Source organism: Malus domestica, chromosome 03 (assembly GCF_042453785.1).
Source record: "Malus domestica chromosome 03, GDT2T_hap1".
NCBI lineage: Eukaryota > Viridiplantae > Streptophyta > Magnoliopsida > Rosales > Rosaceae > Malus > Malus domestica.
This window is the reverse complement of record NC_091663.1, coordinates 8,282,855-8,425,980: the sequence shown is the minus strand read 5'-3', so window position 1 is coordinate 8,425,980 and position 143,126 is coordinate 8,282,855. Positions and strand designations below refer to the sequence as shown.

The 143,126-nt window shown below is 35.8% G+C and overlaps 13 protein-coding genes and 1 long non-coding RNA gene across 22 annotated transcripts; 7 read left to right on the top strand and 7 right to left on the bottom strand.

The window, feature by feature from the left end:
* Window positions 1–5,961: 5,961 nt before the first annotated feature.
* On the top strand, window positions 5,962–7,749 carry LOC103421264 (ATP synthase small subunit 6, mitochondrial). 2 transcript variants are annotated; one of them, XR_527223.4, is made up of 3 exons: window positions 6,049–6,146; window positions 6,254–6,296; window positions 7,521–7,749. XR_527223.4 is itself a non-coding variant. In XM_008359290.3 (2 exons), the coding sequence occupies exons 1-2, from the start codon at window positions 6,026–6,028 to the stop codon at window positions 6,298–6,300; spliced, it is 168 nt and encodes a 55-aa protein (XP_008357512.1). In that variant the 5' UTR covers window positions 5,962–6,025. The 2 variants fall into 2 exon arrangements, 1 of the variants encoding a protein (XP_008357512.1); XM_008359290.3 differs by lacking the exon at window positions 7,521–7,749 and having other exon boundaries at window positions 5,962–6,146; window positions 6,254–6,300.
* A 1,251-nt stretch (window positions 7,750–9,000) lies between these two features.
* On the bottom strand, window positions 9,001–13,694 carry LOC103421277 (UDP-glucuronic acid decarboxylase 6). 3 transcript variants are annotated; one of them, XM_070818252.1, is made up of 13 exons: window positions 13,434–13,694; window positions 12,459–12,578; window positions 11,670–11,756; window positions 11,367–11,454; window positions 11,151–11,242; window positions 10,820–10,884; window positions 10,647–10,735; window positions 10,340–10,417; window positions 10,131–10,224; window positions 9,918–9,984; window positions 9,766–9,829; window positions 9,628–9,668; window positions 9,001–9,391 (listed from the first exon to the last, which is right to left on the bottom strand). In XM_070818252.1, exons 2-13 carry the CDS (start codon window positions 12,546–12,548, stop codon window positions 9,206–9,208), a joined length of 1,041 nt encoding a protein of 346 aa, XP_070674353.1. In that variant the 5' UTR covers window positions 12,549–12,578; window positions 13,434–13,694; the 3' UTR covers window positions 9,001–9,205. The 3 variants fall into 3 exon arrangements, with proteins under 3 accessions (XP_070674353.1, XP_008357523.1, XP_028955565.1); XM_008359301.4 differs by lacking the exon at window positions 13,434–13,694 and adding an exon at window positions 12,843–13,237; XM_029099732.2 differs by lacking the exon at window positions 13,434–13,694 and adding an exon at window positions 13,022–13,101.
* Window positions 13,695–14,712: 1,018 nt separating this feature from the next.
* LOC114823923 (uncharacterized) lies at window positions 14,713–20,244 on the bottom strand. 2 transcript variants are annotated; one of them, XM_070818902.1, is made up of 4 exons: window positions 19,518–20,242; window positions 19,173–19,340; window positions 16,081–16,557; window positions 14,713–15,792 (listed from the first exon to the last, which is right to left on the bottom strand). In XM_070818902.1, the coding sequence occupies exons 1-4, from the start codon at window positions 20,061–20,063 to the stop codon at window positions 14,866–14,868; spliced, it is 2,118 nt and encodes a 705-aa protein (XP_070675003.1). In that variant the 5' UTR covers window positions 20,064–20,242; the 3' UTR covers window positions 14,713–14,865. The 2 variants fall into 2 exon arrangements, with proteins under 2 accessions (XP_070675003.1, XP_070675002.1); XM_070818901.1 differs by having other exon boundaries at window positions 14,713–16,557; window positions 19,518–20,244.
* Window positions 20,245–24,437: 4,193 nt separating this feature from the next.
* LOC103421296 (phosphatidylinositol/phosphatidylcholine transfer protein SFH10) lies at window positions 24,438–29,356 on the bottom strand. The gene is made up of 7 exons (XM_008359326.4): window positions 29,022–29,356; window positions 28,428–28,757; window positions 27,990–28,153; window positions 27,561–27,656; window positions 26,044–26,300; window positions 25,183–25,403; window positions 24,438–25,071 (listed from the first exon to the last, which is right to left on the bottom strand). The coding sequence occupies exons 2-7, from the start codon at window positions 28,740–28,742 to the stop codon at window positions 24,706–24,708; spliced, it is 1,419 nt and encodes a 472-aa protein (XP_008357548.1). The 5' UTR covers window positions 28,743–28,757; window positions 29,022–29,356; the 3' UTR covers window positions 24,438–24,705.
* Window positions 29,357–36,847: 7,491 nt separating this feature from the next.
* Window positions 36,848–39,267, top strand: LOC103422436 (transcription factor bHLH14-like). The gene is made up of 2 exons (XM_029099730.2): window positions 36,848–37,716; window positions 38,296–39,267. The coding sequence occupies exons 1-2, from the start codon at window positions 36,966–36,968 to the stop codon at window positions 39,054–39,056; spliced, it is 1,512 nt and encodes a 503-aa protein (XP_028955563.1). The 5' UTR covers window positions 36,848–36,965; the 3' UTR covers window positions 39,057–39,267.
* Window positions 39,268–42,374: 3,107 nt separating this feature from the next.
* Window positions 42,375–46,659, bottom strand: LOC103421245 (ubiquitin-conjugating enzyme E2 7). Its single transcript, XM_008359273.4, has 6 exons — window positions 46,435–46,659; window positions 46,205–46,307; window positions 45,590–45,687; window positions 45,413–45,513; window positions 43,271–43,348; window positions 42,375–42,743 (listed from the first exon to the last, which is right to left on the bottom strand). The coding sequence occupies exons 1-6, from the start codon at window positions 46,478–46,480 to the stop codon at window positions 42,666–42,668; spliced, it is 504 nt and encodes a 167-aa protein (XP_008357495.1). The 5' UTR covers window positions 46,481–46,659; the 3' UTR covers window positions 42,375–42,665.
* Window positions 46,660–51,699: 5,040 nt separating this feature from the next.
* LOC114823120 (osmotin-like protein) lies at window positions 51,700–52,908 on the bottom strand. The gene has a single exon (XM_029098471.2). The coding sequence runs from the start codon at window positions 52,817–52,819 to the stop codon at window positions 51,977–51,979; it is 843 nt and encodes a 280-aa protein (XP_028954304.1). The 5' UTR covers window positions 52,820–52,908; the 3' UTR covers window positions 51,700–51,976.
* A 15,470-nt stretch (window positions 52,909–68,378) lies between these two features.
* Window positions 68,379–74,628, bottom strand: LOC103421208 (inner membrane protein PPF-1, chloroplastic-like). 4 transcript variants are annotated; one of them, XR_011578766.1, is made up of 13 exons: window positions 74,189–74,628; window positions 73,977–74,087; window positions 73,792–73,866; window positions 73,597–73,657; window positions 73,160–73,233; window positions 72,954–73,058; window positions 72,393–72,500; window positions 72,095–72,198; window positions 71,343–71,492; window positions 71,146–71,260; window positions 70,081–70,222; window positions 69,064–69,133; window positions 68,379–68,753 (listed from the first exon to the last, which is right to left on the bottom strand). XR_011578766.1 is itself a non-coding variant. In XM_070818250.1 (12 exons), exons 1-11 carry the CDS (start codon window positions 74,513–74,515, stop codon window positions 70,115–70,117), a joined length of 1,338 nt encoding a protein of 445 aa, XP_070674351.1. In that variant the 5' UTR covers window positions 74,516–74,628; the 3' UTR covers window positions 69,623–69,948; window positions 70,081–70,114. The 4 variants fall into 4 exon arrangements, 3 of the variants coding, with proteins under 3 accessions (XP_070674351.1, XP_070674352.1, XP_008357463.1); XM_070818250.1 differs by lacking the exons at window positions 68,379–68,753; window positions 69,064–69,133 and adding an exon at window positions 69,623–69,948; XM_070818251.1 differs by lacking the exons at window positions 68,379–68,753; window positions 69,064–69,133 and adding an exon at window positions 69,623–69,921.
* On the top strand, window positions 68,570–69,560 carry LOC103421217 (uncharacterized). The gene is made up of 3 exons (XM_008359248.4): window positions 68,570–68,780; window positions 69,116–69,198; window positions 69,302–69,560. The coding sequence occupies exons 1-3, from the start codon at window positions 68,570–68,572 to the stop codon at window positions 69,377–69,379; spliced, it is 372 nt and encodes a 123-aa protein (XP_008357470.1). The 3' UTR covers window positions 69,380–69,560.
* A 1,139-nt stretch (window positions 74,629–75,767) lies between the features above and the next one.
* On the top strand, window positions 75,768–77,836 carry LOC139194054 (uncharacterized). Its single transcript, XR_011578765.1, has 2 exons — window positions 75,768–76,748; window positions 76,898–77,836. It is a non-coding gene; the product is annotated as an uncharacterized lncRNA (long non-coding RNA).
* LOC103421226 (uncharacterized) lies at window positions 77,768–79,789 on the bottom strand. The gene is made up of 2 exons (XM_008359257.4): window positions 78,476–79,789; window positions 77,768–78,316 (listed from the first exon to the last, which is right to left on the bottom strand). The coding sequence occupies exons 1-2, from the start codon at window positions 79,377–79,379 to the stop codon at window positions 78,231–78,233; spliced, it is 990 nt and encodes a 329-aa protein (XP_008357479.1). The 5' UTR covers window positions 79,380–79,789; the 3' UTR covers window positions 77,768–78,230.
* A 7,132-nt stretch (window positions 79,790–86,921) lies between these two features.
* Window positions 86,922–88,555, top strand: LOC103421235 (uncharacterized). Its single transcript, XM_008359264.4, has 2 exons — window positions 86,922–87,176; window positions 87,425–88,555. The coding sequence occupies exon 2, from the start codon at window positions 87,481–87,483 to the stop codon at window positions 88,447–88,449; it is 969 nt and encodes a 322-aa protein (XP_008357486.1). The 5' UTR covers window positions 86,922–87,176; window positions 87,425–87,480; the 3' UTR covers window positions 88,450–88,555.
* Window positions 88,556–98,914: 10,359 nt separating this feature from the next.
* Window positions 98,915–100,995, top strand: LOC139194418 (uncharacterized). The gene is made up of 3 exons (XM_070818900.1): window positions 98,915–99,069; window positions 100,265–100,449; window positions 100,566–100,995. Exons 2-3 carry the CDS (start codon window positions 100,279–100,281, stop codon window positions 100,635–100,637), a joined length of 243 nt encoding a protein of 80 aa, XP_070675001.1. The 5' UTR covers window positions 98,915–99,069; window positions 100,265–100,278; the 3' UTR covers window positions 100,638–100,995.
* A 32,678-nt stretch (window positions 100,996–133,673) lies between these two features.
* LOC103421176 (dof zinc finger protein DOF3.6-like) lies at window positions 133,674–135,438 on the top strand. 2 transcript variants are annotated; one of them, XM_008359219.4, is made up of 3 exons: window positions 133,680–133,901; window positions 134,098–134,536; window positions 134,642–135,438. In XM_008359219.4, the coding sequence occupies exons 1-3, from the start codon at window positions 133,851–133,853 to the stop codon at window positions 135,163–135,165; spliced, it is 1,014 nt and encodes a 337-aa protein (XP_008357441.1). In that variant the 5' UTR covers window positions 133,680–133,850; the 3' UTR covers window positions 135,166–135,438. The 2 variants fall into 2 exon arrangements, with proteins under 2 accessions (XP_008357435.1, XP_008357441.1); XM_008359213.4 differs by having other exon boundaries at window positions 133,674–133,901; window positions 134,098–135,438.
* The last annotated feature ends 7,688 nt before the right edge of the window (window positions 135,439–143,126 follow it).

The window sequence follows — 143,126 nt, the reverse complement described above, 5'->3', positions numbered from 1 at the left end:
TCACTATTTTTTAAACTGAGCACTGGTACTATCACTATTCTTAAATTAACACTAACTATTTCGTAAACTGAGCACTCGTATTATCACTATTTCTTAAACTGAATACTCACTATTTTGTATACTGAACACGGGTATTATCATTATTTCTTAAACTTAACACTAATATTATTACTATTTCTTAAACTGAATACTGATTATTTTTTAAGCTAAACACTAACTATTTTTAGAATTAAACACATGTACTGTCACTATTTCTTAAACTAAACACTGATTATTTCTAGAACTGAAAAATGACTATTTATTAAATTGAAAACTTGCTCTATCGTTATTTCTTAAACTAAATACTAACCATTTTTCAAATTGAACAAGGGTACCATCACTATTTCTTAAATTGAGCACTGATGCTATCACTAATTTTTAAACTAAACACCGACTATTTCTTAAACGGAACACTAGTACTATCACTGTTTCGTAAACTAAACACTGACTATTTCTTAAACAGAACACTAGTTCTATCACTGTTTCGTAAACTAAACATTGACTATTTATCAAACGAACACTAGTACTATCACTGTTTCGTAAACTAAACACTGACTATTTCTTAAACAGAACCCTAGTACTATCACTGTTTCGTAAACTAAACATTGACTATTTATCAAACGAACACTATTACTATCACTGTTTCGTAAACTAAACACTGACTATTTCTTAAACAGAACACTAGTACTATCACTGTTTCGTAAACTAAACACTGACTATTTATCAAATGAACACTAGTACTATCACTGTTTCGTAAACTAACACTTAATCATTTCATCTTCTTAAAAACTCACTTGAAAAAGATACGAGTAAAATATTGCAAAAGGCCAGAAATAGTCAACATAATCAAAACTAGAAGATCCCAAATATGCAGAAAATAAATAGAAAAAAAAACTTTTTAACAAGAATGATTATAATGATTATAATGTCAGAACAAAATAAATGTGGGAGAGAGAGCAGTGCAAACATAATTCCTATAATTAAGTATGAGTAAATTGTAGCTATGGTCCCTTAACTTTAACTCAATTGGAGCAATGGTCCCTCAACTAAAAATCCATTACCTTTGGTCCCTCAACTTATCAAAACGTGTAGCTATGGTCCCTCAACTAAAAATCCATTACCATTGGTCCCTGAACTTTAATTCAAGTGGAGAAATGGTCCTTTAACTTTAATCCAATTGTAGCAATGGTCCTTACAATATAACTCGTTTTGACAAATTTTTTGACATAGTTGACGAAAAGAACCATAATTATACACTTTGATGAGTTGAGGGACCCTAATTATATAAATGGTCATTCCAACATAGCTTATTTTGACAAAATTTTGACAAAATTGATAAAAAGAACTATAGCTACACATTTTGATAAGTTGAAGGACCAATGGTAATGGATTTTTAGTTGAGGGACCATTGCTCCAATTTGATTAAAGTTGAGGGACCATTTGTACAATTTACTCAATTAAGTATAGTTCAATTTGGTTCTTCTAATAATCTGGAGAAGCATCTCCCAATCTCATTGACATTGCACAGCCCACAAAAACAAAACAGTAGAAAGCATTGCCTGCCGGCAGTGGCAGCAGCCTCTAACCCACTAGCGGTGCTAAAAAACTGACGTTTAATGCACGGAATCCACCAATGGTGACGGACCCAACCTAAATTTTTAAGAACCAATAATTATAACAAAAAAATATATGAAAAAATTAAGAATTATAACAAAAAAATATATGAAAAAATTAAGTTAACTACCATAAACAAAGAAAAAAACAGAATAATAATTCTGGAATTTGTCCAATATTTAGCAGCAGATTTTCAAGATTTCAAGCAATATATTTTGCACCCAAATGCTAATAACCAATTAATAATCCAATTTATCTTTTGCGGGCAAAGATATGGAAGGAAAAAAGAAAATTGTATTGTAATTTGTTTCTGGGAAATACAAATCCACATTTTTTCACAAATTCGAAACCAAAGTTAGAGGTACCTCTTGGAGTCCATCTTTAAGCCATCTCTGATGATTGTCAGCACTCGCTCGAACCTCTATTTATCAATGGAAGACTGGTCGGGAGCATCGCGAACTTCTTGAACTCTTCTTGGTCTTGGCTTCCTCATGGATCACAAGGGTGGCGTCATCTCCATCGTCGATGATCAGATCGGAATTATAAATTGAGAAAATAGCAAAGAGAAAATGACATGAGATATGTAGAAACTTGTAGAAACCGTACAAAAGCATTTTTTATTTCGTCTGAAGTGAAACGGATTAAATAAACAGGAGAAGGTGTTGTCAGGGTATAATTGGAAACTCATTCTTTGGGTCAGTTTTATTAGGCTGATTTAATGTTGGGTTTGTCCTAACCATTAGATAAAATTAGTAGGTGGTTTTTGGTTAAGATTAAAAGTTGTGAAGCCCTTTTCATTAATTTTCCTAAAGAAAAAAGCACGCAATTAATAAAAAATAAAAAATAAAAATCTCCTAGGACCGCCTAGGACCGCCTAGCCCGCCTAGGCCCAACCTGATTTTTCTGCTCGATTTACCCAAAAACGCCTCGGTTGCTAGGCGCCCAGCGCCTAGGGCATTTTTTAGATCACTGTATATGCTATAGAGTTGCAGATTATGTAAAATTCCAAAATCAAATTTAACCATTTCAAGTCACATGTATTCTAATGTCAAATTCCAAACTTCCAAGCTACATATTCTAATGTCAAATTATGGAACTTCAAATTTATGATAACAAGTCTGACATAGTCTAACAAGAAAACATTCTCTCATGAACTTGATGTTTGTCAAAACCATTGGAATCTTGATGTGAAGTCTAAAATAATCAGAATTAGGAGTTACAAGCATCTTGATGTTCCTCAAAGCCACAAGTAAAGGCATCCTGCATTACATGAAATTTAACTTCAACAATGAATTTACACAAATACCTAATTCAAAGCAAAGGGTAGAACGAAAAACACAATACCTGATTCAAATGTGTCATACAATTTTGACTTTGTAGCGTATTGGTGAAGGTAAAGTTTGATGCGACCAATTGTAGTTGGGACTTCGAAAGAAAAAAGAAAATTGTAATATATAAATATTGAGAACACCAACACAAATTTCAAACCTATAAACTTGTTTACCTGATTAGATAAAGGCAAACTAGTATGGACATTGGTGGTTGACAATCTCGTGGTTGGATAGAACTACAAACATTGATACGAGACCAAACATAAATAATTGTGCATTGGTGGTTAGTACACTCAATGTTGGATAGAGCTACAAACATTGATACGATACGGAACATGAATAATCGAACAAAATTTATAAAATCTTGCTAAAAATATAGGGGTGTGCTATCCACACACCCCTTGATAATTTATGTCCGTTGATCTTCTTCAATTCATCCGATCCAACGGCCGAAAATTAAAAAGATGTGTGAGAAGTAAAATGGGGTGTGTGGATATCACACCCCAAAATATAAACTAGTTTACCTGATTAGGTGAAGGGAAACAAGCATGGGAATTGGCAGTTGGCATGCTCTTAGTTGGATAGAACTACAAAAAATTGGTCGATATCGAATATGAGATGTTGAAAGTTGAGGCGTTGAATTTGACAACATAAAATGTTATGTGACCCTCCACATTAAGTTCAAAGGTTTGGAGGGTTCCATCACTTCCAATTTTCACGCATTTTTACTGCCAAACTACCAACAAACTTATACTCAAGAAATTTATAAATTTTTCTCGTGTAGACACTTGCAGCATGTTTAAGAAAACTACTGTTTTTAGATGTTGTATAAGGCAAACCTTGCTTGCAACGAAAGGTTTCTTCTAATTCTTTTGAACGCATCCCGTTCGCTTGTTTTTCATAATGAAGCACAAATTCAGTAAGAGTCATCGTTTTAGTAGACATACGATGGAAATCATTATTCATGCTCTCACTTCTTTGTGTGGATTTTATCCTCACAGAGAAGGCATCTTGGCTAAACATTGGACACCACTTATCACGAATGGCATAAAAGACTTTTAAGCCATTTGTTTTGTGCGACGTTAAATTCCTTAATCATTTCATCCCAAGTATGCTGAAATTCTAACTCTGTTTGACATTCGTCAAGACACTTGTTGAATAGCCTCTTGAACTCAGGGATTCCACAAAGTGTTGGTATATTTCTTGTAGCATTCGTTGATATATGCCATATGCATAAACGATGGCATGTCCCAGGAAACACCACCATAATGGCATTTGCCATAGCTTGACACTGGTCAATGAAAATGGTTGTAGGCTTTTGATTCCCCATTGATTCTAAGAATGCCTCGAACAACCATTCAAATGTAGCAGTCTTCTCATCCAACAAAAAGACACAACCTAGCAACACATTGCTCCAGTGATGGTTAACTCCAACGAAAGGAGCACAAATCATGTTGTACTTATTGGTTCAATATGTAGTATCAAATACTACTACGTCCCCCAAAGCATTCATAATCAATTCTGGACCTTCCATCCCTCCATAAAAAGTTAGTCATTCAGTTTTATTGATCAACTTGCACCGTGTAAAAGAACATTGGATCTTCAGCTTGCTTGCACTTAAAATGATTGATCAAGCTTTGAGCATCCCCTGCTTCAAGCATAATTCTTTTTTCCTTACTAACAAAATTGTAGCAATCTGTTTTCTTAAACCCAATATTTTGAGACCCGCCGACTTCTTCTGCTAAATATGAGTCCGTATTTGTAGTTCTTACACCTACATTCACCATGGTTTTAATCACACTCGTATGAGCTTTTGAAATTTTACAAGTTGATTGTAAAAATTGTCTTTCCTCTTTTATTGCAAGTTCATGATTGTGTTTAGGATCAAAGGTAGAGACTTTCCACACACCATATTCTAGTAAAAATCGAATTTTGGCTTGGCAACCTGTTCTCTCGTCCAATCTCTTAGTCTGTTTCTCTTCACAAGGGTTACTATCTTGTCGAAAACCTTCTTTAGAACAACAAAAATTAAGTGCTGCAAGATCTACATTTTTGTCATATCTTCTTTGTCTCTTTCGAATGCTAAAGCCAATGCGTGCCGTATACTCATTATAGAGATCATAAGCTTCTTGCTCATTTTTCACAATCTTTCCATACAAATCTTCAACATAATTTTCTTCAAGATTTACAATAGGTGGAGTTTTTTCTTGAGCATTGCATTCAATATTTTCTTTATCACTTTCAACATCAATGACTGAATTATTCATTGAGAGATCATTTTTACCATAATATAAGCCAAAAATTTCATAAAATATCGACCAACAATAATCATATTTTATAAAAAATAATATCATGGCCAATAGCAAAAAAGCAGTGTTCTATAATCATGCAAAAATGTTTAAGAGCTCACACATACAACTTATTAAAAGGAAAAATCAAATACCTTCGTCTGAGTTTGAGTCTCCATCCATAATACCTTGGTATGGGTTTGAGTCTGTGAGAAATTGAGGGAATTCTTGTTATTTTTCAAAGAAAGAAAAGAGGGAATTGAGTCTGTACAACTTCCCTCAAAGTTACTGACGGCGCAAGAGCTTTTTAATTGAAAGAAAGAAACGGAGGATGTAACATAGTTAAAACTTAAAAGGCGTCTTTTTGTTTTTGACTTTTCAGCTTCTCCAAGTATGATTAAGTGAGCAAATGATAAAATCTAGCTGTTAAAACTTAATATGTTGGGATCACCACCTACCTTGTTAAGGTCTGTGTTTCCGTCACCTCCAAAAATTTCTCCAATTCTTGGGTGCACCGTGCACCTAGAACCTCTTACCAATCAATGGGCTGAGGGTATCTCTCCGAACTGAATAAAATAGCAAGTAGCCCACTTTGTGAAACTCAAATCATGGGCCGTCCAATTTCTATTGAGCATGATTCGCCAAAGATTGAAATCCAACGGTTACAAGTAGCTAATAAAATAGCTCACAACCTAGACGGAGGAGGAGAGAGCAATTGTTGAAGGAAAGCGAAAAAAAAAAAAACTCAGAGAAATGAGGAAGTTCGATCCATGGCCGATTTTCTTCAAGCGAGAGTGGAACCGGAACTGGCCATTCATCGTTGGGTTCGCCATCACCGGGACCCTAATCACCAAGTTCTCTCTCGGCCTCACTGGTAAGCTGTCCCCCTCCCCCTCCGATCTGCGATCTGTTCGTTTCCAATTCGAAATTCGAAACCCTAATTTTCGTTGACCCATTTGTTTTGTGTTAATTTATTCGCAGAGGAAGATGCCAAGAACTCGCCTTTCGTTCAGAGGCACAAGAGGTAGCTTTTCTTCTAATCCGTTGATTCGTTAGGCCGTAGATAAAGAGAAAATAGTTATCATTCAAATGCAGTTGATTGATTATCTGGTAATTGTTACAGCGCGTGAAAAAAAATTAACTCTTTCGAGTTTTCGTTGAAACTTTTGCTGATTGTTGCATTGGGTGTAATGAATGGCATCTAGATCCTAGTTCTGTTACTATAATTGATTGCTTTGTTGTTTCTTTAATATGCGGAAACATCATTTTTAGGTAGGAAGTTTGGAATCATGAGTGAACTTTGTTAATGCTCTGGTATATGGTGTTGAGTCCAGGAGTAATTTACTTGCGAGGATTTTGGTACACATTTTGTTTATGGCAAAAACTTGAAAACCGATGTGTTTTCTCAGCGCTTATAGTTCAGTTTTTAGAAAAAGAACAAGGCATTAATGCATTTAGTTGGTCGAGATTACTTCCAAACGTGGTTTAGAATCAGATGGTCAGACTTGGTCTTCTGCTGCTAGATCATGCATTGATCATCTCAACTCTACCAAAATTGTTGTAAAAGTCACTTGGACATGAAAGCCCATACTTATCCGTTTTTGAATTCCTTTTTTCGGCCAAAAACCAAAATTTTGAATTCCACCATGAAAACCATGCAGTTGAGTTGTAAACTCTCTGTGGGCCGGGGATAATTGGTTACACAATTTTTGGTACTCGTTGCATCCTGAGTTCTTTCTAAAATTTTATAGGTTTTTTTGTACATTTCCTAGTATGATGAGTTTCATATGTATTGGGTATGGAGATTTTGAAAATGCTAAAGTGATGAGTTATTTAAAACATTAACCTGCATAGTTGCATGTTAACAAGGGTTTGAAATTTCTAAAGGATGCGCTAGACGAGTCTAAATTCCCAACATTCAGTTAAGGATATATGTCAAATGGATACCTTTGCAGGACATGATCGCTGCAATGCTTTTACGTATACCAGGGGGTTGTCCAGGATACAATGTTTCTGCTTCCCTTGGGATCTATCGGCATAGATATAACCTTAAATTGGATTGCTGTAGTTTTCTCTAGTGCTTGTTCTTTTAATTTTTGTTTTTATAATCTGATCTTTCTATTTTGGTCAGTCTTGGTTTTTGGCATGTACCGTTTGTGCATCGTCAATAGCATGCCATTGCATTGCTAGATATAATTTATGAGTCTGTTGTATAAATTCTTTACTTAGTTCTTCATTTGTTTTATAGGTGATTTCTGAATGCCGTGGTAGCCACCTTTGTACTCGAGTTGTGGAGGTTCTCGTGCTATTTTCAAGGACTATAATAACGAAAGAGAGATGTTCTAGATACTCTTTTTGAGTTTTCTGTTATGTTTTGAATGACTTGAATAACATGAGAAGAAAAGACTGCTATTCGTTGGTTTTGAATTTGGTGCATTCGCCCGACATTCTTCAAAAATGAAACAAAAGTTGTGTTACATAGTCATGTTATTTTTACAGGCTTATAGCGAAGTAGTGTTATCGCGTCGCTTGTTTCTGGTTTTGTGATTTCTTTCCTGTTTCTAGTTTTGTGTCAGCCCTCTTTCAGGACAAAAAGTTCTATATGCTTTTAGATGTGCTGTGGAATGTGGCATCGCGGAGTCTTGGGAGAAGAAATTTATTAGGTAGTGGCGACCGGCAGGGGAAGGGGATCACCAAATTATGACATCTTGAAAGTTGAAAATGCCTAGTCTGCGCATAACTTGCCTTCGTATAAGTTGGGATTTTGTCTACTGAAATCCATGCAAGCTTCGGATAAGGGTCACTAGGAAATCTTTTGAGTTATTTCTGGGTTGAGTTTACTGTGTAAGGAGTCATTCTTCTTTATTGGCAATTACAGTTGTTGAGAATATCGTGTTTAAGAATGGGAAAAACAAGAATAAACTCTGAAAATTGAAAAACAATTAACCAAGATAAATAACACCAAGAATTTATGTGGTTTAGCAATATGTGCCTACGTTCACGGGACAGCAACTACAATCCTTCACTATATCAATGATGAGTACAACCAATAATCTTGCCAAATCTCTATAACTAGGACTTGACGAAAAACCTGAAAGAACAAGAACAAGAAATACACCATCTCTTTTCTTTTCTCTCGCACACGCTTGGCCCCTTCATTCAAAACTAGTACAATAGCTCACTTATATAGATATAATAAGGGTCTTCTTCAATCAGGATTATTAATCTTAATTGGAAACTAGTTATAAAACCTACTCCAATTGGGAAAACAATTTAATCCTCCAAGACTATTAATTCCCAATAGACTTAGGACAACTTATCATGAGCTGAAAAAAACCCAACAACAGTCCGGTTCGACATGCACATTTTATGTTTAGTGATTCCTCCTTACCTAAAAATCTTACTAAATCAGTCTCAACACGCCCGTTATTTTTCTTCTACCGAGTTACTTTTGTTCGTATAAAAAGTCATTCCTTCTTACTAACAAATATAGCTGGAAATGCAAAATTTCCCCTTTGTTGATTCCTCCTTATGACAAATCTTACACATGCATGAAGAGAAATGATGTTTTACATATATTTTTTGATCGAAGACAAAACATGTGTGTCCATCCCATGCGTTAACGTTGCAATGAGGGATTCAATTGAATTTAAATTATGAAAAACTAATGAAAAGAGCTTGAAAACTTTGAGTTTTAACGATAAGAACAAAATAAAGACTAAAGTGAATAATACCAAGTTTGACTTTTTAATGTAAAAACCATTTCGTATTTTCTATTGTAACACAATGAAATAGAACAAAAACAAGAAGGAAGCACACGATGTGGTTACGGGAATCATCTAAGACGCTTATACGCCACATTGTCAAACACATTCCATAACCGAGAGCTCAAACCCCGCCGGGGTTTATATTTCCGGCTATGCAAACAGACAATCATTTCTTTTCGTTTACCCCAAGCCTCAATCGGAAATCCTCCTCCATGAGGGGTAGGCCTTCGCGCAACTTGATCTTCGGCTCCCATCCCAGCAATTCTTTTGCCTTTGTGATGTCTGGTTTCCTCTGTCTTGGATCGTCGGGAGTGTTCTCCACCCTCTTGATCTCCACCTCGGGGTTGATGAGCTGTAAAAGTAGCATATAAATCGATCAATATATCTGACATAGTACTGATAGTAGAAACCAACAAGATCACTGGTCCTCTTGTTTTGTAATTGACACATCAAAACTCGAATGTTTCAAACGTTATTGTATCCATTCGCCAAATATTCGTTTCTAACATTCAAACTGAAAAAAAGCTTCTGGAAAACCGTACTCTAACAGCCAACAAAAGCAAAAACGATGGAAAAAGAGAAACTGACCTCCTTTACCGTCTCTGCAAGTTCAAGCATGGTAAATTCACCTGAAAGTACACAAGATATGTCAATACAACTAGAGCATAGTCTTATGACAGATTTTTGAGATACACTCGTTGCAGTATGATATATCTAATAGATTACCTGGGTTTCCGAGGTTAATAGGTCCGGTGTGCTCTCCTTCCATGAGACGAATGAGGCCATCAACCTATAAAAATTTAAATGGGTAACTATACATAAAACCCAACTCATTGCCATACACGGAAACAGAATGAAAAGCGATATAAGTTCCATACCAGATCGGAGACATAACAGAAACTGCGAGTTTGAGTCCCAGGATTCTGAACTGTCAACGGTTCATCACTACATTGTTGAAAACACATTGTAAAATTAATCCAAAGGCATCAATATTCAAGGGAAAAGAAAGTGATGAAATTAGCTATCTTTAAGTCGAGACTGAATTAGTTAGTGATGAAAGTAGCCACGGTTGGGGCACCCTAAGGACTCACCGAAGTGCCTGAGCTATAAAATTGCTCACAACACGTCCATCATCAATATTCATGCGGGGGCCATATGTGTTGAAGATTCTCGCAATACGTATTTCTGTCAAAGAGTGTAAACGAAATTATATATTCATGCGAGGGCCATAAGTGTGAAAGAAAAAAAAAAAAACAATAATTTGTTCATGGAAAACGAAAAAAGAGAAAAAACAAAATACCTATCCCATGCTGCCTATGATAGTCGAACATCAAAGTCTCAGCAACACGCTTCCCCTCATCATAACAGCTCCTTACTCCTGCAATTATTATATGTACTTGTCAAGGTCATGGTCTCATGAACTTAAATAAATCCCATGAACAGTTCAGCATTTCTGGAATCTCCATCAAGTAAATCCATCTCAAATCAGGTAAAGCATTTTAGAGTTAATTTTTTTGGTAACATGGTGTCAAAGACAAAAGATATTAGCGTTTAGTTAAAACCAGAATGAAGCGGAATTTCCAGCTTAGAATGAGACGAGCACTTACCAATTGGGTTAACATTACCCCAGTAGCTTTCAGGTTGTGGATGCACAAGAGGATCACCATATACCTCTGAAGTGGATGTCAGCAGAATCCTGCTCAAATATATTTACTTAAAGTAAGACAACTTGATGGAATACAATTATGAATCTTTTATAAGTGCAAGATTAATAGACCACCTTGCTCCAACTCGCTTTGCAAGTCCAAGCATGTTCAGCGTGCCAATCACATTTGTTTTTATTGTCTGTTAGAGAATCATATGCTCAGATGTTAGATTACAGATTTAACGTACATGTAAAAGTCTTTTCTATTGGAGGTGAAAGATCTTATATGAATGAACAGGAAAAAGAAAGTAAAAATATTAGCTTCCGTTGCTGATTAAGGACAAATGACATGTTGCCTGCCTTACTTTACAAGTCATTTTCTCTTAATCAGCAATTTGAATCGCACGTGACACATGCACTGCCAAATGCCATCTCGATATCTAATGTGCCAATCACATATGTTTACCTTTACAGGATTGTATTTGTAAAAAATTGGAGAAGCTGGGCATGCAAGATGGTAAATCTGATCAACCTCGACCAACAGCGTCTCTGTGACATCTGTAGCAAACAACATAAAGATATTTAAATAAAAGCCACGCCTTGGTAAAGATTAATGACTCTTGACAGAAAATAAAAAACCCCAGATGAAATTAACTTGCTCAGTAAACCAAAATGTATGTACCATGACGAATAAGCTCGAATCTGGGATGACCAATCCACTTTTTCAGATTGTCCTTGGAGCCAGTGAAGTAGTTATCAACGACAATAACCTGTGGAGAATGGAAACAATATAAACCATGATGAATCAAATCATTTGATATATGATCTTATACTACGTCTAACTTACTGCAATTTTGTTCATCATGGAGCTTAGTAATAACAAAAGTTTCCCAACATGAAGTATATAAAAACATTGAATCTTGAAGTCGTTACTGAACAGAAAAATTGACCCTGAGACTTTATTCAAAGTAAATAAAATGCTTACCTCATTCTTTTCATTTTCCATTAACCTGTCAACCAGGTGAGAACCGATGAATCCAGCTCCTCCAGTAACCAAAATTCTCATATTGGACTGCCACAGTAAACAACACACAATTAAAGCATTACAATAACTATAAGCGGCCGACATGAAAATTTGGACAGAACAATGATATTTACTAGCCCTCTAATACCAAACAAAACATACTCCTTGAACTGAAAAGCAGCACGATTTACATCACTAAAAGCGTAATGAACTCATCTTTGCTATGCAAACAAACGAGCGAAAAAATGGAAACGTGACAAAGTTAGATTTCACCAAAATTTCAAAACGGGCAAGATCATAAGGATATGCAACATTTTCTTCTGGACTCAGAGAATTCAGAAATGTGGTTTGACTTTCTGCTAATTGGGGATAAAACAGAGAACCAAGAAAGTGTGGAGAATGAGTGTGATACGAGCGCAAAACCTCGACCACTGACGATATATAATTTCAAGATCTAATCCTACAAACCAATCGTGTGGAAAATGCGATCTGTATTAGCAAAATATGCAAGGCAAGGAACCTCTTCTGTATAATTATCAGTTAACTACAATATTTCTAAGATTTAGGTTGCAATCAGTAAATGTGATGGAGAAATGCAACGACCCCAGTGGCATAAATATCAGAAACACAATAAACACGCAAAATCAACACCAAAAAAGGGTATTTCAACACTGCAAAAAGCAGTTCACAATAACCCAAAGAAACGAAAAAGATAGATGAATAAAAAAACAAAAGAATTAGCACAAGGACCTGAAAAAACTTGGAGAACCGCAGAGGAGATGGCAAAGGAGGAGGCTTTGTTGTGGTCTGGTGCTCCCCATTGGTAGAATTGTTTGCCATTTTCTCAGATCCTCTCTGCAATCCAAACACCTGCAACAATTTACCCAAAACCTTCAAACTTCAAGCACTAAAAGATCAAATTTTCTGCAGAAATTGAAACAAAGTTTTGAACTTTAGTTTCTAATCATCGAAAATTTTATGGTGCTTTGAAATATCTTATCCTCTGGAGATTTTTAATCGTTAAATCTTAATCGTTATATTTTTAACCAATGATCTAACCGTTAAAAACTTCGGAGTATACTAGAAAATCACTGGAATTATAAAGAAAGATTTGAGCTTGAAGTTGAAGTTGACCTGAAAGATAAAGCTGCTTAGGAAGAAAACCCAAATACCCTTTGGATCCGCCAAGTTCAAGTTAGCAGAAACCCAATATTTATAGTCCCTCAAATCTCAAAATAGTTCCAAAAAATCGAAACTCCTACCAAACGACGAATTTTAAAAAGAAATATAAACATTTAAATAATACAACGAACCGGAAAGCTTTCAAATTCAAGGAAAGTTCTGGCCTTTTACTGATAGCTCTTCGATAACAATAAATTCAATTTGAAGTGACAATCCAAACTGTATTATTTTATTTTTGAGAAATAACAATGTTAATGCTTTAAATTATTAGTTGTTAAATGAAGATCGGTGTAAATTGAATCCATACTAGAGTGTATAGACATGATTTTTTTTTACCACTGCACTCAAATGTCATCTGCACAAATATGATTGTTTTTCGTCATTATATTAAAGCGTCATTTGCAAGCAAACTGTATTATTATTCCCCCTTTAGAAATCATTTTCTTTTAAAGGTACCAAAAAATAATAATAATTCAAATTTGGTAATCCAACTATAATTAGTAATTATGTACCAAATAAAGAAGATTGTAACTATTTATTTACCTTGTGAAGAAGCTAGGGAATCTTGGATTTTGAGAGGTTTATGGGATTATCTAATTTATGAGTTTTGGGAAAAAGGGAAGGATATTTAGGATTAGTGATCCTAATAACAGTGATTAGTGAGCTATAGCCTATAATTAGAGGGGAATTAGGGTTTTTTCCCTAAATTCTGAGTCCTAAAGATAGAGATGCAACAATCTAGTGAGACTTTGGTGACTGTCTGAGAGACAGGTAAGGCCAAGTTCCTTGCTTTGTTTTGAAGGTTGGAACCGGATGCTCTCTTTTGTATGAGTTTGTCATTTTATACGCTTAGGCATCTGGGGTATTGCCACGTGTATAATACAACTTGGACAAGTGGTGTCTTGATAAGAACATTCCTGGAAGATTCTATCAGCATTAGGATTTTGAATTTCTGTGTAATTTGGGTTGAAATTAATGACACTCCATCATAAATGATAAACAGATTGACAAAGCAAATATGATTAGTATTCTGATTTTAGGAGAAAATTCTAGTAGAAAATGTTCGTATTTGTTTTTATTTTCATTTAAATTCTTTCTCAAAATGGGGTGGAGTTATTGTAAATAAATACAAAATTCAAGGTGATAGACTTGTAATTACCTAACTTACTGAATAATATGGGTTGCAATTGAGAATACTTCGTTGGATATGTGATCATACGAAAAATGACATGATTAAGAACGAGAATATTCGAGGTAGAATAGAGATGACCGCAATTGAAGATAAGATGAAATAAAATCGATTAAGGTAGTTTGGATATGTGAAATGAAGACCTACAGATGCTCCAGTTAGAACATACAATTATGAGATAAAGGCTCGGGGCAAAAATGGTAGAGGAAGACCTAGGAAGACTTAGGAAGAGACATTATCAAAATACATGGAGTACTCAAAGCTGATAGAAGTCTTGGCGCAAAAGTGACTGCAATGAAGTTTTAAGATTCATACAACCTACTTCACTTGGTGGAATAAGACTTTGTTGTTGCTGCTGATGTACTAAATAATAGGAGCCTAAAATTCAATGGGATGCATTGATACACTAGACGGTTAAATTTATATGATTGTATATTGGCAATCTCCTCAAACACTAATACACTTCATTAAACGAATGGATATGAAAATGAATGAGATGAGAAACCTCTCGATTATCTCGTACCTTCATTTTTCAAGTGTGCCATATCTAAAATCAAGGAAACTTACGTACTTTTTCATTCATTTTATTGTTAGTAAACACATAAATATGAATCACACTCACATTCCTTACAATTTTCATGGGCGAGTAATTAATTCAACCAAACAAATTACAAAAAAGCAATGCACGTTGCTGATCCTTACAATTTTCATGAGCGAGTAATCAGTCCTTACATATTTTTGTCAGTTCTTTCTTTATATATAATTTTGCATGCCTATATGGGTACATTATTTCTGATTATCATGCAACTTACAAGAGATTTCGTACAAATTAATGTGGGAAGAAGGATTCTCCCATTGAACAAGTTCCTTGATTCCCTCTTCAATCTCTCTTGTTTCTCTTATTAAACTACTTATGCAGAATCCTAAACCACTTAAACACAAAACCATTTGGCTCTTGAGCTCCTCACTTTTAGCATCAATTTTATCAACGACTTCCTCCGAGTGTTGGAGATAAGAACTCATAATCTTATCCATCTCTGAACTACAAGCCCTAAAAATATTCGGTGTTCGAGATTTTCCCAACTCGTGGTCAGGAGATATGTTACTCTTTTGATCAAGAACTGCGATTGATTTTATCAAGGTGATCTCCTCGAAGCATGTCATCAAACTTCCAACCATTTTCTTGAAATGTTCAAGATCACATTCCAATGTATGTACAATTTCCTTCCATGAAGCCTCAAGTGTTTGTGAATTTTCTTCAAGAATTCCAACTGCATGAGCACTTAAAACTAGCAAGTCCATCATTCTGGAGAAAGACCTCAAGAGTTTTCCATAGCAAGCACTATGAAAAGGCAAAAACCAGAAATTGGGCTCCCCCTCAGCTTCTCCAATCAACTGCCCAAGTTCTTCAGTATGCATTTTCAGTCTCTTTTGATTATCTTCCAAATTGGCTCTTCCTGATTGAAGACTCACCGAGTTGATGCACTCCTGCAATGTCCCAAGAGTCCTAGAGAGTTGAACTTTTGCAAGAGCAGAAGCTCTTTTGGGTTGCAAGATTAGGTGAACGATAATAGAACTAGATAATCCGATGAAGGTTTCTGTGATTCTGGCTATGGCAAATTCACTTGGAGGACCAAAGTTTGTTCTCCCCAAAACTAGTACAGCTCCAATTACCGCTGAAATGCCTCCTGCCTGGCCGTACATTCGGCTACGCTGGAGAAAATTGGTGAAAATGAACCAAGGAATCAGAGATAAAAGTCTCATTGACAAAAACCTTTGGAAGAGAAACCAACCCAAAACTCCATATACAGTTCCTAAAACAGTCCCTTGTACTTTAACATTTGAAACTTTAAATGTTGCTTCTCTGGTTGATGCAAAACTGATTGCTACTGGGAGTCCTGCCCAGTAGCCATCATCTTTGCTGTATATCAAACCGAAAAACACGGCAAGACCCAAGGAGAGTGAACATTTGAAAGCTGACATAAGCCTTTTGCTGCTTACCTTGGTGGACAAGTTACTCCATATCTTGAAATACAATCCATTTTGTTTGGACGAATTAGTTGCTCCTCCATTCTGGTGAACCAAAAATTTTTCCTGTACAGTCTTACTTCTGGATAATAACTTGCCTTGGAGGAGATTGATGCAAAACAAAAAGAAAATTGGGGGTAAATCTTGGTGGATTTGTGGGATGTTTTGAAGTGTTTGGAGGAAACTAACATTTTCTGCTTTTGATTCAGGAACAGTTATTGAACAAAAAGGCGTGCTTAAGTTTAGGCTCATGTTATGCTCTACTAGTCTAAGTAGAGCATCTTTACTGAGTTCTCCATTCACCACCTTAACTGGAAATGAAGGAATACAGGTTAATGCCATTTCCATTCCTCTAAAGGGTATCTCTAAGCCCTGCAATCTATCTCCTGGGTTTACATAGCCGCGTCTCGAAAATAACTTCAGCGGAACTCTCTCCCACTTCATGCTTTCCTGCACGAAAGAAAAACATAGTTCAGTTTGATCAGCGCGCCTGAAATGAGAGTCCGGTTTATAAAGTAGTTTTATTGAGTAGCTGTTACGTAAACTGCGTACTTCTTTAGTAAAAGAGGTGAGATTCACTTGTTTAAGGAAGTGAAATCTAATTGATTAATGATACATGATTAGTAAAAGAGGTAAAATATATTATATTATATATTTTACCCTATTCTTAGTATAATTTGGTAATTATTTTGGTAGAATTTTGATACTTCTCTTTATTTTTTCAATATAGGACATTCGAATTCTTCCCTAGCAAAACAGAATCAAATGGACGAATTTTGGAGTGATTCAAATTGTATGACGTTCGTGTGTTCCTTAGCTTGTTTGTGTCAAAATTTCAGCAACTTCTACCAAGCGGTTATTTTCTGACGATTAAATAAAGAAGCTGTGCGCGTTGCTGAAAAGTTACGTTTTTGGGCTTAAATGCAAGTTTTGGAGAGCAAGATGACCTCGGATGGGTTCTTAGGCTTTTGGAGAAGTGATCAGAATAGTCCAAACTTTAAATCCAGCTATTTTGGGCCAGTTTTGGAGCTGATATGGGTCCAAAACGTGGCTGTGCGGAATTTTGAGCGAATTTATTAAGTTAATTTAGGATTATATTTCCTAATTTATTTCAATTTATTAGGTTTCCTAGTTTCATTCTAAGACCTTTTACTAGGAGGTTTTAATTAGAGTATAAATAAGTTTTTTTGGCCGGCTTTAGGGTTTTCTCTTACGCAATATTGAGGAGAAGAATTTGGCTAAAGCTTAGAGATTTTCAAACTTTATTCTACAAGGTGTTTTCAATCTTTTTCTAGTTCAATACAATTATGTTGATTTTAATTATGAATATGCAAAACTAATTTTCTTTTGCTAGGACGATGCCTTGAGCCTTAGCATGACTATATAGTTTTTATTTAATTGCTTATGATATTATGCATGCATACTTTGAATTATTAACCACTATGTTTAAACTATCTTTGTGTCTTAATGATTCGCAACCATTAGGATGTTTAGACTAGTAATCGGATGCAATTCAATCGGAATGCCACCAGAGGATTGAGTATTGCTTCTTGTGATTGATACTTGTAATTTCACCTAGGGCGAATGCCACATCTTAGGGGTTGCATGGTTTTTCAAAGGGTTTTCACAAAGCATAATAAGTCATGCATGTTTATATTTGATCTGAATGCTATAGACAAATTGCATGTTTGATATACGTTATAGCTTGACCACAAAAAGGATATATTTTAGGAAATCATAACCTTCAAAGTTGCATGGATAATTCATAAGTAAAGGTTCTAAAAAACGTTAGGCGCTAGTTGGACGGTGGATTGGGGTCTAGTCCTAGGCGGCTAAGCGGATTTAAGTAAATTTAGTATTATAAATATGTACATATTTACTCATAAAAAAACTATACTTCCATTTTCATTAGTTTTTCTTTCACAAAGAATGTTCTTTAATTAATAGGTAGTATAATAAACAATTAATTGACAACTCTCATTAACAGATTGACTAGGTTTATTTTGGACTTTAGTATTTGGGTGGACAAGCCCATTAAAGTGTGCGGAAGCCCATTAAATTCCCACATAAAAAAACAAACCGACGACGTCGTTTAACCTTAGGTTATTTTAAAAGGTTACTATTCATTGTCTTCTTCTTCTCTTTGACCTGCACAACCTTTTTTTACCCAGATGGCAGAGAAGATGAAATGGTGCAGCTCCAAAAACTTAGTTGATCTGCTGCCTCCCAACGCCGCCTTGTCCCGCCTAGTGTCCCGCCTAACGCCGGCTAGTGGGTGATCCGATTTTTCTACCAATTAGGCCTTAATCGGAACGACAACCAGCCGTGGAGCTCCTAGGCGCTGCCTAGGCCGTTTTTTAGAACACTGAGTAAATCTACATAAAATTGTTAAAGGGATGACGGAACCTAGTGCTCTTCCAAATTTATTTCTCAAAACCTTTTCTTTTTTATTTGTTTTCTTCTTAATTGGTTATTAGTTGTTTTTCCTAAATTACTTTTATTAAAATTCGTTTTTATTATTCTTAAATCCAAAATCAACTTTTTCCTATTTTTGTTTTCTAATAATTAACTAAGATTTTGGTTTTGCATAAATTGTTTTGAATAATCCATGCGGAAAATGACATTACTTGAGCCGTTTATACTACAACTACCTTATTCTCTTACAAGTATTTTGTGTGATTTTAACCGCTTTGAGCAGGTACCTAAAAATCCTATCAATACACGATCAAGGACGGAGCCACCATGGGCCTAGGGGGGGCGGATGCCCCCACTGAGATTTTTCTGACGCTGGGATGCTGCTCAAATTGAGCTGGGTTTGCAGCAGCAGAGCCCCCACTGAACTGATCTGGTTTTGCTCTCCGACCTGGTTCTGCAGAAGTTCTGGCTTTGTTGTTTGAGGATGCCCCCATTCACACAAAGTTCTGGCTTCGTCCCTGTACACGATATATATAGTACGAGAACATGGTCCAAATAGTTTTGTTGAATCATGTTATAAATTATGTACACATAATTAATTCATCATGCATATATTGTTATTTTGTAATTAATGCATAAAGTTTACTTACTTGGTGGCTTTTGATAGTTTGGAAAAGCTTGGTTGCCGTGGAAGCCAGGAAATTTGCTTGAGAAATTGATGCAAGTGCCGATGTGCTATCTTCTGCGCAAAACGCATTTACAAAGATCTTGAGCATTTCTGAAGCATTCTTGGCAAGTAGCTTTAAGTTTTGTTTAACCTGCAAAATATATTCAAACACATTGAATATTTAATTTACACAATAAAATGTAAGTAATCTCGATCAGTTACACTTTCAGTTTGTTATTCTGCACTTAATTGGGTCGCAGTTTTAAATAAAAAATCTTAAATTTTAGAGTGCATAATGGCTTCATGTATGTGTGTAAATTGAAAGTACCTCTCGAGAAGCAAGGCGTGGGAAGGGAATCAACAAAGCCAAAACACAAGCCAATACCCCAACTCCAGTACTTGCTGCCACATGGACAGGGTGCATGATAGCATCTGTATGGCCCCCATTTATGCAAGCTATGACATACATAATCACAATCTGCCCAAGTGCTATGCGTTTGGTCACCAAGTGAGTAAACTCCGGCAGAGCCACCACGAATGCCGCAAGACCCACCGCCACAGCGGTCGTGCTGGTCGAAAGCTGGGCCGGCCCAATCAGCCACAGACTCAACATGGCCGGGCCAATGGTTTGTGCCGTGGCATAGAGCCCGAGCCGAAAGCCACAAAGTGTGTGCCCTAGAGTTGCATCAGGAGCTATGAGAAGGACTGTGACATAAGAGAATGCCGGGAAGGTTACTTGGCGTCGGAGAGATTGCGGGCCATAGAGGGTGGTTAGCGCAACTATGGTGCAAGCAAGACATGTACGGAATGCAGAGGCTAGGCATGTTAGCCACATGGCTCGGGCTTGGTTGGTGTGGTCAAGAAAAGTCGGCATATCGTTTCGTTTTGCACTAGCTAGAAGCTTCTACGTACCTAGCTGTCTGTGGGGGTTTTGGTGATGGATTAATTTATAGTATGATGGTGTTGAGGTTTGGGGAGAGACTGAAGTTATATGTTAGGGGAAAGGCAAAATTGGTATTAGGAACCATATGCGAAAGGCTCCAATGGGGACCTACCAATCTGGTGAATGGGTTGATGTGATGCTAATATTAGGTGTTCACTAGTAATGTCGATGGTGCTACCGAAGTTTGGTTGGTGGGATGATTGAGGGAGGGAGAAAGTGTTAATTAGAGATTTACAGGCTATCAACTATTACACAAGTTGTGAGGCCGACTCGTGTGATTTAGAGTTTTTTTTTTTTTTTTTGTGTACACCAATTTCAGAGTTGCTTGTGAATATATATAGATCGTGAAATGCTAAAAGCTTTTTCTATCACACTAGATGATGACATATAATGTTATAATCTTATCCTCCAACCGTCAAATGTGAATGTACAATCTTCATGTCCCATTACATTCTGGAGCCGACTCGTGTGGTTAGAGTTTGTCTTCTTTTCTCTCTTGAGTGCACCAGCTTCAAAATTGCATGTGACTATAGAGTAGAATGCTGAACATTGTTTTTATCAGACTAATGATAAGATGATATGATAATCTTATCCCTCCAACCATCAAATATGAATGTGCAATCTTCGCGTCCCGTTACACTTTGGAGACGCCTTTTACATATTACCAATATATATAGTTATGCAAAAACACATAATAAGATCATATTCCGTCAGTGAATCAAATAACTCTTGTTGATAGAAGTTTCCAGGCTTAGGAATAAGTAATTATAATCTTTCACTGCTTTCAACTGATTTTTTCCATCCCTTTGGCTTTGCAATATTTCCTAATGAAGGACAAAAGTTCAATACTGAGTATATGCTTTGGCTTGAGCAAAAATCCACAGCCACAAATCCAGTGAAAATTCCTTTGTCTTGCAATTTGAAGAACCAGAGCACTAAATCTGAGGAATAAAGCTAACAAACAGTGGCTATATACAAAGATTAAAATAGAATCGAAGTGGGGTTTCCCTAGTTTCCACTCAGAACAGCATTGGTTCCTAATTTTCGTCCTTCCCAGGCGGCAAGGGTCACGTTTGAGAAGCGGGGAATGCTGACCAAAATATACATTCTTATGAAATATAATATTACAGCTTATTAGACAAAAAAGCAAAGTTGCAGATTCTTATGCACACCATGCGTGACCTAATTAATTTTCGGAAAGAGATGAAGCACATTGAAGCTGCAAAATGTTCTAATTCATGCATGCTATATGTGCAGTTGCCCACATACTGTACGTCTGTACATCAGTAAGTTCGTGTATACATGAGTAACTGTGCGCCGTTAATCGATCCAAGTCACTCAAGCTTAATGCGTTTCATGCTCACAATCACTTTAGCGCACGTGAACGACCGAAGATAATTTTAACATTACATGCACCCACAAGGTCATCGGCCATTTACCAAAGTTAATAGATGAATATGGCTTTTTCCAAAAGCATAAAGGATCATGCATATGGTCACGATCAAGATAATAAAAAAATGTCGTACCCAGTGCACAATGTTAAGAATCAATGTTAAAGTTAGGCAATGTTAGGCAATGTTAGTCAATGTCAAAGTTAGGCAATGTTAGGCAATGTTAGGTATGGTTGTGTGGAAAAAATAATTAGGTGCAATTAATGTGTTTTGTGTGGTAGTAAATAATCTTAGTTTAATTAAGTAGCTTTCATTTGGTTTGCTATAAATACCCAAGTCCCCAAGCCTTGTAAATCATCCAAAGGAAAAACAAAGCTAAGTGCTAAATAAGAAAAGCTTTGCTAATTAGTGTTTTTTGTGAGCTTTCTTTAGAGTGTGCTTTATTTTCTTCTTCTTGGAATAATTAGAGTTATCTTGTATACTCTTTTTGTTCAACACACAAGGCTCCCACTTTATGCAGAGTCTGGGAGAGGTGAATGTCATGATCAAGATAATGCCAAAAAATATTTGCGTTCTGTATTTATCAGTTCCTTTTTTGCCTACGTTAGCCATCCCACCTGTTCAGGATCTGAAAGGTCGTCGTCCCAAGGTTTGCTGCAAAAAGTGGAAAGAAACAGAACTTTCCAAGCATGGCAATGGGAAACTGGAAAGGAATAAACAAAGTCATCTTCAATTTCAAGCGTATGCATGTTTATTCGGTCACCTAAAATAACTTTAAACGGAAATGATCGAGCTGATCCTTTTTGAGAGTCATTCACAGCCACAAGGATTCTTTAAAAAGTTAAAGGATTAGTAATCCTTTTTAGAAATCAAATGGATTCGGTCTTATACATAAGCGAGGAAGGTAATAAAAAAAGAAAGAAGATGAGTTCTTCTTTCTTACCGCTACTTAATACCTTAGGGGATCAACTCTATTACATAAGTGGATTCCTAACTGTTATCTCATATCATGACATAAGCAAGCAGTTCTTATTGTATCGGACCAAAACCTCGCGAATTGATCTTTACGGTGCTTCTTTTATCAATTAGATCCTTTATCCATAAAATAAAGTTCTATTTATGATACTATCGGAGTGAAACAAGGAATCTAAAGAAGAACAGAGGCTAGGCTATATTAGTAACAAGTAAATTCTTTGCTTTGTATGTTAACTCTCTCTAAGGAACTCGGGAAAATAGCCCAATAACTTCGGGAGAAGGGGTGCCCCCTCACAAAGGGGGATATAGTCTGCTGATCGGATCCTTACGATGAATTAACAAACACCAACATTTAACAGGATGCAAATTATGCAATCGCAGTTTGATTATACGTACTGGTTCGGCTTCTTTTCGGAACCCTATTCAACGACACTTCAGCCAAGATTCAAGAACATCAGTGCTAAACAAGAAATAGCACTTCAACAGGGAAGAAGCAAAAACAAGAAAAAAAATGCACTCTTTAGTCTTAAAAATAGGCTAAAATTGCCCTAATAGTCCTTGTAGTTTACTCCAACTTTCTTTTTTACCTTGTAGTTTCATTCCGTTGGCACCCTAACTAGTCCATCGAATGATACATAATTTGGGAATTTTAAAGCTTGGAACAATAAGGTATTTGATGCCTTAAAATTTTTTGAGGATTGATAGGCTTATTTAGTGAGAAAAGTCGAAACTTGAATGTGGCCAACGAGGACATCTGTTAATTATTAAAATTGCTGCTATTACTAAAAAATACTTACAAGAAAACAAGGCTTAGGTAACGGAATTAATGAAAGGGAAAGACCGGGGTCCAGAGCAAGTTAAATTGGGGTAGAGCCGTAAGCGCAGTTGGAGGAGGGTGACAAAGGACGTGCTCGTATAGTACAAAGAAGGGTTCCCACAGAAGCACCCATTAACTACTGACCAGCTGCTTTTCATTGAAGGAAAGGTATGATTAAATCTACTACGGTATTATTTCGTGGTGCTGATTGAATGAATCAAATATTACTGACGTCACATTTTTTCTTCTTTGAAAGATGGATTATCACTTTTGCCAACTGTAACACATAATTTTCAAGCCGTAGTCTGTAATAGTTGAACTTTGATAACTGATGACATGCCACGGATCTACGGTTATCCACTTCTTTCAGGGGTCGAGAAGACTTACAAAAACATTTCAACCTCTTCCTAACCACAAGTCTAACTTCCACACCAGCAACATGTTTCAAACCCAATACCTTTAGTTTTTAGTTTAAAGGAAGACTCGTAATTCGCTCTTTACCACCACCGGTTTTTAATTTTATTAGTTCATGATTATCCTTCTCATTGTGTGTGCAACAATTTTAGATGACTTGTACGACGACATAAAAACCTATGGATTACAATCCAGGGAGACCTATTTTTGACACATATTTTAACACCCATTTTTGTAGGGCTTGTTTTGTAATTTTATTTTTTAAGGATCTGAACTGTCTATATTTTAATTCATCATTTATAGATTATATTTGCAAAAAAATTAGACAAATTCAAAATCATTAAGACATTCATTTGTAGTGAAGAAAATAGAGAAGTACAATTTTGCAAAGAAACACTAAAATGACCATCATATGACATTCCAAGGGTATCTAAAAATGAATAAAAAAAACATGCATGACAACTCTAACTTGATTTTAAAACTCTCCTAAGAAAGTTTTGAGCATGAGAATCAAAACTGAAAATAGATTATAATCTTAAACAATGTGCTTCAAGTCTTAAGCAACAACAAACAAATAAAAATTGGGGTTTTCAAATGCAAAGACGTGCAAAAAACCGGATGGAACAATCAACTTAGTTGACGGATTGAACTAAACGAAACTACAAGCACGAAAAATGCAAGAAAAAAAAATATAGGGAGAGGTGAAAATCCAGGTAAGACTACAAGAACATTAATGCAAGTTGACCCTCAACGATAAACAACAACCAAGCCTTATCTCACTAAGTGGGATCAGTTATATGAATCCTAGAACGTCATTATGTACGCTTTTGTGCCAAGTCTTCCGTTAGCTCCACACCAACATGGAGAAGAACTAATATATGACATGGAAAACTTATAGCATACACACTTTGGAGAAGAACTAAGTGCCAAGAAAATAGAGGAGAAAAAGAAGCTTGTCCACTCTTTTGGTCTTACCTCACTTAGGAGAAAAGGGAAAGGGACGGCTTTCGGGGTCAAAGAATAAAGAAAGGAATGCTATGAAAACCCATACCATAACGAGACCAAATATGGCAGTCCTCACCAACTGATCCCAGTTATCTTCCATGTCAACCTCATTCTCATAAGTTGGATGGGCTGGAAGTGGATTCCGACCCTCGTGCAAATCTTCTCTCAGCTCTGTCTTGATAACTTCATTTGTGCGAGGGTGCCACATATCTGTACATATTTTGCACTGGCATTTGCCACCAAGATATAATGGAAGTGCCTCAAGGTACTCAGAGAGAATCTTCCGGTAACTCTCACCTTCAATTCTCAACTTCTCTCGGGTATAAGGTTTCAAAACCTGACAAGGCAACACATGTGCATGTTTATGAAAAAAAGCATTGCTGATGCAATTGAGTGCCCAATTTGAAACTATTAAAATCATGACTAGATCAGAGTGTAATAGACTTACTTGAATAAAGGTTTGAGCAATAACACGAAGCATTGGAGGAAGCCGAATAACAAACAGACAGCCAAGACGGTTGGGGAAGTGATCTTGCAAAAGAGAAGAACAAGTCCTCATAACTTGCATGGGAATTTTCAATGGAGATAGACCTTCACAATCTACTACAACTGTAATTTGAGCATTGGTGGCATCAAGCAAATGATAGACTCCATGCTCTACTTGGGAAACTGCAGTTACAATCATTGATTGCTGTCAGAACATCTCATGTAAGAGTGATCTAATGCATGCAAAAATCTGTATGTGCAAAAACAATGTTATATTCTTCACGACAGGAAAGAAAATAAACTACTTACAACCATTTAAACCATATCAACATTGAGAAATTGACTTCCTCGTTGTCTCCAAAGAATTTGAGGATTGCACACTTGATGAACCCGAAATAACTAATCAAGCATGACCAAAACACTAGAAAATTCTAATTTAGTGCTAGCTAAAGTAAATAATGCTACTTATTTGCAAAAATCAAGCCTTACAGTTCACTAATTGAACAAACAAACAGGCCTTTTCTTAATGCAAATCACCGATTCACAAGAATGGGCAAGGCAGGAATTTACTAGTATTGGCTGAATGGAAACAGATATTTATGTATGCATTCAGTTTTTTTATTCTCGGTAGGATGCTTCACCTTTAAAAGAGAAGAAAAACTAATTGAAAAATAAGATAGACTCCAATAAACCGAGAGTTGAACAAGAGTGAGTCGTAGTAGATCTGGTCACATCCATCTTACAGAAATAGGAGTGGCTCTAGAGTCTAGAGGTTGTATGGATAGAAACAAAGAAAAGTAACAGAGGGACCAAATGAACATACTGATAGCTTGAGCAAAGCGAGGTCTATCATGAGATAGCAAGCTAGTGCAAGCTAGCCCAAGTCGCACTATGAGGCAAGGTCGGTGCTTAACATCAAATCCATGCCAGAAAACCATATTTGACCACATCTCAAGCTCCTGTATTGAAAGAATTCCGTAAGTCTCCCTCCAATGGATTGTCTTCTTTACTGATGATAGCAAGCGAGAAAAGTCTCCATTTGCAGCAGTGTAAAACCTACGAAGTTCCTCCTCATCAATTCTGCATAAACATTAGCATGTCATGGTCCGCTGCAACAAAAAGCAAAGAAGTTCATACATATAGGCATGTAGAAGAAAATATTAGGAGAGACCTTGTAGAACAGTACAAAAAGGTTAGGTGTTTCTTGAGAGGAACGTTGAAAACAACATTCACAAAGGGCTGCAGGAAAAGTTTTGCCACCAAGGGAAAGGAATGAAACAATAACACAATAAAGGTCATACCCAGTGCACAAGGCTCCCGCTTTACGCAGGGTCTGGGAGAGGTGAATGTCGGCTAGCCTTACCCCCATTTATGGAGAGGCTGCTCCCAAGTCTCGAACCCGAGACCTACCGCTCATGGGCGAAGGCACTTGCCATCGCACCAACAACCAAGCCTTAAAAATTAAAACAACAACAACCAAGCCTTATCCCACTGAGTGGGGTCAGCTGTATGAGTTCTAGAACGCTATTGCGCTCCGTTTTGTGCCAAGTCTTCCGTTAGCTCCAAGTACTCCATACCTTTTCTTACAGTCTTTTTCAAAGTCTTCCTAGGTCTTGCTCTACCCCTTTTGCCCTGAGCCTCTATCTCATAGTCTCAATATTATTGTCTAGATGATAGGAAGTACACAAAGTAATAAATTTCACATTATAAACTTTGTACTTTCAGTGTTTTACAAAGCAGTAAGCATAGGATACCAAGAAGCGGAGGATAATTCAACTTGGAAGTACTTATAACAGTTTTTTTTTTCAGTTACATTTTCTGATAGGCATTGCAATGGACAAAAGATACTGACACTGGTGGATACAACTCATTTACAAGACAACAAAGAGTAAGATAAATCCATAAAAATATGGAAATGATACCAGACGTTTAATTTGAGCATCATGCCACAGACGTAAAAAGACATACAAAAAGATATTCTAGAGGCATACAAATGTCATACGCACAGTTTTAGTATTGACAAACTATTCCAAGAAAGAAAGATAATAAAATCAAGCAAATACATTCTAATCATATTTAAATTTGAAATTTTGAATATTATAACTTCGACCAACCTGAACCCTACCCCACCGTTTAATTTAAGCATAAAGCCAAATACGTAAAAAGACATACAAAAAAATATTTTAGAGGCGAACAAACATCATATGTACAGTTTGACTATTAACAAACTATTAAGAGAAAGATAACAAAAACAAGTAAAAAATATTATTATCATATTTTAAATTTGAATATTAGTAAGTGTTATATGCACAGTTGGACTACACGAAATCATCCAATCACCTTTCTGGCAAGCTAATCCCTTGTCTTTCAAGCTCTTCATGGAGTTCTACCAACCACATTTCAGGTTCTACATTTTGAGGAAATTGATCAGGAACCCTGCACATTACATAAAAGCTGTAAAATTAGGTCCTAGAGACAACTCATGATAAAAACAAATCAGTAATAATGTGAACAACTGCCATTGCTTTTGGGCATTTCAGATGACAAATTATTTAGAAAACAAAATTTTTTTCAGAAAACACAATTTTAATATCCACAAATCCAACTGACCAAAAGCTAGAAGATGTTACGGAACTAAATGCTATGAGGAAAACTTGACCTTGTATTATCGAAAATGTCATATTATAGTATACTCATATAAATGAATTGATGAGGTGTGTCACATAATGCATCAGATGCCAACAACAAAAACCTCATTTCTCTTAATACCTTGTATCCAAAGTAGAATCGTTAATGCACTCAGACAATACTTCCGACTGCACTTCTGAACATGCATCAGAATTGTTAATGCCATCTGAGGTTCTATTAAAGAACTCCGCTTCATCAGAGAACACTGTTGCAATGGAAAGCACTAGTAATGGTTTTGAAACTACCTGTAAGCAAAAAAAAGTTCATCATCAAATCTCCCTCATATTGATACATGTCTAGAAGTTTAGGCAATCAAATTACATCCAAATACCCAAAAAAGCAAGAATGCAAAGACGTGGGAATCCTATAAGACCATTGCTGGCTTCTTATTTTTGTTTGCCTTTCCGTTCCCCGTCAGAAGGGAGTTGAGTAGTGTATAAGTAACGTATATACATCCATATGAGTCTGACTAAAATATGGTTACAATTTACCAAAGGTTGAGAATTTATATGACCAAACCTGCATGCCATTGACCAAAGCCTTGAAGGGCGCAAATCTTCGAAACCACTTGAACGGAGGGTAACACAGAAATTGCAAAGCCTGGAAGCCACGCCATGCCCACGGGCACTTGGCCCTTGAGAACCGCCTTACTGTCTCCAATGCAGCCATTTTGAGCAGAAACAAAGCTGCCTGGCTCACCACGCCACTCCCAATTCGAAGCGACCCTACATCCTGCAGAGAGCCCTTGGGGCGAGAAGCAACTATATGATTCTGCGACTTCGTCTTTCCATTCATAACTACATTGGCCTCTGGTCTACGCGATGCGTCCCCCATTGGGTGGAAAACCACCTGCAATCGGATGGTGGGTTGGGTGTATTTAGAAAATTCGGAACAAAAACCGGGTGGAATTACTCAAATCAGAAATCAGTTCAGTAATTTCAGTGATAGAGAATCAGTATTTTTCCTTCTCTCTCATTTTCTGACCATCCAAACACTAATACTCGGTGTGAATTTCTACAATAGCTAATCTAATCGCAGTTATCACATCCCATACAGAATTAAATCGAAAAAAATCATGAAATCGGAGCTCGAAATCGAAGTAAAAGTTGTCACCTCAAAATCTCAGGGATCTGCAGTTTTGGCGCGGACACGATGGAGTCGGAGGAGCTAGGGGTAGGAGCATCTGGCGGAATTGAGGATTTCGGAGGAAGCAATCAGAGGTATTTTTGTAGGGAGATTTTTGGGGAAGTTGGAGTTCCGTCGGCGTCATGATCGGGTAACAGAGGGTCGACCAAGGGCGAATCAATGAGAGGGAAGCAGGTGGAGCGTCGCACGTGACTCGGATCCAATGATAGACACGCGTGCCGTTGATTTAAAAGTGTACGGACTGATGATTTGGCGGTCAAATTGAAAACTGATCAACGGTCAGGAACCTCGCGCCGTCGCGCGCCGGCTTGATGTCCGTTGGGACGCAGCATTTGGTATTAATTAATTAATACTCAAGTATATTGATTTTGTGACATTAAAAAGAAAGCGAAGAAAGAGTTGGAGCACGAATGCATTTTTTGAAGTCACAAACTCTGTTTTAACGTAACATTTATGACCAATTTGGGGTTGCTGTATTTTAAGAATAATCAGTTATAAAATAAAATATTTGAATGTTTGATAAATTGTACTTTTAAAACTGTTGTGGGTATGAAAAGCAATATAAAAGAAGTGTCCAGGAGGATAAATAATGTTATTGTTTAAAATTAATGAGATTATTACAGGAATAAAAAATATTATAAGGACTCAACTCTACTTTTTATTAAAGCAGCTTTTAAAAGAAACCTACAAGCTGCTTTTAAAAGAAACCTACAAGCTGCTTTTAAAAGCTGCTGCCTAGAGGTCATGACTTTTAAAATAAGCAATATATTTTATTTTTACCAAATATTTTTTTACTGCATAACTGTAAAGTGAAGTAGTTTTTGGTGAAAAAAAAGCAATGCTAAACTAGGCCTTAGTTTAGGGACCAAATGTGCGCTACTAGTACATACGATACCAGAGTGCAATGAGAAGTGGATTAGTCTGTTACCAATGTGTGGTAAAATATCTCCTATATTTTAAAACCTTACACTGACTCTGTGGTCTAATAATATTACATTTGTTGTTCAAAGTCTATTTCAAAACCCGTACTAGCTTACATTTGTTTGGAGGTGTTTAAAAATGATTGAAAGCGCTTTAGAGAAAATATTTTGAGTTCTGAAAGCATTTCGTGTGTATTTCAAGATTCACTACAAGAATTGGTTTCAAAAATATTTTCAACCATTTTAAAAGGATTTCCAAATGAGCTATCAAATACTCTTAACTTTCAATTCACAGCCAAACAATTACCTTCTTCCTCCCCTTGCCTGCAATGGCTGCTCAACCGGCCCTACCCCATCCCCTCCTTTGATCTTTCTCCTATGTGCTTGCACCCCCAACCCCATCCTTCTTATGTCGTCCATCGATTCCCGTCCTTCTTTATAAAATAAGTTCCAATTTCTTAGTAGATTGGCTTAACAGTAAATTCCAAGTGAATTTATGTTGTTTATAGAATGCATATGAGCTTTCATCTGTAGCATTCCTTCAATACCTCTATATGGTCACAAATGATTGAAGATAATCTATACATTTCAGTTGAAGTTTTTATTTTTTAAAATTTTATTTTTATTTTTAAAATTTTAGTTGAAATCAATAAAAATGAACATTTTGGTGATGGAATACAGGGAAAGTGCGGTGGAAAATGATTGAAATGATTTTCACATCCTTTTCCAGTTTCAATCACCGCTGCCACCAGTTCAAGCAGACCTCATCTCTCAGCTTTGTGATCTATAGACTGCTACAGAAGCTTGATTTGTTCAAGTTGGCAACAACTGCAGAGGTAAGCTCTCTGATAAATCTTCTAATTCACTCTTTATTTCTTTTTTCATCTGGGTAATTAACTAATTTCAGGCCAAGTCCGGACGTCGCAGCCGCCTCGCGCCGTTTTCCAAAATCCTTTCTCACTTGGGTAAGCAATTAAGACTTTTGGTTCAGTTTTTATTATGCCCAATTTTGTATTTAAACATTAAAAATATTTAAACTGATTTGGGGTTACTGAAATAGGTGTGCTTGATGAGTGCTGCAGCGCTGCCATCCTTGAATCAGAAGATACTCAAAAGGAAGAAGAAGAAGAAAGTCGTGGAATATCAAAAGATTTTTGCTTTGTAAAGGTATGCTTTTCCCAACTCACTTCTTGATTTTGTTGCACTTAATTGGTTCCCAAAAAAAAAAAAATATATATATATATATATGTGAATTTTCACGTAACTGTTTATTTACATAATTACCAATTGAAGGTGATTTGAGATCATGTAACATTTCCTTGCCGGAAACGAAGATCGCCGTCGCTCATAGCTGCGTTTCATGAAACAACTTTATCTCTTGCCAATTTTGTGTACCCACTTTTTATTAATGATGGTTGGTGCTTGCTTGCAACCCAATTTGGTGCTATAAAGTTCTTCGTTTACAATCTGTTCATGCTTAAACCTCTTTCAATTTTCCAATTCTTTGTAAATCTTGCAAGTCAGGACAGAACACCTATATGGGCAATGTCGAGATGTCTAGGCTTGGGTGGAGATGTGGACTTATGGAAGAGGTGAAGTAGCTTAGCTCTATTTCATTAACTCTTATCTGTTCTATTAATGTTAAGATCAATAGTAAAAAGTTCTATTGGTTTTATAATCAAAGATACATATATTATATAAACAAAGATATATTATATAAACAAAGGATATATCATTAATTTCTTGATGTAAACAATGATAATTTGAAGAACCATTTAACGTATTTTCGTAATCAGCATACTTAAACTTAAATGTGATATATCTGTCTAGTATTTTTTTTTATACAGTGATAATACTCAAGTATAATTTACATCATATATCTTTTGAAGTACATGAAACTATGTAAAAAAACCCTTATTAATCTGATTATGGCGGTTTTGTTTTATATCAAAATATTGCAGCAGAAGTCACACTTTGAAGAGTTCCTCTTAATATATTTTCAATTTATAACCTAATCTTAATTTATCTTCAACTTCTTTTAGATATAGGAATTTCGATTTCAATTTTATTTTGGGAATTCATATGCTTACCTTTCTTTTACAGATTCCTGAAGCTCATGATAAGCCTTCCTCTTTAGATATAGATATATCTTCTTTTAATGCACTTAGATGCTTTAATTTGTTGAACAATTTGTATGTGCAGAGTAATGAACTCTATCATTGGCATCAATGGCATTCAAACACATCTATCTAATGAATGATCGAAAGCATGGATATAATATGCATTTTCTTTGTCATTTCAACGCAGTGATAAGCTAGGTTTAAGCGTTGAATTGGGTTCCTTTAATTATGTCATCTATTGATCTCATAATATTCTCACCTACAATGAAACAACGAAGAAATAACGTGTACAAGCATTTTGTGTTTATTTTTTTTACCAATATGTGTGTTTAGCAAAAGTCTCAGTCTTCTTCACACAGTAATGTGTGTATCTGATCATTTATTTTTAAATACAATTGTCTTATCTTAAAGTGCCAATTGCTAAAATATAGTAATCCAATCCATTTTAAAACAATTGAGAAGCATGCTATAAGACAATTTGGTTCTTCAGTTCACCATCTTCTAGGACATCGTATGACCCTAACAGATGCATCTTTGAATCAATGCTTCATATTGTTCTACTAAATGACCGAGTGGGTTTCTTTATGCTAAGAATTTTTTTTCTGCAATTTCTTTTGGATTCTCTTTTTTTGTTTGTTTTGTTCGATAATTTTCCTCTTAGTTAGGCTGACTATTTTCTTTTGGGTTCTATTTGTGGAGTCATTAGCTATCAAGGTCATCATTTTTTAGGTATTTTTCTAATCTCTCATTTGTTTACCCAATTCTACTTTTGGATTTGATTCTTGACTGACGGGATGTTGTGATGATGTTTAATAATGTTTAGTATTTTTATTTATTTTTTCATTTTTTTGAATTTGGGAAATCAAATTATCCAATGGAAATAAACTGTTACTTTACAGTATGTCATCAAATTTAGAATGATAACTATGAATGCCCAAGTTATGATTAATGCCTCTATTAGTTCATTCGAATTTGATGTTATCTCATTTGGTCAAGAAGTGTATACAGTTGTCTTTATACTTAAGAGAAATTAAGTACATTGGACAACGTCATTCGCCCTCTTTGTTTTTTTAATTACTTTTTTTAATCTATTTTCCCCCTCAATTTTTTCTGCCATGCCCTTTCATTTGGTTTTTTATTTTCCTACTGGTTTTCATTTGAAAGGAAAATATTGCATTTGTATGAATTCTATATCGCTGCTCAGGTCTATGATTTTTTTCCCCTTGCTCATGCATTATTTTCTTTTCACTTCATATTGATATTAACTTTCTGTTTAGAAATGCCTCTGTTTTTCTTTCACTTGCTGAAAATGTCTTTGCCAAAATTTTCAGACATTTTCTTTGTTTCTTCTTATCTTCCTCTTTCTTTGTCCAATTATAAAGCAGTTCTTCATTTTTGTTTCTGTAAAGACCTTTTCTTTGTCCAATGATGTCTAACCCAACTCTTTCTAATTTAAATGCACTCATTTTATCACACATTGTATATGATAAAGCAGTGAAAAACAGTCTCTTTGTCAAATTAATCACAGCAGATTATTACATCATCGTCGTAATGATTATATACCTTCTTTGATATTTTAATTTCTACATTCCCGACTCTGTCTAATTAGTATCGCTGAGATATATTTGATATATGATGGAAGTTCGAAAAATGGGTTGGTTTGAATGCACTCATTTTAGTCTTATTGCATCTAATAGAACAGATGAAAATAGAGGGAATCAAAAATTTCATTTGCACCTTTAGGATCACAAATGAACTCTATCTCAATTTTACTTATATGTCCGCACTAACAACTCTTTTTTTTTTCAAAATTTGTAGGAACTAGCTGAAACCGTAAACCTCAACATAATGAAGATGAAGATGAGCTAGAAACAGTGAAGTAGGAAAATCTAGATTCTGTAACATGTTCATAGTCTATCTAAATATTTCGAATAATGAGCATTTAATCTTTTGATCATTGTAATGTGTTGCTCATTTACCTTCTCAAACACTAGACATGTAAATATTGATTTATTCAAAACTTACTTATATATTAATAGTATTGTCTTGAACGGTGTTCTTAAAACTTGCAGTATGCTTGTTCTTGACATAAATGTACAAGTGTCGGTTTGTGAATTAGCCGACAAAAACTTGGGCGTTTATGGAGTTCAAATTTCAATGAGGATGCGTGGAGGCAGCAGAGTTTCCATGGCCTTGGGAAGAAAGGGGAGGGAGATGGGTGGTGGAGGTATATGCGTCTGTTCTTGTTGGTGAAAGAGAAGATGGAAGGGGGTGCTTAGGATTGTCTGTACTTCGGATTCAAATGTTTTAGCCGTTAAATTTTTGTTTGAAAAATACAAAAATAAAGATTTAACAGTTAAAACGTTTGGAGTACCAAAAATTTTTGGTTGCTTATTAATTCATCTGGGCGTGTTGCGTAAATGGACGTGTTGCAAGTTGTCTAGAGTGTATCGACTTCTCTCTCTCCTTTTCTTTTCATTTGGGCATGTTGTACCCTTTCTTGTGCTTGCTGGCCCTGTTCGGCTTTTCAATACGATCACTTTGGACAACAACAAAAATCTGTGGGAAGCTGGTATAAATAGGTACCGAAATTTTACGATGTCACATGTTTTACAATTTTATGTTGTAGTTTTTTTTTCACATTTTTACTAACAGTTCAAGCGTAACCTCTATAAAGCATTAGAAAGTACTTTTACGAATCATAAGCACTTTACAAATATTTTTCGAAGTCAGAACAAGTCACCTTAGACCGAGATTTGGTATTGGATTGGACTGATTTACATCGGCTTGGCACCTGTATATGTCTAAAGGTTGGATTTAAATCCCACTAATTTTGGATTTAAACCCACCAAAAAACAGACATGAATCATGTCCAATTTAATCAGGCTTATCTTATCCAATCCGGTCTACTGAAACAAGGCCTAGGCTACGGCACTTCTATAGTCGCATTTTGGGTTCATACAAGTGCTTTTAGAAGTTTTGACATTGCTTTTAAAATGATAAAAGCAGCTTATAATAGCAAAAACATTTCTGATTGTTTATGAGTTATGGTAAAAAAACTTAACGTATTTTGGCTCAAATAAGTGGTTTTTGGAGAAGATTTTCAATAAAATTTTCAATGTTTGTAGAAAAGAAGAATCCTGAATAGAATGTTAGAACTTTAAAAGCATGTCCTACAATGCATACAATCTATGTAGATGATTATTATATTGGAGGACCTCTTGATCACTACCACCTTTCTAATGGTTTTTGTTTCCGGAAACTACTCTAATCGACCACTATTTTCTCAAAGTGCATGAAATACCACTATCGCAGTGGAAACTATTCTAATCTACCACCAACAATGGCTCTCTCCGTCGAGATGTCAAATCCACCAACACTGGCGGTGCCAAGTACAAGGTTTTCCTATAGCATAGCGAGAGTTTTCATTCATTGTGCTTAAAAATATTAATTTTTGGCTATTTTACGATTTTTAATTATCATATTCCACTTAGCAAATGAAAATTTTGAATCTTAAGGTGCTTTTAAGGAAAATAAGAGCTAACAAATTTTAAATAAACTCATCACTTTAACCAATATTATAATTTAAATAGTAATAAATTAAAACTTCCATGACACAAATGGTTTCTTATTTTATTCACTTAAAAATTTTGAAGGCTAGAAGCCTAGAAAACATAGTATAAATTTCTTGCTTCAAATTATTACTTTCAAGTTTACTATTATATAACATTATATAGGCAACAAAAGATTAAAAATTTGAGTTCGTAGAAATAATTTTAGCTTAATCCACTCACAGAATAATTTCTGGCTACGTCATTGCTAACTAAGACTAAAATACATCAGCTTTTCTCTAATGAAGATGCCATAATTGACATGGCAACTAGGTCATTTGGCTCATTGTTTTATAGCAGTCTTTTTTAACAACAAACAAAGATGGAGTCAGTTTTATTATTTAATGTGGGTGTCCGATCATTCACAAATAGGTTACAACTTTTATCTATTTTAAATTATTATTATTATTTTCTTAACAGCGGTTGTAGCAAAGAGATTTTTTGAATGTAACCATCACACGAATTAGTATACCATGTGTCCTTATATAAATGGTGGGTTATGTATGTTAAAAGGTTAATAACTTAAAAATTAAAAAATTTCACTATTTGCATGAAAACACGTGATATACCATCCGTGTTACCGTCACAACTAAAAATTTATTCTTATAGTGGGACCAATATATAATAAAACAATAATTTAACACTCCAAAATGCTGACTTCAGCCTTCAAATAAAATTTTGACATTTCAATTAGAGATGCTCTGTAAACTAAATGATGTGTCACAATAAGAAATAAATATGTTAATCAACACTTAAGTAATAATCCAATAATCAACTTTTATGTCATTTAATTTATAAAATTTAGTATCCCTAACATTAATTACCCAAGTGAATTTCACAGACTCCTTTCTACTTTATACACATTTTTGTTAATTTTTTTCTATTGATATTCCTCAATTCATTCGAATTGATGATTGAAAAGTAAAAGAGATGTGTGAAAAATAAAAATAGATGTGTGTGGGTCCATCCTTTCTCAAAAATATAATCTCTAGTTCAACCACGTGATAGAAGGTGAACCTTTATAAACTCCAATAAAACCTAACCATACAATTCACATGATAAAAGCAAATCACACAATTCACATGATAGGAGCTGGCCCTTTGTAAATACCAATAAAAACTAAGGAACTAATCACACAATTCACAGGTCCCAACCCCGACCGATGAGAGGCGCGCACCTCCCGTACTCAATTTCTGCTTCCGCACCTGACTTGCTTTTGCCTACATAAAAGATTCAGTTGGTCCAAAAACTATTCAAAAAATGGAAGAACTTACATCCTTTTGTTGTTCACCCACTTCCTCACCCACATTTCAACGTCGTGTGCAGTTCATAGTTCAGAACAGGCCTGAATGCTGGCTCTATGCAATTTTCTGGCAAGCCTCCAAAGACAGCATCAGTGACCAAGTTGCGTTATCATGGGCTGGTGGCCATTTAAACAACCCTAGGGTTCGCGTGCCATCCAACAGAAGCAACAGAGTGATCACCAATAACTACCAACCCAAATTAGGGTTCAGCAATATGGAGAAAAAGAAGACGGCGATAATTAGCAAGAGAGATGAAGACGTGGTGGACTTGGACATGCGGCTGCTGGCCGACAATCATGACGGCACTGGCGATGCTACTCATGACTCCGACCGGTTTTACTTTTACGGCGTTTCGTTAACCCAATCTTTTGCTGCAGGCCAAGCGAGTAAAAATATTCTGGGACGTGCATTTTGTTCTGGTGGTTTTGTTTGGCTTGCAGGTGGCCATGAGCTTCAGTTGTACGAGTGTGAGAGAGTGAAGGAAGCAAGAATGCATGGGATTCAAACTTTGGTTTGTATTACTACTTCATGTGGGGTACTTGAACTGGCTTCTTTGGATGTAATCATGCAAGATTGGGGTCTCGTGCACCTATCAAAATCACTCTTTGGATCCGACCAGAAGAACAACAAATTTAAATTACTAGTTCCTGATCCCCTAGAAAAGATTGGATTTCTTTCAGGAGGTCAAAAAGAATTCACCATACAAGGTAATAACCACCAATTATTTACATAGATTTCGGGTGCGCCTCTCTAAAAATATGTCATTATGCACTTTTTTTTTAATTAAATTTTTCTTTGTGATTTTATAACTTTGTAAATGCATGATGACATTTTTGAGTGTTAATAATAATTCTTTTAAATTATATTAAATTAAAAAGTGTGGTTTTTTACTTGGTACCAAAGGCTAGCCAGCTGGTCGACAATATGTAATTTAAGTATCGATGTTTATTAATGATATGAACGACATTTTTTATAATTGATAAAGTGTCGATTTGTTGATAAATTGAATAGTCGGACATGCAACATGGTTAGAATCTAAGAAGAATATTCGCAATGATATGGTCAACTAGTTATTTGTACCGAATAATCTTTTCTGTATTGATAAAATTTATCAGTAGGAAATTAGATTGTCATCTTTAAATAAAAGCATTATTATTACTACTGTTATTTACTTTGGTTGTGGTAAGTCTTTGTTCTTGAAACCTTAAACCCTAAACATTCACAGGATTCTTTATTCAAACCCTAATTTTTTTGTTAACACCAATATTTTATTATTTTTTTACCAGAAGGTGGTGCAAATGAACCCATTATCCATACAGACGGGTCATCAACAGGCTCATCTTATGACTCTTTTGGCAATTTCACCCCTGCGAATACAGAGAACCCTCAATCAAAAAAGAGGGGAAGATCATCATCTTCAAACCATGGAGCTACAAGTAGAGAATCACAACTACTGAACCATGTTGAGGCAGAAAAACAAAGGAGGGATAAGCTCAACCATCGAATATGTCTCCTTCGTTCTATTGTTCCCAACGTGTCGGAAATGGACAGGTCCTCTTTGCTCGCTGATGCCGTGGCGTACATGAACCAGCTCAAAGGTAAGGTTGACGAACTGGAGGCCAAAATCCAAGCACAACCACCACAAAAACCCCTACTCACTAGCCAAAGCACCAGATCCATAACTGATGAACATCATCAATGTTCAAGTTGTAGTAATAATTATAGTAACAACAACAACCACAACAATAATAATGATAATTTAAATTTGAATAATAATAACGATAAGGTTAGAGGAACTAATGTTTTGGAAGTGGATGTGAAGATTGTGGGATCAAATCAAGCCATGATTCGAGTTCAGTGTCCGGATCAAGACTACCCTTATGCTAGATTGATGAATGCACTCAAAGGACTTGAGTTACAAGTTTACCATGCGAGCATATCAAGTGTCAAAAAGTCAATGATTCAAGATGTTGTGGTAGGACTGCCTTATGGCTTCACTAGCGAGGAGGCCTTGAGACTTGGTATTATAAAAAGATGGTACAACTAGAAGAGATTTTGTGTGATGAGAACACGACTCTGCACGTATTAAGTGTAATAATACAATTGGTTGAAAACTTTAAAAAAAAAAATTCAACCAATTGTATCTTAATGTGCCTGATCATGTTCCCGCAGATTGAAAAACTTCTCTACAACTAGATCTCGATATTTCAATTCAAAAGCGTAGGTAATTAATGAGGATAATGTTTCTCCATTGAGTATCCCACTCCACTTCTTTTGTAGTGTTTGTTGTAGCTTTTCTTATTTACTTAAACTCAGGTACATAGTCGAGCATAATCCGCTCTAACTAACATATGATATCGTCAACCTTTTTTAGCTTATTTAAACTTGGTGCAAGTTGTTTATTTAGTGAGATTTAATATGTTATACTAGTTGAAGTACCTTAACTTTCTATTTATTTAATATGTAGTGTGCCCCACCAAATTATGACTGTAAGCGCCCACCACCATCGTTGTCACTTTCCCCATAAGGTTCTGTTATACAAAAACATATTTTTGTAACTTGTAATACCGTCAAGAGCCCTTGCATGTCAAGGAACAAACAAATCTTGGCCCTCGTCGCCATTCACACAGAATCACCGATCACGCGACAGCACCTTTTGTTCAACATGCACAGACTCCACGTGCCGCATATCCAATCTCCACAACTCGCCACGTACATCTAAGAGTCGGTTAATCTGAAACTGAAACTAATGAAATCAAACGCATCAAAACGAACCAGTTAATTCAATCAATAACCAAAAAAAAAAAAAAAAAAAAAAAACAGAAGATGGCGTCGGCGTTGAAGATGAACACAGTGTTTGCCTACACGGTGGTGTACGTGAAGGACGTGGCTCTATCCACCGCCTTCTACTCCAAAGCCTTTGGCTACAATATTCGTCGCTTGGACGGCTATAACAGGTGCAAAAATAGTTAGGGAATGAATTTGCACACTCATTTTTTTCTCGTTTCAATTATTTGTTATTTACTTATTAATGAGTTATTTCTGAATATGCGTGGAGTTACGGATTGATATTTTTATCTGGTCCTAGTTAATAATGTTCATTGACTTAAACCATATTAGTTTTTAGATTTTGATCCAAATCTCTAGCATTAATGTAATAATGAATTTAAATGTCAGTTACATAATTTTTTAAAAATAAAAATTAATAATTGATTTAGAATTTTAATACTCACACCTTTATTAAACTCCTAACTAATTTTCAATTCAAAATATTTCCAAAATAAAGTAAAAATTAGAATAAGTTTGTACCCATTAGCTTAAAAAAAAATGTTTTCAATTTTTTAATCTTATATGTACCACGTAATTTTTTCAAAATTTTAATCTTAAAATGTAATGTTTCTTCAATATACAAATTTGTTATATGTAAAATGTACCATTTTTTTATATAAAATCTATTTAAATTTTTTAAAATTCATTTTTAAACTTATATGGGTACATTCTTTTTTCTCTGATTTGAGAATGTATCCATGTCAAGTTTAAACGAAGAAATTTATTAATGTTATTAAGCCTAATATTTTTTTTTTAAAATTTTGAAGAATGTACCCAGGTTTATATACACACACAATAGTATATTTATATTTTAATATTTTTAATCCCACAAATTATGGGTTTTTATTTAAAATCTCATTAATATAAACAATTATAAATTTTAATTTTCAATTTAAAAAAAAGTAATATACATAGAAATAAATTATCACATTAATTTCAACGCCTTCGATCAAAAATTGAAAACCAATGTTTCAGTTAAAGAATATTTATAGCTACCGACCACATCCAAAGTCTTCCTATTTTTTATTTATTCCTTTTTTATTGTTTAAATTGGGTTTGAGCAGAGGGCGGTGGAGAATGGGGCGGTGCCGGTGAGCCAGCCGGAAGAGAGAAAGTGGGGTACGTAAGAGATCTTGATGGGATCGTGGTGAGGTTGGGAAGCTATGTCAATCCACCAAAAAAGCAGTGATCCTGTTACTGAGATAATCATGAATAAATGAATCTGTAATATGTTTTTTTCCCAGTTTTATGTTCGAAATTTTAGATAAACGAATCGTGTGTTTACTTCCAACTGGTAGCTTGCTTGCTTACCGGGTATATGTTCATCGTTCATTATGCGGTCAGTTTTCGTTAGATACTATTTATATTTAATTTAAATTTTAAAATTTAAAATGATTTCTAATCGCACGATATACGATGAACAACACACGATTGATTGATCATCCGGATCATCATAAAAAAGATCCGGAGGGGATCCTATTCCATTATATGCATCATGTATGTCATTTCCCAGTTGAGTCCGAAAACTTATTTGCTAAGGCCTCCATCCATATAGACTGTCCTAATTTAAAGAATGAATTTGGCCCGAAAACTTATTTGAGTCTAAAAATTCTAATTCGAGATTATTAAAGAAAATTTATTTGAGTAAAAAAAAATTAGCCTAAGATTATTAAATAATGAATTTGAGATAATTTTTTTTTCTTAAAATAACTTTTAAAAGAAAAATTATGTAGACTATTCTAATTTAATTTTATAATTATTTTAACTAAAAATATTTAAATTTCGATAAATATTGAAAAATCACTAAATCGATACAATGAAACTAGTAGAACACTATGAAAGAATATAGAACACATGAAAGGTTTTTTATTTTTTTAATTGTTTTAGTTATTAGATTTAAATTTGGACCGTTTAATCTTTTTTATATCATTGAATTTAATCATATAAGATCTTCGCTATTAGATTCAATGAGTTTATAAATATAGAACTAAAAAAAATATAAATATATGGTGGGTCAATTCACTAACTTAAAAGGAAATCCTGATCTAAATTTGATCCAAAAAATGAGTTTTGAACTAAAAATTCATATTTAGCCCGAAGATTGGAGCAAGTCAAAGTAGATTTAGATTTAGAACCTCAAGCCAAAAGGCTAAATTTTTACTACTCCAAGAGTTGAAAGCATGTCTCAGTAACACTGTTAAATTTTCAACGACAGGACTAAAAACCAAAATTGTTGATTGGAAGATATGAACCGTTGCCATAATTATTGCAATTGTCAAAATATTTAATTATCGGCCAAAAGCTTCAGTACAACATATCCGTACATAGTAGAACATCCATTTGCATGGACATCCACCATTTTTATACATGTGAGTCCACGTGAAATGCACGCAAACGGCCAAGAACCTAGTGATTTTGTTTGTGAAATACGAGTTAAACCAGAACGATGATATTTGTTGGAGCCAAATTCGCGAAAATCATGGTCCCACAATGTCGACTATAAATTGAAAACGACATGAAGCTCGAATCCAATCCATCAAGCAAAACCAAATGAAAGGTAAGCAAGGTACCAGATAATTGAATACAGAGATGTTCCATGTTTTAACAATTACTAGACGATGAGAAGAAAAAGAAAGAAGAAGAAGAAGAAACCAACAGAAAAAACCAAAAAAGCAGAAAAAAAAACAGCAAAAAGAAATAAAGATATTTTGGGTGAGAAAATCAATGACATTCTACAAGGGCAAACGCTTTTGCCAATTCACACCTCCTCTCACGCACTTGTGCAGAGAAAATGTTCAACTTGGTAGCAAACATCATATTTGATATTTCATAGCATCTCCTGTGATTTCCTCACGCAGCGGCTGACCTTTTTCTTGAATTCCTCTCTCCGATCTCTCCACTGTTTCTGCAATATTCACATCTCCAAATATTCAGACAACCACAACAATTATGTGCCTTAGTCGCTGCTTAGTCAGTCACAACAAGTTCATTATATCAATATATCAGATACCAACTATGTGCAAAAGAAAGAGAACGAAAATGGTACACACATTATCAACTAGCAGAAAAAAAAAACTAGCTTCAACAAAAATTGCCACAAACACAATCAGCCATATATTAGTCTCGCGGCAGCAGGCTCAAAATATGTTCCAATGTGCTATGTTACTATGTATAAAGCAGTCCACAAATCGGAACATTGGGTGTCTACATTTACCTAACTTGTCTTGCGGGACCAAGTGAACTTATAAAGAATGTCATCCAACAATATAATTACGTTAATCTCTACCATATGAAAAACTCGTGCAATTGAGATATATTGCTTCTCAATATAACTTTAGCTGTCAATGCGGAGCATGTTTATAACATTCAGCATCAAGTAGAGTAGTTCAGAAAACTAAATGAGTTGTGACAACAAAATAAAGGATCACTTACTGCAGCTTCAACATTTGCAGGAGATTCATCATTTGGGCTGGATAGCATTGATATTATACTCAAGACTATGCTTTCAACCTGGAAACAACATTTCCACATTTGTAAATGCAGTACCATGGTTTTAATAAAAATAAAGCAAAACGTATCCATTGAGAAAATGCTTCTTACACCTACTTTTTGCTTCAGAAATACCTTAGATTACCAAGTTCTTTCACAAAAATTATAACGGAGAAAAACCACAAGTTTTAACCAGCAGGAAGGAAATATGAGAACTTGCCAAATGACAGCAGGATATGATACCACTGAGACAAGCTCCTCCGGACTCGAGATCCAGTGGAAGAGCCCCAAGGTCAGACATCAAAGCCGTATTATTGAACCTTAAGATGAGCCTTAGGCTGTTAGGCACAAGGCATGATAGATTGTAGATCTATGTGATGCATTAATAATGATCTGATGACCGCATAACATCTCATAACTTATGCCTTCTCTCAACTCTAATTATATCCATGAGAGAGGAGAAATCACTCCCACTGCAAAGGAGTCATGTAATACACACAACATTTTTAGCATTCGAGTGAAGGTGTGATACATGTCATGCCACCAAAAACTCTACCATGTGGACGAGACAGTGAATAGGTATATAACTTGCATTGCATGGAACATCCACAATTCCTAATAAACCAAAAACTTTCTCTGAGAATGTACTTTGTAATTTGAGGAGCTTGAATGAAGCTCCATGATTTCCACTTATTGACAATATATTATGAATATTGGAATGAATGTTAACCAAACAAAAAGAGAATTTGCTCCTATCTATTAGGCAAAAAGTAAACATAATAATCGCATGACGATATATAATTGTCACAACAATCAAGCCAGCTGAAGAAAAAAAAAATGTTATGAAATAAATGTAATTGCATTATATGGAACACAATTATGTCCACTGTTACGAAAACAAAGCCAGTATATAGACCCCAAAAGGGGTCATGACATTTGGAAGAGAACAAAAAAAAAAAAAAATGCCCCGCTCAAAAATATTTTTTCTAGACTATCAGCTACACCCAACTCTTTCGATAAAAGATGAATTTTGGAACCATCACCCTCATTAAGCTGCCAATTTCTAATCCCACCAACTTTGTTACGTTTCTGAACAACTGCATATTTGATAGAATAAAATAAAACATAACCATGTTAGGACAAATTCTCTCTTCCATGTTATGTTTTTTCCTCCTCAAACCCAAATTCATCTGCCTACCATGCTCTCTCTCCCCTATCTCTCCCCTTTTAAAATTGACTCCGCAACATAGCCACTCATGTCCCTTCTATAACTCTGCAGTCCCCATTTACTCCTTTCATTGTCTAAAGGCAACAAAGTCAACTAGACAATCAGTCATCCAACCCCCGTTCTCTTGGATCCCTCTGTAACTGACCTTTCCCACTTTATCTACTTTGTTTTAAATTCTGGTCGAGGATTCACTTCAAACTGGGACCCCGGTGCGGCTTAAGGTCACTGGTGAAAGCCTAAGCTCTTATGTATGCAACAAGTTATCTCCTCATTGAGAAGGGTACTTCTTGTTTTTGTTGGCGACAAAACGTAATATTCAAGCATATCAATTTTCATTTTTTAATTGTAGGAGCATTCTGAAATAATACCAAGTGATCACAAATAAATGGAATTATGAGTCATTGATCCAGACCCTGCGTAAAGCGGGAGCCTTGTGCACTGGGTACGATCAAATTTGTCTCAAATTACTATTATATCATCTGTTATATGATTACTTTGGCTTAAATACATATTTAACATTCCTTTAGTTTTGTTTTCTAAAGCATACCTATGGCATATTTTACTAGATATACAAAGAGTTCCTTGTCCAATTTGTACTGGCTAAACAAGGGACTCTTAGATACTTTATTCAATTTTATTTTTCAATTTTTGTCTATTTTTTCATACTAGCATACGGAAAAACTGAAAATTCCTCATCCACCTCCGAACAAGCTATCTACACAAGGAACGAGATCATAGGTATCAATGTGAACATTGTGAAGACAATCTTTGAATCAAGAATTGCTAACATGGCAACAAATATTCTCTTTCCTACAAATGAAGCAATGTGCGGACACTATTTTAAATTAATTCCATACCGTATGGACAGGCGTCCAGCGCTCACTTGCAAGCTCATAACCATTTGGGTCCTCACCAGGGGGGTGAAGAATAGATATGCAAACACGCCCATCAGTATAAACTTCACATGTAAAATAGCCAAGATCAGTACTCGGAAAACAAGTGCAAATTATCCAAAACTTAGGACAGAAACCAACCATTTGGATGCCATATCTCTGAAGTAAACTTAACCGTCGGAGGGCTGTTCGGATAATTATTTGGAAAGCTCATGATGGCATTGAAAAACCCCCCCTCACTGCAATTAGATAACATGCAGTGATGAGCTTCAATAGGACGATGCATGGTGAAAAATATGATATGGACACAATAAATCTCAAGTGAGCGGAAACTTCTTAAATTAATGCTTTGCTTACGAGTGAAAACAGAGGACGATATTCTCATCCATACTAGTAATAAAACAAACCAACAAAATAGGTTGCTATTCGAGATAATGTAAACTACACAACTTTTTTTTAACTATGAAACTTTAACAAATTCTAAGTTGAAATAAAACAATTTCCCGAGCTCGTACCACCATCATTGGACAAAAACCCCTAAATCCGTCACCTCAACTAAAAGTCAAACACAAAATTTAGGGAAACCACAATCAAATTGAAAGTCCAAGAATTTCAATCACCTTTGATCCAATCCAGCATAAAAACATAATAAAAACACTGAAATCGACTATCTTATTGTGCACAAGAGCTAAACCACAAAACCCAATCAATAAAGCCACAAAATTGAGCCGGAAACGAATCCGAAAAGGCACTTACTAGAGCGTATCAGGCGGTCCGATAATCGTGACGCTCCACTCAAAGATATTGTTTTCATCGACCAGACCGGCCGAGAATCCATCGACCGGGTTCTTGCAAAGATCTGCCAAAACAACATTAAAGAATCAGAATCGGTCAAAAATCAAACAGGTCGAAGAAAACCCAATCCGGTAAACCAATCAACAATCGGAATAAATACAAATTGACTGAATTGAAATCTTTCTAAATACCCTTGAGCTGTTTCTGGAGGAGAAGACTCGCCTGCGTCGCCGCCATGAATTGGCGGTGGAGCTCTCACGCGACGGTGTAGAGAGAGAAAGAGAGAGGAGAGAGAAAGATAGAGAGATTTATAAAGCCGACACTTGCGTGTATTTATAGACAGAGAAGGTTCCGAATGTGGCCTCTCCCTGCTGAGTGCGGGCGGCGAGCTGGTTATGATCGTCTACGCGTATCTTGTGATGGGGTCGATGAACCGCGATTCATGTGGTGCCACGTGGAAAGGTATGCGACGGTCAACGTGAAGAGAAGTTCTAGTAGCTTCTTCGCGAGGGTGTGAATTTACGGTTCAGATCTAGGATTTTGCGGTATCGCTTGTGGGGACCACGGTCAGGGATTGTTGCTTAGCACTTCTTTTCTCTTGCCGGAAATTAGATTCTCAGATCAAAATCTTTTGAACAATTTTTTCAGCAATAAGTTTTTCTAATCTTAAGGCTTCATTTGTCAACATTTTAACTTTCTCATAGAAGACGGAGAAGGTTTTAGATTTGAGCATTCTCAAATTCTCAAATTTTGAAAGAGTCATATAGAGCTTTATTTCTCTCACTTGTTTATCACCCTCATGAAGAATTAGGAATTTGTCTCAAGTTTGCTTAGCGGTTGTGCAATATTGAACATGAGTAAACTGATTAGACGAAATGGCAGAAATAATAGCATTCTTTGCTTTCCTATTAGCCATGGCCAAAGCAATTTCCATTTAAGTCAATTCACCTTTTGGCTTAATCACAGACTCTTCATCGAATAGCCTTGATGGAGCCTTCCACTCAAGGGTGAGATAATCAACAGCAATGAGATCTTGAGCTTCAAAAAAGATTTGAAACTTCTCGTTCCAAGCGGCATAATTTGTACTATCAAATAATGGAGGAGAGTTACGAGATCCCACAACACAATCACAATCCATGGTGAGATTCCACCCACTACCAGTAGCTCCCAAAGATCACTCAAAGTATATCTAGAGCAAAGTTCTGATACCAATTGAAATTTGTACCATATGGAATAACCTGCAATTTAAAATCTATATACGTACTTGTCTGACTAGTTAGCAACACTCGTCAACTAAGATCAGATATTTTAATCTACTCACAACGGAAATAGTTAATTCAAGGCTCAGTTTACTAAAGTGTTCCTAGTTAACTAAGATCTAATTTAATGCACATTTTAACTCTGACAATCTTAGTTGCATAGACTTATCTATTTGCCAATAATGATGAACATATATCACAAGCAAAGAGTAAGATAAATAAACTTGAAAAGCGATAAATTGCACGGGATGTTTTTGGTTAGAAAAATTCACCTCTGTGTTAAAAAACTGGGGACTATCCAATGAGTCTAATTCACTAATGCAAACAAGATTCTTACAAAGACTACACAAGCTCAATTCCTAGATCCCTATCTACGGAGCAGTTTTACCTTTGTGCAACCTTACTTTACACGAGATGAACTCCTTTGGTCTTCACTAAGTGGCAGCTCCTCCTGAGCTATTCACTTTGTGGTACCGATATCAACTCAAATCACGAAATGATAAGATGTTATGATATGCATATAAAATTGAAATTCAAACGACTAGTCAGATTCTCCAGTCAAACAGTTGAAGGAAAAACCTAACTTGAATCTAAAAACTTGGTCTAAAAATGGATTTAAAGCTTAAAACCAGACCAAGAACCTAATGCAAAACCTTAAAACAATGCAACCCTAATATACACTGATTGAGTGTTTAATGCATAAAGTTGGTTTTGCAACTAGAGTTCCATAAATAAAGAAGAGGCAAGCTCAAAGCTTTGAAAGCACTCTCTCTCTCAAATAAATTCTAAACCTCCAAAAACAAACAACCCTAGCTAAGGGATCTTAACCCAAAGGCATCAATTTGTTTTTCACTTACCAAGGACACTTGTCGTACTACAAGCTAATAAAAAAAGATTAAGGACTGAGATATGACCATCAGCTGAAAGCTGTCAGGAAGCCTATGTGGGCAACTCTTAATTTGCGTGCCCAGCCAGCTGGAAAGCAGCGAGCAATATAGACATGAAATGCACAAATATGATCAAACTTTCTGAAGTGAAGTGAGCCACATCCTTGAACGTTTAATCCCAGCAGCAATACCCCATAATCAGAGAATGTAGTTTAAAACTAAATTAAGCATGTGGTACACAAATACAATATTTGACATGGAAAGCCAAATACTTAAGACTAGACTTTACAATGTGGCAAATAAATTTTTTGCCTTCCTTATGCCATTAAATGACAATGAGTTTATCTCGGGACCGTCTACTAATGGAAATTACTCAATTAAATCCGCTACTTGGATCAAATTAATGATGCTCACATTAAACCTTTCAAAGATTTACTAAGGAAAGTGTGGAAACTTAATATACCTCATAAAATTAAGTTTTTTGCTTTGGTTGCTTATAAGAAATAGATTGTCCGCGTATAGAAGATTAAGTATTACCCAAATGGTCTAACTCTTTGTCCCTTATGCAATATTGTAGAGGAGGATCAACTACACCATTTTGTTTACTATACTTATGCTCAAGAAGTTTGGAAACTTTGTAATAATCTGTCTCCACCCCCTTATTACCAAAATGAATGATTGGTTAATAGGGATGTCAACTTTAGATAAAGATGATCTTTATGATATTATTAAAATACTAATTCTTTGTTGGCAAATGTAGAATGATATAATTAATTTTGTTTTTAAACAGATTAAACTTTATCTAACTCGTTGTCTCATGGTAGCGGCTTCAATTGGCAAAGATTTCTTGAATGCTATTATGAAACAGGAACCAAGCACGAGTAAGATCTCAGTCAACACCAAATTGGAAGCCTCATGCAGAAGGCTTTGATAAACTTAATTTTGATGGGTTAGTGGAGGGTTCTTCTGCTGCAGAGGGTTTTATTATCATAAATCATCAAGGGCTACCCTCTTTGGCGAGGCTTGTCATCTTAGGGCAAACACGATCACCATGGTGGAAGTTCTAGCTTTTGCCAACCATCGTCAATTCAGGAAAATTGTGGTAGACGGGGACTAGAAGATTGTCATCGATGCAGTTTCAAGAAAGTGTACAGTATCGTGCAGAATTAGGACCATTATTGAGGAAATTATATGGATTGCCTTATCTTTCGAGCTAGTAGAATGGAATCATAATTATAGGGAAGCAAACTCCACAGCAAATGCTATCACTTTCCTTGGGCATAACTATACTAATTTATATGTTTGGAAGGGTGTGTTCCTCCCCAAGCAAAAAACGATCTCTTGTATGATTCTCAAAACCTTAGGTGTCACAGAGGTTTCTCTTTAATTTAAATCTTATTTCCTCCTAAACAAAAGTGCTTCAGACTTTTTAATCATTAAATTATGACTTTTGTATTTTTAAATAAAAATCTACCAATTAAATAACTCTAAATATCCAGTAAATAGGTCGTACCCAGTGCACAAGACTTCCGTTTTACCCAGGGTCTGGGAGAGGTGAATGTTGGCTAGCCTTATCCCCATTTATGGAGAGGTTGCTCTCAAGTCTCGAACCCGAGACCTACCGCTCATGGGCGAAGACACTTGTCATCGCACCAAGTGCGACCTCTTTAAATATCCAATAAATACTGTAAAAAAATTTCAAACTAAATGATGTGTGTCAATAAAAATAAACACATTAATCAATAATGAAATAATAATTCAATTAACAACTTCTATATCATTTAACTTGTAAAATTTAAATTATAAATTTAATCTATCCAACATTGTAACTTCTATATCATTTAACTTATAAAATTTAAATTATAAATTTAATTTATCCAACATTATCCACAGAACGAAAGGAGGGAACTCGAATGAAGCAAAAGGACAATTACACGTGATACCCAATGCCTCATCATGATGAAAATAAACAATGGGTAAATTTCGAGCAAAAAAGAAGCAAAAGATTTGTGTGGCTTGCAAAGGCTCACCATTTCTCTTTCTTTTTTATTTTTCCTTCTTTTTCTTCAGAGGCTATACATATCTGTAAGCCTGTGCCCCTTGGTTCCTGCACCCATCAGATGTTCCCCACAGATTCGAACTCCTTTTTCTAAAGATGGAACATTTGAGCGATCCTTCGGCCACCTCCCGACGATCTGCTTCTGCTTTTATTTACTTTTGCAAGTCCAACTTTTTTTTTCCGCAAATTATTATTATTATCGTCTTTACTCTCTTAATACAACTTTACCACGTCTGATCATTTTTTATTTTCTGGGTTAGTCTTTAATTGCTTACTATTAAATAATACGACTGAGTTTTCTTCCTATCACTCTCGAGTCTCGACTTAACTTATTAGTTAAGCTCTCCAAAGCTTAAAATAAACAAAAACAAAAAGCACATTAAACTCCCACTAATTAACTTGATATATGTCAGTTTAAGATGCTTTAATTGTCACAAACCCTGCACTCCCCTTTTGGACCGAAAAGAAAAGAAGTGAAAGCTGTTAATCCTTGAACATTGTCACGTACAGATTATCAATCCATTTAGCCTTTTTAATCGCTTTATATCCTAACGTCGTTGGTTTTTTGATTTAGTAATTTGTACCATGCAAAGCTCATTGGACGTTGATTAGTGATTAGGGTGTGATATCCACACACTCCATTTTACTTCTCACACTTTTTTAATTTTCGGCCGTCGGATCGGATGAATTGAAGAAGATCAAAGTACAGAAATTATCAAGGAGCGTGTGAAAAGTAAAATAGGATACCCCTAGTGATTAAACTTCATAATGCAGTACTTGTATGCTTTTACCTAAATGAAGTCGATCGCGCGTTATGTTTAACAATAATTTCCTCAATAAAATATTCGGACCTTTTCTATTTAACTAGGTTTTCTCTTTTATAAGATCACAAAGATTTTTATCTTCCTTAATAAAATCCTTAAGATGGAGCTAGACACTCTTTTTCTTGCCTTATATTTCCTAGTATTTAAACGGTCAGGATTACTGTGCCTTCTTCTATGCAGAGAAAAAGAGAAAGGAAAAAAAAAGACTCCCTCAATTATTTTCTTCCTGTTTTCTTGTGCCAACACTTTTTTTACCATAAAAAATAAAACAACAAAGCAATAGATATTATGCTTTTTTTTTTAATTTTAAAAAACGATGTAGTTCAAATTTCAAATTTGTATTTAATGAGAATTGAACTTAAAACATATTTCAAATTTGTATTTAATGAGAATTGAACTTAAAACATAGTAACTGGCAGAGATAGTCTGTTTAAAACACTTCCATTACGTAACCATCCATTAACATTACACAAATTACACAACCAAACCATCCACATACGCCCCATAATACACATTTTTTTCTAGGGTAACCCCATAACACACATTACCTTAATTAAACTGCACTAATTAGACCTATTTTCCCTTTTTTCTCCAATATTTCCCCCCATTAAATCCTAATTTTATTTTAATAATTAAAAACCTAGACACCGACTCACTCCAAGTTGAACTACTTGGAAGTTGGAATCATCCTTCTCTCTCGCTGTCTAGTGACAGAAGATCACCTTGAGCTCGCGTGGCGACGAGCACTGGTGCATGAGTGTGGGGCTGTCGTGGGCGAAAGTGAAGGTGGTGGGACAAGCTTGCTTGAAGAACTGCGAGTAGCCCGAAGCCCGACACGTCTGGGGGCTGTTGTAGTGGTTCCGACAGCACAACTCGTCGGTGCCGAATGCCTCGCACGCGCTCTTGCATGCCACGACGCCCTTCGGTGACGTCACCTTCAGTCGGTCGGGACACGTGGCGAGCAGGTTGGCCTTGCAACCGACGACGGGGCAGACGCCGTGGCCCTCGTGGGGAGTGACGGTGAGGGGGACGTTGAAGCCGTCGACGAGGCTGACGCCGTAGGAGAAGAGGTCGGCGGGGCCGCCGTGGTGGAGGCTGATCTGGGCGAGGGTGGAGGGGGTGGCGCCGCCGGCTCCGTTGCACTCGAGGCGGCCGCCGCAGTCTCCGGTGAGGCAGGAGAGGTGAGGTCCGTTTTGGGTGCAGTGGGTGCGGGCCCAGATGCGCCCGGACCAGGGCTGGGTGGGAGCGGGGAAGGAGCGGTGGGTGAGGGCGTTGAGGAAGAAACCGCCCCGCTCGAGGACGGGGTGGCCGGAGTTGGGCTGGATGGCGGGCCAGATGGGGAAGGGGCAGTTGTTGACGAGAGTGAGGATGGAGGGTTGAGGGTGAGTGGCGTGAACGACGGCAGCGAGGATGAGGAATGTGGTGGCGGAGAGGAGTGGAAGGGAGTGGAAGTGAGAGCGGGAGACAGCCATTTCCTTTGGTTTTCTGGATAAATGTGTGTGAGAAAACGTGAAGGGTTTTGGGTGAGTTTTATAGAGAAATGGCATAGACCGCTATGGGGCCATGTAGGAATGGAAAGACGAAATTGCCCTTAGGGTTCAGTGTGTGTCGGAAAGTTGGTGGAGCATGCTTTTTTTTTTTCTTTTTTTTTTCTGGGTTCTTGTAATGCACAGTACGTACTATCCTTTTCGGACTTTTTTTTTGGACTTTTTTTTTTTTGTAAGAACCTTGAAAATCCTTCAATCATATCCGTTCATCGTATATTTATAGTTATAAATTATTATAATGATTTAAAATTAAATATAAACATTACCTGAAAAAAAAAATAACTGCACAATAAACATATATGATTAAAGAATTCTAGAGATTCTCACAAAGCATATTTCGGATATTTTGATGGGATTTATTAAGTTAATTCGGGAGTCTTCTATTGGTCAGAATTCAGAAACGAGAACAGAGAGGAGGATTATATAGGACAAGGATTTTATAGCATGCATTCGTTAATATAGTAAAAATATTCGATATAGAACCTCCGTCTACCCAATAACGGATCAGGATCCTCTCCTGAGCTAAGGATGAGGATCCTCCTCATCAAGTGATGTGGGCCGTTGGATGAAAATCCAACGGTTAAAATTATTATAAGTTTAAAGGGACCCCCTGTTTGTAGCTATTTGATTTTCATCAAACGGTCCACACTCATTAATGAGGAGGATCCTCATCCTTAGCTCAGGAGAGGATCCTGGTCCCCCAATAACATCGTTTGAATTTTCTGGATAGAGATGAGCTGGGACTTGCCAATTGTCAATTCTCTCAATTCAACATTCCTAATTAACCCATATCCACATGCATATTTTAATCAATTTTATCGATTGCATGCATACTTGGAGTGAATAATATGGTGTTCAGCTATGTTAGTCGTCCATACACAGAAGTACAAATAAAAGCCATTCATTTTTTTTCAGATTAGTCACATATTACATATTCGTGTCTTTCACGTGCAAAAAAACAACTATATATATTATATAAGGAACCACTTAAAAGTGACACTACTTAAAAATTGGTCTTTAGCAACAATTAATGAAATTGTATTGCCTTTCTTGTATCTCTACCGGTGGGAAGTGATGCTACATAATATATATATCGCATAGAAAAGGCATCGGTTATTCTCTGTAGCTAAAGAGACTTACGGCATCACAATTTACAAAAACTTTGATGTCCCTCTTTAGTAAAAGCATCGGTTTTTTTCTCTACTTCTGTTGGCTTAAAACATTACTACTTCTGACCAGAATTTTTACGGAGTCTGCAGAAAATGCAGAAAGTGATGACCGAGTCACATATTATTGCATAAAAAAATTAAAATGCTCGACTGTAAATGACTTGGGATATCATTACGGTGACATATCAGCGTAAGTTATTCAATCCGTGAAATACAGAAAGTGATGGCAGTTCACCAAACATATTAGCAATGAGTATCATCAACAAAAGTGCACCGTTAAATCAGAAAATAGTACAAGGAGATTGAATAAGATGCATCCTGCGTAACTAAACAAGAGAAATTAAGAAACTTAAATCAAATCTTGAAAAACCCCAAACATATGAAGCCATTACCTCACCAGCCCATTAATCCTGATACCACGCAACAAATGATTATACGAGCTCAATGAATGCCATAAGATAGATGAAAGTTAAACAAAATCAGAACTTGGCTTAAAAATCATAGTCCTAATATAATTTACAAACTCGAAAACCAATAGAAATAACGGCTCAAACTGGAACCAACAAGTCAAAATACAACATAAAAAATCTAAAACCCTAAAAATAATTTTAAAAATTTGAACAAAAGAAAATTACCATTAGCTAGGTCAATTTATATGGTAAATATAATTCCTTCCATCAGTTATTTTAAATAATTCAGGAGTCTGTAATGGTCAGAAACCACAGATATCTCTATAAGCTTAAGGGAGATGGAGGACCACCATTGACCTTGAAACTAATGGAGGACCACCATTGACCTTGAAACTAAGTTTGAATTTTTATGGGTTGAGGATGAACTGGAACTTGCCAATTGTCGAACATGTCGACATCCCTAGGTTATTCATCTCTCCTTAAATTTTCCGAGTAAAAAGAAATGAAAACTATTTTGAATTATTTAACAAAGAAATAGAAATTCAAGTTTAAAAGACTTGTCATTTTTCAATTTGATGGATTTAATCCACTGCAATGCATACTTCAAAAGAACGGATGCCATGTTTAGCTACGACTCACCTAGCCGTCCGCAGATGCAAAAAACTATTGGCACGAACTTTAGATTGATAAAAATAAAACCCTTTATAACGCGTCGTTTACAAATCATAACTAATTGTAAGTAAATAACAAGAAACAAAGGATATAGGAAGCTAGTGTGGTGTTACCTCGTTAGGTGGTGTGACTGTCTATGTGTTATCACTACTACAAAAAAACACTTTGCGCGACGAAATAAGATTTGTTGCGCAATAAAATTTCATCGCTCAAGACCTTGCGCGACGAATTTTTTGTCGCGCATGGTTCGTCGTGCAAAGCTTGTGCCGATAGGGTTTGCGCGACGAAAATTAATTTTTGTCGCGCGAAGGTACTTTGTGAAACAAAATATTTTGTCACGCAAAGTTTTTATTTTTGATTTTTTTTATTTAATTAATTTAATTTAATATTTTGCGCGACGAAATATTTGGTAGCGTAAGATTTTGCATGACGAAAGATTTTTTTTTAAATTTTTTTATTTAATTAAATTGAAGTTTTGTTTTATTATTTTTATTATTTAATTTAATTATAGTAATTTTTTGCATGACAAAATATTTGGTAGCGGAATTTTTTTTGAATTTTTACTTTTTGAATTTAATTTAATTGTATGGCTTTATTTTTTAATTAGTTTAATTTCAATTGACATATTCAAAATAAAATTACATATGAAAAATAGTGATCAAATTATCCATAATATACATTTCATTAAAAATGTACATAAATTAACAAATTAGAATAATAAAATCCTAATACAAGTCTATTGTGGTGGTGGTGGCGGGGGATGTAGTGTAGTTTGATTGCATCATAATCCTCAACTCCTTAACTTTCACCGTCAAAGTCCCGACGATTCCCTACAAAAAAAAAGAAAAACAAACATGGTCAAATAACCAAAAATAAATAAAATAAAATAATACTAAAAAATGGGCATAACCTCCCCTAAAATCGGCATACCCCAAACTCCACCCCTCACCCTATACCCGACCCCAAACCTCACACAAACCTAAAATTGACTCCAAAAACACATTAATGAAAAATAAATTAAAATTTAGAGAGAAAATACCTTTTGGCAAGATTGAGAGTGAGTGAGAGATAGGGAGATAGGAGTTAGTGAGAGATAGGGAAAGAGGATAGAGTGTGAGAGAGTGAGAAGAGATAGTGAGAGAGTGAGTGAGAGTGAGAGATAGAGTTAGAGAGGGGAGAGGGAAAGAGAAGAGAGGTAAGAGAACTAGAGAGATAGATTGAGAAAATTATGGAGGAGTTATTTTGGTTTTAAAAACCGTATCACTTTGCGCGATGAAAGATTGGTCGCGCAAAGTCTTAATTTTTTTTTTAAATTCCCATGCCCCATTTTTGGCGCCCACTCCAATTTTTAGGGTTTTGCACGATGAAATATTGGTCACGCAAAGTTTTAAAAATTTTAAAAATTAAATTTCCCGTGTCCCATTTTCAGCACCCGCCCAAATTTAACTATTTTGGGAGATGAAATATTGGTTCGTCGCCCAAAATTTATAGAAATAAATTTTATTATACAATTCAAAATATAAAATTAAATCAAAAATAAAATAAATAGGGTTTATGCGACGAAATATTAGTATTCGTCGAGCAAAGTTTTTTAAAAATAATAAAAAAGAAAATAATTTTATTTTACAATTTAAAATATAAGTAAAATGTCACATCCCAGACCAGCTCCGCCGTAGCACGATATTGTCCGTTTTAGGCCTTGGCCACGCCTTTATGGCTTTGTTTCTAGGAACTCAGACGAGAACTTCCCAGTGAGTAACCCATCATAGGATTGCTCTGGCCCGAACTTGCTTAACTTCGGAGTTCCGATGAAATCCGAAGCCAGTGAGTCTCCAAAATGCCTCGTGCTACAGGGAGGTGAGCATGTACATATAAGGCATATCACCCCCTCTCCGTTGATCGATGTGGAATCTTACATAAAATGAAATAAATAGGGTTTAGGTGATGAAATGTTGATTCGTCGCACAAGGAAAATAATAAAAAATAAAGAAAATAATTTAGGTTAACAATATAAAATATAAATTAAATACAAATAAAATACATAGGATTTAGGCGACGAAATATTAATATTTGTCGCGCAAAGTTTTTAAAAAATAATAAAAACTATGAAAAAAAATTTATTTTACAATTTAAAATATAAAATTAAATAAAAAAAGAAAATAAATTGGGTTTAGGCGACGAAATATTTGGATTTCGTCACGCAAAGTTTTTGAAAAATAAATTTTATTTTTATTTTTTTAAACATACGACGAAGTCTAAAATTTCGCCCACAAAGTCACTTTGCGTGTCTATGTGTGTTTCGTCGCGCAAGGAGTTTTTTTTTACTAATGTATATAGTATGAGTAGATTTTTGTTGGTGAATATGATCGTACATCGGTCATATGATAGAATAATATACAATTAATATATAGAAGTTTTTACTCCTAATATTTTTGCGATAAAATCTAACACTTAGTAAAAGGTGGTTAAGTTGAGACAATATTAATTGACACACCTCGACCCAGAAAGTTCACTTGGACTCTGAATCGAGTTGTGCTGGCCGACACCTGGAAGGTGACGAAGCCATAAAATGTGAATAAATTTGAACCTAAAAGTGTTTAAATACCAGAGTGCACTGTGGGGCGGTAGCGAACTCATTTCACATGCGATGTTAGAGCATAAGTAAAGTACAATAGTATGGGTATGAATCATACCCTCAGAGGTAGCCATCAATACTAAGATTCACCACAGATCCTCGTCGATACGAACTCAGCAGCTAAAACCTGAAGGGCATAAAACAAAGAGTGTGAGTGAGCAATAAAACCAAGTTTCCCAAGGTTATTACCTTTCTAGAAGTAATGCCCCTCAATGTAAAACCCGTATCGTTTTCCTAAGACAATACTACCTATAATATATATATATATATATATATATATATATATATATATATATCCAAACCATACTCGAAAATGGCCAAAACCACGGGTATGCCATGTCTATCAACTCCACCATGCATTAACAAGTAGGCCAAATGAACTTAATCAATACAAAATGATATATCAACCGGAGTCATCTAATGTGACCTATACGACTGCACCCATATCTCGTCAATCAATGCTAGCACATAAGCCGGAGTCACCTCTAGTGACCTGTATGACTAAAATCATATCTCATCAATCATTGCTAGCACATAAGTCAGAGTAACCTCTGGTGACATGTACGATTGAAATCATATCTCATCAATCATTGCTAGCACATAAGTCGGAGTCACCTCTAGCAACCTGTACGACTGTACTCAAATCTCATTAATCATTGCTAGCACATAAGCCGGAGTCACCTCTAGTGACCTGTACGACTGAAATCATATCTCATCAATCCTTGTTAGCACATAAGTCGGAGTCACATCTAGTAACATGTACGACTATACTCATATCTCATTAATCATTGCTAGCACATAAGTCGGAGTCACCTCTAATGACCTGTACGACTGAATCATAGTTCATCAATCAATCTAGGCAGAGTCACCTTTAGTAACCTATACGACAGTACGCCTGCACACGAGTTGGAACCACAGTAGTGGTCTGTACGACAGGATTGGGTGTAAATGAATATGCTCAAGTGCCATGATCACATGAAGAGTCACCTACGAGTTAGAACCACCTATAGTGGTCTGTACGACAGGCCTGTGCACCTACCTTGAATTCAAGGTGAGCGTATGGTGCGAGAGGTGAACATTACGTGAAGGACTATGCCCTGGCATTACGTGAAGGACTATGCCCTGGCCACGGGCAGAAGCACTAACACCGGGGTGCATGGTTATGAGCTTTAATTGCATCTAATACAACTTGTATGACTCATAAGCAACCTGTACGACAGTGTCGGAGTTACTTAAAACATAAATGTAGTTATATCATAACCCCATCAATTCAACTAATACCGTATACTTACCTGAACTTACCTAAACTTACATGAACTTACCTGTGTGTCATGCGTTCACCTTTGCACTTCAGAGCGTTCATAATAATTATGTGCAAGGAATATACGTGTGGATATGCCATGATGAAATCTAAAATTAAAACATTTCATAGTATTTCCAATTATATAATACGGTGTACTAACTATTAATCACCAAAACATAAAGTTAAAACGCACATTTTTCACTAATATCCCTCACATTGCTCAATTCCTTAAACAAGGCTATTGTCTCGATTATTTAATCTCATTTCTTATATGGTTGCATCTAACATCTCGTTAGATTACCTACGTACCCTAAATAGGGATCAAGCCATTCGTAGTTCACAATAATTAATTGTAGGTAACATGCATAAATCATTTTAGAAGCGTTTACGGAACTATCAATTATATGCCTATGATAAAAGGAAAAGACCCACTCACCTGGAATCCATGCTATGATTCTCTAGCACACGCATCGAGGCATCCTGAATGATTAGCGCTAGCTTGGAGTCCAAATGGTGGCCGAAGGTGTCTAGAAAATAGTCTAAAAGATGGCTGTCCGCGGGAAAACTGGTAACTCGCCGAAATTTCTGGGCAACCTTTCAACATCCATAACTTTGTCAATACTCCACGAAATCAAGTGATTTGAAAAGGGAAATCATAGTTTTCGACCAGAGGAAGAGATTGATACCTTTCTCGAAGGCTAACTCGCGTGGTTTGGCCGGAAAATGCCTCGAAAGTGGCGGAGGTCGCTGGAAACTAGGCAAACTTTAAATCGTTAGAACTTTCTTATTTTTCAACCAAATCACACAATCCAAACATGAAAATTTATCTAATCGACGAGAAGAATCGATCTATACCTATGACAAAGGCTAATTTGACCTGAAAGAGCTTCAATTCCACTAAAACCGTATGGAACCCTTGAATTTGGGTGTGTTCGATCCGACTTCAAAACAATTCCGCTGCCCCCAAACTTGTTTGGGCTTTATTCTAGGCCTCAAGAGGATGTTATGGGTGGTGGTGATAGATGTGGTTAACTTCGGAATTGTGTGGTTCGAACCCAAAACCGCCACACCCCACCGTGCAGGTTTTGTGAAATCAATGCCAAATCCCTTGATGTTTGGGGTGAAATAGGAAGAATTATCGAATGGCCTCGACCTAAGGATCATTTTGACACCAACCTCGCCATCTATGGTGGTCGGAATTGGGAGATGGAACCGAGTCGGTTCACGAGTCATGGTGAACCCGACCAGTTCTGTAATGCCCTGCCCCGAATTAATTTTTTAATTCGGGAAATAATGTTATTACTTTTGATAGGCCCAAACTAAACTCCACTTTATTTAGCAAATTTTAAATCACAAATCTTTATTTAAATAACTCATTCACATACAAAACCATCAATGTTAATTAAAGATTAAAACGTATAGTTACCTTACCAAATTTTTGTACTAAAATTTATTTCCAATATGATTCCTAAATATTATTATTTGAACAACCACACAATTATAATCTCAAGATATTTCCATTTCCCTTCAATTGGCCATGTTCTCAAAATAAGAATAATTCTCAATTAAAGTGAAATTCTCGATTATTTAAGGCTGCATCTAACACTGTTAAACTGCCTACGTACCCTGGAGTGGGATCAAGCCTTTCGTAGTTCACATACTCCAAAATCGTACTAATATTCAAACCGCAGCAATTTGATCTCAAAAACATAATTAAAATAACAACATTCACATAAAAACACAATTATCGGCTCCCTGGCTGTGCGCCGCCGCACCGACTCGCCGGAAAATTCAATTATTTCTAAAAATTCTCAAAAATTACAGAAATGAAGATCTCAAAGAGTAGAGAAAACTTCATACCTGTGGCCAAATCCAATTTGGTCTAGAAAGGCTCCAATTTGGCCCAAACCCGTCGGAACTCTAGAAATGGGTATCCTTAATTCGACTTCAAACAAACTCCGACGCCCCAACCATTGCTTGGGGTTTGTTCCTGGGGTTAATAGGAGTCTACTAATAGTGGAAATTTAATCAATTCATTTTAGATTTGGTTGAATTTAAGCAAGGTATGTCGCGGCACCCTCAGGTGTGTTCTTCCAAATTTCAAGACCAAACTTCATGATTTTTTTGGGGTAATAAGGAGAGGGAAGGTCGTGGAGGGGTTTCCAAGTGGTTGATTGACCCAATTCACCGGAAAAAGGGGTGAAATTCCGTCAGAAATAGGTGTAGTGCCGAACCGGGTCGGGTCGCCAAGGCTCGAGTCCCGATTCCCCGTGTCTCATTTCTCTCCTTTCCCTCCCGGTTCTCTCTCCCCATTGGTCCCTCAATCATCTCCCCCTTTCCTCATTGGCTCCTCTCTCCCTTCTTTCCCTCCTTTATAAACCATCTCCACCACCCATCTTTTCTGTCTTTAAATCTCGGCCACACACGTGGCCTTCCAGATTTTTTCTTTAAAAATCTAGAATTATCTTGAACTCAACTATTTTGCTAAATTGCCCCCAACTTTAAACGTTAATAACTTCTTCGATAAAACGCCGTTTCACGAACAGTTTGCACCTACGCGTTCGTTAGATCGAGCTCTATTCAAAAATATAAATTGTGACCTTAAAAGGTCTATAAATTTTAAATAATTAATTTCCAAGCTTTAAACCTCGTAATTAGTTTAATTTAAAAAATAATCTCAAACAATTTAATATAATTTCTCGAAAAATAACAAAAAATCTCAATAATACCAATACGTATATTATCATAATGTTTAGAAACAAAACTTTACAATTTTCCAAATTTTATTTTCGTACCCATAAATCGATTTACTTTTGATTTTCTTCACATATTAATAATTATGAATATATAATTCATATATTTAAATTTTCAGGGTATTACAGGTTCCTCTTCTTCTTCTTCTCTCTTCTCTCCTTTCTCTCCTTTCTCTCATCCTTCATTGGTCCACCCTTCTTTCTCTTCTCCTCATTGCTCCACTTATCTCTCATCTCTCTTCTTGCCTTTCAATCACAACCATCCATGTCCTTGTCTTTAAATTTGGGCCACCCACATGGCACACCAATTTTCATTTAAATTTTTTTAGAGTTTTCTAATAATAACCAAATTATTAAAATGCCCTAACTTCAAACGTTAATATCTCCCTCGCTATAGCTCCAAATCACGTCCCGTTTGCGCCCACGCGTCTGTAGCAACAAGTACTACGAGGATATGCTAAAAGAATAAATCATATGTCTCTCTAACTGATAGTCAACGAAAGTCAAAGTCCTTACGTCTAGGTCATTTTCGTAAATTCACGCTTTTAAACCTATTAAAAATGTAAAATTTGGGACGAGCTGTTACATTAATGATATTAGAGTGGACCTCCATGAGCCTACAAAGTTTATAAATTATTGTCCAAAATATAATTGGGTAGTTTACATAATTGATATGAGATGCATAATGCTTGTATCATATAAAATTAATATATAAATTGATTGATTTTTCTTTGGAAAATAGAGTTTGTTGTCAAATTGTTTTCTTTGGTTGCAAACTAAATGATGCATCCACCAATAAGAATGAGCATGTTTATCAACGTTTAAGTAATAAATCAATCATTAACTTTCATGTTCTGTAGTTTTCAAGATTTTGTCTACAAATTTAGTCTCTCTAACATTACCCTTGAAAAAATATTAGATTTCATTATACAGTCATACCATATCTAAATAGATTATTTTTTGGTTGAAAAGAGAATAAAGATTTGAAAATTCATCTCTCTATTAACTTCAAATCCCAGATCCAGAAGCACCCCCAGTTTCAAGTTTCAGTCGTCGTTCCTTGCTCTTACTCGGGATAGGCGGTCGCCACTATTCCTCATTTTCTTCCCCTCTCATCTCCTCTCCCCTTTCCCCTTCTCTTCATGCATCCACCTCTTCTTCCTTTCCCCTTTCTAGTCTCTTTCCTTCATTTTCATTATCGATTCTCCCCTGCGTTTTATCTCAGTTTTCCCTAAGCTGCACCTCAACTATCCCCTGAGCTTGTCTCAGATTTGGGCTTCATGCCCCTTATCCGACATTTTTTTTTCTACTTTTACTACTTTATGTCTTCTAGTTTTCCTTCCCCCTCCTCCCTAGCTGTGATACTTCATCTTCGTCCCACCATGTGTTCAGATCGACGAGTTCTGATAAAAAATTGGATATCAGATCCACTTCCCTCCTTCACTTCCCCCCAATCAGCATGTCGGATTCCCATCGATGCCAAGTGTTGGGTATTTAACATACCCTTTAACCTCACTCTCTACCCATAAGATACTTTGTTGTATATATTTGCAGGGGTCTGTGAAAAGGACTTGGATCTGATGTCTACTCTCTCAGTTCAGAGTTTGGCTTCCTTGAAGGATGTGATGACAGTTGCGGTGTGGTTTATGCTGCTGGAGATTAGCGTTTTTTGTTGTTTGTTTTTGCAACTTTCTGGCCTAAACTTGTGTGAACCTCCTGTTATATTTTGAGTTACAACTCTCATTTTGCTTTAGTATTTTACTTATCTGTAGTTGTTTACTTTGTTTTTTTTTTTTTTTAAACGTTGCACTAGTTTTAATGTAATGAAAATATCTTGCTTCATAAAAAATAAAAATAAAAGATTTGAAAATTCAAAACTGGTAATGATCCTTTGGTTGGAAACTTGGAATCAATCAACGAAGCGGTGGGGTTTTAGGAATGCATAGAGTTCGAGGTAGACGGTCACGAGAAACACCATTTACAAGACTACAATGCCCGCTTGTCTGTTTTTTTCGTACCGTCTGCAAGGAAAAAAGATCCCTTGTGTTCTTTTTTAAGTGAAAAATTCATGTGTTTCCTGCTTTTGCCAGTTAAGAATATCGATATGCGTGTAAATATCAATAAGCATATATATGACGGTATAAATGTATATCAATTTTGATCTTGGTTTTTATGACGAAAATTATGAAAATTTGCAATGAATTCATATATTAATTATTCAGGTTTAATCAAAATTGGAGAAAAAAATTCTCCCAAAAAAAAAAAAAAGCAAAAGTTCGAAATCTACAAAGAATTTCGGTAAATTTCTGTAGTGAATCATAATTATCATTGATATTCATATCAATTCTTGATTTTTCGGAGGTTTCAACAAAAATACCAGCCATTTCATAAATATTTTAAACACTCACTTTTGCAACCTTTTATATGCATGGCTGTTGAGGTCCAAAAATATCAACACGAAAACCCCCCAACAATGGCATATAAACATAAATTGAAAATTTAACAAGGTTTTAGAGAATAATTTCTTTAACACAAAATACATGTATGCTAAGATAAAGAAATAGGGATGGCAATGGTTTGGTTTGGGAATGAAAATGTTATATCTATATTCATACCACAAAAATGGCTAAATAGCCAAAATGGTCCCTGAGATTTGCATAACTCATCACTTTGGTCTCTAACATTTCAAATCGATAAAAGTGGTCTCTGAGATTGTCCACCATCCATCATTTTGATCATTCTGTTAAAAACTCTGTTAAGTGTCCCGAAGCTCTTGGCCAAAAGTTTGGACAATTTTTAAAGCTTCGTAACTCAATCGTTTCTCAACCAAATTCGACCCATAATATATCAAAATGAAGATAGGAAAGTGTAGAATAAAATTATACCTATTTGGAAGCCCAATGTATGCCGGAGTTGGCCGAAAAATAGCCTCAAAGTTGACTGGTTCGAGGGAAAACTGGAAAACTCGTCGGAAACTGGGTAAACTTTAAACGTTCATAACTTCTTCAATACTCAACTAAATCAAGTGATTCAAAAACTAAAATCATACTTCTCGACGAGATTAAGAGAATGGTACCTTTTTCGATGGCTAAATCGCCATGGTTTGGCCGGAAAACAGCTCGAAAGTGGCTAACTTGAGACCAAGACAGCCACTTTCGAGCCATTTTCCGGACAAACCATGGAGATTTAGCCATAAAAAAAGGTACCATTCTCTTCATCTCATCGAGAAGTATGATTTTTGTTTTTGAATCGTTTGATTTCGTTGAGTATTGAAGAAGTTATGAACGTTTAAAGTTTACCCAGTTTCCGGCGAGTTTTCTAGTTTTTTTTCGGACCAGTCAACTTTGAGGCTATTTTTTGACTATCTCCGGCAGCTATTGGGCTTCCAAATAGGTGTAATCTTATTCTACACTTTCCTATATTTATTTTGATATATTATGGGTTGAATTTGGGTAAGAAACGATTGAGTTACGAAGCTTTGAAAATTGTCCAAACTTCCGGCCAAGAGCTTCGGGACACTTAACAGAGTTTTTAATGGAAGGACCAAAATGATGGATGGTGGACAATCTCAGGGACCACTTTTATCGATTTGAAATGTTAGGGACCAAAGTGATGAGTTATGCAAATCTCAGGGACCATTTTGGCTATTTAGCCCCACAAAAATTAACCATATCCATAATTGCAAATTAATCATCGGGGATTATCTATAACAATACCTAACAGGTAATGGATTTCTCAACGGTTAACGGTTATATTTATCTTCGCCAATACCAAAAATATATATTCGTTCAATAGACACATTTTAATATAATAGATATTAATTTCATCATTATAATATAATAGATACATTGATGATGGTGGTTGATTTTTTGATATCTCTTAGAAGCACCGTTGAATTCTCATTGGTTTTGATTCAAAACTTTTGAAATTTCCCACAAAATGCAACTTTAGTAAATCTCAAGGTAATGAGTTCGGTGTTAATTTTTGTCCATTGATATTTTTCAATTCATTCAATCCGACACTCGGAAATTGAGAGGGGTGTGTGTGAGGTAAAATTTGGGTGTGGAAAACGGAGTAGGATTCTCTCCCCTCCTCTATTCCCATCCCCTTCCTTCCCCTCCTCTCACATATTGTTTTTTTGTCTTATTGTCTCTGTAAAAAAATCAATATAAAATGTTGACGTGGCTAAACCATAACCGTTCAAATAGGAGGGGAGGGAAGGGAAGAGAGATTAGGAGGGGAAAGAATCCTCCTCCGTGGATAGCACCACCCTATGTAAATTAGACTATATATAATATTTATTATTTGGGTTGGTAAGAGGTAAAAATGAGAGTATGGATATCACCACCCTATATAAATTATACTGTATGTATAATATTTTCGATAACCACAAAGAAAGCTGCTCATGATCATGTTTGGATTTCTTCATCCGTTAGCTTGAGGAGGCGAAATTAGATGATTTTTAAATAATAATAAAATATTATTCTTATCATCTATTTGTATCATCTTTTAAATAGAGATGAGACTCACATGTGTTGGTGTGTCTTACCTCTATTAGATAGATGATACAAATAATGGTATAACAAAATGATAAGTGTATCACTACTCTTCTTAAATTAGGCCATCGACTTATGAGACACTAATTATTTGTATATGTTAGTATCGCCTGTAGGCACCTTATTGTACGGAATGGAGAGCTACACAACACATTTGGGCATTAATAATTTGATAATGAACTCGTTTGTAAGAGTTGTATCGAAGACTTTCTACTTATAAGTACACAAGAACGGTAGTGTCCTTAAGCTTTTTTTTTTTTTTTTTTCTCTCAATTTTCTAAAACATTTGAGACCCCAAAGTTTTAGAAACTCTTCCATTGTAACCCATTCCAACGTACCCACCTTCCTAAGGCCCAGTCCGCCATTGCTTTAGAGAGGTTAAGTATTTCACTTGCATGTACTAGCAAGTGCACGGTTTTATGTAAAAGACATCAACACATTTAGTAGTGAAACTATTCAATATAAACTATATTCGATTCAATTAGGGTTCCAAAGTCAGATTACTACATCTTGAACAAGAAGTTAGTTTTGTCATTCCTCTTTCAAGTTAGTGGTGATAGCATCTTCAACAACCTAGCTAAATAAGGCATTTTGGCTACTTTAACAAAAAATAAAGAAAAATCAAATTCTAACATGCTAGTTAAATGACTAGCTATCGTAACTTTGTGAATAGTAACTAACTAAATTAAGTTTGGAGGGGAGAGAAAGTTAAATTTTTGCTAAACACTAAAACTATAAAATATTGGGCTTCACGAGAAGAAAATGAGTTTGGGTTGTTAAGTCTAGGAAAAAAATAATATAAAAATATTTTAACTTAAAAACTAAAATAGCTAGTATTATTGAAAGTGGTGGCTAGCCAAATTAATATTTGGATCATTTGGGTAGCTACAATAACAAAAATTTAGCTAGTATTGTTGAAGATGTATGTGTCGCGTTCCACCTCTTGGCAACAGATTTTTACAAGGGTAATGCTATCCACACACCCATATTTACTTCTCATACACTGCTTTTAACAATATTAACAAGGGTGCGTCTGAGGTAAAAACGGGTGTATGAATAACACTATCATTTTTACAATACCTTCCAACTTTGCAGACACTATAAAAACCTTAAGCAGCTCTTTTCACGGTTAAATCCATATGGGAGGAGTTAGGTGAGCCCAAGATCAATAGTTAGGTTCTGGGAATCCAGACATATTTAATAAGTTCCCCTATCTTCATTTGGAAATAAATTATTAGGAGTTATGTGGCTTCCAGCAGAAGCACCATCATGAAAAGTGCTTTTTTCTCTCAGGTGCTTCTGCTCTTGCTAACATTTTCTAGGTAGAGTGTAGAGATCTTAATGAAAATGAGTAAAAGTGACTCCAGTAGAAAGCACATTCTCTACGGAAGCTCCCGGATCAGAGCAGACAAGAAAACGAAAACGCATGCTTATTTGCATTTGTAGGCATAGCCATGTGTGGAGAACATCATCATCACAACAAGCAGCCACTAAAGATTAAAACGAGATTGCAAATGGGTTACAAATATCAAGTTTTTCTGAAACCACCAAATTTATTAAGTAACGGAACGTAATTGCGGTAATTACAGGAGAGTATGTCTCCTCTTAATCAATTCTAGATCTTTGTGAAAAACCTTGTGCAACGAGTCGTACTTTATATCTTGCAATCTTGTTTTCTCATTGCGCTTTCTTGTGAATACCCATTTGTAATCCACAAGGTTTACTCCAGGCGGGGTTTGGACTACGAAAGCTCCCAGTTCGGTTCATTATTAGTTTTTGGTTTTCATTTCTTGTTAGAGACAAATGAGAAATACGTGGGAGGAAGGAGAGATGAAGAAGGGTAGAGGAAGGATTTCAAGGTTCTTACTATTTCATGTACGTTCTTTCCGTATCCCTCATACCACTTTTCTCCAACCCTTATTTCTCCGTCTCTACCAAAAAAAATCAAAACTAAAAACTACAGAACAAAATGGTTATCAAACATCGTCTTCAACCGCACACAGAGAAGCCCGACAAAAAGAAAATGTAAAGTTTGTCTTGGAAAAGAGAGAAGAACAATGATTCAGGACTTCCCAGTTGGAATTGCCGACAGCATGGTTATCATGGATGCAATCATAAGTACAAAGAAGTCAACAAATAATGAGGAGCAAGCAACCTAGATTTCTACATGTGTATTCACTGTGTCTAAAATGGCATAGGATTCCCATCCAACCTTCTAACAAAACATTCCCACAAGTTTTTCAAGTTTGGATATGATTAGGGCAATGCCTACGTGGCATATAAAATTACTTCTTCCTGCTTATAAGAGGCCCTGCCACACCAGACATCCTAAAACATTCCTATTCACTGTTAGCATGCTCAACATGAGACGACAAATTCCCACTCATCTTCTCTTGGTTTGGCTCCTGCTTGCAGCTTCTCAATACCACCACCACACTACTTATGTTCAAGATATTGAATCAGGTAAGACACTTTGGCTACGTTTGGTGCTTACGATTGGATTGGACTAAGATAACGCACTAGATTCAAGGTACGTTGTTACCATTATGTAGACAATGTATGGAAGTTGGCCTCGGTTTCTTCCAACAACGTTACTTGAATTTAGTGAGTTATCCAATATAAACCAATTCTCGGCACGAAAGGTGGCCTATCTTCTTTCTTTCTAAATAATGTGAGAAAATGTAACAAACATTTGAACATGATTCATCAGTATAAAGAAAATGAAATACAACTGAACAGATTGTACCTTGTTTCCTTCAAGATTTAATGCATTTAGCTTTCTTTGTTGCTGGCCACAGTTCAGTTCAAGCTCAATACTGCACAGCCCGCCTCAGGTTCAGGGTCGTTGGGGTCAAGAACCAGATATGTTCTGCCTACTAAGGTGTGTATATAATATAATAGAATTTATCAATTAGCTTTCATTTGCTCAATGCCAAACAACTTTACCTTGACTCCTTGCATCTTTGTTCAACGTTAAAAAACAGGTCGGTGGAAGGAACATCCACAAAACTCCATCAGGACCAAACCCAGTAGGGAATCATCGCCCACCATCGAAGCAATGAACATTTGACGCAATCGTAGTTAACTTAGCAAGTAGAACTAATTAGATTATTGTATTTGTTAGAGGCCTGAAGGAGATCAGTGGTTTTCAACTTTTCATGTAGGTCAAAAAACCTCTCATCGAGGCATGTGCTTGTGCAAAATTGGATTTAGAACATCTGAATTCTAGAAGCTTTTGTGGCATTTGTGCATGAGCAAAAATGTTAAGTGTAGGAGTTCCATAATATAAATCTACAGTAGAACTGTTAACATAAATATTAATCCTGGCATTACTGAAAGGCAAGAAATATGTTCACATATATCAGTTACCCGATCAATCCTCTCAATGTTCAAAGGACAGACATTCAAAATATAACTTGTCATCCTAAAGCTTCTAAATTGGAAAAACCAGTTGCATTGATACACAAACTTACAACTTTGCTTCGTTTTCCAAAAATGAAAAGTGCAATAATGCAAAACCTTAATAGCATGTTAAATCTTCATGCGTACTGTTTTCCATTTTTCTAAGGCATTAATTATCTACTTGGTAGTCCATGCAACAAATCTGACAATAAAGTACAATTTTAGCACCCTGTGGAATGAAGAGACTAAGTAGATGAGAAGTAATTAGCATGATTTTCATTATACCTCAAAAATAATGAGCCAGCATAAAGCCGATGATATATTAACTACAATACACTTGGCTGAGATATACAGGACTCACCGTGAACTATAAACTTAATCAGTATACGGTCATTTTATACAGCACGCTTCCTTTTAGATCGCTTGCTTCTCCTTGGTCGAGGATCATTTGGAAGCTCCTTTCCAACACCAGAACCATACACCTCTTCTAGAACCTCCTCACCCTGATATAACCTCTAAATCAGTTCCAAATGCAAAACTTAAACAATATTTAAATACAACTAAACAGCCTAATGTTCACTAACTGTCACATTCATGTTTGGTACTTGTTCATAATGTATAATGTTCAATACAACAACAAAGAATGAACCATTCTAACAGTAGATTTAATTAATGGATATGATTATCATTTCATTTCTTTCTAAGTATAACAAATTAGAGCAAGTGCCATTTGCGTTTCATGAAATACCCCTTTTACATTTATCAGTTAGTTTGTCTTTCTTCTATTAGCAAGGTGGAAGACAAATAACTTCCCATTTCTAGATGGTTACGTGGGGAATCAAATTAAGTGAGCTGCCTTGCATCTAGTACCAAAGAAGAAATGCATTGCAGACACGCACCTGATCATGCATGTCGGTGCAGGAATAAAAGACCTCCACACTTCATGACTATTTCATTATAATTCAATGGCTACTTTGTACAAGTTCTTGCAACATTAATTCAATTGACACACAAGTAGTGGAACCCACAAACTACTACAAAAAGACAAAGTAGATAAGTTATGGCTTATGATTACCCTAGTTTACCACACTGTATAAGTGACTAACTTCTAGCGTCCAAAACACTTGTTTAAAGTCATGAGTTTCATTCAAAGAAAGCATGGATGATTATTAGGTACTATAGCCGGGACTGTTCAAAAACAACAAACAAGGAATGTTTTGACCATCCAATAAAAACTTCCACTTTGAAAAATGGATTAGCAAGGTGAGTCTAAACACACAACTACTATCTTCTTCAATAATCATTAAAACTATGCATAAAAGAATGTCATCTTTTCATATAGTTGAGATATAATGCTTAGGTTTCTTCTTTAGAAGACTACTTAACAGGTTAAATCTAATCCTAACACTAAATTTTTGAATTTTACCTTGTCATTGCTTTCTTCATTTGGACCAACTTCAGAATCAGAAGTCTGAACCTCTTCATTTGTTAACGCCTTGCTCAATTGTTTCTTTCTCTCTTCTTCTCTTAACTTCCTAAATCTGTTGATCACCATTTTTCATTTGGTCAGGAACAGAACTTTATGAAAGATTTTATACAATTCTCCAAAAGTATAACACCAACCTACTGCCAGCCTCTACTGGCTGAGAATCTGATCGCTTTGCACGTCCTGCTGTAATGATTCCACTTGCATTCTCATTCACAGCAGGCTTTGCACCTCCTAATCTGCGCAGCCATACTTGTTGTGCTGTGCTGAGGATATTGTTTGTGAACCTGAAAAACAAATTATACAACTGATAAAGAATGAGCGTAAACAAGGTCACTTTGAATCATTTTTCAGAATTACACCAGATACAGCTTGCAAATGAAAGAAAACATATTTTATTTATTCCTAGATAGATTGCATTACATGAAAATGGTGGCAAACATTGAGAGAACAATAATTAAAAATGAAAAATTAAAATGAAGTGGAACGATAAGTTTTTACAGTATGATATGAAAGCGGTACTTTCTGTACCAACAAAATTTGACAGTGACTCTAGAAAAATCATTAATAGTAAGCTGTCCCTTTTAACCAAAACTGCAAAAACCATGGACCTTAAATAAAATAAAATAAAGAAATACCTTAAGACATCTAAGGCCAAATCAGAATAATCTTAAATCCCTTGTCAGAAAGAATAAGAGTTCTAAGACATTAAAAGGAAAATAAGAAACATCTTAAAGCCCTTGTCAGAATAATCTTAAAGCCCTTGTCACGTTCCTTAACAGGTGCCTTTAAGGAAGTTCCAAGCAAAATCCAGGCAGTAATTTGTGTATTAGCATACAATACATGAAAGATGATATACATAGTAAATTTTCGTTAATGAAAAACTAACCAGTAAATTGACAATCCTGAAGGAACAGACAAGGAGAAGTAACCAATCATGAGGGGAAGAAACTTGAATACAAGAAGTGTGTTTTTTTGAGCTGGATCATCAGTCTGCCAAAGGAAGAGTTAAGGTTACAAACAGTAAAATAAAAACCTGTTAGTCTAGATAACCACACACCTGAATGGTCCATAATTCAATCCCCGCAACCATAAAGTTTTTTTTTTTTTTTTTGGTAGCAAAATGAAACAGGAATCAAAAACGAAAATGAAGAAACCAATGTAAATGCAGACACACAATTCTTTACCTGTGGAGGCTTCATGATCTCCATTGAAACATACTGAGAAGCAACAAGGAGGACAGGCAAAACAAGGTATGCTGCAGTGTCAGACCAGCCCAATGGTGGATGTCCATCCTGCGTCATAAATTATACTTTGTAATAAACAGTTGAATTCACATGAAAGTAACTTGGCCTCAGTAGTAATATGGTACAGCTACTCGCTTAGATCAGGTACCATGCCTAAATTGCTGTAGTAAAGTGCGTCAAGGTTCATTGATAACTCGTTCACCTTTCTAATATATTTATCATCCATATTAAAGATCCACAACTAAGAATGCAAGTAAATTAGTAGAACACAAACTGAATGAAAGACCGATCAAATTATTAAAAAATCTAAGTTAGAGTTGTTAAAATTCACTTTCATATGTACAATTCAAACTTCAACATATTTATCCATACACTTTACCAATTGTTAGACAGGCAATGCTAGCTAACAATTGGTAGACTGCTTCCAGAACTAAGGTCGACTAAGCTTAGCTGTATAACAAACGTTAGCTTCATAATTCATGAAATCACAAAATATCTTACCACAAATGGAAACAGCCACGAAATGCCAGAACCACTTTGTCGAGCAGCAATTGATGTTGGGCCACCCAAAGAGGGGATCCAAAAGAAACCTTCTGTCAACAATCCCTTTGAGTAAACAAAAATTTGCAAATATCAGCACTACTGTTTTTATTTTAAGGAAAATAGTCATCTCACAACTGAAAATTTAGTGGCAACCTACTAATTACCTCATTTGCCACATTTGAAAGAGCTTGATATAGACCTATCCAAACCGGTATTGTGGCCAAAGTTGGTAAACACCCTACATTAAAAAATTGAATAAGAGCCTCGTAGTTTGGCTCAAGGTGACACACCAGAATACGATCAAGAAATCAAATTAAATTCAACACACCAGCTCAACATGGCATTGCAAAACATCAAGATCTTTAGTTTTAAAAGTTAAACATAAACAGAAATTGGTTCCATTAGTAAAACTTAAATATCTCACGATGAACCAACACAGCGAACAATTGTGTTTAAAGTTCATGTAAGAATATGCAAATTAAGTCCGATTAGAGCTCATATTGAAGGTGTTTCACATTCAAGTAACGCAATAAATGATCAATCCAGCACGCACGCATACATACATGAACATAATATAATAGTGATTAATTAAACTTCTTACCTGCCAATGGATTAATCCCTGCCTGCCGATACAGCCGTGATGTCTCAAGTTGTATTCTTTCCTACATAGCGAAAACCATAGTTACGAATTAGGTACCACAAGAAAACGGAGGCAGGTAAACACTTAACCACATTTCGGCAATTACTCCGACTCAACAGTTAAAGGAAACCCATTTCAACAAAGGTAAAGCCTCACCGTATTGCCCTCATATCTTTTTTGTATGGCTTTAAGTTTTGGTTGAAGGTTTTGCATCGCTAACGTCGATTCCACCTGCATATTACAAATATTACACCAAAAAATTCAAATTTTTGAAAAACAAAACAAATGGGTTTTTTGAAAAAAAAAAAAAAAAACGAATTATCAACTAACAAACACCAAACCTGTTGCTTTGTGAGAGGCAGTGTGGCAAGTTTAACGATAACCGTAAGCAGTATAATTGCAAAACCGTATGAATACGGAACGTGCACGGCATCGAGCCCGCCTTTCAAAATCTATCAAAATTCAATTTCCAGCAGTAAAATATCAGCAAATAATATCCCAAATTTCATTCTTTTTCCCAGAAACTTAAATAAATTTATGAAACTCAAACTACCTTGAGCACGAACTCCATGGCGTCGGAGATGAAGCCGAACCACCCGCCATTCTTCTGAGCTGCAGCATCGGCGGAGCTCGGGTCGACGGCGACGGCGGCGTCGGCAATCGTGTAAAGAAGCCCCTCGGCGCGGCTCAAAAGCGAGGCGACGTCGACGGGGGAGTGGTCGAAGGGATTAATCGGAGGAACGGAGTCGTGGAGGCTGAACCTGATTCTGGTGGTGGCGAGTCCGTTGCTGCGGTAGGGGAGAGTGTAGGACCCACGGAGGGAGACAGACGGCAGAGATGTGCCGACGAACGGTGTGGATGAGATGAGAGTCTTCGCCATGAAAGGAATTTGAGAGTGGGTCCCAGGCTCTGTCAGTGGTTCATGGTCGAGTACAGGAAGAGGAGAGATGAGGATGAGATATTCTTTTCTTTCCTTCTTTTTCCGAGTCGTTGATTTTGGCGCGGCGATTTATGAGTGGTTATTGTGGGAACCAATGGGAAGCGACCACGTCAGGGTGAGAAGGATCGTTTTGTCATTTGACATATTGAATTGCGTAGTTTATCACCCCTCGTGTCACATGGGACAGGGACGGAAAAAAAAAAGAATTTAAATATCTTAATTTCATTTTAATTAATTACGATGAAACCGCACATATGTCAGATTGTGCATTTAATAATAAACAATTGAAGATAATGTCGATGTTGTTGAAGACAAGTATTGAGTTTATCTTTTTGATAATTTGACAAATTCTTGATATTAACGATCATCAACAACTTTTCAAAATGTTCTAAAAATTGTAGCAAATTATTTGTAATTGACATACTTTTCGATAGCACTATTCATACTTTCACTGTGCTAAATAGTAGTAGTAATATTCACACAAAAAGTTTGGCGCCCATAAACTAATGCACATTTCTCTTTTACAACAAACAACCGGTTCAACCAATCATCATATGTAAGATTATAATCCAGCATCATGTTGCTCCATCTAGAAAATCATCTTCATCCTTGTGGTCGTATATGCAACTACTAAACTCTGGCAAAATCATCAAAGTTTTCAAAAACGCTTTTAAGTTGCTTGGCTGCGTTTTAGTATATCTGCCAGATGCATAAACGATGACATATTTGTAGTTGTTTCTCAAACAATGCTTTGGCCATTTTTGCATCTTGATCTGTTAGAGTAGTTTTTTTTCATTCTAGGCATTGACTTGACAAAAGTATCGAAAATAAACTGAGTGTGGCAACCATCTCAGCATACAATAATGCAACACCAAATACAACCGTTTGTTTACGATTGTTGACACCAACAAACATCGCAAAAGGATCAAAACATACCACATCACCAAAATAATTATAATTCACCATTGTCTTTGAATTGACCCAAAAGATATGAGTAATCAAATCATTTTCATCCACTTTTATAAAATAGAAGAAATGAGGATCATTCAACTGCAATTTTTTGTAAAGATTCTAACATTATGTCCGTATCACCTAACTTCCTCTCTCTTGTTCATTTGGAACGTAAATAGTTCTTATAATCATCATGAATGAATCTAAGATATTGACGACCACAAGCTTGTCTACTCATAATTTCCACAGTTTCTCTTGAAGCAATTTCTAAACTATCTACCATATCTGCTTCATCTTTTTGTGCAAGAGACATGTTCCTATGAGACTTAAAAATTGAGTCTTACTAGGACTTAAATGTTGGATGGGTATGCTCAAGAATAAACTGAATAACCTTATAGTTCTTTACCAACCTGCATTAACTCGAACCCGATCACGGGTTGGATTAGATTCATTTATCTTCGATCCATCATAACCCAAGCCTGAACTTGAACCGAAATTGAAACGGTTGGTTTAGAGTTGGTTGACCTTCTAACCCACCAACCGCCCGAGTTGCACCCCTAAACCCTTCTCTCCAATTCCTAATTTATTTTCGGTAAAAGTTACCAGCTGAACTGACCTTCTTCAAGAACCCAGCACCAAATGCTCTGGTGACCTTTAATTGCCCCTTTACACGATCGTTTAATATGACTTGACTGTCCTGAGGATGTTCTTAAAACTGATGCATGATCCACAATTCCTAATTTGCACTTCCTAATAGTTCCCACAGACTCGCCCATTTTCTCATCGATGCAAGCCTTTTCTCTATACCAATCATAGTTCCAAGGAAATAGTTTTTTACGCAATGGTTTCTGTTTTCTGTACAGTTTTCTAATCTTTGAGCTCGTTGAAATCTTTCGTATACCCTGCTTCTGTCCTGAAACGGAAACCACATCAATACCATCTTGATGACTGAATTCAATACCAGCACCTCCACCCCATTCTCCTGAAGTAGTGGGGTCTTCACCCCGAAGGCCACAGGCATCTCCCTTGGGATTTTTATCTTGTGTATCCAAAGCATTTGTATTCTTATCAAGCTCTGAAGGTGACAGAGAATCTTGTCCATCCCAATTTTCCATTTGAAACAGCTCATAAAACTGCAAGCTTTTTCTTCCTTGACCAGTTACACTTGCAGCTGGAACATAAATAGAAGCAGTATCCGAGATGCTGGTTTGTTTGCAATCAGGTAAGTCATGTTCAATACCCATCCTAACTCTATTGTTTTCCTCGATTATTTCAAACCTAGATGATTAAAACCTGTAAGGCATGACAGAAACGGTACTCACTGTTTATCAGTTTGTCAAGGATTTTGACTTTTGTAGTTGTTTTCGTCAGCTCCAAGCAAGTTTAGACCCTCCATCTGCCAATCCTAATGGTATAGGAATGAATTCCCTCATCCAGTTTCTCCAAGGTAATTTCATTTTTAGCATGCTAGTTGAGCCTCCGGTGTCACTCGTGAAACTTGGGTGTCCATCGTTGGCTTGGGAGAATTGTTGGTTTGAATAAGGTTCCTTGGTGTGTTGATTCAATCACAAGTTTTCAACTTGTTAGCAACCAATGAGTAAGTTGAGCATTCAAATTATTAGAAGATGCCTTTGTTTTTCTCAGCTTTCGATACCCTTTCCCAATTTCTTCTCTCCATTTCAATTGCGAGGGACTAAAATGAATCTTCTATCTGCAGTGAGGATATATCTCCCATGACTTATTCCCAGTCTTTTGCCATGCTAAATCGATCTGCTAAGTGCCTTGTTGTTGTCCATTGCATGTGGTTTCAATCTGTTCAGTGAGTTTTGCAGAGATTTTGGAATTTGTCGCCTCCATATATAACAGTGCTGGAGTTCTAAACAATAAAGGCAGCAGCTGCCCCAACTACACTCAACCATATGCAATAAAAGCTAGCCTATACAACGCTAAGTGTCTATACAATAGACCTCTTGACTTTGTGATCAAAGGCCTTATTTTGTTGGATCTTGTTTCCTGACTTTTGTGTCCACAACATATAGACTTGCTAACTTTTCTCCATCATCGTTAACACAGTTTACTTTTGAGAGGCGAATTAGGGTTAAAAGCGGCCAGTGACTTGGCTCCTGCACTGAGTTTCGTCCAAGTAAAACATGGCATTGTTTCTTCCTTTGTCTCTGCTTTAGTATTTTGTTAGCGATATTCCGATGATTTTTGGCAGCGGATATCGGATAACATTAGGACTATGTAGGAACATGAACTTTTGTATATATGTTTCATAACCAATACAATATCAATATCGATCGTTCCCAATGCCAATATCCAATGGGAAACGCCACACAAAATGGATACATGAAACTGAATCTTGAAAATCTTTACACACAATGAACATAATCAAGTATGTCTGTAATCTGTCATCACGAAAAAGAATGATCAGTTACAGCATACTACTATATTTACAATGTGGAGAAGCTGCGCTGCAGAGGTAGCGCTGAAATACGGTGAACTCAGATGAAGATCAAGGAACGTCAACCAGAAACCTCAATCCTTCTAGGGAAACCGAAACGATGCAATCTATCCAAAACCCACAAGAACAAAAAATGTGCTGAGTGACGGACTACCCAAACATAAGTGTAGGAAGCAAAATAGGTAAACTGAAAAACCACATGCTGAGAGAATAAGCGATCATTTTTGTGGATTAGTGAGCTCAGATGCCTTGTCGTGATGTGGATGCCAATGCCACAGCCTGCGCCCAGACCTTGATTCGAGCCTTCACTTCCCGTGGGTCGTCACCTAGAGTAGAGATAATTTAGACCCGAATTTAGATGATGCCGGTAATTGTGAGATCAATGCAATGAAAAATGACCTTTGGCTGGTCAGTTTGAGAATTGAGAAGGAATAAAAGCAAAGGCATATATAAGATGGAAGCTAGGCAGGCATAGGCATATGTACCGGGGCTGGAGATGCGCCAGTTGGCGATGGGGGAATTGCCGCCGCTACTGCAGGTAGTGTTGGTGTCAAGGGTGGAGGCAGAGCGAGAAAGATGATGGGGCATCTCGTGCAGCATATGCTGGTGCTCCAACTCAAACCCAAGATCTCTGCAAGCCTTGACTTCCTCCATGTCCATGCACAAGGACCTCCTCCCTCCCTTGGGCCTCGTTATCACTACCACACTCCCACCCTCACTCTCCCCGCTAAAGCTATGGCAATGGCCAAGCTGACTACTATCCGTCCGCGCCATCATCGTATTATTGGCGTCCTTCGTGTCATCATCATCATCATCATCTTTCTTTTTAGCTATGTTTCTTCTGTCTGGTGATGCCGATAGCCATGAGTGTCGATTGTTGATGATTCGCGTCCTTCTTGTTCTCCTCCTGCTCTTCCTGGAAATGTTGCCCATGACTGTTTGAGCTTCATTCTCGCTGGCGTACTCTTTAAGCAGCATGGAATTGGGATGCTTGTAATGGGACATTCCACCTGGAGCCCTTCGTCTTGGGGGCGTTGCCGGAAGTGAGTAAGAGCTGGGTTCCTTGTCGGAGTCGGATGACAGCCCAACTTCCAGTACGTCCCGGTCAAAGCTTTCCATGGACAAGAGTGACATGAACATATTCATGCCAGCGGTAGTGTCTTCTGGGGATTTATCTTGGCCATGGTAGTAGTAGTTACCATGATCATGATGATTACTATCATAATCCATAACATCCTCACGATCGGTACCACATACGGAACACATGGATAGCCTAGACAAGTTATGGGGATGGGGCAGTTGATCAAACCAATCATCGGTATCCTCATAGTACTCGTCTTCCTGCATGGAGATACAAGACCGGATGGTCATACTATCGTCTGACGCCATGACTGTCGTACAATAAGCTCTGTGTACACTACTCAGTGGGGCTCCTCCTAGTCCCGCTGCCACACACTGCCCAAGTCAATTGGGGTGCCTCTGCGGCTGTGCCTGTTACTTAAGCAACGATCCAAGTGGAAGGGGAAGCGGAAGTGCTAATTAAGATGAGTGTGGCGTTTGGGCTTTTGAGAATCATTCGTTTGCTCAGTTGATGATAAGGTAAAGTTAGTGATGACATTTATGGATAGGACTCATATATATATATATATGTATATGTATATGTATATGTATGTATGTATGTATGTATGTATATGACGCAATTTCATGCCGTTCTTCCTCAAATACCCTCCGGCCTCCTGCTTTTTGTATTTCCTCGCAGGTTCAACACTTCACAGTGAAAATAGATATATAAGTAGAGTAAGTAAAAGAAAAGTCATGGTAATATATATAATAATGCGTGCCATCCGGATTCTACTCTGTGGACCGTTGGATGTACGAGTTTTGCACACGGTTTGGGTTGGTGTGGGGGGGGTGGGGTAGGGTTGTGGTAATATTATAAAGGAAATGATAAGGAATTCTCCTGAGATTTTTTATGAATAATTTGTTACCTCACAGTTTAACTTAATTTTTATGTTAATATTATAAAAAATATGAAGTGACATAAAGTTTACAAGTGATAGATTCCCTTAGTATGTTTATATATTATATAAGTAATGCTAAGTAAATCAAAATTTTAAACTAAATTTTGTAAACTAAATGATATGGATATTAATTATTGGATTGTTATTTAAGTATTGATTAACATATTTATTTTCTATTGGTGATACATTATTTGGTTTTAAAATTTGGCCTCTCTAATATTTTCTATATTATATTATGGGTAATACTAGAGAGACTAAATGTGTAGACTAAATGTTGTAAACTAAATTCTATAAACTAAATGACATGAAAATTGATGATTGAATTATTATTTATGTGTTGATTAACATGTTTGTTCTTATTGGTGACACATCATTTAGTTTGCAAATTTAATCTATAAATTTAGTTTACTTAGCATTACTCTTATATTATACATGTTGATGAGGACAAGGAGCAAATATGGAGGCAAAACAAGATTGAGAGAGACCAATCTATGCTCACCGTGCATGCCAGAATTGTTGATTAAACATTAAGAGAGGGGATCCTCTAATCACATCTTTATTGTGTATTTTGCGGCTAGTTTTCGTCAGGTACTGTTTATATTCAATTTTAAATAAAAAAAAATTACAATGATTTATGACAGCACGATGCACGATGAACGAATGTGATTTGAGGATCCCCGGACCTTCACATTAGGATCCTCTCTCAAACATTAATACAAATAAAGGCTTTAAGAGAGAAAAGATTCACATTTTTTTTTAAATGGGGCTTAGTTTTGGGACCTGCTCTAAATCGAACTCTAATGATCTGAACCGTCTTTTTTGTAAGTCTCAATTCATAGATCACCTTTGAAATAATTCAATTCAATTCAAAACTATTTGCTTATTTAATTATCACGATGAATTTTTATTGTTTCTTATAGAACAAAGCGTTCGTCAATTGCTTTGAACTAAATCAGATGTCTCAAATATTTCCGATTTGGCTAATATTTGTTTGCTACTATTTTGGGATGATAATCTATGAAGTGCAACTTAAAAAGTAGACGGTTCAGATCGTTGAAATTCGATGTGTGAACCTTACAACTAATCCCCATTTTAAAAAAATAGAAATATCATCCCGCAAAAGCCTCCAATACCCATATATACACGTGATACGTGATATATTATTTATATTAATTGGAGGTCGAGAGTAAGCTAAGCCTTATAATAGACTAGTAATAATATAATTCAAATTTGTATTTGACGAAAATCAAACATAACATATATTTCTTACAAATAAAAAAAGAATACTTAATATTAAGGAGCAAATAATATCATTTTTTTATAAATAAAATAAAATGTAAACCGCGTTTTTAAGAAGGACGAGCCAGCTGTCCGCGTTATTGTTTTAAAAAATAAAATCCATCCCAAACAGGTGGCAGTGCCTCCGAACCCCAACACAACACACCACTCACCTTAAACGGTCAAAGATTAGTCCCAACCATTTCACCATCACGCTGACCACACTTTTCCTCCTCATTAACATTAATTAATTAATTTATGATTTCTTCAAGCAGCCAACCCCAACCTGGGGTTAACATTAATTAATAATTATAATGGTAATTAAATGATATCTTGATATCTTCTCCAGGAAGACTTGTACTAGTAAATTAATAATATATATGATACAACAGTCGTTCACCCACCGACCTATGATTTATATCGTTCCTTTGATCCGTCACCTTTTCTCTAGTCCAAGGGGTTTGTATCACGTGTCCACCCACAGACTACGTACGTGTTAGAGTTGATGTTGATGAGGATTGAGGATTGAGGCTCATTCCATTCGAATCAGAATAGATGTGGTTTTGTGTCGTGTTGTATAGGTTTTATGATTTATAGTTTGAACTCACATAAATTAACTATTTTTGTAGATACGGTTATATAAGATATAACTTTTATTCTCGTTTATTAATAGTTTTATGTGGCTATGACCATTTTTAACAGAGTCCTTAACACTTTAATTTGCACGTATGGAGTAGTAGTAACAAATGTTTAGCCAATAACTTTGACGCATGTTTACGTACTTTGAGTGAGTGAGCAGGGGTGGGAGTGATGCAATTCCTACTCAGCTGTTTAGTAACGAGAGGAGTATGCTTGAGTGGGAGTGAGACACTCATGTTGATTACTAAAATGTCCTTATTCAAAAGTGTGTAGGTAGAGTTTTGTGATACAGCTTTTCAAAAGGGTGTTTTTTGGTTTATCATAAAAAGGTCGGGATAGTAGTGGAAAGGAAAATCCACTCCAATCCCCCTTGCTCACCAACCATACGATGAAGGCTCCTATATTTAAAAGACATCCCAACACTCAATAATAAGATTTGTACATATAAAATTGACACATTTATTAATATGTTTTTTAATAAAAGTAAAATCTACTAATGTATGTAAGACTCATCTGTATTAAAATGTGTTAGCAAACACGCCTAAATATCATTGTCTCCAAAATTGCCTAGATGGCTAATGTGGATCGGTTCAGATTTGGATAAAAATGATAGATGTTGGATATAAATTTGTGCACCGCTGTGTGTGGTGGAGATGCCCAAACTTGTTAACCTGTAAAAGAACAAACATCCAAGGATCGGGGTGTGTCGGTCAAATGCCCTTCGACGGTCAAGTTAGTAAGTAATATTAAGACTCAAGCAGTAGGCAAGAAATAAGTATGCAAAGATTGAACTACCATAGATGAATCCTAAAAAGGTGTATTTACACCATTCGAGGAGATGGCTTTCTAGGATAGTAAAATCCTTATTAAACCAAGAAATCTCACAAGATATCTAGGAAGTAGATATTGTATTCTCTTAAGAGTGATTACTTGCTGCGCATGCCAATTATAAAGACTCTAAGATTATAGAAAGCTTGTTGATTCCTTGTTGGATTAGGTTCCCGAATATTGCGAAACAAGCATGTTCTATCTCAGCGAAGTCGGTGGACTTCGCCCCACTAATTTTGGAATAGGATGATGGCAGGATTGCTAATCTGCTTAGTCAGCTCTATAATAAGGCTGTCGAGTTCATGACAAACTTCTAAAGTACGTGTATTCCGATCCTCTTTACTCCGGTCTTGGAAAATCATGGTCTTACAATAATCAACTTTTGATTTGATGATGGGGCAAATCACAAATATTTCCGATTTGACATCTCATTGATCATCAATGACTCAAAAAATGGGCACACCCTAGGTCCAATTTGACAACTAGAGGGGCACATGCCTTGCACAAGCCCGTACTGATTCGGGCCTCCACCAATTTTCAGTGAATTGAATTCCATCCGCCAGCCCAAGCTTTAATTGACCTGCCATGCAGATGTTTTGAAATAACGTCTCAACGATACGTGACAAAAGCCCAAGGGTTAATTTGGCTTAGAGGAGTTTATTTATTCTTGCCAATATAAATATACAAAAACCTAAATCTTGTCACCTTTATTTAGTTTTTATTTTTATTTTTTATTTTAAAGAGATTAGCTAATGGTTTCGTTAGTCTACTTTTCAAAGGTTAGAAAGATGCACAGAGGCATTTTAGCCTCTCTTTGACCACCATCGTGTAATTTACCAGCATCAGAAATCGAACCTAAGACGTACTGTGTGGAATACGAGCCTAGAATTCGTCTCTAACCACTGGGTCACCCTGTGTTTGCCTCCTTTATTTAGTTCATTAAGAAAAAAAAATCACATAATAACTATTTGAAATATTAGGAATTCAAAAAATACGGTCACATACTTTTTACCAAACTCATAGGAGAGATGAGACGAAGATTTATAAATTAGAATGTCGATCTAAAATGATTTAAGATTCATAAGTGTTTTTGTTAGGAGTATTTTATGAAGAAGAAAAAAAAGCGCTACTTGAAACAGTATTTATAAATATGAAAAATTAGGTTCTCATCCTTCCTTTTACTACTCTATTGATTAAAATCTTATTCATTTTTAATTTTTGATCAAGGTCCTTGGTATTATTAAATCATTAATTATTTCAATAATTAAATATTTTTTATTTCTAAATATATTCATTTAATGTTAAAAATGTTACAATTAGTATATTTATATTTATGACTAAATTTTTTATCATATATTTTTAGTTTTAGTTTGTATCCATTTTTTATATGTAATTTTTTTTAATTTGTACCAATTTTCTTTTCAATTTTAATTTTTACCCATATATTAATTTCTTTTTGTGCCCATATTTTTTAAAGTTTATTTGTATTTGTACCCATATTTTTTTTTATTTGTACTTTTTATTTTGCTAAATGTACCCATGCTAATTATATGTACCCATTCATGTAAAACTTTTTAATCTTAAAATGTACTCATTCTTAAATATACAAAATTGTTATATGTAAAATGTACCATTTTTTTAATATAAAATCTATTCAATTTTTTTCTAATCCATTTTTAAACTTATATGGGTACATTCTTTTTTCTTTGATTTTAAAATGTATCTATGTCAAGTTTAACCGAAGAAATTTACTAATGTTATTAAGCCTAATATCTTTTTTTTTTTTTTTGTGATTTTGAAGAATGTACCCATGTTTACACACACACACACACACACAATAGTATATTATATTTTAATATTTTTAATCCCACAAATTATGGTTTTTTATTTAAAATCTCATTTATATAAACAACTAAAATTTCTAATTTTTAATTTAAAAAAAATAGTAACGTACATAGAAATAAATGATCACATTAATTTCAGGGATCTCAATCAAAAATTAAAAACTAACAAGGTTTCAATCAAAGAATATTCATGACTAAGGATCACATCTAAAGTCTCCCTTATAAATAACACTGTTGAACAAAATGGCAGATTGCCTCAGTTATTATAATCTTTCTCGTTAACCCAAAGTTAAAGTGTTGAACAAGAAAACATACTCACATGGTTTTGTTTAACTTGTATGAAATATAGTTTTTCCCACCAACATATTATCTCCCCATTGGAGTTTAGTGGTTTGTAATTGTAGGTCTGAATGTCTTTAAAAGTTGCAAGGAAACAAAAGATAAAAGAGGAATATGTGTGGAAAAGAGGTAAATTAATTACTTAACTTAAAAGACAAAACAAAATACATTTGCTCAAGATTCTGTTGTAATTTTCTCTTTGTCCACTAGTAAGGATACCAGAGCTAGCATTAAGGAAGGTCACCTCTCTAAGCTTTTTCCTTAGAGTGACATATAAGTGAAGGTTGTGTGAAACCAGAAAAACCAACCACTGGAGCGACGTCAAGTCAACAAGACTCTTCGCTTGGAGAGAAGCGAGAGAACATCTATCGTACTTACTTTTGCTTTGCAAATAGAGACTCAAAATCGTGACCCTTTGATCACATCAATCATAACAGAGCACGTATTTTCATTGTGCCAAAGCTAAGAAACCAACCACAACAAGAAACCAGAAAAAAAAAAAACAAAAAGAAACTAAACCTTTTTTCCTGCTTTTTTTTGGGTCTGCAGAAAGTAAGGATTTTATATCTGTTGGCCGAAGAAGCTTTTGCAGGAGGTTGAAGGTCACCAGGAAATAAGGCCAGGTCGATGATGATGGGTGACAAGTGTATTGTTTGGCAGTGTCCCTCTAAATCACGCTGTATTACGTGGATGGCCAGCTTGGCTGATGCACTACCACTATTCTTTGTTTAATCTGATTATTAATTTTGAAAACATTGAACAAAAAAATATAAGGGACGAGTTCGGGCATTACTCTTTTTACACACTTTTTGATAAAAAAATTTTTTTCTGAACTTTATCTTTTAGAATATTATTCATAAATTATTTTTTGTAAAAAATTAGTCAAATTTAAAATCATTAAGACAGTTGTCTGAAAAAAAAATTGACGAATATAGTTCTACAGAAAAATTCTAAAACCTATTTAATCGTCATATGGTTTCAAATTTGATAAACATGATATTTGAAAGAAGATCTAAAAAATAAATAGCTTAAATTGTTGAAATATATTATGAAGTGAACTTCACAAAAACATATGTTAAAAGATGTGTAGTAAAAAATAATAATGCTAAAGATCTGTACCTTATTAAATAGATATACAATACTTGGTGCGAGGGTATTAATTCCCACATTGCATGAAATATGGAACAATGAATAGAAAATAATAAGTTTTGTTTAGAAAAATGAATAAATAATTTGTCAGATGCACTCCACACGTGATTTTTCTTCTTCATCATATAACTAATAACTACATACTACATGTATGAAATATATTGAACAAGAGAAGTTATTTGTTTCAACAATAGTATTGCAGGAGAGTTGCTAGATCCACCTTAGTGTGTTATTTTCTTAACTACATTATAATTTCACTCAATTTAAAAGCTAAAAAAAATTAAAATCCACTATGATTCCTACAATAACTTTTAATATGCTATTTTCCCACCGATATTTCAAAAAAACAGAAACGATATTTCTTTAACAACTAAGTCTCCCCTAACGATAATCTATCAACAAATAAATGATCATCTAAATGCTCTGCTGCGGTGTGATTATGCACTCCAATAACTACCATGAATATTCAGTCATCATTAGTTGCTAGCTTCTTACCCTTTAAGTAGAAAGCTTATCTAAACTTTTTCGTTCCAGAATTCCTTATATCATCATCCTTGATGTTTTTTTTTTTTTTTTTTTTTCCGCGAATTCAGCTTATTCATTCCTTCCACAATTCAATGTAAGTCTAGAGCTGTTGTTACCTTTTAGCGCCGAACCTATTATCATTATGTATCTTTTAAGATCCTTATCGATTATTTAAGTTGAAAGATAAGACACTAGAGTGCGATTAACACATCTTTATTACGGAGATATTTAATTTAGATAATATTACAAGAAACTGTCAAGTCTTCCTTTCCATTTTTTTAACTTCCTTTTTTAAAAATGATTAAATTGGCATACACGCTTTTCCAATTCCATGTGGGTTGCTTTCCAATTATCAAAACCAAAACCACCAAAGTCGAAAAAAAATTTCAAAAGAAAAAAAGCCTCATTCTTTCACTGAATGCTTCGCAAAAAATAAAATTTTCATTTGACTTTCTGTTGCAAACAAAGCTTTGAGCTTTTACCCTCCGTTGGTTCTTCTACTTCTACACAAATTGTGGTGGTGGCTGTGGCCCTTCTGGGTGGTTGAATCTTGGACTTTAAAGGTAAGTTCATATTTTGCTTTTCCTTTTCCGCCGAATTTCACAGTCCCTGATTTCTTTTTCTTCGTTGCGTGCGTCCGAGGCAACTTGCGTGGAAATTTTTATAGTATGTAAAATTCGTGTGAAAAATTCAGAAGTTTCAAAAGTGTACTTTGTGGGTTTTTAGCTTTTTAGAGAATTTGTACTTATTCTGTTATTCAGTGGCTTAAATTTCTGGGTTCTTATTTTTTGCTTGTGGGTTTTGTTTATAGTTGAGAAAACTGAGAGATTTTGGAAGCTACGAGGCTATGAAATTCCAGAGAGAAATATGACGTCTTTGAGTGGATTGGGAATTGGGTTGAGCGTGGTTTTTGGGTGCCTGCTGTTGGCACTTGTTGCAGAGCTTTACTACCTGCTATGGTGGAAGAAGAGAGTCACCAACAGAGAGATTGAGGAGGAAGAAGATGATGACTACATCAGCAGCAACCATGCAAAGGAAATCTTCCAATTTAATTGCTTCAAAAAACCCAATTCTCTTCACACCAGCAGCAATCGAAATTCAAATTCCCATGAGAATTTGAGAGAGCCAGATGTGAATGTCAATGGAAGTAGCGAGCCGGATTTGGAACAGGGTTCTAGAAAGGATTTGCTGTTGAAGCTCAATGGGGAAGAAAATGTGGAAATCTCAGAGCTGATGAGGCTGCACAATCTGGCTGGCCCACCAAGGTTTTTGTTCACAATCAAGGAGGAAGAAAAGGAGGATTTGGAATCAGAAGATGGGAAATCTAAAAGTAGCAGAAAAGGGTCAAGAACTAGAAGCTTGAGTGATATAATTTTGGCTGTGGACACACCTTTTCTCTCCCCTATGCCCTCCCCATCAGTAAAACTTTCACCTTTGAGCAATTTGGAGGCCTACAAACACCATGGATTCAACCCCCTCTTTGAATCCTCCACGGAGGCTGAGATGAACAGGCTGAAATCTTCACCCCCTCCAAAGTTCAAGTTCTTGAGAGATGCAGAGGAGAAGCTGCTGAGGAGATTGATGGAGGAAGCTGAGAAAAGGGCAGCTAAAAATGGCGGTACTGGAGCTTCTGCAGCTCAAGATTGTGGGGCTAAAGCTTCAACAAATTCAACAATGACAGCAGAAGAGAGAGAGGGGTCTTTTATAAGACTCATTGTTGGCAACAACAAGGAGAATCATCAGAATCCTCCAAGCTCTTCCAAGGTACTTCCACTGGTTTCTTCTCCTGCATGTTCAACCCAACTTGACAAGATGGGGCAATTAGATCTCTGTTAATTACCAAGAGATATCTGTTAATTCTTTTCTTCTGTTAATTAGTTTTGAAAGAGGATTTTACTTCTGTATTAATCTTAGAGGTTGAAAGGGTTTTTTATCTTCTTCATTACACTGCCATTACTTATATTTTTTTAGCTTGCGGGTTTGTTTAGAGGTGCATGCGTTATTAGTTTGAGATACTGTTTTCTCGGGCTTTTGGGGGAGGTAGGGTAAAAAAACCATGAATGGTCTGCAACATTTTTGTCTGAGCCTTCATGAAGGATACCAGACAGAATTGGCAAATTGTGCGGAGTGATTAAGGTGTTGGTTAGTTCCAGTGGGGAACTTGCGGTCCAATCATTTTTCTCTTTGACCAGTAATCATTCACTATCATGTGGTTAGGTTAATCTTGTTCTTTCTTTACCATTGTTTTTCTTCACCTTTATATTGGTATAATTACCAATTTAAGTCATGTTTGCTAGAAAAGGGTTTTAGAATCCTTTGTCTGAAGACTCGGTTCGAGAAGAACTACAACGGAAATGCCACTGTAAGGATATTCTTATCAGTCACATACTGTAACGTGTTAGTGTGTGATTGACTTGGAATCCCGCCATAGTAACATTACCGATGCACGTAGATTTCTTAATGTTCTTAGGTGGCTTCCACATAGTGCAGTCGTATTCATCTTAAGCCATGTTGGGCAGAAGTGGGTACTGCATTTTGTTGAAATTTGTTCAGCTAATGCAATTAATAAAAAATGATCCACAGGTAATCTGCTTTGTGGGTCTTATTTAACAATTTTTGGGGTCTTATTGGAGGTGATTAGCGATGCTTATTCTAACACATTACTTTATTATCTCTCACCGCTTGAGCTAACTTTAAGGACTTATTCTATTTTTCGTCTTCAAAGGAAGGGAGTGAATTTGCCCTGCAATCGTGCATAACATATTTTCTCTTTCAAATGTCACATTTATTAACAAAACAAACTCCGTTCAACAATAAATTTCATTTTCCCGAAAAGGATTTTGGGCCCATTAGGTTTCATATACGCTCTCATCTCGCAATCATCCCATCAAGTGTATTTGCATTATTGAAGCTTGATACAGAGACTAACTAGTAGAAGATTTTGGGCACATCAAGTTTCATATATGCTTTCCTCTCGCAATCATTCCATCAAGTACATCCGCAATATTGAATCTTGATACAGAGACTAACTAGTTAAGGATTTTGGGCACATCAGGTTTCATATACGCTATCCTTTCGCAATCATCCCATCAAGTATATCCGCATTATTGAATCTTGATACAGAGACTAACTAGTTCTTGATCTCGTGATATTTGTCTTCTCATTTCAAGCTCGAACATAAAATCTTTGAAGTGACCAATCTAAAGCTCAAAAGGACAGGTGTCATGATTGGTTTGCCTTTAGAGGAAGACTTTGTACTCGACTCGGCCGAAATTGTGCTGCTTGTGAGAGGTTAGACTTTTTACCTGAACAAGAAGTAATGTCGCTGTTATCACGCGACTTGGCCAAAAGTTGCCCATTCTTCAAGTATCAATTCCTCCATTCTAATCTGCAATAATACAAATTTTCAAAATTTGAATTCCTAAAGACACACTACTACTTGGAAACTTGGAAAAAGATAACATCCTTCCTCATGAAGTTTTGAATTAAGAAAGCATTGTTGTGTGTTTGGCTAATGCACAAAAAAGGAGTAAGTTGTCGTTTGAGCCCCTGAATTATTATTCTAATTGAAATTGACTTAAACCTTTTTTTTTGGTAATTTTTTCCACTTTATCGTCAAATACTGGTACCTGACTAGTATATGGTTCACTTTTGAGGGTAAAGTTGTGCCAATATTTAATGATAAAATTGATAAAATTTCATTAAATCTGATGGTAAGAGATTAATTAGCTGATATCAATAATTCTAAGAGTTAATGTAACAAAAAAATAATTCAACGGTTCAATTTTCAACTAAGGATAATAATTTTGAGAGTCAATCGTCAGTTTATCCAAATGATAATATTTTAGAGCTGGGAAACAAACATAGTCCATTCCATGTGGGTTGTGGTCCAAAAAATCCCAAAGCTGCTGTCAATTTCATGGCCCCATCCCATTAAAACCTTGGGTCGGTGGGCCCAACTAAATTTTAATACTTTTCAACTTCTATTTATTTATTCAAGAGAACTGTTATTAACACTTTAAAAATCTTATTAGACACTTTGTTTCCATATTACTAAGCAACAAACGTACAATAAGTCAATTAGTCATGACAATATCCTCGTTCCGTTACACTTAATTTGTATTCAAGTTTAATCCTAAAATTTCATGTTTAATCCTAAAATTTCAAGTTTAAGCCTAAAATTTTGATTGAAATATCAACATGCCAGGGACACCAACTCATTACATTAGGATCTAATACGAACTGATATAGTCATTTAGTTTTCCTGGACTTTAAGGCTTCATGAAATTTAGGTCAAATGTGTTAGGATTGCGCTACACAAATTAAATAGGACTTGAAAAATGACTAAATGAATTGGAAGTCCGTTATCTTTGTGGTGCATTTGTAGTGTTTTAGTAATAGGTTTCTAGTTCTTGAATAGTTCGTTGGTACCTCGAAAGTTCTTTGTTCATTGGCCTTGTAGTGCATTTCTAGCAATTGAGTTAAAAGTTTTTTGGTGTTTTGAAAGTTTCTCGTCCAAACATGTATAATTAGTAGGTATTTCATATTTTGGCATCGGTTGATAGACATTTTATTTCCTAACGTAGGTCAACAGAAACAATTTTGCCCTTCAACTAAAGCTAGTATAAACAATTTTTCATCCAAACTAAGATCAATATCACTTATTGAACTTTCTCTTCATTGACCTCTCCTTAAACGCATAAAATGTTGATTGATCCAATAATCTTAATGTAAATATTTTGTAACCTCATGTAAATTACCCCTTATGTTTTATGTTAGTAAAAAAAAATGATACTTTAGATGCGGTCCCTAATCCTTAACATTCTTTGACTAAAACCTTAATGTCATTCAAAGTTTGATCAAAGTCCCTTGACTTTGTACACCTCATTATATTACAATTTATATTTATAGTTTTTATAATTTTGACATTAATTGTTTGATATTTTATGAGATTTATAATCCTATAAATTTAAAATCCCTCATTATAATACTATTAGAAACGGTTACAATAAAAAAATTCAAACATTTGGATTGAATAAATGGATAAAAACTATGTAAAAATGAGAAATAATAAATGGCAAAAGAATGTATCCATAGTGTTAAAAAAAATGGTACATTTCACATATAACAAAGTGGTACATTAATAAAGAAGAATGGGTACATTATAAATAAATTAGGATACAAATAAAAGATTAAAAAATTATGAGTACAAATGAATTTAAAAAAAATATATAGGCACTAAAAGAAATTAATTCATGGGTACAAAATAAAACTAAAAATAAAATACTACAAATTTAAAAAAATGTTGCAAATTAAAAGTGGGTACAAACTAAAAATATAAATATATGATACAAAGTTTAGGTATAAAACATAAATATACCATATGTAATTTTTCTATCATTGATTAAATATACAATGTCACGTGACGGTATACATATGAGTACAAGCACAAATCAAACTTTAAAAAATATGGGCACAAAAAGAAACTAATATATGTGGACAAATTAAAAATGAAAAAAAATATTGGTACAAATTAAAAATAGGTACAAACTAAAAATAAAAATATATGATAAAAAATTTAGCCATAAATATAAATATAGTAATTGTAACATTTTTAACACTAAAGGAATATATTTAAAAATAAAAATATTTTATTATTCAAATAATTAATGATGTTATTAATATCCAAGGACCATGATCAAAAATTGAAATGAATAGGATTTTAATCAATGGAGTAGCAAAATGAAGGATATGAACCTAATTTATCTTGGGATACTTTGGATACAATCCCTAATACTTAACATTCTTTGATTAAAACCTTAATATAGTATTCAAAATTTGATCAAAGTCCATTGACTTTGTACACCTCATTATATTATTATTAATATTAATATTTTTATAGTTTTGACATTAATTGTTTGATATTTTATGAGCTTTATAATCCTATAAATTTAAAATCCCTCATTATAATACTATTAGAAATAGTTACAATAAAAAAATTCAAACATTTTGATTTAATAAATGGATAAAAACTATGTAAAAATAAGAAATAATAAATGGCAAAAGAATGTATCCATAGTGTTAAAAAAATTGGTACATTTTACAAAAAAATAGGTACATTTCACATATAACAAAGTGGTACATAAATAAAGAAGAATGGGTACATTATAAAACTAAAAAGAAAATTAATAAAGAAGAATGGGTACATTATAACAAAAAAATGTTGCAAATTAAAAGTGGGTACAAACTAAAAATATAAATATGTAATTTTTCTATCATTGATTAAATATACAATGTCACGTAACGGTATACACATGGGTACAAACACAAATAAAACTTTAAAAAATTGGGCACAAAAAGAAACTAATATATGGGTACAAATTAAAAATGAAAAGAAAATTGGTACAAATAAAAAAATATTTGCAAATTAAAAATAGGTACAAACTAAAGATAAAAATATATGATAAAAAATTTAGCCATAAATATAAATATACTAGTTGTAACATTTTTAACACTAAATGAATATATTTAAAAAAATATATTTTATTATTCAAATAATTAATGATGTTATTAATACCCAAGGACCTTGATAAAAAATTGAAAATGAATATGATTTTAATCAATGGAGTAACAAAAAGAAGGATGTGAACCTAATTTTCCCAAAAAAAAAAAAATTCCAAAGTGAGCTGCTACTAAAGATGAATTAAACATGCTTGTATTAATACATATATCAAAAGCTAGTTTCTATACTTGTACGTAAAAGTCTTAAGTTCGACTCATAAAAATTACGAGCTTCATATACTAAATTGTAATGATTGTCCCATTATGGGGTTTATCTCAAAATTTGATGCTGGGAAGATTCATAAATTTGGATAGAATCTTGCCTATAGATAGAGAAAGAGTATGCGCGCTAACATGTTACGACTTACATATAGCCTATTCGCCTCTTAATACAAATATATCGTAGTATTAACAAAAAAAAAAAAAGTTTCTTCAACATTACTCTTTGAAATATACATATCTTAAGCATTACTCTTGAAAGTTGAAATATATCATCAAGAGAATCCCAAAATCCAACATTATCTATCTTATTAGAAGCAAATAATCATAATTTAATCAAAAGAATTTTGCAGAAAATAAGGTGGGGCCTCAGTTTTGAGCTTGGCCAGAATTTCTTGGCCTATCCTCCTTCTAGGGTTCTATAGATCGAAGGTTTGGCTGTCATGGCGCCCTGCTGGATATATAAAGAGACAAACAAAAGCAGATCGAATTGTTCCACGAAATATTCAAAAGCTGTTGGTTTTGCATACATAAATGAAATTTAGAATAATATTATACCTACTTTGTAGTTTTGTTCTGGATGTGACACACCAGCCATGGCCCATGACAAGCAAATATATGGAGATCAGTTGCTGCGAATTTTCTTTTATCACTCACACATGCATGCTGTAATTTCTGAAGTCGTTTCAGCAGTGCAAAAATCTGAAGACATAATTATTTGGTAAGATGATTGGAGTTACTTGGCTTGAAACAAAGCATGTTTGAGAATGAGATTACTATCACATTGTACATACGATACAACAGAAAAACTTACACGTAACGAGTGCATGCACTAATCCTCTCACAGTAGATCTTGTGTTACTCACTTGACGAATACTATAGAAGAGACATGCAATGGTTAAACGATTATACCTGTTACATGTGAATATGGATTTACTTTGAGATATGTCAATAAGTTGAATGATGAGATGACTTAATGTTAAGGATTGTTTACTTAATATATAAAGGAATTGGAGAAGTAAGGAATCCGATAACATGCGGTAGGACATCAAGGAAAATGAATCAAATCAACTGTACGCCCTAGTTGATTTGGTTCATGATATTCAAGTATTGGATTGGGGATTTTACGGAGAAACTCACACTTTCTCTAGCACTCATCATTTAAGTAAACACAAATGATTCAATAGGATTTCAATTCTCGTTTATTGTAAGTAAACATATTATCAAAAAATTACATGTAGTGAGAGGATATCACGTCGAAAACATAGTAATGCATAAAAATAAACTTTTTTTTATAACATTTTGAGCATTGCCAGTTGATTTTAAATTAGATATTCTAATTCTTTCAACCCCCAATCCTTAAGAGTATCTCCAATGGTAGACCCTAATTTAGGGTCTCTACCACCACTCTTGAGGACTCTCTCTAACCGATGGCTGGCCAGATGACTCGTTTTAGCCATCTGGCCCTCTAAGATTCTCCAAGATATTAATATTTTAATGAACAGTACATGACCATATTTGCCTCTGTCTCCAACCAAGGGCCAAAGGGCCAAAGGGCTCGTTTTAGCCCTTTCACAAAAAACCGTCTCCAATCGAGGGCCAAACATAATTTATTATTTAAAAACTACAACTTAAATTCAAATCCAACGGCTAAGTGACGTTAGCTAGCCGTTGGTAGCTGACATCATGCTGACTTCAGCTAGCCGTTGAATTTGAATTTTTTTTTGCTATAAATAGGGTGGATATTGGGATATAATTCACACAACTTTGAATTCATGTTGTCTAATTTTTATGTTGGTTAATGTTATTTAATGTTGTTTCATATTGTTCAATGTTGTTTCATGTTACTTAATTTAATTTAATGTTGTATAATGGCTTAGGAAGTTATAGGAAAAAAAAAGAATTTAAAAAAAATATGAAACAAATTTTGTGAAATAGAAGTTATAGAAAAAAATGGAATTTAAAAAAAATATGAAACAAATTTTGTGAAATAGAAGTTATAGGAAAAAAATGGAATTTAAAAAAAATATGAAACAAATTTTGTGAAATATAAGTTATAGGAAAAAAATGAAGGAAATTATTGAGGAAATTATTGAAAAAATATTGAAGGAAATTATTGAAAAATTGAAACAAATATTATAGATGAAGGAAATATTGAAAAATATTGAAGAAGGAAATATTGCAAATGAAGTGAAGAATTGAAAGAACTTCACCATATTTATAGAAGAAAAGAAATGTTTAAATTAAAAAAAAAAAAAAACCCAACGGCTAGCTGACTCAGCTAGCCGTTATATTAAAAACAATTTCAAACTATTAGTGTCGGTTATAACTGACACTAATAGTGAATAATTTTTTTTTTTGCCTATGATTACCTATTACTGTTGGTTATACCCGACAATATTAAAAAATCATTCTTTAATGCTGTCGGTTATAATCGACAACAATAGGAAAACTATAAAAAAAAAAATAGCCAGCCTTTTGGCCCTATGGCCCTTTGAATTCCGTGGGGCCCTCCCAGATTCCCGAGCCCTCTGGCCTAGCCCTCGGTTGGAGACGATTTTAGGGCTATTTTCGGCCCTCTGGACCCTTCGATTGGAGATGACCTTAGGTGCTTAGAGGAATATTGTTTCCAATAAGAGGTCGTTATAGTAGAATTCTTAAATGTAGGGACTTAAAAAATAAAAACCATTGTTGATTTCGCATTCGTTGATCTAAACACCTATCATGACCGTTGACTTCATATCAATAAGCAAAAGAACAAAGCAGCGAGGCCCGCCCCTAACTCATGCGAGTAAGTATTATTCGCGCGTGTTGGGTGCGTTCCTTGTAGTTGCACAACAGCTTCACACCTTATTCACGTGGTGGGACATCACCCAACTCAAAAGGATTATGGACCCCTCCCCATTGAGAGTTCCTACAAGGATTTGGATCCTCGCCGGATTCCCTTCCTAGGGATCTTAAGGATCAACGAACACATATTGTTGATAAAAAATCGTGTGGTCATAATTTTTTTTTTTATATTTTTCAAGCAAAATGAGGTTGCTTTACTTTAATAATATAAAAAAATATTTAATTGAGGCCGCACGATTTTTGATTAACAGTCCACATGGGTTGATCCCTAGGATCCCCAAGGAGGGGATCCGAAGAGGATCCAAATCCTTCCTACAACACCCCTATACTTGAGATTTTTTTTAGTACTTTGGCGAGTCCCTATGCTATAGGGACTCCATTTTTGGCCCATTGGAGGATGCCTGAACGTATATGTAGGGTTTATACGGTGGTAGGAATAATTTTAAGGACAACATTGGAGATACCTTGAGAGATTAGATAATCAATAATTGCTGATGAAATGACTGATTTCTAACCATGAGACGCCTTCAAGCTAAAGCAATTTTAATTATGGACAATTGGCAATCAAGAGGGATGAAGAAAACAACTTGATTACTTGCTTGTTTGGTGCAAATTAGTGGAGTGCTGTTGGAACTTTGGATATCGAGAAGGGTCCATATACCCACCAACTTTTCTTTTTTGTTTCCCTCACTCATCATCCATCAACTTGATTGAGTGTTGAATACTTAGGAATTAAAAAAAAAGTATCAAGGGTTTTCAACTAATGGGGTCATAATTTTGACCAAAAAAAAAAAAAATTATTGGACCATTTCATCGAGCACCTGGTAGGAACTTAACGATTCTTGCCAATACTAATGATCGGTATAGGCTTGTAGAGGATGTCTATAGGAAACTATGGTGTAATATTGAAAATTGTCAAGACTAGTCAACTTAGGAATTCATCGAGCATTTGGTGCGCGCACAATAGAGTTTCATACAAGATGAGAGAAGATTGTAATTTAGTTTACCCTAACTGTTTATAGGATCAAATACAATATACGTATAAATATAAATAAATTTTTTAAAATTATTAAGGTCATCGACGATCATGACACCACATTGGCTCCGCCACTGCAACGGATCCTAGGAATTTTCGTGTGCCTAATTGCGTATGCACTGTGCACTGCCCGCAGTAATAGTAGAAGGACATTGATTTTTAGTGTCTGACATGATTTTTAGCTTCCTTCGCTTTTGCAATGTTGGCTTTGATTGCTAACGGTAAGTTGTTGCCTTTGTTCCATACAATGGAGAGGATTTCAATTCTCCCCTTTTGACTTTTCAGAACACATGCAGCAGCTCTTAGAGGAACTCTTGCGTGTGGTGTACTGAGAATACACATAAAAAAGTTTAATAGGAAATTTAAAAAAAAGTCCACAACTATAATTTTTTTATAAAAAGAAAACACTTCAAGAGTTTTATCGGAGAAATTAAAAAATCATCGCATGTCCACACGTAATGTTCTTATTGTTTCTTGGTTGTCAAAATTAGATGGGCATAATTAATTGTGGTGGATGTACGAAGAGCATTTAAACTCAATTATAACATAGTATTAAAGTCCGTTATTCACATATTACGTTCAACGGCTACACGAACTATTACTTCTCCAAAGAACTTTTGTTAAAATCCGTTTTATTTTCTACCTAATGAAAATGGTTCAAATGAAAGTGAGAAGATGAGAATGGTCTCATGCACCAAGTGATCAGGTAAAACATGATCATTCACTCTTAGATTTGATATAAAGGATTGAGATTAAAATGGTTATTTTACAAGAAGTTATAGCAATTGATGAGCATTACCAGTTACATTAGTTTTCACATGGATACGTATTCTCCAGTGACTAATACATTGGTATGGAGAGAATTTGCACAAACAAACATAGAGTAAAACCCTTCCACGACTACGACTGACACAAGCACCACACGAGTACATATCTGCCACAAAGACAATTGAGGCAACAGACCTATACCGGGTGACAATAAAATTTTTGTTTGGAAACCGAGAGAACGAGACTCATAGAAATCCAATTTTCCTTATATATATATGGCCAAATTGGATTATTCATCCCCGTGGTCATAGGAAACTTGCATGATGATCCCCGTGGTGAAAAAACTAGGACTTAAACCCTTGTGGTCAAGAATGTTAGCAAATTTAGTCCAAAAGTAAGATTTATGTTAAATGACTGTTAAAAGTATAGGTAAAACTGTATTTTCAATTCCAATTCACATTTAAAATAAATAATTTTTTTTATAACAATTAACAAAAAAAATAATGCTTAATTTTTTAAATAAAAAAAAGCCCCAATTCAATGTCAATTGGAACTGAAAATACAGTTTTATCCCAACTTTTAACAGTCCTTTAACAGAAATCTTACTTTTGGACTAAATTTGCTAACATTCTAGACCACAGGGGTTTAATTCCGAGTTTTTTCACCACGGGGTTCATCATGCAAGTGTCCTATGACCACAGGGATGAACAATCCAATTTAGCCTATATATATATATATATCTCTATCTATATAAATATATTTATATATATTTTTGTTAATTTCATCTGTCTATTTTAATAAGGCCAGCCCAAAGCCGGCTAGTCAATTTGAGTCAGTCCACAATCTTGAGATTGTTATTAAGCCTGGCCCAAATCAATGTAGGACCTTTTGCTCTCCGTCCCATTTGCGAACAACTTCGGCGTTCTCTCTGGAAATCAATCACCAGGAGAAAATTAAAGAAAAATTCGAAGAAACAGCAAGCCCTAGAGTGGCCATTCTCAGCGGGTAAAGCCACCAATTCGGTAATTTACTTTTTCCTTCCTGCATTTCTTCTTCTTCTCTACTTGTCATGCTTTCATTTCTGTGTTTGTAGAATTGGGTTTGTTATTTACTTTTTACTTGATTTTGATCCAAAGAGTGTTCTAGGTCGTGAAAATTGGGGGAAAATGTAAAGTTTGTTAATTTAATTGAATGTAATTAGCATTTTGCATCGAGTGCTCATTCTTTTGTTTACACTGCAACTGGGTCAATTTTGTGATGCTGATTAACACTTGGACTAGATTAATTTGTTCTTGCTGGGATAATTTGTTATTAGCTGGTTTACGCTGCAAGTGGGTTAGTTTACCCTCGCTGATTTATGCTGCAATTGGGTTAATATGTTCTTGCTCATTTACTGTGCGAACTGGGTTTTTGTTCATTACTGTTTTGAATCCTATACCATTTTTGGGCTTGCTGACGATCGAAAGAAGATTTGATTGTGCCGCGCTCTTGATTTTTGAGCTTTGTAACATTGAATTGCAATTGTTTTGATAGTTTGAGAGAGAGTGTATATTATTGGTTTCAAGCTTTATAATTTTGCTCTGTCAAAGTTTGTGGACGCCGAAAGAATTTTACAATGATGGGTGTGTTTCATCCATTGAATACGAGTTCTTTCAGGGCTTCGCTGTTTTAATTTTATTTTACTATTTTCAATTCGAATCTTTCGTAAGGTGCAGTGGGAAAAAGCATATGATGAATGTGCTTACTTGTAAACCAGTAAGTAATTCTAAAAGGACCTTCAGGACCATCATTATTTGGTCCTTAGTCTTTACCTATAGAACTAAAACAGCTAGGTCACAGGGCCCCGAATCCGATTACAACAACTGTCTTTGGATGAGACTGTTGTTTGAACTGCAGACTGGAATTCTGAGCAACAAATTGGGGTTTATGGGGCATTTTTGGGTGAGTAGTTGAACGGCAAAAGGTTGCAGCATTTGCCACTTTATGTAAAATGTTTTATGTAAGTTTGTGAACCCAGATTTTCAGGTTTTCTCTTGGATAAGACCTTACATGTGCCTTCCACCTAGGTGAAAGTAGTCGTGTAACTTAAATAAAAGCAATGGTTCTGGTCATGTTCACGGCAGCTTTCCTCATGATTTATTCGATTTTGTTGCTACTGGAATTTTCTGATTCTTCTTCCAAGATTTGGGCGAACCTAACAGTTTCTTGCTTGGACAGGTGTTAGTTATAGAATGGGTCGGAAAGTTGGTACGGTGTATATAAATCCAAAGAAATTTGGCACTTTTCACAAACCTTGCATGAAGGAAATGATAGCATTTCTCAACTGCATGGCTCCAAACCAGCTCTGTGATGATAAGTGTGTAAAGCAGAAGGAACTTTTGGGTACTTGTATGGAGGCTCAGGTAGGTCTTCAGTTGTTCTCCTTTGGATTATGCATCTTCATTTTGTTTTCCGTCTTTTGCATCTATTCTTTCATTGCTCGAAGTCTATCCTAACTCACCTGACTCTCTCGTAACAGAGCAACAAAAACAGAAAGTCAATGGGAAGCATCAATTATCACTTGCAGAGGCTGAGCAGGGGAAGGAAGTAGTTTGGTTTTGTAGGAAACGTCGTTTAAATTGATGTATGATTATTTGGAGTCATCAGTAACAGAGGCTTAGCTTGGAGAGAATGTTCACGTATAATTTCCCTGCTTGATTCAACAGGTATGTGAAGTTCTGGACATATTATTTTTGAAAATTCCTGTTGCAGCTTAATTCGGTTTAAAGGAAAATTTCCAATAATCTGTAAACCTAAGTCTTTCCGTCGGTAGAACGAAGGCTTAATTTATCTTTGTTTTTTAATTTTTAATAAATGCTCTTACCAACATGAGCTGAATTGGCTCAACAGTCTCATGTGGGTGCATTGTGAACACCCACCTGAGCCAATTTGGTACGTGGTTGTGTTCCTGCTGTGGTGTGATGTTTTCTTCTGTTCTTGTTGTGTGTTCTTCTAGTTATCAGAAACAGAGAGAATTGGTAATGGAATTGGTTGCCGGATGAGAGAGCGAGATGAGTAATTTTCCGGTGTGACGGTAGTTTAGATATGGGTTAAAAGTGGTTCATTTTGGCTTAATCACTATGCTTTAGCGAAATTGTCAAAACTCGAGAGCACTCTCTCTAAATCAAAGCTTGAACACTTGAAGCTTTACTCGAGGCACTCAAACTACATTTTTTATTCCTATTGACGTAACATCCAAACTGAAGTGTTTCTCTTAACGTTCAAGCTTTTATTCGTGTCCGAGAAGATCACGTCTCACCCCTAGGGGCCATCCTCCCAATCTGATATTGAAGTGTTAGCTGTGAGTATCGAACTCAAAATCAATCAGTCACGCTAAAGTAAATTTAGATGAACAACGTACCACTGCAGACCTAATAGTTTGGTGAGAACGATGACATAATCCAAAGTTCCAAACGAAACAATACCATTTTGTGTTGGAAACAACTAATGGCGGACATGAGTTTCCTTAGCCAAAGTTGTACCCACCTATATTAAAAGAATAAAGCAAGATTGGTAGCAAAAGCAAATTTTAGGACATATAATTGAAAAGATTATTTATCAAAGGTCACAAAAAGTAGGAAGGGAAATGAAACGTATGTACCGAAAATCAAAAGCACAAATTAAAAAAAAAAAAAAAAAAAGAAGGAGATTTTGGATGTGGCGGTCTCTAGCTATGAATATTCTTTGACTGAAATCTTGTTGGTTTTCAATTTTTGATCTAAGTCCCTGAAATTAATGTGATAATTTATTTTTATGTACGTTACTATATTTTTTAAATTAAAAATTGAAATTTATAGTTGTTTATATTAATGAGATTTTAAATAAAAAACCATAATTTGTGAGATTTTAAAAATATTAAAATATAAATATACGATTGTGTGTGTGTGTGTATAAACATGGATACAGTCATCAAAATTAACCAAAAAATTATTGTATCAAAACATGGGTACATTCTTCAAAATCACAAAAATAAAGAAAAAGATATTAGGCTTAATAAAATTAGTAAATTTCTTCGATTAAACTTAACATGAATACATTCTCAAATCAAAGAAAAAAGAATGTACCCATATAAGTTTAAAAATGGATTAGAAAAAAAAATTGAATAGATTTTATATAAAAAAATTGGTACATTTTACATATAACAAATTGATATATTTAAGAATGAGTACATTTTAAGATTAAAACTGAAACCTTATTGGTTTTCAATTTTCGATCCAAGTCCCTGAAATTAATGTGATAGTTTATTTCTATGTACATTACTATATTTTTTAAATTAAAAATTGAAATTTATAGTTGTTTATATGAATGAGATTTTAAATAAAAAACCATAATTTGTGGGATTAAAAATATTAAAATATAAATATACTATTGTGTGTGTGTGTGTGTATAAACATGGGTACATTCATCAAAATTAACCAAAAAATTATTGTATCAAAATATGGGTACATTCTCAAATCAAAGACAAAGGAATGTACCCATATTAGTTTAAAAATGGATTAGAAAAAAAAAATTGAATAGATTTTAAATAAAAAAAAGGGTACATTTTACATATAACAAATTGGTATATTTAAGAATGAGTACATTTTAAGATTAAAAATTTGAAAAAAAATTACATGAATGGTTCATATAATTAGCATGGGTACATTTAGCAAAATTAAAAATGGGTACATATAAATAAAAAAATATGGGTACAAATACAAATAAAACTTTATAAAATATGGGCACAAAAAGAAATTAATATATGGGTACAAATTAAAACTGAAAAGAAAATTGGTACAAATTAAAATTGAAAAGAAAATTGGTACAAATTAAAAAAAAAAGTTGCAAATTAAAAATGGGTTCAAACTAAAAATAAAAATATATGATAAAAAATTTAGCCATAAATATAAATATACTAATTGTAACATTTTTAACATTGTTGATGCACAAAATCAGTGAGGACTTTGGTACAATAGAAAATGTTAAGTTTGTGACCTTCGCTAGATTGCTTCGGTCACTAGTGTGGATAAGTATGTAAATGGATAGGGACAGGGAAGCAAACACAAGATGTACGTGGTTCACCCAGATTTGCTACGTCCACGGAGTCGAGGAGTTCTCATTAATTGTGAAGGGTTTACACAAGTACATAGGTTCAAGCTCTCCTTTAGTGAGTACTAGTGAATGATTTAGTACAAATGACATTAGGAAATATTGTGAGAGAATGATCTCTATTTATAGAAGAGAGTTTCTAGTTTCATTCTGACATTAACACGTGTCGTGTTGTGATTGGCTTCTGATGTTAACATGTGTCGCGCTATGATTGGCTTCTAATGTTGACACATGTCACGCTGTGATTGGCCTCCTGGTTGTAGGGAAACTCTTCTGGGTCCTTGAAGGTATAACGTTGACCGGTGCTCAGTAGTTTCGAGATTGGTCAAGTATGGTACAAACAGTGCTTCCCTAAGTTCCCGAGTAAGGGAAACTCCTCAGTTGGGGACTTGCAAGATCCAAGCCATTGAGTAATCACGAAACTTCTAAGTACTGAAGTGTGGTATCATTTCCATTTGCCTTATCTGTCTCATACGTAGATGTGGCATCTTCTCTGGAAGTACTTTTCCTCCATCCAAGGGTGGTATCTTTAACCGATGAAGATGCACAAGGTAATGTATCAATTTCACTTGAAACTTACTTGTAGTTTCGGGCTTGGTCAAGTGCGATACAAAACCCTATAGTAGGAGTCTCCCAAGTCGCCGAGCTAGGAGATTTGCCGAAAGAGGTAACAGACATGGTAAACAATCAGACTTCCAAGCAAGCAACCTGGATCGGAGGTTCGACTTCGGCTTCCGATTGATTGTTCTCCTTCTCCTTGTGTCGTAAACAGCAACAAGGATAAGGAGAAGCAAATGGAGAAGAGATGATATGAGATACTTTTGCTTTTGAAGAAGTAACTTTCCACAGGCTTATTCTTGAACTGGGCTGAAGGGTTTTCTGGTTTCCTCCAGAGTATAAAGCCGACTTAAGAATTTGAGGGTCAAAACAAGTCCATCAAATCAAGAGTGCGTTCAACCTTGATGATATGAGATACTTTTGCTGTTGATGAAGTAATAGATGAATCGGCATGTGTTCTGTTGCGCTTGTCTCCACATGCTTTCTTGTATCCTTCTCACTTGCTCTATCTGTTCCTCAAGCAGATGTGGTATCTTTTCTGGAAGCATAAGATGTTGAAGATGAGTACTCGAGAGCAATGCCAGGTAAGTAATCGGGCAAGGGGTTCCAGGCAGTCAGTTCCTGACTGGAAGCTTGATTCCGAGTGTTGACTGATTGCTCTCTTTCTCCTTGTTTTGCAGGTAAGAACAATGCCAAAGGAAAAGACAGGGAAAAAGCATGATATGGGATACTCTTGCTTTTGACCCTGATGATATGAGATACTCTTGCTCTAATGTGGCTGGTTTGCATAAGTATTATTAGGGGGGGAAGAAAGTTGAGTATTTCGAGAGGCTTTGTTGGGAGTGCCCTATCAGATATGAGGAAGGGTTGAGCATTTTTGCAGGTCTGCCTGTCCATGGAGGATGGAGGTCGACATATATAGGAGTCTCCCTAACAACAAGTAGTAATATTATTTCTTTACCCTTCTTGGTCATAGCAATGTAGTGGGAGCTGCAAGCTTCATGCGTTTTAACTTTGTCAAAGCACTTTGAAAAAGTGGTATGTGGTATCTGGAAAGCTGATGTTGCGTGTGAAGATTGCAGACAAGCTTTATCCAAGGAAATCTGGCTCTCGAAGTTCGGAGAGCGATGCCTCTTCGGTTTTCGAACAAGCAATCTTGTCGGGGACCTGGCTCTCGAGATTCGGAGAGCGGTTCCTCTTCGATTTTTGAGAAAGCCTGTTGGGAGTCTGGCTCTTGAAATTCAGAGAGCGATGTCTCTTCGATTTTTTAGAAAGTTATCCTGTTGGGAGTCTGGCTCTTGAGATTCAAGGGCGGTGCCTCTTCGATTTTTTAGCAAGTAATAATGCTATTCCTTTACACTTCTTGGTCATAACAATGTAGTGGGAGCTGCAAGCTTCACATGTTTTAACTTTGTCAGAGCGTTTTGAAAAAGTGGTCTGTGGTATATGGAAAGCTAATGTTGCGTGTGAAGATTGCAGACAAGCTTTATCCAAGGAAATCTGGCTCTCGAAGTTCGGAGAGCGATGCCTCTTCGGTTTTCGAACAAGCAATCCTGTCGGGGATATGGCTCTCGAGATTCAGAGAACGGTGCATTTTCGATTTTTGAGAAAGCAATCCTGTTGGGAGTTTGACTTTTGAGATTTGGAGAGCAGTGTCTCTTCGATTTTTGAGAAAGTAATCCTGTTGGGAGTCTGGCTTTCGAGATTTGAAAAGTGGTTCCTCTTCGATTTTTGAGCAAGCAATCTTGTTGGGAGTGTTTTCTCGAATGTGAGTAAAGGTTGGGCATTTTTGCCAGTCTACCTTGCCACGGAGCACGGAGGTTGACACACATTGGGACTTTCTAGTTATCAAGCAGTGGTGCTGTTTCTTTACCCTTGTAGGTAATAGTAGGGTAGCTAGACCTTCAAAATTTATGTGTCTAAACTTTATCAGAGATCTTTGGCAAAGTTATCTATGGTACCCGAGGAGTTGATGTTGCGTGTGGAAAGTGGTGCCTCTTCGAAATCCGGAGAGTGATGCCTATTCAATTTTTGAACCAACGACTCTGTTGCCCTTTCTTTTATAAGGGCACCAATTGTGTGCAAGGAGTACATTCAGAGAGTTATTGCTTGTAGGAATTTTCCCCTTACTTCAGAGATTTATTGCACTTCATTTCTCCTTCATCATTTTTGAGAATGTCTGGCCTATCCGACCGTCATTTTGACTTGAACTTTGGTGCAGAGGCAACCATGCCTTCTCAAGACAACATATGACGCCCATCCTTCTTATCCTCTACTGGTCCTCTTACCGTTGGGAACTCTGTGATGAAGAATGATATGACCGCTGCAGTGGTGGCCATAAACCTTCTCACTCCCAAAGATAACAAACCACTTTCCAAACGGTCTGATGAGTTGGCTGTTAAGGATTCTCTGGCTCTCAGTGTTCAGTGCGCAGGTTCTGTGTCTAATATGGCCTAACGCCTATTTGCTCGAACCCGCCAAGTTGAATCATTGGCGACTGAAGTGATAAGTCTCAAATAGGAGATCAGAGGGCTCAAGCATGAGAATAAACAGTTGCACAGGCTCGCACATGACTATGCTACAAACATGAAGAGGAAGCTCGATTAGTTGCAGGAATCTGATGGTTAGATTTTACTTGATCATCAGAGGTTTGTGGGTTTGTTCCAAAGGCATTTATTGCCTTCGTCTTCTGGGGCTGTACTGTGTAATAAAGCTTCAAATGATCAACCTTCGGTGCCTCCTCATTTTGGGGTTTTGTCTAGTACTAAGGCTCCGAATAATCACCCTCTGGTGCCTCATCTTTCTGGGGCTCTGCCGACTGCTAATACTTCTCTTGAGCAACCTTTGTGAAGGCTCCCTCGTGTTTGTTTATTTCGATTCATGTATATGTACATATTTGTAACTTATCGGAGATATCAATAAACAAGCTTTCCTTCATTTCAACGTATTGTGTTAAATACACCAAAGCTTTCTTCACTAAATTCTTTGAATTTTTCCTTTTGTTGAAGCTTGTATGTTGAAGCTTTGTGAGTGAAGCATGTAGGTTGAGGTAGTGTTCCCTTAATTTCTCGAGTGAGGAAAACTTCTCGTTTGGAGACTTGAAAAATCCAAGTCACTGAGTGGTCGTGAGACTTCTGAGTATCAAGGTGCAGTAGCATATGGTAAGAGTCCCCCAAGTCTCCGGTCGAAGGAGTTGACAAATGAGGCATTTCCTTTCTAAGTGGTAGCCCAAAACTCATTTTTCATATATATTTGTTATGAAAGTTGTTAGGCCCAAAGAAGCGGAGGCCTAGGCAAATATTTTTTTTTATTTTTTTTTCGAAAATTTGTTTTTCGATTTTTCGATTTTTCGAATTTTTGAATTTTCGAAATTCCGAAAAAATAAATAAATAAATAAATAAATAAATATATATATATTTTAAAGCTTTGTAGATGAAGCTTTGGTGTTGAAGCTTTGAGGTTGAAGCTTTGTTGGGCACCATGAATTGATTTTGCTTCACACTATCTTGATCAAGAGTGTGTGAAGCCTTTGAGAATTGTGGTTGCCCTCCATTGATGAAGCTCTTGTTGGCACCATAAATTGGTTTTGCTTCACACTGTCTTGATCAAGAGTGTGTGAAGCTTTTGAGAATTGTGGTTGAACTCCTTTGATGAAGCTCTTGTTGGCACCATAAATTGGTTTTGCTTCACACTGTCTTGATCAAGAATGTGTGAAGCTTTTGAGAATTGTGGTTGCCCTCCATTGATGAAGCTCTTGTTGGCACCATAAATTGGTTTTGCTTCACACTGTCTTGATCAAGAGTGTGTGAATCTTTTGAGAATTGTGGTTGAACTCTTTTGATGAAGTTCTTGTTGGCACCATAAATTGGTTTTGCTTCACACTGTCTTGATCAAGAGCGTGTTCAGCCTTTGAGAATTGTGGTTGCCCTCCATTGATGAAGCTTTTGTTGGCACCATAAATTGGTTTTGCTTCACACTGTCTTAATCAAGAGTGTGTGAAGTTTTTGAGAATTGTGGTTGAACTCCTTTGATGAAGCTCTTGTTGGCACTATAAATTGCTTTTGCTTCACACTGTCTTGATTAAGAGTGTGAAGATTTCTACGAGTTGTAGTGTTTGCATTGTTACAGAGGGGAAATGTTTGAAGCAGATGCAAGAGAGCTGAATAACTTGATCTTCATATGCCATGCACTAAAGTTGCTGTTGGCTTGCAATAAGACTTTATTGGTGACTATAACTCTTGTTGGGCATAAGTGCTCCCCTAGTTGAGTTGTCAAGCTTGAGGATTTTTGATTATTTGTGAATGCTAAGAGTTCACATGTACAAGTTGTACCACTCGTCTTTTGGTAGGTGAAATGAATGGTGAGTTGCTTTCATCACTTGATTGCTTTCATCACTCGTCTTTTGAAGTTAGAGCTTTTGTAAATGAAGCTTTTGAAGCTAGAGCTCTTGTAAATAAAGCTTTTGAAGCTGATTGATATGAGTGATGCTCATGAATGTTTGTGTTTATTGACATGAGTGATGCTCATGTATGTTGACATGAGTGATGCTCATGAATGTTGACATGAGTGATGCTCATGAATGTTGACATGAGTGATGCTCATGAATGTTTATGTATGATATGAGTGATGTTCATGAATGTTTATGTATGATTGACATGAGTAGTGCTCATGTATGTTTATGTATGATTGACATGAGTAATGCTCATATATAATTTTGAAGTACTAGGAGTACTTTTGATCACCTGGTTGGTGGCATGAAGGAGAGTATGGGTTGTACATTGCATCACCTGGTTGGTGGCATGAATGGCTAGTTGCCAAATGATATTTAGAGTACGGGTTGTACACTTCATCACCTGGTTGGTGGTAATAGCAGCGGGTTGGCGAATAATTTTGGGGTACTGGGCGTACTTTTGATTACCTGGTTGGTGGTAATTTTGGGCTTATAGGCCTTTGCCCTCCACAACATGCCAGCCTATTTATTTTGGGCTTTTTTTTTTTTGGTATTATTACCCTCTGATGGTGTTTATACATATTACCCTCTAATGGGGTTTATACAAATGTCTCCGAAAGATAAGAAAAATAGATTACATCATTTCAAAAATAAAGCTACTGAAGGTGGGTATGGCAGATGGTTGGATAGCATGTGCCGCTGGCAATTGCCGGGGGCAGGATCTGCTCAATGGGTCACGCCCATAATTATGCCATTACCCCGTCTGCTTTTTCTTTATCTTCTTCCCTTTTTTTTTTAAATTTTTTTGCTGCACTTTTGCTTTTTCTTTGCAGAGTGCAGATGACACTCAAGTTCTGTGTTTCCCTTTCTGCTTTTGTCGACAAAAACAGTGGAGGAGTGGGGGCAGCAATGCCTGCAGGTTCAACTTTGTACATGGCATGTGGTGGAAAGCCTGGAACAGGTGGAGTGGGACATATCTGCGTCGAAGCAGCCAACTGTTGCCTTGGAAAACATGGTGCTCCTGGAGTTGGGGCATTCGGAGCACGCTGGTGGTGAGAGAAAGGGTGGTGAGCGAATCAAGGTTTTCGTAAGAAATCTGCAGCAAACTATTCTACAATGCGTAAATGGTGGCGGGAAGCCCCGAGGCGGTCAGTGCACCAACCAACGTCCACTCTCTGTACACCTTATTCAAGCTGCCGTCTCTAGCCATGAAAATTAGGGCACAGATAATCTTAGCTATCTCTCACGTCAGGATCGATGACGTCACGATCACTTCTCTACTGGTGAAGCGTTTGGAGATGAGAGATTGAGCTCCGTACTGGAGTGTGAGTAGAAGGGAGTAGAACCAGACCCTTAAGTTTATTTTCTCTGCGCTTCGGCGGCGCCGGAGCTTTTTGCTTTCCGGCCGCCATTTTTGGCGGCGACCTTGGGAGGCTGAGAGAAAGACCGTAGGAGAATTTTCCTACGATTTGGAATTGTCTTTTGCTTTTACTTTGGGGAAGACACGGAGGGCCGGGCAGTCCCGACTCACCACCGACAGACTTGAGGTCTGCAGAGTAAACAACAACGAGAACTGAGTTTTAAGCCAAAATCATGAGAAGGTTTGTGAATCATTGCATAAAGATCCAAAACTATAACTCCAGACTTGACACGCTCGGAAGATGGAAACTTTTCATTTCCTGGATAGGTAGATGATGCAACTGCAGTTACCATTATCATGTAGAACAGTTTGAGATCTGAGTTGAACTGAGCTGAGACGCTGGATAAGCTGCCAAGCTGGGAAGAGTTTGAGCCTTTTACTTGCTTTTTCAACTATGGCCGTCTCACGAGCATCGTCGTGTCCAGCAGAGGAGGAAAATGAGCGTCTTGGAGGAGCAGCGGCTCGAGAGTCGCCACGCATGACGGTTCGGAGCCCAGCAGATCGGAAACGTCGTTGTCGCCACGAGCAAAACTGTGGTAAGCACCGGCGGCAACTCCCATAAATTTGGGCCTCGCTCCTTCTTCCCTACGAGGATCATTGAACTTGATTCAAATCGAAGAGAGCTCGTTTTCACTCACTGAGTACGGTAGTTTCTGCTCTTTCTTCTTCTCGGCTTCTGGCAATGTCTTCGCCTCCGCCGTTGTTTTCGACACTACAGTAGCTCACCAAAAAGCAGGGTTTCCTTGAGGTCACATGAGGTTGGTGAAGGCCTGAGCTGCATCGAGGCGGCAAGCGTCATCGATGCCGAAGCTTTCGTTCAAGGGAATGACCGGGCTCCTGCCTTCGTAGCTCTGATAAGGCTTGAAAATCTTGTGCTTATGCTTGGTCTCTTCAGGCAGATCAAACAAAGCTTTCATGGCCGTCACCATTTCTTCACGCAACTTCATGAGGATCTCATCCCTCACTAGCAAAGAAAGCAACCATAATCCTCACAGCTTTCCACTATTCGCTCCCTTGCTTAAACACTAGACCATCTGAAAAATCAAGAATTGGGAGTACTTGATCATCCATTTCCATCTCTCTCACACTCTCTCTTTATGTGTCTCCCACTATCCGAGACATGAAAAGACGCGGTGGTAGCTGTGTTGTTGAGAGAGATGGAAAATGGGTTTTTGGATGGTTTCTTAAAACTACAAAGTCTGCGAAGGTTTTCCTGGTTCTTGGGTTTCTGGGTTGTGCAGATTCACGGCGGAGGTGAAAAATTGAGAGAGAACCGACATAGCTTTTCGTATCGATTCCTATAGACGGCGCCAAATGTCGATGCATAAAACCGGAGGTCTTGGAACAACGTAAATCCAATCATGAATCTGCATATAATGTAAATAACACAAGATGTATCGTGGTTCACCCCAAGGTTTGGGCTACGTCCACACTGATTGTATTGTATTTATCTGAGAGGTGAGGGAGAGAACCTTTGTAATGAGAGGGTTTGTGAGAGGGGTGAGAAGGCTCCAGAAATGGCCTCCTCTAATTATGAGGGTGAGGGGTCCTTTTATAGAATAAGGACTTCTCACTTATTACATATTTGCCGCTTCCTTTATCACATAATTACATTTAAGTCCCTCGAGTATTTGTACGAGATCTAAATACGAGGCCCTAAATATGGTATAAACAAACATTAAATGAATATATTTAGAAATAATAATATTTTATTATTGAAATAATTAATGATGTTATTAATACCAAGGATCTTGATCAAAAATTGAAAAAGAATAAGGTTTTAATCAATGGAGTAGCAAAAGGAAGGATGTGAACTTAATTTCTCCTAAAACTACACTCCCAAGGTAGATATCTAGCTACATACAGTGACTAAACCAAAAAGAGTAGTTCATGGAACTAAAGAAATTGATCTTAATTAACTTCCTTGATATTCGGTCCGGCCAGCGCTACCTGAAGCCGCTAGAGGAGCTATCAGGAGCTCTGCCACCCATATCAGCATCAGCACCCGCACCCTAATACATCTTGGCAATGATGGGATTGCATGTTGGAATTTTTGGATCGCCGGGCCCGCCTCACTCTAACGACATTGATACTATCCTCACCTTTACCACCCGGTATTAGTTAGAGTGGGGTAATCATATTTAAACCCCTTGGTTTCCTTTCCTACCACCGATGTGGGACTTTAACATTGTAGAGGTTCTCAAGTTCACCTTGTCCTAAAACTCGTCATATTGCAAGCTGGTTCCCATCAAGCCACTGAATGGCCTATTCAACAGCATCCTCGATCTCTTCTTGTCTGTCGGATTGAGCTTCGAACCAATTTTTCATCCCTAATCGTGTTCCTCATGTTGTATGCATAGTTTTCGAGTGCATTCTTGGCCTCCACTTTCTTCTTGTGATCCGCGTCCTCTGCCTTGTACTTCTCGGCCTCTTAAACCATGTTCTTGATCCTTTGACAGTCTACCTTTGTTGTTGGTGATAGTGATTTTATTCTTATGCCCGGTGGTTTTGTCCTCAGCAGCGACATTTAAGATAACATTCGCATCAACATCAAAGCAAATGATGATCTGAGGCACGCCTCTTGGAGCAGGAGGAATGCCTGAGAGAGCTCAAACTTGCGCAACAAGCTATTGTCTCTGGTTCTTGTTCTTTGTCCCTCATATACTTGATCAACACCCCGGGTTGGTTATCCGTGTTGGAGATATGTCAACAATTTGTGATAAACTTATATATGCTAATAAATAATAAATGCTAATAAATATATTAACAAAGTATTTTGGCACATCGTCATTCACAGTCACAGATTGTTGATCTATCTATCTGTTCCAAGATTGTTGGAGATAAGTTAACAATCTGTGATAAACTTATATATGCTAATAAATAATAAATGTGAATAAATATTTTAACAAAGTATGTACAATGCGCAATAATATTGAACAGACAAATTAAAGATCGAGGCTTGCGTACCGCAATGTCCTTGAAGTAGATATTTTGTCCTTACTTAGTGCATGTAGTTCTACGGATGTTTGCACGGCCGCGCCAATGCTCATCTTTTGTTAATTAATTATATATTAATTATTAATTAATTAGTATACCCCAAAGCCCCAATCCCAAGGTTGAGCCCAATTTCATTCTCCATAGTCTATCACTCTAATCACTATTTATAAGGGACAAATCCTTATAAAGTGAGAAAACCTTTTGGGAATGGCCAATGTGGGACAATGAAATTTCTACTCAAAATTTCCAACAATTCGAATAGGTTGTGAAAACCTGCTGTTTCTTGGTTGGAATAGTAGTGTTTCACGGAATGAGAACAGTTATAACTCCACCAGCAGTCTCCAGTCCAAGCGAAAGCGGGGCGACATCCAACAACAGCAAGTCTTGCACCTTCCCATTTCCCTCACCGCTCAAAATGGCAGCTTGCACGGCCGCGCCATAGAAACAAAGGCCCAAAAGAAGGAAGGAAGAAAGGCCCAAGGGAAGAAGGGAAGACCAAGACCCAATGGAATTGAAAGGATGATCCTGAGCGCTATAAACGACCGCTATGCGGTCTGGTTTTTCTTGCAGCAATAAAGTCGAGTGTTCCTCATAAAGTAATTTTCGACTGCTAACAGCAAGTTGACATCCTGACAACTTTATAGCACTAAGTCCCAGGGACACCGGGACATGCCTACTTGGACCCCAACTTTACGCCATGTGGTGGCCACTAGAGAGAACATGAGCTTATGAAGGGACATAAGGGCTGACATATATTAAGCACTCATGTGTGGATTTCCCATAAATTCTAAGACCGAGCAAGGCACTCAGTACACGTTGTCCTAAGAAAACATGCAAGTGGACCTGAGCTAATGTCACTTCATCGCCATGTGTGGACTAAAGGACGAAGGGGAAGCTAGCAGGTCAAGTCTACGTATTCATCACATTACATGCAAAGGTGGTGGAAGACTCTAGCCCAAGGACTTGGGGCTCATTGAGGGCCTATATAAGGAGGAGGAGTACTCCTTAGAAGGGTCAGAAAAAAATAGAAAAAGGAGACTGGTCTATGCCGAACGCTATCGGTAAGTTTTCGGTAAAAAAATATGAGTGACTCAGTGGACGTAACCCAGTTTTGAGGAGTGAACCACTTAAACTTTGTTGTTCAATTCTTATAACATTGCAATCTTAGCCTACCAAGAACCGACCACACGACCACACTAGTAATTGTTAACCCCTTAATTTTGATCATTAACTATGCAGTATGGTAGATTCAAATTCGGGACTTTTGCTAATTTTATGAAGAAAAATTTCACTAAAAGGTTGTTGGTTGTTTGAATAACTCTAGAGTTAGAATTCTTGTCCGTTAAAAAATCGCGTCAGAGGTGCAACCAATGTTAGAAGCTTATTGTAAAGCAAAAACAAACGTAAATGCTTAAAACTACCGGTACATTTTCCTTTTAGAACAAATTACTTTACAGGTTTAACAGTTCAGTAGTTGTTTTCTGCCTGTTACTAAAGTGAATTAAATTCTCTCATCCTAATCTCAGCATGCAGTCTTGGCTAGACTAAACCTCGTTTCAAATTTTATTACTTTCTTTGTCGGCATAGAGAGAGAGAGAGAGAGAGTGATACACACACATATGTATATCTATATCTAGAGATGAATATTTTTGGTCGATCCTCATGTGTTGTGAAGCAGTGGTAGGTGATCAGTCCAGATCATTCTTTTGATCAAATTAAAGCTGTGCTGATGCATGATCGAAAAAGAGCTGCTTTAATCTTTGGTAGCAGAGTTGCTCACTCCCACAGCAGCGGTCAGTTCAGTTATAACTTTGCGCTTGTGCTAGTTATTTTCTCGTATGGATAGCCACGCCTCCTAGCTAGGCTCCTAGCTAGTCTATAAAGCAAACCCGCTAAGTAATATCGGTACGATGCTAACTATGCAGTCGCATCTCTCCATTTGCTGTCAGAGCTGCATGTGTAGTGATGAAAAGGCTTCGTTATAGTTTACAGGCTTGTATCATCTCCAAAGAATATAATCATCATGCATATTTCAGTGTTAAACTTAAACCTAAATTTTAATTTCCAAGTTCTTAATTTGAGTTTATAGATAATGCTGGATAAGACTTGTAGCAATTATTTTTAATTTTGCTCTAAGCCATGATTCAAATGTTTAGAAATTTTAGGGATGGTGGGACTCAAGTAGATTCTCTTTCCTTTCTTCCATGCAGGTCCACCATTTGAATTTTGAGTCAAACTCATGCGGGTATATGTTTGGATCTTAGATAAAGGTCAGATTTTGAGTTTTTTTTTTATTTTAAATTTTTTTTTTTTATATAACAAACGTTATTCTCTACATTAAGAGGTGGGGAAGTAGGTTAAGCCTCACAATGGACTAGCCATAATGTGGTCCAAATTTGTCTTTGACGAAAATTGAACCTAAGATCTCTCACTTACAAGTGAAGAGAAATACCACTAGACCGTAGTACTATATGGCAGGTAAGATTTTGAGTATTGATCGTGCATTAAAGATGGACTAAGATATATATGACCTAGTCAATAGAATTTTATTCCGGTCACATTTGTATATTCACACTCGCATAAATTATGGAGTAACCATATTTATGTTCCAAAATTGGATCGGTCATAAATAAAATAATATATACAATTAATATATGGAATGTTTTTACCCCTGATATCACCAAGGTCTTTTATAATAAAACTTAAGACCTAGTAATATGTGGTTAAGTTTGAATAATATTGATGACCTACAAAGTTTATCATTTTTTCGCACAAAATCTAGTACAACAAAATGACATGATCGAATATAGGAAAACGAAAAGTAATTAAGGTTATATTATAATTGTCAAAATTTACAAATACAAGGTTACATAAAAATAATGATAAATTTATTGTTTTTTTAGATCAAGTGAAATTTTAATAAGAACGATCGACAGCGTACATAGAGCAGACATGCCATATGTCAATCAAAAGGTCACATACTACAAAAGAAACACAACTTCATAATTAAAAATCATCAAGAATACGATACAATTCCTTAGCCAAAAGGATCCACAAACAATCAACAAGAATATTAACAATCATGAAGACTAATTCAACCTTGCAAGTTGTAGAACTACCGTAAAGGCACCACAAGGAAAAGACCACACCACCCTTTAATGATATTGTATTCGTCAACAAAGAAGTATTGCTATGAGTTACCTAAAAAAATGTTTAATTCCTCTTCATAGTCCTTTGCAATGTACACAAAACCACAAGAAGCACAAAAATCACCACCTCAGCCAGTCGCCATTCAATGGTTCAAGTTTGAGCAGTATGCCATAGATGCTACAAAGGTCTCGACAAAGAGAGTAACCATAACCGCGCAGATTCTCCTCACCAAAGTGAGAGTGACCAAGGTAGTTAGAAGATAGCGAAAAAGGTGGAGGCACAAAAAGGGAAGATACAAAGATGGATTGCCATCGATCCCAAGGCCAAAGGTACGAGCCAGTGATGAATTGGCTTTTTTTTTCTTTTTTTTTTCTTTGAAACAAGAAAAAACAATTATTATTATTTTCTCTGTGAAACAAGAAAAAACAATTAATTCGTAAAATATTATTCCTAAATAGCTAGGTATTTGATTTAAACATATGTGACGTAAAGTTGCGCCACATATCAAAGGAATATGTGACAATTTCATATTGACTAAGTGCAACAACATCATTATGGGATCATATTGGGTGACGACAAAAACATCACTTATAAATCTGATATGAGGTGAAAAAATAGGTCACATAATGTTATATGTTGTGACTCATACTCTGTCACACATATTGGTAGTAAGTGACGCAAGTGGCGCCACATATACTAAAAATATGTGGCAAATGTAAAATTTGTCATATGGACTATAGGTGACGCTAAAATTTTGTCACATATAATTAAATGTGACGAATTTACATGTTTATGTGAAGAATGTATGTCGCCACCTAAGGCATGTTTTCTTGCAGTGCTACATAAAAGGGTGAGTTCATAGTAAGGTTATAGTTAATAACATACAATCATATTAAAGTGGGTGTTTGCGTTATGGACATCCTATTGCACTTCAAGGTAAGTTCTTATGCGTGAATGTAGTACTACATAATTATCATTCAAATAAAAAGTACCGATAGTGGCGGAGTTAGCATGGGGTCATTTGTTGTCCTTAACCCCAATAACTTCAAAACCCCATGCATATTTGTTTGTATATTGTATTTGACCCCTATAAACAGTTAAAGTTAACTAAATTACAACCTCATCTTCCTACTTCTTCTATTTTCTTATATCATATTTGTCTTCCTTCTCTCTCTTCTTGTATGAAATACTTTAGTTGAAAAGCCTTGGCAGTCTTCAACATTACTCCACAGTATCATGCATCCACCCTTAACAAGCCCACAAGTGTTAGTAGTTTTCGACATATGTTGGTATAAACTTTCAACATATGTTGACATGAATTGGCAGGTGCCTACTCACTAGGTACTCGACGAAGTGGCCTAATAAAGCTTTTTAATTGATTTTATGATCCCATTATTTAAAAATTTTGGTTATGCCATAGAATATTGTATACCGTCACGTGACATTGTATATTTAATCAATGATAGAAAAATTACATATGGTATATTTATGTTTTATGCCTAAACTTTGTATCATATATTTATATTTTTAGTTTGTACCCACTTTTAATTTGCAACATTTTTTAAAAATTGTTTAGTATTTTCTTTTTTAGTTTTATTTTGTACCCATTTATTAATTTCTTTTAGCGCCTATATTTTTAAAAATTCATTTGTATTCATAATTTTTAATCTTTTATCTGTACCCTAATTTAATTTTAATGTACCCATTCTTCTTTATTAATGTACTACTTTGTTATATGTGAAATGTACCAATTTTTTTAACACTTTTGTCATTATTTATTTCTTATTTTTACATAGTTTTTATCCATTTATTCAATCAAAATGTTTGAATATTTTTATTGTAACCATTTTTAATAGTATTATAATGAGGGATTATAAATCTCATAAAATATTAAACAATTAATGTCAAAACTATAAAAATATAAATATTAATAGTAATATAATGAGGTGTACAAAGTCAAGGGACCTTGATCAAACTTTGAATACTATTAAGGTTTTAATCAAAGAATGTTAAGGATTAGGGACCACATCCAAAATATCCCTATAAACAATTACTTTACTAGGAGCTATATGACTGTCCTTACAAATATATGTTTGGAGTAGGATTCTCTCACCTCCTAATCTCTCTCCCCGTCCATCCCCTTAGTGGCGGATGCATTGAGGGGTAGGGGGGTCAGCTGACCCCCCAAACTTCGGTGAACGTCCATAGATACCTTGGGTGCTGACCCTCCGAACTTCGGTGAATGTCCATGGATACCTTGGTTGCTGCCCCTTGCATACATTAACAGGTGTGCAATATGTCTTTCCAAATGACTTTAGGCCTACCAAGACTCGATGAAATGGAAATATGCATGCTATTTCTGGTAAAAAAAAAACGCGCTATTCTTACTGACCCCGCTAATATTATTTCCTGAATCTGCCACTGCATCCCCTCCTAGGGGATAATAATAGGAGGGGAGAGAATCCTACTCCTATATGTTTTCCACCTGTTTTACAAACTTATGCAATTATTATTTTTGACACCTTGTTGCCATCTATGATTAATGCATGCACAACCACTTGTTTCACCCTATAGCCTTGATAGAGAAGTGGTACGAATATCATGTTTTGCTAAGATTGAATGGAGATTCGAACAACTTTGCTTTTGTAGTTGACCCCCCCTTATAATGCTTGATCCATGCAGGGTTTGTAACAAAAAAGTTGGCAATTAGGTCCAGCCACGAAACCATTCGTTTCTCATTCACTCATAATTTACATATATCAAACTCAAAAGTGCACTGGTCCTTGTGGGGCACGCACATATCTGTTTACGCGCAAAGAGCTTATCCCCTGTGGGTCTGTATGATAGAGGGTGATCAAATGGACAAGTGAATATGTTAAGGCTGCAATTTTGCTTCCTTTTTCCAACTAATATAATCTCTCCACATGTAGAGTTTGTAGCTTTTGCCATGGAAATGAGCGAAAAGGCCGTACTCTGTGAAAAATGCATGGAGAATTAGATTCCAATACCACTAACCAACCATGCATATATATATTTCAGGCTTTTCGATTCGGATCGATTTACAAACAACTAGAATATCTTCCTGCACGTTGATCATTTCAAAAATTAATATCAGCAGGAGGAAGCACGATGATTTGCATATATTATTAAATGGTGTCCAAACAAAATGATTTATGAGGTAGCTCCAACCATGCATAGACGTCGATCTTCGCATAAAGTACAAATTAATAAATGTTAGTTAAAGTAATTAAAATTGAAATTAAAACTTTGTTAAGGAAAAATACAAGGAATAAACTAACAAGTTTTGTTATTTAGACACATAATCATTGTTGAACCTACCTTTATTTAAGAGTGTGTCATCGAATTTGTCAATTTTATGTGTTCAAATAGAATTATTGTAAACATTAAGATGGGAAATAAGAAAGATGTATTTGTCAATTTTATGTGTTCAAATAGAATTATTGTAAACATTAAGATGGGAAATAAGAAAGATGTTGAAAACATATATTGCTGAGTTTTCATCACATGGTCAAGAATGATTATAAAAATGGTGTTAGTGGTCTCACACCAGAGACGAACATATGATGATTTTTTTGAAGTGTCAATAACAATTATCAATTTTAATTGGAATTTGAATGTTTTAAACATTGACTCAAATGATTAGTGACATTGATTTTATGGTCCTTGCTAAGTGAGATCTAATTATAATACATGTGTAAGAATCAAAGTGCAAGGTTCAAAGATGCCTCTCCCATGTGAAAGTTATTCTCTGCTTAACATCTAAATACTCTTAAATCTTAAATGGTGAAGTCAAAATACACAAGGCATATTCGATACATCACATCGGTATGCAGTATATCAAGTTCATTAACACAACTATAAAAAACAAGAATAAAATAAATTTTTAAGCAACACGTAATGAATATTCAGACGCGTTAGGTTAAGAACTAATATCTTCCGCCGTCCGTATATAACTATATATTCCCTAGGGTATTGTTACGACGGTTTTTCCTAGTTGGGACCCAGCAGTGGATGGGGTGGTAGTAGGGCTTTCCGACCACAGGCATCTGTTGAAAAAGATTGACGTCGACCGTCCTATCTGTTGCCACCAGCCCATGCTTTCTTAATTTCAGGAGATGTACAAGAAGAACCCCCCACTCCCCAACTTTTGTCCATTATTATGAGCCATATGGGACCAAGTTTGAGAGGCTCATCTTAAAATTTTCTATGCTTTTGAAGATTTAACATTTATCTGAACCTTTTTTCTCTTTTGGTATCCCTTGGGAAAACCCAATGGCATTGGTTTTCCGTTGAAAAAAAGTTCTCATTTGTTTTGTGATTTGGTCAAAATTATATATAGACAAATGAAACCGTACACTGCTAGAACTTCGATCAAGTGGAGGTTGTTTTCACTTGGTTGGATCATGTTGTAAGTTTAACACATGGACGCAAGTTCAATATAGGTGGGTAGTGTTATTCACACACCAATTTTTTTCTCACACATTTTTGTTAATTTTTGTTTATTAATCTTCTTTAATTCATTCGATCTAAAAGGTCGTACCCAGTGCACAAGGCTCCCGCTTTACGCAGGGTCTGGGAGAGGTGAATGTCGGCTAGCCTTACCTCCATTTATGGAGAGGTTGCTCCCAAGTCTCGAACCCGAGACCTACTGCTCATGGGCGAAGACACTTGCCATCGCACCAAGTGTGACCTCTCTTTAATTCATTCGATCTGACGGCCGGAAATTAAGAGAGGTGTGATAGGTAAAAATTGGTGTATGGATAGCACCACCCTATAGGTAAACTCCTATTTGGCTAGAATTTTGATCGAGTAAAAGTTGTTTACACTTGATTGGATCATGTTCTAGATTTAACGCATAGATGCAAGTTCAATGAGATGTTTAAGGTTTAATGCATAGATGCAAGTTCGACATATATCTTAGTAGTGAGTTTGTAAAACTTGTTTGTGGCTAGGTTCCCTCCAGGCTTTTATGGTATGAAAGCTACCTTTCCAGCGGGAAATTACTTGTCATGGGCTTATGCAATGAAGAATGATTTGCTCAGAAAAAAAAAATCTCGTATAAGTCCTATGGTGATAAAGCTATTCTATTCTTTGGTGAATAGCCTATATATTGTTCATTTCTTTAAAACGCATAAAATCAGTATATAAAGAAAAATCAAAATAGGAGTTATTTTAGTTTTCTAAATACTTTATATCTTAGTATCTAATTAAAATAATAAATAATATTCTAAATTTAATTAAAATCTAGCTAGAACAAAAGAGTTGCTTTTGACTTTATAATGTTATGAAAACTGATAACAATCTTCAATCTATGAACTAAGCAATTTTATGAGCTAAACATGAGATTGTTACAATGAAAAGAAAGTTGAGGATAACAGGGACCTTTGTAAGAATATCAACATATTGATATGAAGAAGAAACAAACTGCACCTATAAAGAACCTTGTGAGCACATTCTCTCACAAAGTGACAATCAATTTAAATGCGTTTAGCCTTTGAATACAAGACTGGATTAGTTTCCAAAGCCATAGGACGTTGCCACAATGTAACACAGGAGAATAAGGTGATGAAATATGCAAGTCATGAGCAATTGAGTAATCCATACAATTTCTACAATATGTTGTTTCGTTGTGCTCCATGAGATAGGATTGGAACCCAACAAAACAACACAACCTAAAGTTGGTCTTGTATCATTTGGATCCCCAACCCAATCAGCATCTAAAAAATTTCTTAAATCTAAAGTACCAGGAGTAAAAACTGATACCATAATCAAGAGTGCCCTTAAGATCCCTATGTATATTTTTAACTGCAAGATAATGTGATTCCAATGGAGCATTCATAAATTGACAAACTTGATTAACTGAATAGGCTATGTGAAGTCGAGTAAAAGTCAAATATTGAAGAGCTCCCACTATCCTTCAGTAATAAGAAGGATCTGGGAATAAGGGACTGCCATTCTTGAGGGGTTTCTGATGAGGATGATAAGGAGTAGTACAAGGTTTATAATCAAACATTTGAGCCTTATGAAGAATGTCAAAAGCATACTTAGATTGATGAGCAAATAACCATGATTTCTATAGGCAAATTTAAGACCCCAAAAATAGTGCAGATCCCCTATGAAGAAAGTTAAGGTTCCACAATAAAACTAATTGGTATTTGGGGGAGTAGCCCAACTATTTGTAAGCATAGCAAGGAACTTTCTTTTCTTGATGTGGGAATCAATCTCAACACGCTACCGCATGTGTGATGAATTTTCAAGCCTAATACGTTGACAACACAAATCGGGTGACGTGGAGCACGTGTGACCGTTGGGCTTTACACATGGGACAACCTACTCTGATGCCATGAAGAAAGTTGATGTTTCATCATAAAATCAATTGGCAATATGGAGTTTAACCCAACCACTTGTAAGAACATACAAGATCCTTTCTTTCTCCAATATAGAATTCATCACTCTCAACACCCTAAATCTTTCGTATCAAATTCAGTTGAAAGTTGAGACATAATAGCTTGAATTGATTTTTCATGATTCTCTTTTAAGTATTATGTCATCAACATACTGAAGCAGAACAACTAGAAACCCATCTATATCAGACTTCACGAACAGAGAAAAATCAGCATAGGATGATTTTAATCCTAAATGAGGCAAAAAATTTGTGAATCGTTTCTAAGACTCATTCAATTTGCAAACAAAATTTGGATGAGCACTATGCATAATACCTTGTGGTTGAGACATGTACACTTAATGTCATGTAAAAAGACATTTTTGAGTTGGAGTTTCCAGCCATAATGGGCAATCTAAAGCAGTTGTAGATTTCACAAGAGGACTAAAAGTCTCAGAGTAGTCACTACATGCTTCTTTGAGAAAATCCCTTAACCATTCATGTTACCTTATCCCTAACAGCAGATCCATCAAATTCTTATGTGATGGAAGAGGAACTAAAAACCAAGCATGTTGAGCATGTAAAGAAGCAATTTCCTACTTCATGGCCTCTTGCCACAGAGGATTCTTGATGATATGAAGGCATTAATTAGCGTTTGATTTATTTTATATTTTATTTAGCTCCTAGAATTCGTAATAACGTACCCCATAAGTTAACTACATATTGCGTTGTATAGTATTGAGGTTTCGATGGAGGAAGGATCACTTTGGCTCTCTCACCATCTTCAGTCAGATATTAGCTCTCTATCTTCTCTTGAATGAAATTCATCCTTATATAGACGTAATATCACTTAATTACAATCTTTTCATACTTTATTATGCATGCAGCCATTGCAATCCTTCTTTGTAAATAATTGTTCGTTTCAAATAATGTTAAACTTTCTTATATTAAATTTGTAACTTTTTTATATTAAATAAATTTAAAAACATCTTGGTTATAACATATTTACAATAAAATAAAAGAGTAAGGTTGGACTTGGAGGTGGGTGCTAGTATGACGTTCTGCTCTTTGAAGAATACTTGCATCTCTCGTGGAAGACCACAAAACTCATTCTTGCGAATAATAAACTTTCACTGTATAAGTTGTATAATCGAAAACATTCATCTTTTCAATTTTCACTTGCGGATTATCCCTTACAAAACATTATAAAAATGTGTTTGAAGTATGTTGCAATATGTCTTTCATAAGGAAAGGGCAGCAAGCTGTATCACAATGAGGAAAGAGAGACACCAGGACATGGACCATATGGTATTGGGTATCCAAAGTTTACGGATATTTGCTATCAATATTCGTCAATAAAGTTGATATCGTTGACAGTGCAAACTTCCATATACGATTAACGATATACTTATTACATGATCATATTCGTAAATACAGACAGTAGAAAATTGAGAGTACGTTATTTCCATGTTACCTAAACAGCGTATGGTTTTCGAATTAAACTTAGATATACTACGTACCGCCTGTGATCGGTAAAGAAGATTCCTTATAGACGAAGCTGAAGCTTTTATGCTGAGTCCCCTCGTCCATTGTGGTGCAGCCCCACAGAAAAAGATAAAATCTATACTATTTTTCGACCTACAACACCATATGGGCTCTCTTTCTGAAAAAAGAAAAGGTGATTAAACAGAAAAAGAGAAGCAGGAGAAAGAAATAAAGGTCGAAACTCTAGCTTGCTAATCCTTAGTTCTTACTTCGCTCAAATAATATATAAATGACAAATTAATGATATCAACTTTGATGTTCTCTCCTTGGTTTTTTGAATTATGAGTTAGGCACTAAAGTTGGGAGACAAGTTGAAGATTTTGTGACGCTAAAAAGGGACATAAAGGTGGATAAAATTTGGGGCATGTTACAGATATTTTCTTTATTGATCTGCCGTAATTGACTACTTAAAGAGTCCTACCTATCACAGTAATTTACCATGTCGTCGTAATAATTATGAACCCATAGTTTATATTTTTTAGCAAAGCTACACAAGAAAAGGAAAACCCAATTAGTGGATAGAATTCCCACCTTTTGTCCTGTATCTTTAGCATATAATAACCTAGGTTAGCGTATGGTTCACAAGATTAAATAACATCCACCTTCAACCCTTATTTTTTCGATACGTACTTACTGTATCATAAGAATTTAAAATCAGCAAAATTTCTTTCCCTTTATGTGGGATTTCTCTACCATGCGAGTTGGAAAATTCTTCTTGTTAGTGTAGGTCTATCACTTATAACTCATATGATTCTTTGCGGTGCATATTCATTAATTCTTACTTAATTACATTATTCACTACAATGAAGTATATTTGTATTTCAACTAAACATTACCAAAATTATGTGTTTATTTGGAAAGTATTATATTAACAGGAACCAAACATATCAAAGACCAAAAGTTGAACAGAAAATAAAGCAGTTGAGCTTGATAAACTGTATTTTTAAAAGTGTTGTGAGTATGAAAAACAGTGTAAAAGCGTTTGGTAAGTTTTAATGTAAAAGTGATATAATTGTACATATGAAAACAATGGTGGCGAGGATAGTGATTGTGTTGGTGGTGGTGTTGGAGCCAATAAATGGGTGCATAGGTAACAATGATGGTAGGGGCGGCAACAACAACAATGGTGGTAGTTGTGGTTGTGTTTGTGGTGATACTGGTGGTAGTTGTGTTTATGGTGGTGGTGATGGCGGCAACAACGATGGTAGTGGTAGTTGTGGTTGTGGTGGCGGGTATGGTTGTGGTGGTGGTGGTTGTAGTGGTAGTGGTGGTGACATGATTGTGGTGTGGTGGTGGTGGCAACAATGGTGGTGGTAACAACAATGATGGTGCAAGAGATTAAGGTTTGTAGTGATACGTGGTGGTGGTTACTTTGTTCTTCAAGGATAAAATGTGTCTAGAAGGATAAATAATGTCATTTTAAAAACTAATGAGGGTATTACAAGAATTAAAAATATTCATTAAAGACTTAACTCTGCTTTTTATCAAAGCAACTTTTAAAAGCACATACAAGCTGCTTTTAAAAGTTGATGTTTAGATGTCATTGCTTGTAAATAAACATGATATGTCATTTTTACCATACTTTTTTATTGCTGATCTTTTGGTGAAAAAAAAAGTAATACCAAACGGGGCCTTACTATGATGCCACTTCCTAAACCAAAACAAGGCCTCGTTTGTTTCACCTTTTAGCTAGGATTAGATTAGCTTGCTAGGATTATAATCCCTTATTTTTATGACTAAGGATTAACTTAAATGAGACTAGGTGAGACTCGTGTGTACTAACGACATCACTAACATACGCCTAGCAGTCCGTTCGTCAACATGAGATTGCTAATTCCACCTCCAATTTCGTCTTACTGGTCTTTTTCCTACATCAGCAATAACTACGGGGCCGACTAGCACAACCCATGACAATAGCCTAAAAAGGGCTTTTGAGGTTCTCCTTTGCGAGGTTGGCGCCCGATGGTGTTTAGATCGAGTTCGAAGCAGCGTCCTAGACCTTTCCAGCAAGGATATTAGCTTCGTGTCCATATCCGTATTTGTCATTGACTACCCTTCGACTGGTACTTGGTGGCCATTTTGGTAATTGCAGTGTCAGCCATGGCAGAGAGAGGAGAAGGGATAAAGAGTACAGTGGTGATTTTTTTTAGTACATCAATATTTTTACACTAAGGGGAGGGGGAGTTCAGCTAAGCCACACAATGAGCAGCCTAATTTGGTATTGAATTCGTCATCCATGAGATTTAAACCTAAGACCTCTAACTTCCAAGTGAAGAGGTGAAGAGTAATACCACCAGATCGTAGTCCTGAGTGGTAAGACAGTGGTGATTTAGAAGTCCATATATGCAAGGCATTCAACAAAATTAGACAACCCACATCTCTTAAGAATACTAGCTTCGACAACACTGCTGTGAGTTCTCTTGCTGCTCTGGCACCGAGTGCTGTGAGCTTCTCTTTTCTCTTGCTAAGGTGAAACCCTCTTTTATCACCCATACCAATGGATCACGAGGAGGAGATGCTAGACTATCTCAATATTACATTTGAGGATAGTCTCAACTTGGAAGAAATATTTAACAACAACATTCACCTAGTAGGAAGGTTAATTGCTGACAATGAATCATCCTAAACGGTGGTGAAGAAGTGCTTCGTTCAGCGTGGAACAAAATGGGAGTGGTCAGAGTCCAACGGGCCAAAGCAAATGTGTATGCCATCACTGTTGGGGATGAAGCTGTGGCAAGAAAGAAACTTAAAGGCAACCCCTGGTTCATCAGGGACTACACATTCTCGGTTAAACGTTGGCCATCGTTTCATTCATTAGACGATATTGAAGCAGACTAGGCAATTTTTTGGATACAAGCACATGGGATACCAAGGAATTATTGTACCAAGAAGAACGCCAGAAGATTTGGGGCCAAAATAGGGGCCTTTCTTGAAGTTGAGGACCCAATGGAAGTTGGATTTAGGGGATTTTTGCACCTTCGAGTGGACTTTGACGCCTCAAAACCTCTTATTACTTGCTTCTCGGTCCCATGCCCGAGGGTTAAATCCTACACAATCCATGATTTGGGAGACTGCCACCTCCATGATTTGGGGTTCGTGGGTATCCCATTTACATGGATAACTACCAGGTTAGGAGGTATAAAAGAATGCCTCGACAGGGCTCTAGCGAATAATGATTGGAAGAATATGTTCAATTGTGCATGGGTATCTCACTTGGATCCATCAAAATCAGATCATGTAACATTGCTGATTGAACTAGAAGGAATTCCCAATCAGGGAAGGCGACGCCATATGCCTTTTCGATTTGAGAACTTTTGGGCAGAGCATGAGAAGTGTGAAAGTATCATTCGAGACACATGGAATCAACCAACCACGGGGGTACCAATGTATCGGGTGGTCAGTAAGATCTGAGTTACCAATTGTCGTTGGTCAAATGGAACCAAGAGGTTTTCCGAGGTAAACATGAAGAGATTGCTAAGATTAGACAAAAATTAGGCTTCATTATAGCTCAGCCGCTTAATGAAGGAGTAATCGTTGAGCGGGAATCTTTACTACTACAGCTAGATCTTTTACTAGGACAAGAGGAGAAATATTGGCGACAGCATTCTCGGGCACTATGGATTAAGAAAGGCAATCAGAATACACATTTTTTCCACCAAAGAGGGAAATTTTGAAATTCAAAAAATGATATCAAACGCATCAAGAATGCAAATGATGAATAGGTTTGTAATGAGGCATGTATTGAAAGAATAGCTACAGACTACTTTCATAACATTTTCTACTCAACGGGTTGCTTGGATGGGGCAGAAATATTAGAGGTAATGGATAAGCAGATCACTGCATAGATGAATGGGATTTTGGATAAAGATATTTCTGATGAGGAAGTTAAAGAAGCAGTGTTCTAAATGCAGCCGGCAAAGGCCCCAGGGCCCGACGGGATGAACCCATTTTTCTTTCAGAAATACTGGCATATAATGGGGACGAATATTAATTGTGCAATCAGAAACTTCCATGCATCTAGTAAGCTGCTAAAATAGATTAACTATACACATATTACTCTCATCCCCAAAACAAAGCGCCCAGAGTAGATGACTCAAGTTCGACCCATCAGCTTGTGTAATGTACTGTTTAGAATTATCTCCAAAGTCCTGGCCAACAGATTGAAAACTCTCATCCCTTCGATAATATCTCCAAACCAAAGTGCATTTGTACCAGGGAGAAACATATTGGATAACACCATCCTAGCATCTGAAATAGCCAACTATTTATTCAAGAGAAGAAGAGGAAAAAAAAGGGCTTTATCTCCTTGAAGCTCGATATTAGTAAGGCATATGACCGGATTGAATGGAGATTTTTACGACAAATACTTAGCAAACTCGGATTCTCTCAAAAATGGACAAACCTAGTTATGCTATGTGTGTCAACAGTATCCTACTCGGTTATCCTAAATGGGTACCCTCGGGGTTACATTCTCCCTTCAAGAGGATTGCGCCAGGGTGACCTTCTATCTTCATATCTGTTTATATTATGTGCTGAAGCACTATCAGTGTTGCTTGCACAATGGGAGAGCATGGGAGTAATTTCAGGTATCTTCATATGCCCAGAGGCACCATCGATAAGTCACTTGCTATTCGCAGATGACAGTCTATTATATTGCCAAGCCTCGGTTGTCGAATGCGAACAGATTATGGTTGATCTCCAATATTATGAAAGAGTATCTGGACAGAGAATTAATCTTCGAAAAAGTGAGGTCTGCTTTAGTCGAAATGTTAAAAGAACAATGCAAATGAGACTGGCGGCAATCTTACACTACTATAAAAGTGCCTTATTGTGTCGGTGGCTGGTGTCAGTTTTATATAATATAGTGGCAGATAAGATATTTTCAACACCCTTTTTTCATGATGTCAAAATTGTTGTCACGTATGACCGATATAAACTATTAATGTCGCTTATAACCGACATAAATTTTAATCTTTTTAAATGGTGGTGTCATTTAAAAAGAAAATCGCGTCGCATTAAGAATAGTGTCACTTCTACGTGACACTAATAATAGTTTTTAAATATTGTAAAACCCAATGTCAATTGTAGCCGACACTAACAATTATTTTTTAATGGTTTAAAACCCAATGTTGGCTAGTTCCCATTACTTCACGTGACTCTCTCTCTCTCTCTTTCTCTCTCTCTCTCTCTCTCTCTCTCTCTTACACACACATTAGTGCATCACATCATCTTTTAATTTTCTTCTCTTTGGCCGGTTCCCTCACATGGGTTCTTTATCTCTCTCTAACACACATACCTTATTTCTCTCACTTTTCTTTCTTTCATTTTTTTTAAACTGGTTCTTCTTCACCCCCTCTCTTTTCCGTCTCCATAATGTCTCTCTCTGTACCCACCCACTCAACCTTCTTTCATCATTCTCTCTCTCATTCCTATTCTCTTTCTTTTTCCTCGACTTTTCCATTTCCCATCCTTCCATCTTCTTCTCTTTTGGGCGGGATATTTCCCCCCATTTTTTAAACGAAAAAGAGGATGTCAGTCTCCCTATTTCAAGAGGCTTAACTCCCTCATTTATCTCTCCCTTCGTCCAAGCACACCCTAAAACCGTAGCTCATCTCTCCACATTTTCTCAAACCTTAACCTCCGTTTCTGCAAACCAAACCTTAATCTTCCATCATCAACCCATAAGACCTCGCAGCCATTGATTTACTATATCACCAGAATGGTAGCATCATCGATCTTTGTGCCAATGCACTCAGAGGTAAACTTTTCACCCTCCCTTGCCGATTCATGTACTCAGGTTCACGGATTAAAATATATCATACAAGAAAAAAATCTTCAACTCCATATGCACTCAGGTTCACAAATCCATAATTTTTTAAAGGTATAAAACCTGAGTTTAATCTATAGAGATTAGAGCCCTAATGTTGAAGTCGTAAAGTATTGGAGCATTGATCTGATGGCAAGCATGGCACATGGAGCTGCTAGTATTATATATGGTAGCATGGAGGTACAGAATCTGTGGTCTTCGACAAAGGCAAGCACGGGAAAGCATCATGGCAGTTGCTAGTATTATATGCAAGCATGGAGCTCTGATTAGTATTATATGTAATTGTTAGTTTTTTTATCTTCATCTTGTAACCTATTCTCTAATAGCTCTTATATATGTGTTATTTGTACTTCCTAATTTATATGAAATAGAATACATTTAACAAGAAATTCTACACCCAAAGACCCCAGTTGAATTCTTGAATAAATTGAATCTGTGAAGTTTGCATCCCATGTACCATCTGTGTAGGAATGCATGATAATTATTTTATTCATCGAGATGTTGGGTAATGTCGGTTAGGATCGACAATAGATTGAGTATTTTATTTGTTAGCTGCTAGTTGACGTCAGTTATGACCGTCATCATAATGGGTGTCGCTTTTAATCGACGCTGAGCCGTGGCGGATTAAGTGCATAAACCGACATCGAAGCCCTTTCGTGACGTTAGCAATGGTTTCGCTATTCCAATCCGACATTCCATAGTTTTATGTCATATTTTCCATAGTTTTATGTCATATTTTTGTCGAATTTTCGACATAAATTGGAGTCTAGTCGGTTTTTGGTTCGTCGGTGATAGCCTCTTTTGTAGTAGTGTTAAGGCTGCAGCGTGTAGAAAGACATGACAAATATTTAAGCATGCCCACATTCGTGGGTAGAAACAAATCAAAATGTTTCAATTACATAAAGGACCGTTTGTGGAAAAGGTTATGGAAGGGCAAGCTACTCAATGCGGTGGGAAATGAGGTGTTAGTTAAAGCAATAGCTCAATTAATCCCTACCTATACAATAAGTTGCTTTCTCCTACCCAAGCAATTCTGTGAGAACTTGAACAGACTCATTGAATCTTTCTGGTGAGATGGGGATGAAGGTGAAAGAAAACTGCATTGGTGCTCTTGGGAAAGATTGTGTATCCCAAAAAACGAATGAGGACTTGGGTTTCGAGATATTTTGGCATTCAATATGGGGATGCTAGCTAAATAAGGATGGAGGATTATTAATGAACCTCAGTCATTGGTAGCACAGGTACTAAAAACAAAATACTTTCCACATGGATCCTTCATGGAGGCATCGGTTTTGCCTAATACTTCTTATTGTTGGAAGAGCATTTGTACGGCACAGAAGATTATCACTATCGGGGCAAGACGGAAGGTCGGAAGGGGTTTTACGATAAGGATATGAGAGGATCCTTGGCTACCCACCTCGACATCCTTTCGGCTGTTCACAACCAAACCTGTGAGATGCTCATTCAAAACGGTTGATGAGCTCATTGATCAATCTAAGAATCGTTGGAACCACGGCCTGCTAAGTCAGCTCTTTTCGATAGAGGAATTTGATGTTATTTGGTCGATCCCATTAAGCCGACGTTCTTCTCCTCCAGTTTACTTAATCTGGCATTGTGATAAACGGGGCAAATTTACAGTCCGAAGTGCATATCACATTGCAAGATCTTGGCTCCAACCAGTAAATAGCATAACATCATCCTCGACACAACCTCTCTTCGGTGGTACATTGTGGTCAAAATTGTGGAATGCAAATATGCCGCCTAAGGTCAAAATTTGTGTATGGCGCCTTAGTAACGAAGTCATGCTAATTTGAATAAATGCCATGTCATCACCGATTCAGATTGCACGCTTTGCAACTACCATGGCGAGACAACTGTTCATGTGATGAAAAACTGCCCGTATGCAAGGTGTGCATGGTTGGTGTCCGGGTTGGGAGTAATTATGAAGGATGTCCAACACCCATCTTTTCTTGATTAGATTACTGAAGTAGCGAGACTGCTCCCCAAATCCAGTTTTGATCTCTTCCTCATGACCTGTTGGGCATTATGGGGGCTAGGAATGTGAAACTGTGGAATGAGGAAGTATATACCCTTGATGTGTGTGTTGAGAGGGCTGGACAATGGTGGATAGCCTTTGGAAAGGCTAAACATATGCAAAGTTCGACGGCGGGGACCAATAATAGAGCCAAATGGACTCCTCATCCTCCGAGACGGCTCAAATTGAATGTAGATGGGGCCTGGAATGAAACCAGGACAAAGGCTGGTTTTGGGGCGATTATTCGAGATGATAATGGAGACTTTGTGAAGGCAATTTGTGGCAGCTATGAGGATATCTTTTCTCCTTTGCATGCGGAACTAGTGGCTTGTAGGGAAGCTATGTATTGGGCAGTAAACAGGGGTTATCAAAACTTATGTTTCGAGACAGAACTCAATTCAGATTGTGGAGGCTTTAAGGAACCCATCTCTAAACTTGTCCACTGTGGGACAAGTGGTGGAGGACATCAAAGCACTTCTCCATCCAATCACTGAAGCTACTATTACCCATACTCACCGCAATATGAACAATGTTGCTCATCGACTTGCATGGATTGGACTTTCAGTAACCCAAACCTGTGAAAGGAATGAGATTCCTCCAAGTGTTATTCATGATCTACTTGTTGAGGATTGTGTAGGGCAATGATTTCAAAAGTCAAACGATGTAATAGTCTTTTTGATGAAATGAAATCTACTATCGTATATTTTCAAAAAAAAAAAAAAGAATTGGAAAATTTTATTTGAACCCATATGACTTTACTCTATACCTAACTCAAACATTATATGTAAATTATTATTTTTACCCTATTGTACAATTACCATAAAAAATGATATGCAATTAAAACTATTTTTTATTTTTTATTTTTTATCTATAAACCCACATTCAGTAATCGCCTCACCATGACAATTTGGTGAAATTGCCTTATTTAAAGGTCCAAATATAGTGATGAGATGTTGAATATTGTTTGAGAACCAAAAGGCACAAAATGTCTCATCCTAAAACAGCTTGCCTAAATAGCCGAAAGACACAAATTGAGATTGAAATCTCAAATGAGAGTACCAAGAAGACTTCAGCACAACCATTGTTTTCCACAACTGCTTTCTGGGTGCCGAATTTAATTTAACGATTCAAATAATAGTAATGAGATGATGACTTAACCCTATCGAGTTCTCTCACGATTCTCCATTAATGCAACTTATAAATCATTTCAACATTCAATACAATCGAAAGATTGTAAATTTTATCAATCGAAGAAAATGTTTTGAATACCTCAGTGCCTTAGTTGATTCGATGGAGAAAGAGCAACAAAATTCGCCCACACCGTTCAACATTTCTCATTGCTTCAATGACATACCGACATTTTAGGGTTTAGATTTTGGTTTTTTTATTTTTTAATTGGGTGTAAAGATAAATGCACATATTAGGATGAGTTTGTGAGGGTAACTTAGGAAGTAAAAGTGAATTTAAAGAGATACTAAAAGATAAATTAAATACAACATGGATGTAGAGAGAATAAGTTCGGTGTAAATAAAATTTCCCTTTTAAAATTTTAGATTTTTTTTTTAAATTTTTATTTCATGTAATGAGTGCAAATTTTAGGGGTTTTAAGGCAAAAGTGAATAAAAACAATAATTAAAAAAAATTAGGTATTGATAATATTCTAGTTCGTGGATTAGTCGACATTGATCAAATGTTTCATAATTCTTATACTATTTTGACTTATCTAATTCAGCTTTGTACTTGAAACTAGTGCAATCCCAGCTAAGAAGGTGAACAAACGGAGCTCAAGAGTACTAATATCGAAAATTAGTCATGTTGTAAATGTATTAATGTAAATTATTCCGTACAACTCCCAATGAGGAGTTAATCTGATGACTTCACTTGAGGCGGCGATCCCACCACAATGGCTAATTAGATAGTGATATGTAATTTGCTTTACTGTGTCACCTTCTCTCTCTCTGTTCCATGCATGAGCCAGGCAGAGGCGGCAACTAATTGCTTTTTTTTAAACACTAATTAAATCACAGTCCACAGCGTCAAAAGAAAGCTTAAATGCGAAGAAATTTCGTCGACCACCCAAAACCCTAAATATAATAAAACAAAAAGAGAGAGAATTGAGGGAATAAAAGTAAAAATATACAAAAGCCTCTCCCTTGCTTTCCTCCTCTCTAGCTTTCTCTTTTCTCTTTTCTTTCTTTCTTGGCTCTGGTATTCCCTTGGTGTGATTCTCCACCACCATATTTCCTAAAGACCCATCAAACTTTATAAAAGAAGAAAAAAGATCAAACACCATGGTTTTCTCATCTATTCCAGTCTATTTAGATCCTCCCAATTGGCACCAGGTGAGGTTTTCTCTAGCTCGAATTTTCCATCAATAACTTCTATCGTCGCCAAAATAGAGAAAAGGGAAGAACAAAATTAAAAGCAAATTAAAAAGATAATTATTCCTATTCCTTTGTGATATCTTTGTGAATATACCAGAAATATTTGTTTCTTTTGATTAACTCATAGTTTCTTTTGATTTTTATTATCTTGCAGCAACCAAATCATCATCCACTAGGAAGTACTACTACTGGAAGTGAAAATCCACATGAGCTTCCACCACTGCCTCCACCACCGTCAGTAACTCATGTTGGTGGTGCAGCCAATATTGGTGGTGGTGGAGGCCCAGGCTCCATCAGACCCAGTTCGATGTCTGATCGAGCCCGTCTGGCAAAGATTCCACAACCAGAAACCGCGCTCAAGTGTCCGCGGTGTGAGTCCACCAACACCAAGTTTTGCTATTTCAACAACTACAGCCTCAGTCAGCCTCGCCACTTCTGCAAAACATGTAGGCGTTATTGGACCCGAGGAGGTTCCCTAAGGAACGTTCCCGTGGGAGGAGGATGTCGTCGAAACAAGAAAAGCAAAAGCAACAACAGCAGCAACAGCAGTCGATCCAAATCTCCAGTAGCCACTGGCGATCATATCCAAACAGGTTCCAACTCAATTACCAACAACTCATCAGATCATATGATTGGTAATATTACTCATCATTTTTCAAACCTTCCACCGAGTACTCATCAATCACTACCATTTCTAGCATCATCCATACAAAGTCTAGGTCGTTATGGTGGTGCTGGGAACATGGGATTGAACTTCAATGAGATCCAGCAGGAAGAGACTGATCATCACCATCATCATATGGGGTTTCAATTTCATCAGATTGCAGGAGGCAATAATATGAACAATTTAAGTGGTGGAATATTAGGAGGGGGTCATAATAATCAGTGGCGTAATTTGAACTTGCAGCATATTCCATTCTTGGGCGGTACCGGGTTCGAATCATCAACATCAACAGGTTTATACCCATTTCAAACTGGTGATCTAGGAGTCGATCATCAAGCATCAACCCATCCAATGGTTGGGAATAATTCTAGGATTAGTACTGAGCAGTTGCCCCCTCCAGTGAAGACTGAAGATAATCATGGTCTTAGTTTGACGAGACCTTCTTTGGGTACTGCTATTTCACCTGAAATTAACAATAGCCAGTTCTGGGGTGGAAATTTGAATGCGTGGACAGATTTATCAGGACTCAACTCTTCTTCCACAAGCCATCTCTTGTAACTAAGGTCGACGGTGATGAATTTCAAGAACCCTAATCATCATTGCTGATTAGAGGTGGAACCAATTAAGAAATGGTAGGCTTTCTATTTTGTATTTTATTTTGTTTTTATTTTTAACTTTGAGTACTTATGTTGTGCTTGTTGGTATCGTGTATCAGTGTATGGGTTTAATTACATATGTATGGAGTACTTGGTCCTTAATTTGTGTAGCATGGGGTTGTATCTGAACACTATGAGATGATCACTTGTTATAAACCTCTCATGTCTTCTTTCAGCCACATGCATTTAATAGTAACCCTAATGCAAGAGAAATGAAAATGCAAGAATAATGTCTACTCATTGAATTTATTTATTATATTATGAGTCCTACTATTAATTATGTGCGTACGATTTTGCATTGATTGTAAGTCTCTCTATGTCTCTCTGGTTTAGGTTTTAACTAAAGTACTTGGTTTGATCCACATTTCACCATTGCTCTGAAAAGGTTTGCCTTTAGGTCATTCACCAAGCACTGTCTTCAATGGTCTCTCTCTCTCTAGCAAAAATTTAATGAACGAAAAGTGATGTGTCATCAGGACTTGAGAGAGGGACACTGACTCCACTTCGCCCATTTTCCCAATTCCTGTAAATGTCGCAAATTTTGAACTCCCAGAAAGCTTCTTGTCTCATGTTTTTATGAGATTCGAATTCAATAGGATGTTAATTTGTTTTCAGTTTTCACCTCAGCAGGAAAACATGTTTACTACATTTAGATTTGTGCGTCAGAGAGACAGATGCATGGGAGGAGAGAGAGAGAGCATCATTATCATGCATACAAAACAGTACCATATATAATGATTTTGTAATAATAATAAGAATGATAAGGTCAGTGGAAGTACTTATTTGTTTTGGGTGGGTGAAAGTGAAAGTTGACAACTTTGAAGTGAAATGTGAGAAAATGCCAAAAATCCCACTAAAAACCATGCATGCAAGTATCCAATTTTCTCAACCAAATGTGCATGAGTTAATTAATTTGTTTTTTCAAATACTAGGTAGGTCAAAGAACTATTTTCGTTATTTTTCTTTTTCTGCAGCATTATTTGAAGATAGTGAATTCGACACAGAACTTGGGTGCAAGCCTTTTTTAAAAACTTTTTTTAGTGTTTACTACTTTAAAACCAAACATGGTTCCCCCAAACATTCTTTTGAAATTGGGTCAAGAAAATAATAGAATTTGGTCACGTTAGAATATAACAAGATACGATTATATCTCTACTGATCTCCTCAGAGATCGATGTAATAATTACATATTAGTATTGTAAGCCAAAAGGGGTTGGTCATCTTATGAAAAAGAGAGGAATCATGGATTTGCTTTTGTGAGAACCAAGGCTGCCAAGCAATGGACGAATAAAGCAATCCAACCAGAATGCTCAGAAGCAAAAACTTAAAGCAGACACTCTTACGCTCTCTCTCTCTCTCTCTCTCTCTCTCTCTATATATATATATATATATATATATATATATATATTTGATATTGGTCATGGGACGTAGACTGCAGAAACAGTTATTGTGAGAAGAAAATGAGCATGCATTATGCATATGGGCCGTGGCAAAAGGGCAAGCAGAAAAGAGGAGGAATGGCTATTGATGAAGCCTGATGAGAGACAGAGAGGTAAGAGCAATGCAACGCAATCAAAGACTAATTCAAAGCATGCAGGGCTCGGAATTCCACGACCTCAATTTTTATGTTTGTTCATTTTGTTGACCCACTCATTGATAAGTGTGATATCTACTCTCTCTCTCTCTCTCTCTCTCTCTCTCTCTGTAGTCTTCTGTGCTTGTGTTCGTTGAAGCAGATGGGCCTGCGTTTTATTTTTCCTTTTCACTTTATTCCTCTTTATCACCTTCTGACGTTCTTCTTCTTCCAAATGGGCCATGGTATAATTTACATTTCTTTTTTTTTTCTTTTTTTTTATTTTTTTATTTTTTTTTACATTTGTTCTTCTTTAAAACCTTAAAAAAATTCCAATATACTCTTTAGTTAATATATAGTAGTTACTTGCTACCAGCTGCATATTCAGTTTTGAGTTGTTAGTTTGTGCTAGGTTTGCCTTCGTAGGTATTCAGTTAGAAGTAGGATAGGTCAACAGTTTGCTGGGTTCTCTACAAGTCGAAGGATAATGATAAGCTTAAAACAATATAGTTTTGCCCTTAAGCATGCATAACGCCAACCACGCTATTGATAAAACTAGGTCCATCTTTTTGGAATGGGTGAAGCTATTCACACATTTAATTTTACCTTCCACACACCTATTGTTAATTTATGTCATTTGATCTTTTTTAATTTATTCAATTCGACGATCGAAAATTAAAAGAGATATGTGGAAGTTAAAAAGAATATGTGTATAGCACCACCCTTTGAAGAAACACAGTGAATATGTTATACTGTTCCTATTGGCCTTTTGACTTTTTTTATTTTTTTATTTTTTATTTTTTGTGTCATGGGATTTAGTTTTATGTCTCCTTCGTTGTACAGCCCTTATGTGTAGTCCTACTCTTCTAATTCTTCATTACCCTTGATGTTGTTGTTAAAAAAACTTTATGATTAAATTCAAACTCCTAAAACATAGTAAACAAATTGTTATGATTTTACTAAATTAACAGTCATTACATGTATCACATATCTTATTATCAAGGTATACTTTGCTATAGCATGATCTTTTCTTTTAACTCTAATTATATATGATCTTAAATATACATGCTGTACTTGCGTCCTTAATTAGCTTTCATTTTAAACTCAGTTCTTTATAATCCCGTTGCAGGTATATTCTATTTTTTATGTAAAACTATCTAAGCAACTTCAGAGTAGTTTGTTTAAGATTAATTAGATTCCATGCGCTCTAATCTGAAAAGTATATTCATCGGTCCCAATTTCATAGAGGGGGTCCATATGATGTGGAATCCATACTTTTGATATTATATATGTATTATATATGTAAATTACATATAACGTGCCTTACCAAATTATTTTATCTTGCGGCTTCAATACTAACCTTGTTATGGGTATTTCAGCCATTAGCTATATATAAAATAATATTACAAAAAACAATAAGACATTTAACTATTTTACAAAGTTATTAGTTCTAAGCTCATGTATATTTGATATTCCATACATCAAAGAGCATAAGGAGAGACGTGGGGCTTGAAAGAAAGGCATGTTATAGTATCTTGTGTCACATCATACTCCATTGTATAAAGTATATATGTGATATAATACTCCACTGTAAGTTCTCTGAATTTCAATTGGAAAAAAAAAAAAGGCATGTTATAGTATCTTGTCACATCATTGCCTCCATAATAGGAAAGAGATCGTCTTCGGATCTCTTCCACCAAGGCCACTGGATCAAGTGATCCGGACCCTTGAAATTTGATCAAACGGCTAAAAACAGGGGTCATCTTTAAAAGTTATAATAACTAATTTAGTCGTTGGATCAAATTTCAAGGGTCCGGATCACTTGATCTGGAGGCCTTGGTGGAAGTGATCTAAAGAGGATCTCTTTCCTCCATAATATAGCATGATTTTCTGTGATTGAGCTAGACCTGACAATTTCTTACACGACATGTTAACACAAGTAAACGACACGAAAAGAATGGGTTTCAAGTGGACACAATAACTAATTGGATCGTTATTGAGTCACACAATAAGAACCTATTAATAACAGGCACGTGGGTAACCTGTTTCGATACATTAAGAAAAATGTTATTTTCATGATTTTAATTTTTTAAACTATGTATATATGTGTATTATTGTATTATTATATTTAAGTTTTATTTATTTATTTATTTTTATAGTATACTATACGCAAAGAGTGAGATTAAAAAAATTATAAAACACCTTAAAAATAAAAATATCAAAAGTAAACTAAAAATAAAAAATCACATTAAAAATTATAATAATTAATTTACAGTGCAAAAAATGTGAAAAAATCGACAAACGCTCGTGAGCGCATCCTCTACACTTTGAGGATGGGTACATCGCCGTTTCAATTTTTAGAACCATACAAGCCCTCATGAATAGTATATTTAGGGGAGTTCAAAATAAGTAAATTTCATAATAATTAATGTACAAGTCTAAAAAATATGAAAGCATATATAAACGTTTGGGATTGCATCCTTAACCTTGAAACACAACTCTCTTCATTTTGCATATCCTTAAACATTTGGTAGTTTGTAGTAATGTACTAATGTTTTTTCATTAGGATCTTATTCTGGGGTCTATAATACTTGAAAGACAAATGTTTTTTTTTAATGTTTTGATGTAATATTGATGTGACAATGTAATATGCATATACTAATTTAATATTATGTTTTCCATTTTTTAAGTCAAATTATATTTTTCATTTTCATTATTTATTGATTTAAAATATATTTTCTTTAACAGATAACGGGTCAGGTCATATTACCTAATAATATTAATGGGTCAATTTTGAGTCGGGTCATTTACTCGTTTACTTTAATGGGTGTGTTACACGAGATGACTCATTAAGATATCGGGTATGTCATGAAAACGATATGAATGTCAGGTATAGATGGAGCTACCTGAAGAAGTTGTCCTAGTTCTTGATGATCCTTTGCGGAATGTTGATCGATAATGTGGTAGTTAGCCTTTCATTCTTTTCTTTTTTTTTCCTTTTAGGTGGAATATTACTTTAATTCCCCAATCTGAGAGAGAGGATTCTATAGAATTTCAAATTATGTTCGATTGTCTCACTGTCTTATCGTCTTGTTGACAATTACTTTCTTCTACCAGAAGCACATTCTTTTGTGTTTAAATTATGTTACATCTCATGAGCAAAACGTATTATGTATGTGCATGGAAAGTTCAGTAACATACTATCTTTTTTACACAATTTTTGACACACATTTTGTAGGCTCACTTCATAATATGTTTCAACAATCCGAACCGTCTATCTTTTAAGTCTTCTCTCAAAGATCGTGTCTACAAAAAATCACCCAAATTTGAAATCATCTAGCATTAGATTATTAGATTAAGAGTTTAGGGTTTCTTTGTAAAACCGTATTCGTTTATTTTTTCACTCAAATGAATGTCTTAATTATTTTAGTTTTGTCTAATTTTGTGATATATATAGGCCCCTTAAGGGAAATGATTCCAATTTTATTTAAAAAAAAATAGGGATTAGCTGTGGAACCCACTCTACAACGCACTTTAATGATCTGAACCGTTTATTTTGTAAGCCTCAATTCATAGATCATCCTTGCAAAAAATTAATTTAATCCGAAATCATTTTCCTATTTAATTATCACAAAGAAATTTCATTGTTTCTTATAGAACAAAATGTTCGTCAATTTCTTGAACTCAAGTAGATATCTCAAATATTTCCAATTGGCTAATATTTTGTAAGAATGATCTAAGAGGTGCAATTTGAAAAAATGAACGGTTCGGAGTGTTGAAGTTTGATGTAGTGTAGGTCTCACAACTAATCCTCATTTTTATCAAAACAAATAAAAATTCCTTCCCTTAAAGATTTTCTATATATATATATATATATATATATATATATTTTTTTTTTTTTTTGGAAAAAGTAAAAGCTTCCTCTATATATATATATATCACAAAGGCATATATTAACTTCTTTCGATAATCCTAAATTCTTAATCCTTTTTACGGATATAGAAAAGCAAGGGGGCCATGTTCCAATTAATAATTACACGTACCATGTGATATGAAAGGTTCCAAATCGCCCGAACAATGAGAAAATTTTCATTATAACCAGAACACGGATGGTACACCACATGTTTTTATATAAATTGTAAAAAATTTATCTTTAAAGTTCTTAACTTTTTAACACACATATCCCACAATTTATATAATAACACATGATGTATTGCTCCATATTCCGGTCACACTGAAAAATTGGGCCAATACAACGACAGTTCCTATCTTAATTACAGCATGTTTGTGGAGAAATTTTGCATTGTGACTGGAAAACTAGTGGTACATCATGTGTTTTTATATAAGTGATGGAAAATTTTATTTTTTAAGTTATTCACGTTTTAACACACTTATCCTACTATTTGTATAATGACACATGATGTCCTTTTCTATGTTTCGGTCACACTGAAAAATCTCTAATGTTTGTGGAAATATTTCTTAAAAAAAGCAATGGATATTTATGATGGCACGTTTGGTTAGTGGATACAAGTTTGGGATGAGTAGGAATTTCCTTCTCATGTTTGACGAGCACACTTGTGAGAATGTGATACTTGTGCTTATATTCTTAAGGAACTCGATTCGTGAACCAAATAGTAGGCTTGTTCTATTAATACTTCATTCATGGACTTCTATATATATAGACTACAGGTTTACGGTAGAGTACACTCATTTTTACTTCTTACACGTTCCTTTTAATTTCTGGTCATCGAATCAAATGAATTGGAGAATATCAATAACCAAAAGTTAACATGAATGTATGAAATGTAAAAATGAGTATGTAATAGCATTATCCTATTTCTATATAAATTGTTCGCTTTTCAAACTGCAAAATATATGTCATCAATTAAATAGTTTTTGCTTAAATTATGTTTATTTCTGCAGTCTAGCAAGAAAACTTTACTTTGCAGTCTGGCAAAAAAAACTTTAATCTAGTTGTGTAGTTGTGATTTAAGTTCTATGACATTTATAATGAGCCAGTTACTACATGCATATAAATGTAATTACTTTATTCAACCAAAGTGTGAGAGTTTTTATTTTGTTTTCAGGGTCTAAAGTGTGAGTGTTTAGGAAATACAAGTCTTTGCATTTAGTTTTTGTGCATTTATCTGCATTTAGACTATTCTAATGATTAAAACATACACAACAACAATAATTAAATTTAGTCTTTTTAAAAGAAAAAATGGATTTTCTTAGAATTCCCTCCCCATCTGAATCTAAACTATATATATTAATATAACCTTGTTTGTTAAAACTAATAAAATTACTATTATACCCTTTTATACATGGCTAAAAGAAAATATTAGAAAAGAAAAAAAATTAGACATTATAGTAATTTTACACAAATAAATTTTTAATTTTTTTTATAAACCTCAACTATTTCATCTTATCTCTATTAATTAATGAAACTCTCTTTGTCAATAATGTAATTTTACAGGTCTAAATTTTACTGTTTTTTATAGAAACATCACCTATAGATGATGTTAAACTACCTCCAATATTTAAATAAATAAAAATAAATTAAAAAAAAACCAAAAATAAAGCCTTCCACTCCCCGTTCTCTCTCTCCCTCTCTCATTCTCATTTTCTAAATAACTATGTTCATACACAGAACATGTGTAGGCAAATGCTAGTCAATATTTAAACTCTCTCTCTCTCTCTCTCTCTCTCTTGCACCCACCCGTCTACTTTTTCCCCACTTTTTCTAACTTCCCCAATCCACTAAATTTTTTTTATATATAAATTTAATTTAATTCTTTTTAAAATTTTAAATCACACACATAGTGTGTACTGCATCCAGTCTCTTGTATTAAAAAGAATGGATTTTCCGAATTAACTATTGTTTTCTATTCACTAGAAATGTTCAAATAAACAATAAAGGGTTATAACTACATTTTACATGTTTCAAGCTTGAGCTGATTTCCAAAATAGACCATGAGGCTTCAACTTTCTCACATTACCTGCACCTTGAGATTTTGAAATTGTAGCTACTTGCACTTTTTGTCTCTTAGAACATTTGTTAAATTGATGAGTTTTTTGTCGTTGTGTGCAAATGTGGTTTACAGATAGCCAATATAAGAGTCTCAAGCTTACTAGGTCATTAATTAAAAGAAGTGTCATACAATTAATTAAATTGAAGGCAATAAATGATACAATTTCAATACCTTAAGGTGTAATATGAAAAAATTAAAACTTCGTGGTCCATTTTGAAAATCACCCAAAACCTAAAGAATGTAAAATATAGTTAACGG

Bases quoted from the DNA above. Each gene is read 5' to 3' on its own strand.
- LOC103421264 (XM_008359290.3), top strand. From the start codon at position 6,026: ATGAGGAAGTTCGATCCATGGCCGATTTTCTTCAAGCGAGAGTGGAAC. The intron at 6,147-6,253 runs GTAAGCTGTCCC...ATTTATTCGCAG, and splicing joins GTTCTCTCTCGGCCTCACTG to AGGAAGATGCCAAGAACTCG.
- LOC103421277 (XM_070818252.1), bottom strand. From the start codon at position 12,548: ATGGCAAACAATTCTACCAATGGGGAGCACCAGACCACAACAAAGCCT. The intron at 10,418-10,646 runs GTAAGTGCTCGT...TAATAATTGCAG, and splicing joins GGGTAATGTTAACCCAATTG to GAGTAAGGAGCTGTTATGAT. The intron at 9,830-9,917 runs GTATGGAACTTA...AAATTTTTATAG, and splicing joins TCTGTTATGTCTCCGATCTG to GTTGATGGCCTCATTCGTCT.
- LOC114823923 (XM_070818901.1), bottom strand. From the start codon at position 20,063: ATGCCGACTTTTCTTGACCACACCAACCAAGCCCGAGCCATGTGGCTA. The intron at 19,341-19,517 runs GTACTTTCAATT...TATATTTTGCAG, and splicing joins CACGCCTTGCTTCTCGAGAG to GTTAAACAAAACTTAAAGCT. The intron at 16,558-19,172 runs GTAAGTAAACTT...TCTTTCGTGCAG, and splicing joins AAACTATCAAAAGCCACCAA to GAAAGCATGAAGTGGGAGAG.
- LOC103421296 (XM_008359326.4), bottom strand. From the start codon at position 28,742: ATGGGGGACGCATCGCGTAGACCAGAGGCCAATGTAGTTATGAATGGA. The intron at 26,301-27,560 runs GTGATTGGATGA...ATGTTTATGCAG, and splicing joins GGGATTAGCTTGCCAGAAAG to AATTGATGAGGAGGAACTTC. The intron at 25,072-25,182 runs GTAAGTCTATTA...TTGCCTTGTCAG, and splicing joins TTGCTCAAACCTTTATTCAA to GTTTTGAAACCTTATACCCG.
- LOC103422436 (XM_029099730.2), top strand. From the start codon at position 36,966: ATGGAAGAACTTACATCCTTTTGTTGTTCACCCACTTCCTCACCCACA. The intron at 37,717-38,295 runs GTAATAACCACC...TTTTTTTACCAG, and splicing joins AAAAGAATTCACCATACAAG to AAGGTGGTGCAAATGAACCC.
- LOC103421245 (XM_008359273.4), bottom strand. From the start codon at position 46,480: ATGGCGGCGACGCAGGCGAGTCTTCTCCTCCAGAAACAGCTCAAGG. The intron at 43,349-45,412 runs GTATGGAATTAA...TGTTGTTTCCAG, and splicing joins GCTGGACGCCTGTCCATACG to GTTGAAAGCATAGTCTTGAG. The intron at 42,744-43,270 runs GTAAGTGATCCT...TGAATATTGCAG, and splicing joins CTGCAAATGTTGAAGCTGCA to AAACAGTGGAGAGATCGGAG.
- LOC114823120 (XM_029098471.2), bottom strand. From the start codon at position 52,819: ATGCCATTTCTCTATAAAACTCACCCAAAACCCTTCACGTTTTCTCAC.
- LOC103421217 (XM_008359248.4), top strand. From the start codon at position 68,570: ATGATTAGGGCAATGCCTACGTGGCATATAAAATTACTTCTTCCTGCT. The intron at 68,781-69,115 runs GTAAGACACTTT...TGCTGGCCACAG, and splicing joins TGTTCAAGATATTGAATCAG to TTCAGTTCAAGCTCAATACT. The intron at 69,199-69,301 runs GTGTGTATATAA...GTTAAAAAACAG, and splicing joins GATATGTTCTGCCTACTAAG to GTCGGTGGAAGGAACATCCA.
- LOC103421208 (XM_070818250.1), bottom strand. From the start codon at position 74,515: ATGGCGAAGACTCTCATCTCATCCACACCGTTCGTCGGCACATCTCTG. The intron at 71,493-72,094 runs GTTAGTTTTTCA...TTTGTTTTTCAG, and splicing joins TCAGGATTGTCAATTTACTG to GTTCACAAACAATATCCTCA. The intron at 70,223-71,145 runs GTAAAATTCAAA...AGGTTATATCAG, and splicing joins ATGAAGAAAGCAATGACAAG to GGTGAGGAGGTTCTAGAAGA.
- LOC103421226 (XM_008359257.4), bottom strand. From the start codon at position 79,379: ATGGCGTCAGACGATAGTATGACCATCCGGTCTTGTATCTCCATGCAG. The intron at 78,317-78,475 runs GTACATATGCCT...TCTCTACTCTAG, and splicing joins CTGGCGCATCTCCAGCCCCG to GTGACGACCCACGGGAAGTG.
- LOC103421235 (XM_008359264.4), top strand. From the start codon at position 87,481: ATGACGTCTTTGAGTGGATTGGGAATTGGGTTGAGCGTGGTTTTTGGG.
- LOC139194418 (XM_070818900.1), top strand. From the start codon at position 100,279: ATGGGTCGGAAAGTTGGTACGGTGTATATAAATCCAAAGAAATTTGGC. The intron at 100,450-100,565 runs GTAGGTCTTCAG...CTCTCGTAACAG, and splicing joins GTACTTGTATGGAGGCTCAG to AGCAACAAAAACAGAAAGTC.
- LOC103421176 (XM_008359213.4), top strand. From the start codon at position 133,851: ATGGTTTTCTCATCTATTCCAGTCTATTTAGATCCTCCCAATTGGCAC. The intron at 133,902-134,097 runs GTGAGGTTTTCT...ATTATCTTGCAG, and splicing joins ATCCTCCCAATTGGCACCAG to CAACCAAATCATCATCCACT.